General features: G+C 45.8%; 1 protein-coding gene across 26 annotated transcripts; it reads right to left on the bottom strand.

Moving 5' to 3' along the window:
* Nucleotides 1-32,156: 32,156 nt before the first annotated feature.
* Nucleotides 32,157-129,645, bottom strand: LOC115079838 (PE-PGRS family protein PE_PGRS33-like). Of its 26 annotated transcripts, XM_029583740.1 has the most exons (43): nucleotides 129,551-129,645; nucleotides 124,544-124,572; nucleotides 120,442-120,486; nucleotides 116,862-116,915; nucleotides 104,459-104,485; nucleotides 96,665-96,688; nucleotides 95,835-95,864; nucleotides 95,358-95,390; nucleotides 95,213-95,242; nucleotides 95,068-95,100; nucleotides 94,924-94,956; nucleotides 92,018-92,041; nucleotides 83,804-83,827; nucleotides 82,494-82,523; nucleotides 82,017-82,049; nucleotides 81,875-81,904; nucleotides 80,833-80,865; nucleotides 68,101-68,133; nucleotides 67,655-67,684; nucleotides 67,360-67,389; nucleotides 67,215-67,244; nucleotides 67,071-67,100; nucleotides 66,928-66,957; nucleotides 66,786-66,815; nucleotides 66,636-66,668; nucleotides 66,491-66,523; nucleotides 66,346-66,378; nucleotides 50,035-50,061; nucleotides 49,902-49,922; nucleotides 49,766-49,789; nucleotides 49,631-49,651; nucleotides 49,495-49,518; nucleotides 49,360-49,380; nucleotides 49,224-49,247; nucleotides 49,087-49,110; nucleotides 48,939-48,971; nucleotides 47,534-47,557; nucleotides 47,397-47,420; nucleotides 39,717-39,734; nucleotides 39,582-39,614; nucleotides 39,446-39,469; nucleotides 39,303-39,326; nucleotides 32,157-32,360 (listed from the first exon to the last, which is right to left on the bottom strand). In XM_029583740.1, exons 1-43 carry the CDS (start codon nucleotides 129,600-129,602, stop codon nucleotides 32,319-32,321), a joined length of 1,284 nt encoding a protein of 427 aa, XP_029439600.1. In that variant the 5' UTR covers nucleotides 129,603-129,645; the 3' UTR covers nucleotides 32,157-32,318. The 26 variants fall into 26 exon arrangements, with proteins under 26 accessions (XP_029439600.1, XP_029439601.1, XP_029439606.1 ...); XM_029583741.1 differs by lacking the exon at nucleotides 39,303-39,326; XM_029583746.1 differs by lacking the exon at nucleotides 66,491-66,523.
* Between the last annotated feature and the right edge of the window lie 14,534 nt (nucleotides 129,646-144,179).

The raw sequence follows: 144,179 nt of genomic DNA, 5'->3' as shown, positions 1-144,179 counted from the left end.
CACAAATCTTCTCCAATCACTCGGCACCACTCCCGTTTCCAGGGATCTATTGAACAGGTCACTCTGGCATTATTTATTGATAAGATTACAACTACTAGGCAGACCTATATGCCTACTGCTCACCCATTTTAAGCTTGGGTGCTCCCCCCAAAATCAGTTCTGGCGATGCCACTGTGTCACAACTACATGGCAGGAAACCAGATTGTAGATTCCATGCTGCTACTCACCAAGGGTAAGCAGCAGCCTTTCCCCAAGTCTACTTGCTTGATAACAATTTATGGATTTTTCCTCCAGGAATTTGTCCAAATGTGACCAAATTGATAAAGCGGATGGAACAGTTCCCCTATGAGGAAAGGCTAAAGAAGTTAGGGTTGTTCAGCTTGAAGAGGAGAAGGCTGAGGGGGGATATGATAGAGTTAAATAAAATCATGTGGCGTGGCGTGGCATGTTTACTCTAAAAAAAAAATAAATGCAAATACTAACAGACACTCCGTGAAGTTACTAAATAGCACATTTAAAACAAATTTGAGAAAAAAAATTTCACTCAGAATTAAGTTCTGGAATACATTCCTGGAGGATGTGGTAAATGCAGTTTTATTCTCCAACCTTTTCCTAATAATTCCTAACATTCTGTTTGCTTTTCTGAGTGCTGCTGCACTCTAAGCTGAGGATTTCAATGTATTTTTCACAATGATGCCTAGATCCTTTTCACTCCTGCATGTGGTTTCCTCCTGAAGCCAAATAGTTGTCTTTTAGGTTGAAAATCAAAGCCTTATTGAAAGCCCGGGTATTTGGTTCTGGTGTATGAAGGTTGTTCTTAGGTCCTCATTTTACAGGGACCGATGTAATAAGATGCGCTGAAATCAGTGTTAATTTTCGGAACTGATTTTTTTGAGTGTGTGCTGCAAAATTTCAAGGGCCTGCAGGATATAATAATGTAAAGATATGCAAATGAGTTATGAGCAGAAAATCCATGCAGATCAATTATCCATGCAAACATGAGTGCTAATACATGTGCTAAAGGTCCTGAGTAATGAGCCGTGCACCAATCCACGTGGAAAGCTGCACAAATCCACATAAATGTGGAGAGCCATGAGCGCGTCTCAGGGCGAAAGCGCTGCCTTTTTAATTACACAGGGATGAATGTAAGTGGTCTGGGAGTGGCCGGTAGACCTCTGCGTTGTACTTTTTGGATTTGACTCCGACCACGTGGCAGCTAATGGCAGGTTTCGGTAAGCACGGGAAAGGCAGCTATTGGCTGTTTATCTACACAGAGTTGCAATTGGTGTACACACCTGTCATTTTTTCTGGACACACCCCCTTTCATGCTAAAATGCAGCTCTTTGTAGGGCCTTGTGTGGGTGTCAGGAGTTGATTAGAGCAGGAGGTGGCTCGTGGCTCCTGGTGGTCGGATCATTTCTTATTCTTGCAATAGATGAATGCTGTTCGCCCTTCCTTTTGCCTCTTGTCTGTGGCTGCAGCTTAGTGGTGCATCCAGGGTCGGATTGGCCTTTTGTGGCTTCGGGCAGGCCCTGGTGGGCCGGTCAGGCCAGTCACACGGCTGCGTGGCTAACTTGTGCGAGCTTCCTGCAGTCAGGACATCATTAGCACTGAGTACGTTCCTCGAGTCCCAGCCACAGCTTCCACCTACCTATTTTTCAATCCCAATTTAGCCCTAACAATTCCTCTGATGGAGTCTTTTGCTCCGCTGGGCCCCTCTTCTCCGTGGACGGAAGAGAACGCAGCTGCCGGGCCCGTGCAACAGCTGAATTGTTTGGGTCTGTGTGGCCGAAAAGAGAAGGCTGTTGTCTGCCTGGCCCCACGGCCAAAAAGAGAAGATGGCTGCCAGCCAGGCCGCGTGGTGGAAAAGGAGACGGCCCAGGTCAGCCGGGACTCAGGGAGGAAGAGAAGCCGCTGTCAGCTTATGACAACACTGGGGATCAGAGGCTCATTACTCTTTAAAGCAAGCATAAGAAAACGAGTAATTTACTGATAACAGATGAGTCATCATAGGAAAGAGAACCAGATGACTACAAATGCAAATGCAGCCTTACAGTTCCTAATAGAGATGAGCACAGGGAAAAAAAACTGATTTGGATTTTTTTTTTATTGTTCAGTTACCATTTTTTATTCATTTCATTTGTTCTGGTTCCCAAATCAAGTATTTTATTTTGTTGTTTCATTTCATTCACTTCCATTAAATGCAATGGGGAAAGCTATGCTTCCTGGGCACAGTATTCAAAGACATCCAGTTATCTAAGTTATCCGGATATAACTTAAAAGGCTTATTTGGCAGCAGCTTCTTCTTTTCCTTCACACAGCCCAGCTAACAGGGGCCTCTTCTCTTCTCTTCTCGAGAGAGAGAATGTGTGTGTGAGAGTGTGTGTGTGTGAGAGAGTATGTGTGTGTGTGTGTGATAGAGTGTGTGTTGGAGAGTATGGGTATGTGAGAGAGAGAGGAGAAAGCTGTACCACTCCCTCCCTGGACTAATCCATGTCGATCTCAAGGTGACTTGAAATCAAAAGTTACCAGGGGATTTTTTTTTTAATGCTTATTAGTTTAATAAGGTGTTCTTTGATGTCTTCTGTTTTTAAATATTGTATTTATGTATTTGGTTTATATTCTGCTTTTAATGCTATTTGGGAATAATAAAAAAAATTATTGGGTATTCTTTTCATCAGCTGTTTTGAAATATTTATTCTTTTTATGATTATGGTTTTACTCTTCTGATTGATGGTTTATATATCAATTTTATTGTTTGATATTTAATGAGGATTCTGAAGGAACTCAAAAATAAAATTTCAGATCTATTAGTTAAAATTTGTAACCTGTCATTAAAATCATCCATTGTATCTGAAGGCTGGAGGGTGGCCAATGTAACCCCAATATTTAAAAAGGGCTCCAGGGGCAATCCGGTGAACTACACTTCAGTGCCGAGAAAAATAGTGGAAACTATTCTAAAGATCAAAATCACAGAGCATAGACATGATTTAATGGGACACAGTCAACATGGATTTACTCATGGGAAGTCTTGCCTAACAAATCTTTTTTTTGAAGGGGTTTAATAAACATATGGATAAAGATTTTCAGAAGGCGTTTGACAAAGTCCCTCTTGAGAGGCTTCTAAGAAAACTAAAAAGTCAGGATAGGAGGCGACGTCCTTTCGTAGATTACAAACTGGTTAAAAAAGAGAGAGTAGGATTAAATGGTCAATTTTCTCTGTGGAAAAGGGTAAACAGTGGAGTGCCTCAGAGATCTGTTCTTGAACCAGTGCTTTTCAATATATTTATAAATGATCTGGAAAGGAATACGACGAGTGAGGTGATCAAGGCTGCAGATGATACAAACTTATTCAGAGTAGTTAAATCACCAGTTGTGCTTTGGAAGGTCTTGAGCAAGTAATTGTTGAGTTTTACTTGGGATGATCTGCGAGGAATGAGGTGAACCATTTTAGCACATTTCCATTAATCCCAATGTTTTTCAACTGTTGGCATAGCAGGTTATTGTTGCGTCCATCACTGCTCGATGCCCTCACTCCGCCCTCTTTACCTCTGTGGTGACTCCCTCCGGGTCTGATGGACGGTTAGTTACCGTGGCATCTTCTTGCTGTCTCCCTCTGGCGCCCCTGGACCGGCTCGATGCTGTGGATCTGCCATGTTGCCTGATGACGTAGGGCACTCGCACACCTTCCGACTGATGTACCAGCAAGGGCGCAAACCTCGGGGGCGTCCCCTGAGATGGCGTCATGCGTGTCCAATATAAAAGGTCTCAGTATTCACTAACGAATCGAGTTAGCAAGGCGAAAGTCTTCGCTTCAAGCGAGGATTGACAGCAAGGATTGACTTTGGACTCACTTGTGTCTCTACGCTACTCTGCCTCCTCAGACTTACCAGGGGTACCCGCTCCTCGGGGGCCTCGCTCTCTTTTCTTTATTTCAGATTGCAGATAGGAACCGTTACTCGCTCCTCGAGGGCCCATGTCTCTGGACACTGAAGATTCTCTACTGCCTGGAAGCTATCGCAGATACAGACATTTGTGAGTTACCATCGCTCTCTCAGAGCTTTCCCTGGAACCAGGTACTCGCTTCTCGAGGGCCTAACCCTTTCCAGCTACTGAGCTTCCTAAAGACCTTTTGAGAGTGTTGTCATCTAGTTCTGGCTATGAACACAGCATACCCTGTCCCTCACAGTGAGGGAACGAGCACTGTCCCTAGCCGGTCCCATATTATGGAACTCCATGCCCCTTGACCTTACACTCCAGAGCAGTCATAAACTATTCAAAACACAGCTCAAAACCTGGCTTTACATACAAGCCTTCAAGAAAGAAAACTGATGCAGGCAATTAAGCAAAGATATGTGGCATAAAGCACTGAATGCCTAATTTAACGATCCTTACTGTAAATATTAATCCAACCTTTTTAACTGTAAGCAATCTTCAGGTCACATTACTATGAAACACTCAATCCCACAAATAAACGCCTTTTTGTTACCGAATACTAATGGCACCACCTATGTAATGTACGACCCATGTTTTTTGATATAGATGCCCTATTGTAAACCATTGTGATGGTGAATAACTTAATGACGGTATATAAAAACTCTTAAATAAATAAATAAATAAATAAATAAATAAATAAATATAGTTTCTCTACAGCTCAGCAACCCTGGGATCGCTGTTCCAGTACCTGAGGGAATTCAGCCCTGCCGGGCATATCAGCTCACTACTGCCACCTCTGGTGGTTCTACTAACCTGTCTAATAAAAGAACTATCTGTGTCTGACTCCGTACTCAAGCCTAGTCGTGGTCCCTCTCAGCGGCGGACTCACGATGTCGGACCGGCCTGGGTATTCACCGCCCAGGCCAGTCCAGGACACATCATGTGGTCTGCCAAGCGCAGCTCTGTCACGGCCGCGCACGGCAGACCACGTGACTGGAGCAATCAGCCCACCGGGGGATGCCCAATCACCCGATAGGCCAATCTGCCCCGGTCCCTCTCAGGATATCCTCCTGGGGGCGCAGTCATCTGCCATCGGCCCAAGGATCCACCTATCTACATTCCTCTACAGCTGAGTGTCCTCTCCAAGCACTGCGCTGGTAACAGATTGCTACTAGAGATGTGAATCGGAACTGAAATCCGACCCGATTCTGGTTCCGATTCACATCTATAGAGATGTGAATCGGAACTGAAATCCGACCCGATTCTGGTTCCGATTCACATCTATAGAGATGTGAATCGGAACTGAAATCCGACCCGATTCTGGTTCCGATTCACATCTCTAATTGCTACTCCTTCCCCATCAGGAGTCTTCAGCAACAGATTCATAACAGATTGCTAACTCCGCAGTCTAAACCCTAACAGATTGTTATCTACTCCCTCTACAGGAGCTGAGCATATCAGATTGCTAACTCCTCCTTCCACAGGAGCAGATTCATAACAGTTATGGCCAATGATGTCGAACGAAGGCAGCTGTTAGATCAATCAGGAATAGGCTAGACGCTGCCTTCCGCCATGTTCTCCTGAAGCCTAAGAGCGCGCGCGGCCCCGACTCAAGGACCAGCTGTGGCGGGAACCTCAGGGGCGTCCCCCTGAGATGACGTCACCCTCACCGGATACTTAAGGTCTCTCGTTTGCTAGCTATTCGAGTTAGCAAAGGTTACCATACCTAGCTTCCTCCCGGTATCGCTGCGGATGGGATTCGCTCTCCCCATACCTTGCTACTCTGCCTCCTCGAACTTTACCAGGGGGTACCCGCTCCTCGGGGGCCTCGCTCTCTCTCTTGCTTTTCAGGTCGCAGTCTGGAACCAGTACTCGCTCCTCGAGGGCCCATGTTCCCGGACCTGCTACCAGATACCACTTCAGCCAGGAAGTCACCGCTGCCTACAACACCAGTGAGTTACCATCTCTCCCTCAGAGTTTTCCCTGGAACCAGGTTCTCGCTCCTCGAGGGCCTACTTCATGAAATTATTGTGTGAGTGTTACCATCAAGGTTCTGTTCATGAACTCTGCATACCCTGCCTACTCACTATGTACAGTTTCTCAACAGCTCAGCCTCCAGGGATCGCTGTTCCAGTACCTGAGGGACTACAGCCCAGCCGGGGGCTTCCAGCTCACTACTGCCACCTCTGGTGGTTCAATATACTGTTTAATTAAAGAACAAGTGTGTGTCTGTCTCCGAATTCTGAGCCTGACCGGTGGTCCCTCTCAGGACCTTCCCCTGGGGGCGTGGTCATCTGCCACTGGCCCAAGGATCCACCCACAACTATCACAAATAATAACACTTTAATATTAATTTGAAATCTTTTTTGAAGATTATTAGTAGGTCTCTGCCTTTTCTTTTTTGTTGTGGTATATGGAATAGATCGTAGCTAGGATGAGATAATTGGTTTAAGATTATATTGTCCTTGTTGTTTAGCCAGGTTTCAGTTATACAAAATATTGTAGGTTGTTCATCAATATCATCTTTGATAAGTGGGATTTTTTTTTAATTGATTGAGCGTTCAGTAGTAGTAGGATGAACACAATGCAAGTTTTGATGTTTTTGTTGTTGGAGTTAGTTGTGCATTATAAACATTTATTCTTTTTTATTTATTATTATTATTGTATTTAAATTCTTTTATATACCGTTATTAAGCTGGGAGCCGTCACAACGGTTAACAATGAGGCACATAAACTAATGTTGCTAAATGCGTTTATTATACCAACTAGACAGGTGTCCGTAAGTTACGGTACAGAGTTTCATAATAACTATAGGGTGATAAGTGAGATAGATATGCTTAGATTTATTACAACAGTTTTTAACAATATATATATAATCTACATGTAATCTGTTACTGCTTAAAAGTACAAAGTCATGTTGCTTAGTTGTGTTTTGTTAGTGAACAAACTCATTGCTCTCTACAATTCCCTGGATTCTATTCTCCATTCTCTTTGTGGTATGCTTGTTTAAATAGCCATGTTTTTAGGCTTTTTCTGAATAGTTTGATGTCTTTTTGCAATCTGATTTCTAGCGGCATGGTGTTCCATAATGATGGCCCTGCTAGTGATAGGTCTCTTTTTCTTACTTGCATTAGCCTTGCTGTTTTGACTGAGGGTATAGTTGGTAGTGCTTTGTTTGCAGATCTCAGGTTCCTATTGGGGACGTGTACTCGAAGTGCAGTGTTTAGCCAATCTGTTTTTTCGTCATGGATTAATTTATGTATGGTACATAGAGTCTTGTATTGTATTCTCTGCTCAATGGGTAACCAGTGTAATTCAATGAGGGTGTTAGTGATATGTTCTCTTTTACTTTTTCCTGTCAGAATTCTTGCTGCTGTGTTCTGCAGTGTCTGGAGTGGTCTAATTGTTGTGTATGGTAAGCCCAGTAGTAGGGCATTACAATAATCAGTGCTTGCAAAAATTAATGCTTGTAGCACTGATCGGAAATTGTTTGGTGTTAGTAAGGGGTTTTAGTCTTCTAAGAGTCATTAGTTTGTTGTAACCTTCCCTTATTTTAAAGGATATATGTTGCTTCATATTTAGTTCAGTATTGAATATCACTCCTAGGTTTCGTACTTTCTCAGCTAGTTCTATCTTTTGGCTGTTTTTGAGTGTGATTGGGTTCTGAATGACTTCTAATTTTTTTCTTTCTAGATGTATGAATTCTGTTTTCTCTGTTTATAAATAACTCCATTTGGTTGTGAAGCTGTTTAATGATATCTAGGTACATATTTGCCAGCTCCAGTGTCTTTTTAATTGTGTGTTCAATGGGAATTATTAGTTGAATATCATCAGCGTATATGTAATGTGATATGCCCAGTCCAGCTAGTAGGTGGCAAAGTGGCAGCATGTATATGTTAAAAAGTGTGGCAGACAGGGCAGACCCTTGTGGGACTCCTGTTTGAAGGTCTATTTATGTTTAAATGGTTTTTATTGGATTTTCAAGAATAATACACATAAAAAAACATAGTACACTAAGGCGAGAGGAGCTCTGATCTCGCCTCAGAACAGTACCACCAATAGAAAACATAACCCTTCAGAAAAAACCCACCCAATCTAACAAATCCCCTACCCCCACCCCCAATGTAGAAGTGAGTAATAGTATAGTGCTGGATAGCAGTCCATTAGCCAGGCCATATCTAACGCAGGGAGAGAAAACATGTTAATCATTAATAACAAGACTGCGAGCCTGAGGAGTTAGCGACTGCAGATACGGCTGCCACACTGCAAGGAAGCGTCGACGACGTTGAGGATTCGTCCTGGCATCTAGACTTTCCATAGTCATCATGACATGTAAACTATTCTGCCAGGACCAGAACGAGGGGGTTCTCAGAGGACCTCCACACAGAAAGGATAATCTTTTTCTCCACTAAACATGCCTTATGAAGAAACAAGCGAGAGCCAGGGTCTCGGATCCTAATCGGGGAGATACAGCCAAAAAGTAACCACATGGGGGTAATTGGAAAAGCAACGTCCAGCAAGTCCGCTAAGTAAACCGCTACACGTTTCCAAAACCGTTGAATAGGGGCACAGGTCCAAAAAACGTGAGAAAATGTGCCGGTACTATGACCACATCTAATGCATGCTGCAGAGAGGGCTATAGCACAATGGAAAGCAAGTACAGGTGATACATATGCCCGGCATAGAAACTTGAACTGTAATTCCCGATAATACTGATTATTCGAGACCCTGGCTATTAGCCGAAAACATCCCCTCAAAATAGATTGAGTCACCACAAATTCCCCATCCCCATTCCAGCGTGGCTCCAAGACCAGACTCGGATCAATTTCCGAATGCCTACGCAGGCACTTATAATACATAGGCAACGAAGGAGCGACATGCCTGTCAAAATGAAACACATTATCCAAAGTGAGATAAGACAAGGGCAATTTCGCATCGGCTGAAAGGGTCTGTATGTAGTGGCAAATTTGCATTTATGAGAATGTGTGTGTCACTCCAAAGCCATATGTTATCATAAAAGCTTGGTAAGACAGCAGTGTCCACTCATTGGTTAACAGGTGACCCAAAAGTGTGATATCTCGAGAAGGCCAAGTCCGAAAACCAGAGGATTGGGTTCCCGGGCTAAATTCTGCATTCCCACCAATCAGGAGAAAATAGGCACAGAGAGTTGGAAGCTGTAACCTTTTGGTAAGCCGCCTCCAAGTCTGCCTCAATGGTCCAACCAGTGCCGTGCGGGTTAAAAAAGAGGGCAGGTGGGTCGAACTGGCTTGCACCACATAGGAAGGGGCCAAAGGATGCATCAGGGCCTGATCCGCGTACAATGAGGTATGAATGGACTAAGCAACCAGTCTCTCACAACTCGCAAATTACTAGCTAGATTATACTCAGCCAGGTCAGGGAGCCCAAGGCCTCCTCTACGACTCTTATCTTTTAACCAGGAAAAAGGAACCCGTGATTCCCCCCCACCCCAAACAAATTTTCGTAGAGCCCCCTCTATTTTTTTTATGTCCTTGCACTGAACCAATATGGGAAGGTTCTGAAAAAGGTAGCGCCATCTTGGTAAAAGAATCATTTTGACAAGATTCACACGGCCACTGAGTGAGAGGGGAAGATGGTTCCAGCTGGCCAAGCTGTCAACTGTCGACTGTATTTGTCGAGGAATGTTAGCGTGGTAAATACATTCTGGTTCCAATGGCAGCTGTACCCCCAAATATCGTATTGACTCACTGGCCCATTTTAATGGAAAAGTATCAGGCCACGTTTCCTGTAAAGTTGAAGGATAAGCCAGTGCTGAGGATTTAGATGCATTCAAGCTAAAGCCAGAGAATATCCCAAAATCCCTTTTAACCCGCATTAAGGCAGCTAAGGATTTCTGAGGATCTGTTAGAAAAACCAGCAGGTCATCCGCAAAAGCTACACTTGAAGATTTGGGTACCCATTTGGACCCCCCTAATCTCTCTAGTTTGTTGGATAGCAAGAAGAGGTTCCAGCTGTAAAATGAACAGTAGGGGTGATAGTGGACAACCCTGCCTAGTCCCTCTGGCCACCCCCAAGGGTTCCAACTGCATCCCATTAGCGATAATAACCGCCTCAGGGTCTGCATAAAGGAGATGCAATGCCTTTAAATAAAGGCCATTAAACCCCATCCGTCCCAACACTAAAAAGATATTTCCACTCTATCAAACGTCTTTTTGGCATCAAAGCTAATAGTGAGATATGAAATATCCATCTGACGGCACATTGTCATGGCAATCAACACTCTTCGGATATTAGCTATCGCATAGCGCTGTCAGACAAATCCAACTTGATGATCCCCAACTAGAGAAGGAATTATAATTGCTAATCTATCCGCTAAGATTTTTGCTAGAATTTTAACATCCACATTCAGTAGCGAAATGGGTCTATAGGACTCTGGAAGAAGGGGATCTTTCCCACCTTTGGGGATAAGTGTAATATGAGCCAGATTTTCATGCGCAGGAAAAAAGCCTTGATTAATTAGTTCCCTAAATCCCGCTGCAAAAGGACACACCAGTTGATCCTGAAGTAACTTGAAAAATTCGGCTGTGTAGCCATTTGGGCCCGGGGTCTTTAAAGGCCGAAGATGGCGTATAACTAGCTTTACTTTGTCCTCGGTGATGGGACCATTTAAACATAGCTGCTGTTCTTCTGTCAACCTCGGAAGAGGCAGCGCGAAGCAAAATTTCTCATAAATCTCATCATTACCACCCGCGGAAGTGTACAAATCAGCGTAAAAATCTCGAAAATTTTTTAATATAGAGGGGGGGTGTCTTAACGATTGCACCCATGGGTGTGGTAAGCGCTGGAATATGCCTACGACCACGAGCAGACCTTATGAGGTTAGCCATCATGCGGCCGGTTTTGTTTGAGTATTGATATAATTGAAACTTATAATAGAGAAAGCTTTTTTTCACGCATAAGTGTAATAGAGAGTTCAAAGCTGCCTGTACTGAACGATAGTTATTTTAATTTATTTATTTATTTCGGATTTTTATATACCGGCATTCGAGATCGCAATCACATCATGCTGGTTCACATAAAACAGGGGTGCATAGTAAAACATTAACTATAACAATGGTGCGGAAAAAGGCAGTTACATTTAACAGGGTGACTAGAACTTGGCGAAGAAGGAAGAGAAAGGACAGGTTATTAATTCAAAAAAGGCTAACGATAGTAGATGGAGTTGAGGGATGACGTAGTGGCATCACCACTACGTTCAGAGCTGCTCTGGCTTTGCTCAACTGCCCATTCAGCACCAGAATCCTTTTGTTAAGCGTCTTGCGCCAATGGGACATATAGGAGATTATCTCACCCCTAAGGACTGCCTTTGCCATATACCAGAACAAAGCCAGTTGCGAACTGTGAGAGTGATTTAGAGGAGTATAGTCCACCCATTTTGCCCTTATATGCTCCGAAATTGGGTGTCATTAGCCATAAAATAAGGGTAATGCCAAACCCTTGTTTCAGTTTGCCCCCCCCCCCCCGAAAACTGAAAATCTACCCAGATGGGTGCATGATCCGAGATCACAATGTTATCAAGTTCGGCACCCTGGACCTGTGCAAAGGCGTGGCTACTGATAAACAAAAAATCTAAACGGGAATGTGAGGCATGGGCACGTGAAATATGAGTGAAGTCCCTTTCTAAGGTCCAACAGATATAACGTATCCCATTCCCTGTTCTCGTTGTCGCACAGGAAAGGCATCTAGTTCTCCATCTCGGACAGTATTAAAATCTCCACCAACAATAAGTATATCAGTTAAGTGGGGAAGCAGGCGCTAATAGAGTCGTCTGAAAAAATTGGGGCAGTAGGTATTAGGGGCATAAACATTGCAAAATACTATGGGGTTTGGCCAAATAACTCAGTAACTAAGATAATAAAGCGCCCCTGTGGATCTGCGATTTCCTGCAGTATTTTCAGGGGTAGCCTCTTGTGAATTCAAATGGCAGCCCCTGCTGGTTTGGGCGACACCCCTGTCGCTCTCACTTCCCCCACCCAGTCTCGCTTTAATTTCTCATGTTCAGGTGCTGTAAGATGCGTTTCCTGTAGAAACGCCACCGCTTCTTTTTCAATAAAGCTAAAACCTTGGAGCGCTTGACAGGTGAATGCAACCCGCATACGTTCCAGGAAATCACACGTGTGGGACTACCCATCACTTAAACGCCACAAACTACATGAATACCATGGGCGCTCCCAGCTGAGGCCCCCACCCTCCTGAATCTGGTCCCTCCCATTCCACAAGCGATCACATAATCCATGTCCTGGCCAATGCACTTACCCATTCATACTCACTTCCACACTTCCCCAAATCTGCTACCAAGTCCCCGTCTCTCCCCTCTCTCATCCCCCTCCCTCCCAATTCCTGTCCAGTTTCCATCCCCCCAACCACCCACTAACCCCTCCCCGACCCCTTCCCCACCCAACCATTCAAAGGTCCCCCTCCAAATTTCCATAACATCTATACCCTCCACGTTCCCCCTAAAGGGATGAGAATCACACACACAGATGTGTCCAGGCACCGCCCCAGCACAACTTACAAGAATACACGCGATTGTACGCTATATGTCATAGAAACATAGAAAATGACAGCAGAAGACGACCAATCGGTCCATCCAGTCTGCCCAGCAAACTTCACACTTATTTTTTCTCATACTTATCTGTTTCTCTTGGCTCTTAGTAACCTTAGGTTCTATTTCCCTTTCACCCCCACCATTAATGTAGAGAGCAGTGATGGAGCTGCTTCCAAGTGAAATATTAAGTTTGATTAGTTGGGTAAGCGGCAGCATAGCTCTCTGCCGTTGAAGCAGAGAGCTATGCTGGATATGCATTGAAAGTGAAGTATGCCTTGAAAGACACATTAACTATCATCTAATATTGAAATGCCTAATAATTGGTAATACCTATAGCCCATGAACCCATCCCTGTTTTTTTTGTTTTTTTAAATTTTTTGTTTGGTTTTTTTTCTTTTTTTAATTGGGAGATAGCAGCCCTCCATCCTTCCACTCCGTGAAGGTGGAACACCAACCACTGGCCACTGGCATCCCGCTCCGTGAATGCCTCTGTGGCTACTGCCGCTCCGTGCAGTATTTTGCTGCCTCCTCTTTATACGCGTCCTCTAGACCTGATGGATCCACAGTGTTTATCCCAGGCCCCTTTGAAGTGCTTCACAGTTTTGGACTTCACCACTTCCTCCGGAAGGGCATTCCAGGCATCCACCACCCTTTCCGTGAAGAAATACTTCCTGACATTGGTTCTTAGTCTTCCTCCCTGGAGCCTCAGCTCGTGACCTCTGGTTCTGCTGATTTTTTTCTGACGGAAAAGGTTTGTCGTTGTCTTTGGATCGTTAAAGTTTTTCAAGAATCTGAAAGTCTGAATCATATCACCCCTGCTCCTCCTTTCATATCGTGTGCACCCATGGAAAATGAGGCTGCCAACCATTCCGTTTATCTAACAGGTGACTTCCCCACCCCACTAATCCGAGACCATAACCCCACAAACAAGTTGAATAAGAGATCAAGAATGGAAAATTCAAACATCAAAGAAATCACAGTACACAGGGCCACAGGAAATCCACTCTAGCAGTCCAGTAACAGTCCAGCATCCAGCCCTCACGATGCGGAGTCATAGAGTCCCATAAGCCTCCAGTGAACTGCAGTGTAATCCATAGGTCTCCAGTATTGGAAAGAAAACAACAAGAAAAGAACATCAAGCATGGTCTGCTTACAGACGGATGAGGGACAAATAGAAAAAACAAAACAGTTCTGGCTTAGTCCCGGGGAAGTACGTGGATAAAACACGCGGACCATCTGAGCTTGGCAAGAGGCTTCTAAACTGCAAACCATTATCCAGCTAGAGCAGATAACGGATGGTAAGCACAGTTCTCTGGAACTTCAGTTTCCCGCCTATCTTAAAAACGTCAGGCGATGTTATCCACCTCTGCCGCCCCACATATATGCAGACATCAATCAGGTGGCCAGAGTATGCACAAAATTATGCACTCGCGCGTCATGCCATACCCGCAGGCGTGCCGGGAATAGCAAGGCAAATTTTATGCTCCTGTTATGTAATGTGGAGCATATCTGCGAAAAACTTCGTCTGCTTGCCGATACGGATGCCGAAAAATCTTGAAACATGCGAATGGAATGTGACTGGTATTTTAAATCCATTTTCTGCCGTGATGCCCTCCATAGCTCCGCTTTGTGCGCCGAGTTTAAAATTTTTGCAATAACCAGCCGCGGCCTGTTCATATTCTGCTGCTTCATGCCAAGCCGCTGGGCCCTCTCCACCACAAGCTTTCCCTTGAGATGCGGTAGGGCCAGCGCCTCTGGGAGCCACAGCACAGAGGGATCGGTCTTCCAGGCTCTCTGGAAACCCCAGAAAGCGAAGATCATCTCAACGCGCTCTATTCTCTAAGTCCTCCACCTTTTCTGTCAAGGATTGAATCGTGGCTGCCTGCGTCGCCATCTTATCTGTGTTCTCAGCGCCAGCGTCCTCCAGAGCTGATGTACGGGCTCGGTATAGCTGCAAGGGTGTCCCGCACCTCCCTCAGCTGATCAGCACGCCCAGTCCACCGCTCGTCCAGGGCCTCTCGAATCGCCTCTTTAATGTCATCTATGGTGAGCGGCAACGGGGGGGGGGGACTCACTGTTCGGCGCGGCCGCCATTTTGTCCTCGGCCACCCTCGTTTTTTCCTTTTCTTTTTTAGCTTTTTGGGAGGCCATTGACTTCGCTGTTTCCGTCCCCAGATGAACCGTGGTGGTAAGCCTCGTCTCCAGATGCAGCGGCAGCCCGATTTAAAGGCTAATGTGCGGCCGGATTGAGCGCGATCGCTGGGACGGGCCCGGACCTGAGCAGGAACAAGTCTGCTCCGCTAGCACATCACGTCATCCTCTTGAAGGTCTATTTTATCTGATATTACATCCTTTCTTTATCTATACTTGGAAATACCTATTATTTAGGTATGATTTGAACCATTTAATTTTTAACATAGAAACATAGAAATGACGGCAGAAGAAGACCAAACGGCCCATCCAGTCTGCCCAGCAAGCTTCACACATTTTTTCTCTTACTTATCTGTTTCTCTTTGTTTGTTGTTCATAATGCCACCATTCTTTCTATTAACTGTTATTGGATCTAATTTGATTTTTGAATCCATGTTTGACAGTAATGTTTCAGAGATAATAGCAAAGCAGCATCCTAGGGAGGTCTCCCAGTGCAGTCAGCCAGTGGGGGGGGTAGACGGTGGGAGAAAACGGAGAGGATGAGATCCGATGGTTTCTAGTGATAGGGTATGTTGTGTTGTCTCTAAGTAGTTTGTGTACTCGGGTGATGTCTTTGTGTGATGGCTTAATTAGGGATTTAATGGGGATTTCAGGTGGAGACTTGGTGATGGTGTTGGATAGATCAGATGGAGATTTCAGGTTGGGAGATCATTGTGGTGGCATCCTCAGGCGGTTTAATCAGTCATGGTTTTTTCTTCAGCAGGTTAAATGCTCTCCAGCCTCCTCTCACCTCACCAGCTCAGTTGCAGTCTCCTACCTCTTCTCACTGGGAGCTCAATTGCTCTCTCCTCCTCCTTCTCACTTCAGAGTTCAACTGTTTTTTCCTCCCGCTTCTCACCAGAGCAGCAGTTCAGCTCTCTCCTCACTCCTCTCACCACAGCGGAAGCTCACCTCACCTCACCGTTCCCTCAGGCCCCAAGGGTAAGCCGCAGAATCTCTTCTCTCTCCTTGTGCGAGGCAGTCTGAGTGAGCGGGGTGAGCAGGGTGAGTTTGCACTGCTCCCCAGGAGGAGAGAGAGTTTCATAGTTTGGGTCCAGCAATGGATATAGTTCTCTCGCTCACCTCACTTAAGGTAAGGTAAACTGATTAGATGTGGTTTCCACAAGATGCAGATTTTGAGCCGATTGAAACCTCTATTAAACGCAACAAATTTCAGAACAGTTTTACAATCTCTCATCTTCTCAAACCTTGATTACTGCAATTCCTTACTTCTAGGTCTTCCGACTAGTCACTTAAAACCCTTGTAACTTCTATAAAATGCCGCAGCTAGACAATTATCAGGAGCAAGAACATTTGACCACATCACCCCAACACTGATGGCTCTGTATTGGCTTCCTCTACAGTCAAGAATTCATTATAAAGTTCTAACAATAATATTCAAAAACATTAACCTGAACAACAACGATCTACTGGGAATAATATTTAAACCTCACATCGTGAACGCTCAGATCACAGCCCTCCTAGAAATCCCAAACTTAAGAGGCTCTCATCTAATGTTAACTAGAGAGAGAGAGAGATTTCCATTGCCGGCCCAAAACTCTGGAATTCCCTGCCTGAAGAACTTTGAACATTAACACACAAAAATCAATTCAAAAGTGACTTAAAAACTTGGCTATTCAAAAGTGCCTTTGACTTGACAAACACCCAGCTTCCCATGACTCAAATAACCTAAATAAAGTTTATCAATAACCCCCCCTTGCAAGCCCCCTTAATCTAGCTCTGTTTTCTTGTTTGACGTCTACCATTGCATTACTTCCGTTTCTATGAATGTTTATCCACCTTGCAACACTTATTATATTTATGAACTAGTGATTCTCACATGGAATGACGGCACACCAAATATTTAAATAAATAAATAAACCCGTCAATCTGTTTACTATTTCGGCAATCAAATTATTAACTGAAGCAATTTTGCTGGACATTTTCTCAGTCTGCTCTCCAAAACTTCCACCACTGACCGTGTGAGGCTTGTAATCAGTTTTCCATAGGGTCCCTGGCATCGTCCATTTTGGATTCAATTGCTTTTGCTTTATCCTAATCTGTTCTTCAGTAATTTTGCCACCATCTCACTTTTTTTTTTTTTTTTTTTTTTAAATCAAACTTGCCCATATATTTGGGGAGGTTTCACACAGATACTGCAACAATCTGTTGTTGATTTGAGAGGAAATAAAGGTGATTTTAAGCTGTTTCAGGCAGGTGGCACCCAGAGCTTCTCAGCAACATCTCTTTCCAAGCTCATCGCTTCCCACGACCTCCTCCCAGAAAGATGGTGCAACTGAGAAGGCAATGATCAAGGAGAGGCAGTAACCTGGCTAGAAATGAAGTGGAGTTAGCTTGTCTAGCTCCGCGCTAGTAACTGAAGTAAAGTGAGCGGTAAGGGTTAAATGAGGAAAGGAAAGGTCAACGAAGGGACATAAGGGAGAAGGGGGGAAGTTAGCCAATGGAAGAGGAATATTTGAATGCGGGGATAGTGATTGGTGGAGGGGGAGGATATAATGGGTAAACGGCTTCGGGCCTCAGTCTGTAAGGAACGGCTGAGGCAGCGAGCAGAGGCTTTTTCTCCTTACCAGGGGGCACCGTTGAGGCTGAGTGTAGTAGGCACTGACATTAGAAAAATATAATAAAATAAAGGATAAACTGTAAAATAACACCGCCAATACAGGGGAAGCTGCTGGGTATTCCCGGTCTTCCGCCTGGTACCTAGTGCGGGGAAGTTTCTTTTTGTCGTTGTGCTTAAAAATAAATAAATAAAGATAGACTAATATTAGACACAATAGTTAATTGCCGGGAGCCTAGAGGGGCTGCCCTCTCACTGCGGGGGTAAATTATTTGGTGTTCCCTTTCATCCCCGTCCCCCGGGGAAGATGCCTAGGCGTGTCCCGGTGCAAGGCCAGGCCTCCCGTGCGGCCTGCTCGAGCCCCTCCCCTTGTGGTCCTGCCTGCTGCCCCGGCTGCGTCCTCGCAGGCTGCGCGCGCTCCCCGCTCCCGTTATTCCCCTTACCTCTTTTGCCCCCCCCCCCCCCCTCCGGCTGAACTTGGAAGGCGCGGCGGTATTTCTGAGGGCAGGCTCGAGGCCGCGGTTGCCGATTCCGGCGAGAGCGGCCCCGAGCCTGATGACGCACGTGATGACGCGGTTTCGGCTCCGCTCACGGGGGCGGAGGGGGTTGATGACGTAGCGGAGGTGTCCCTCGACGCCTCCGCTTCGTCCTTTAGTTTTTTGGACCCGGTGGTGCCTTCCCCCCCCCCCCTCGGGCGGGTGCCTCAAGGGGGTGGGAGATGTTCTGGTTGTCGCCCCGGAGCGAGCGTTGCCCGGGCGGGGTCATCGCCCGCCCGTCCTGTGGCGGACAGGTGCCCTTCCTATGGTTATTCTAGAGCAGCTGGCAGGGGGCGGGGGAGAGCCCGAGGAGCCGTGAGAGGGGGTAGAGGCGAGTTTGAGGGTGGGAGGAACCCATCCCCGGCGAGCGGGGTGAGTGGTAGCAGTTATAGAAGGTCGGGAGGAGTAGCTGGCAGAGCGGAGTGGGTTGAAAAAGGAAAAGGGGCGTTTTTCACTGGAACGCCTCGGGCAGCTGCCAGCAAGGGGCGTCATAGGAATAGTGCAGGCGACGAGAAGGTAAGACAGGACGGCACGGGGCTTAGGAGAGTAAGGGGAGGATAGCAGGAGAGGTGAGGTATGGGAGGCAGGGTTCGAGGTCGCTGGGGGCTATGGATAGGATGGGGGTGGAGGGACTGGGTACAGGTTGGAGACAGGCCTTGGGCGCTGCTGCCAAGCAGCGGTCCGGCGGGTTTGGCGCCACGTAGGGAGACTGCGGGCCAGTCATTTCAGGTTAACATTAGTAAAGAGGGTACAAGGGAGGTGCAAGGCTGGTGCGGGAACAGGGCTAGGGCAGATGAAGGTGGGGAGGTATTTTGTATTTCAGAGCCGCAGGATGATGCACGGCCGGGGACATCACGGCAAGAGGCATGGAGGGCACAGGACTTTGAGGAAGATGGCCTGGGCAGAGGTACAGGCTCGGAAACAGGAGGTCGGGATACAAAGGTTAAAAGAGTGCGGGAGACGGCACAAGGTGCAGGTGAGAACTTAAAAAGGAAAAGGTCTAACAAAGGGAAGGAAAAGAAGAAAAAAGCGAAGGTTTCGAGTAATTCGTCGGATAGTGATTCAGACTCGTCCGAGGAGTCTTCGGACTCAGGTCCGAAATATCCGGCAGTGTCGGCAGAGGGTCCGCTACATGGGTCAGGGCAGTCTGCGTGTGCAACATTAGCCGAGTTGTGGGAGGGAGTTCCTAGGAAACTGAGGAGATGGATTGGTAGGAGAAGGTATGTGAATATCTTTAGGTTATTGGAAGGGAGGAGAGGTGCGAAGAAGAGTAAAAGGAAGGATAAGAAGAAACAGAATAAGTTTGGAGGGGTTAAGGTAGCAAAGAATACAGTTAATTGGGTGCGAGGATTCTTGAGGTTAGCACTCGTCACAGTATGGGGCATTATTAGCGTATGCTGATGGCATATTAGGGGCGTTCCGGGATTACGAAGGTTGGGCGTGGCTCAACTATGATGAGAAATTATTCCGGGATAAGATGGCAGGGAGTAATGGCATGTCGTGGGGGGGGGGGGGGGGGGTCGCAGGATATTAATTTGTGGTTAACACAAATGACATACAAAGGCCTGCGGGTGCAGAGGGCTGTCAGCGGGGTTAGGGAAGTTCAGGGGTTTCGAGGTAGTAAGGAGACGGGGGGGGGGGGGGGGGGGGGGGGGGAAGGTTTGCAAGGGGTCCGGCCTCAAGCGGGAGGGAATGACGTGTGCTGGAGATTTAATAAGGCAGCCTGTTTATTCCCAGATTGCAGGTTCAGACACGCGTGCGCTACCTGTGGAGGAGCTCATTCGGCCCTTAAATGTGGACAGGGTAGTGGGCCGAGAGGAAAAGGCGGAAACGTTTGAGGGTTTGAATGAGTTGGCTGTTTCGCCGGTCTCGTTGCAGGCGATGAGTGCAGGGTTGGACAAGTATCCTAAAAAGGGAAGTGGGGCCATTTTTAAAAGATGGGTTTAAGGATGGCTTTGTGATCCCATTTGTGGGTTCGAATCGTGGGGGGAGGGGTAGGAACGCTAGGTCCGCTCACACATATGCGGAGATAGTTCGGGATAAAATTGGGATGGAGATATGGTTAGGAAGGGTGGCGGGGCCTTTTGAGTACTTATCTCCGGTAGCGGTTACACCAAAGAAGGAGCAGGGTAAGTTTCGGTTTATCTTAAATTTGTCTCACCCTAGAGGCTTCTCGGTTAACGAGCAGATGCCAAGGGAATTTTGTACGGTGCGTTACGCCTCGTTTGATGAAGCAGTGAGTTTAGTGCAGTCGGCGGGGCAGGGAGCGCTTTTAGCAAAAGCAGATATTGAATCGGCGTTCCGTTTGCTTCCCATTCACCCGAGCTGTTTTCCTTTGTTGGGTTTTCAATTTGAGGGGCAATACTATGTAGATAAAAGTCTGCCGATGGGATGTGCGGTGTCGGGCGCTTCTTTCGAAGCGTTTAGCACATTCTTACATTGGGTGGTTAAACAGAGTACTGGGTTGGGCAGAATTGTACATTATTTAGATGATTTCTTATTTGTCGGCCCCGCTAAGTCAGACATTTTGTAGGAAACAGTTAACAGGTTTTTTGCAGGTTGCAAATCAATTTGGGGTACCGGTTGCGGAGAAGAAGACGGAGGGGCCGGTATCGCGTTTGGTATTTTTAGGCATTGAGCTGGATTCCGAGTCAATGGAATCTCGCTTACCAGAAGAAAAGGTGCGACGATTACAGGGTTTAGTCTCGAGGGTGGGACGGGAAAAGAAAGTTACGCTTCGAGTAATGCAGTTGCTGATAGGGGCGTTGAACTTTGCTTGTAGAGTGATTCCCATGGGTAGAGCATTCATCAGGCGTTTATCGAGTACTACAGCGGGCAAACGTGCCAGTCACCATTTCATCAGGGTGACTCGGAAGGTTAAGGAGGAATTTCAGGTTTGGGAGGAATTTCTTCGGACATTTAATGGTGTGCGTATTATGCAAAGCAGGGAGGTGACCAATGGGGAGTTGGAATTGTTTACAGATGCGGCGGGGGGAATAGGATTTGGTGCCTATTTTCAAGGCCGTTGGTGTGCTGCGCAATGGCCAGAAGAATGGGGTGCGGATGGTTTACTGGGGAACATAAATTTTCTGGAGCTGTTGCCTATTGTAGTAGCACTTTGTATTTGGGGAAAGTGGTTAGCTAATAAGAAAGTTTTGTTCTGGTGTGATAACTTGGGTGTGGTTCAGGTTATTAACCGATTGTCGGCTAAATGTCCCAGAGTATCAGAATTATTGCGGGAATTAGTTTTCCAATGTTTGACTTTGAATGTCACGATTAGAGCGAGGCATGTGCCGGGGGAGCAGAATGTAATAGCGGATGCACTCTCTCGTTTTAAGTGGCAGGAATTCAGAGCACTAGCGCCGGGAGCAAGGTCCGAAGGGGAGCAGTTCCCAGAGCACCGGTGGAAGCTGGGCAGGCTTCAGCGTGGTCGTTGATCCAGAAGTCGGTGGCGCCTGCTACTTGGAAAGCGCATCTGAGGGGCTGTGGAGTGATAAGTCAGTTTTTGGAAGGACGGGGGTGGAGGGAAGACCCGGTACAGGATACGGAAATGGTGGAATTCGTATTAGGGGCAAAGGCCAGGGGTTATTCGGTGGCATTAGTGCGTTCATTGTTGGCGGGTTTTTCATTTTTTCAAAGATTGAAGGGATGGAGGAATCCCGGGGGGAGTTTTTTCTTGCAGCGGGTGTTAAGAGGGTGGAAATGGGAAAAAGGGAGGGAGCCGGATAGGAGGCTTCCCATTCGTTATCAAGATTTGAGGGTATTGGTGGGTAGTTTGAGTGAGGTTTGTGTATCCAGCTTTGAAGTGCTTTTATTCCAGCCTGCGTTTGTGTTAGCATTTTTTGGTGCTATGAGGGTAACTGAGTTGGTTGCGACATCTAAAAAGGGTGATGTAGTAAATGGCTTGTTAGTGCAGAATGTGTGGATCTGTCACGAGTCGGTGACTCTCTGCATTCATCGTTCTAAGGTGGACCAGTTAGGTAAAGGGCAAGTCATAACCTTCGTTCCGGCTGTGGATGAACAGGTGTGCCCGGTGCGGTGTTTGCAGCGCTTAGTTGCAGTTCGGCCTAGGCTGGGTGGTTTATTGTTGTTACACCAGGATGGTTCGCCGGTTACGGTTTACCAGTTTGTTCAAGTTCTGAAAAAAGTGTTACGGTTTGTGGGATGGGACGAACAGAGGTATACTTCCCATTCGTTTAGGATTGGGGCGGCGACTTCAGCGGCGGAGCGCGGTCTCACGAGCAGCGCCATACAAGCCATAGGTCGTTGGAAGTCCAATGCCTTTTTGACATATGTTCGGAAGGATCAATAAGTGGGGCTTACCAAAAAAAAAAAAAAATCAGAGGTGAAGGCATGTAGTAACATTGATGTGTTTCTTGCAGAGCGGAGACAGCGTCCTGGGGAGCAGGAATGGGCCTGGGTTGTGGGCCATTCCTTTATTCATTGGGCGCAAGATAGAGCCGCAAATAGACCTTATGGAACCGGAAAATCTACATTGGAAGGTCAGATGGCGATGGGATGGTCTGCTACCTTTTTTACAAACCTGTGTGCTGGAGATGCGGATGCCGAAACTGTTGTTAATACATTTGGGAGGCAATGATCTCGGACATGGGACTTGCAAGGACTTGATTATAAACATCAAGAAGGACTTCAGTACACTGTTCAACGTCATGCCGGAAACGACATTGGGGTGGTCAGATATTATTTTGAGGATAAAATTCCTGGGAATACCGCTCTGGTATAAGAGTGTGAAGAAGATGAACAAACAAATCGGGAAGTGGGTTGTTCAGCAAGGGGGGTTTTGGGTACAACATGAATGGGCATGGGAGGTAATTCCGGGTTTCTTCCGGGCGGACGGTGTGCATTTATCTGATATTGGCATGGATCTTTTTAATAATGACATACCGGAGGGTTTGGAACGTATGATAAAGAATAGGGAGGCCGCAGTTGGGGGGGGGGGGGGGGGGACGGACACAATGATAAGGGAGTAATCATTGTTCCTGTGGCGGTAAACCCGAGCCCATAAGGTTCTGAATTTATGTAATGGTTAAAAATTGGCAGAAAGGGGGGAATCTCGTGTGGTGCGGGGGGGGCTGCTACACGAGATTGACAATGAGCAGGAGGGGGGCCGATGCTCAGAGGATTGTATCAATTAAGCTCTACCACTGGAAGAGGTGGGGGGCATTATTGAGATATGAAAAATGGGGTTTATGTATTGTATGTATTGTTTGAGGGCTCGGGTATGGTTAATAAACTGCGGCCTTTATTGTACCAAACAAAAGATCCATGTCATTTGTGAGGGGAAAATGGTGGAAATGGGAGTTTGAGGGGTGGGGGTGAAAAAGGTCATCAAGCGAATCTGATATCTTCCAGTTACGGGTGACAGAGCGGAAAAGAAAAAATAATTTGCTCACACTAAAATAGCCGTCAACTGCAATCAAAGCAGCCACCATTAGATGGCAGCAGTGCTCCATGCCTTCCAACCACTAGCAGCAGCAGCGGTCCTGACCTGATGCAGCAGAAAACCCTACAAAAATGCACTCAGAGGTCAATATTTGTCCAGGAATTTTTCTGACCAGACTTACCTGGCTAACAATCCTGCCTCTTCTTTTGCAGGTAAATTTGTGTCCTAAAATCCACCCCTCAGATACAAATCCCCTCTCCCCACTTCCCATTGAATATATTCTGCCAAGGTTACCTGGTAAAACTACCTGAGTAACTTTTCCACTCACTCACTCTCTGAACATTGACCTTTCAGCACATTTGTAACAAACCTGTCATCCCAAACCAGCACTAACTCCAAGACTCACACAGCAACAGCTCACCCTGTGAAAAGACAGCTCTGTAAATACACTAATGCCCATCCTATTGGCAGATACAGATTATAAAACAACAAGCTGGACTGGTACAGATCCGCACACAGAATGGCCACAGTGCAAAGCACAGACAGACCCTCTCCAAGTACAGAATAAGTGATCACAAATTAGCAAGAGAAAGATGCAGACAAACTGAAGTCAGACATTGTATGTGGGACAACACTGGAGAAACAGAAACAAAGGTAGTTTTGAGTACAGAGACTGCCCTGGTAGATCTGTTTAATGATTTGCTGTATCACATTCATTAGAGAAGGGTGGGGATTCCTTGGTTTTTTTGGACCTGACAACCATTGTGGATCACAGGATTCTGTTGGGACACCTGAGATTTTGCAGTGTCTTTTTTTTTCTTTTGAACTCAAACCATCTATAAGTTGGATAACTGTTACTTTTTTGTGTGTTTGTCTTTATTTTATTCTGCGTGGAGGTGAGGTTTCTTCCAAGCACGTCAGATACAGAGAGTCCTTTTTTCTAGGTAGGTGTTTGCTGTGATTTTCAGAGTTGTCTGTCTTTTGTTTTGCTTTCTTTTGACCTCAATTAGACTCTGCTAGACTGCTAGTCTGGCCAGACCTAGGGTGTCTCTCACAAATGTGGCACACACTTATGTGTTCCCTGGGTCTCGGCCGTCTCCTCTGGAGATGGATCCTGAAGTCACTGACGTCGGGCCTTCCTCCATCAGCACCATCTCCAGGGGAGGTACCTACCACCTGGCTATACCAAATCAACAAGTACACCCAGGGATATAAGAATTGTTGGGCAAGATGGTGCTTTGGAATTTTGGAAGGAATATTCTGGATGGAAGATCCATATATAAACAATTAAGATAAGTGCAAATTCAATTTCAACAGAACTGTCGCACTTCTTTATGTTCCATCGAGAAGACTATATTACATATATCTGAATATGAGTATTTCTCACATTAGTTGTTCAAAGTAACAATGAAAGAGTTAAGAATTTTTATGTGCAAAATAGATAAAATTAAAAAAAAAATTCATTGGTTCATATATAGAGCAAAGCAGTACTTAGCTCTGGACCTTTAAACTGTCATTCCCCAAGAAAAGCAATACCGGACATTAGTTCATTGGCTTATATATTCTTATATCGCTGGGTATTCTTGATAATTTCTGTTCTTAAGGGATTTTCATTGGAGGCTTTTATGTTTTTTGGTGTTTGCTATACCAAATCAACAACAAAGCCTGCCTCCCTGAATACCTTCCACCTGCTAATAATCTTTCTAGTGAGGGTGTCTGAAAACCACAGATAATCAAAAGGTTCCCCTGTCTTTAATTTTTCAGGAGAACAGCATTCACGTTCCACAAACTTCCACTCTCCCCTCTAACTAGAACAGGCTCTATTAGACTGCGTTCCTGTTCAGCTTCTATACTCTTAACTACCCTGTCCCCTTATTTACTTTCCACCAGGGCAGGAGGAGTCACCTTGAATTTAAACTCACAATTTTTTCTTTTTTTCTATCTTCCAGTCTCCTCAGGGACACAGAAACAGAAAAGTGACTGGTTCATGTGGCTGTTCCCCTTGGGTGCAGGTTGGCTCTACCAAAAATTATTTGGAGTCTGGCAGAGCTTCTGATCAGCACTTTTGACTTCTCTGTCAGTTTCCACCTGCAGACCCCTTTTCTTCAGTGAGCAGATCCTTGCTCCTCTGATGTCACCATAAATTAATTCCACTTTTAAAACCTCTTAACTTCCCCTGGACAGATATTCTCAGCCTTCCTGGGGACAGAATACAAGTTCCAGCCACTTCTATTTCATTAGTATAATTTATTAAAGTAACTGCACTGTCCCAAAAAAATATCCCCAAGGGCTGATCACCTCACTTCTTTAGTGACCCTCCACTGGACAACTCACTGACAAAAGCCACAAGCCTAGTCTTCCTGCTTTTGGACTCATTACAGTAAAGATAGTGAGCCTGCAGGAAAACCTGGACCGGATTCCTGCCTAGACCGGCATCCCTACTACAGGGGCTGTTCCAGGCCACCTTAAAGATCCCAAACTCCTTGCACAAGTGATGGGCTCGTACTGGCCACCCCAACAATCAAACTGGTTCAAATACAATTTTAAAAACACCTTTTTCCCCGGGGGCTGTGCTGGTTTCACTGGGGATGTGGTGGGAGATTAGAAGGAAGCTCAGGGAGGAGGAAGTCATGGAAGTGGAGGTCCTTGCAGTGGAAACTACTGGCACCAACATGGAAACAGAGTAAGTGGGATTACTCTAAGTTTTGTTTGATCCTTTTGCCTGTTTTTTTAAGGACTGGGAGGAGCATGGTCTGCAGTACAACTGAGGGGAGAAGGGGAGTGTTGTGCTACTGCCTAGCAGGGCACTTTGCTGGCCAGAAGGCTAAGCTCATTTGTCTCCCACAGTGAACTGAGGGGCTCTGGAAACTTGTGTAGTTTTTTTTTTCATTTTTTAACTGTAAAGGTGTAGTGGACACAAACTTTTTGTTCTTGCATTGCTGTGGGTTCGACGCTTATACAGATTGCATTGCTGTGGGTTCGACGCTTATACAGATTACATCCTCATTTCTTTAGACATTTCCGCTGCGTTCGATACCCTGAATCATCAAATACTTATATCAGGTTTACAGTCCATAGGCATTCAATCTACTGTTCTTTCTTGGTTTCGATCTTTTCTAACTAACCGCTCTTTATATGTACATGTCAACAATCACTGCTCAGATTCATACATTTCTTCAACTGGCGTTCCACAGGGTTCATCACTGTCTCCAATTCTTTTTAATATATATTTGCTTCCCCTTTGTCACATTCTTACAACTTTAAATGTTTATTTTCGAATTTATGCAGACGATATTCAGTTGCTTGTTCCCTTTAAAAATTCATGGTCGGAAACTTTTTCTTTAATAACTTTGGTCCTTTCTACTATTAATACATGGCTAGACCACAACCGTCTAAAACTGAACCCTTCAAAAACCATGATTACACATCTTTCATCTATTTCAGAATCTACCATAGGCCCTCCTTCTCATTTAAGCTTCAAAAATATTCTCATCCCTGTTAGTACCTCTTCTGTTAGTCTAGGTATTACAATTAACTCCAACCTTTCTATGGTTAATCATATTTCTAATATCACAAAAAAAATCTTTCTATAAACTGCATTTATTGAAAAGAATTCGACCTCTTCTTTTTTTCAACGATTACCGTACAGTTTTACAGTCCCTAATTTTTTCGGGTATGGATTATTGTAATGCCTTATTCTTAGGATTATCTGACTCTGCTTTATACCCTTTACAATTGATTCAGAATTCTGCCGCTCGGTTGCTTGTAGGTACCTCACGTAGAACTCATATTACACCAGTCTTACTTTCTCTTCATTGGTTACCGATTAAATATCGAATTCAATTCAAAGTATTATCAATCATTCATTCTCTTATCTATAACACCTCTTCCACTTGGCTATGCACAAACCTCCGTATATACAAACCCTCCAGACATCTTAGATCTCTTTCAAAAAATTTATTAGATATTCCCACCGTCAAATTGGCAAAATTTGAATTAACCAGAAAAAGAGCATTTTCAGTAGCAGGCCCTGTTTTATGGAATTCACTCCCAGATCATCTTCGTCTTACTTCTTCTACTCAACAGTTCAAAAAATCACTTAAAACTTATCTATTTCAGAAAGCATACTCCTTAACTCCTAATTCTTAACATAAACATTCACTCATCTATTACAACAGCAGTATCCCCTTCAATTCATACAACTCCCATAAGAAACAATTCTTTTCATTCACTCCGTCTGTAATTTTATTGTTTAAAAAACCGCAGGTCTTGAATGTTTATTGTGTTATTATTTTAATTGTTAGTTTTAATTTGTTTTTATTTGTTAAGTTTATTTATTATGTATGTTTGGTTGTAAACAGTTTTGATTAATTCCTCCGAATTGTAAAAGCGGTATATAAACATTTTTAAATAAATAAAATAAATAAATAAACTGTCTGGAGGAGTCTGACCTGCGGACAGCTGAGCTGGGGATACACCTTCACCAGTGCCTTGGCACAATTGCTACTTATCTGATTAACTTAACCAGAGAAGTAGTGCTGCCTGCTCCGCCCACAAATTAAGTGGCTGAAAGATAGCTGGATAAGTTCTACTTCACTGGCTATAGAGTGCTGAACGCACTTTCAGTACGGAGCCCATAGGGTTCTCCTATGAAGTGGGAGGAATAAAAGTGGTACCCGCCCTTTCCAGAGTAAGGTGGGAGACAGGGACCTGTGGGCTGGCAGGAGTAGGCGCCCCTCCAAGAAGCCAAGAAGAAACAGTTTCTTCCTCCTAACCAGGAGGCGAGAAGAAGCAGCAGTCATTTCTCCTTCACAGGAAGTGAACCGGGAGCTGAGGAGTAGGGAAGAATGAGAAAAGGTGTCCCTTCAAGGGAAACTACACTAGAAGGATGGAGCTGTGAAGTCTAGAGGGAAGGTCAATGATTCGAGGATGTAGATAGGGAGTTGCATTGGGTGGGTCCCCTTTGGGTGAGAATTTTGTATGGGTTATGCTACAGAGTGAACCCCATTCCTTAACCATAGTAGCAGTAAAGGGCCAAATGGTCCATTCCAGTCTGCCCAGCAAGCTTCTTGTGCTAATATCTACGGCACCATGTAGTCACTTCAGGTTTCTCTTAAGTCAGTGCATTTACCCCCAAATCCTAATGAGGGTAGTAATAATTAGAATAAAAAAACAAGCAACTGTCAAACCCATAAAAAATGGCGGCTAGCAACATTTTTACTGTGAGGAGCCTTCCAGAAAATTCTTGCAAAGCTGACTTGCTTTGCTTTTGGACTTGGCCACAGAAGCAGTCCTGTGCTTTTCCCCTTATGTCTGCATATCAGTGGGATTTAGATCTGGCTTAAGAGGATCTGAATTAAACTGACTCTTATGGTTGGTCCATGGGGAATAATTGCTTGGAAAGGTGATTGGGTGGCAAAGATATGAAGGTGGAGTGATGTAACTTATGTCCCCTGAAGTTAATTGTGCTATGTGATTCTGACTATGGAAGCCTAGGAACTTCTTATGTACTCAGTGAATAACTTTGTAACGTGCTTCACATCCATGTAAATAGTTGCTGGCTGGTTCATCCAGAAAATAAAGTTAATATTTTGAAAGTTCGAACTTTGATGTCTGCTCCACTTATTTAGCCAGCACTGAGGTTAGGCATGGCCTTGCAGACCATGGAGGGGACTTGACTCTATCCGAGTCATTGAGGTCCACGTCACCATCTACTTAGCCAAACAAATTATTAAGGAGTTACCATTAAACAATAGGGAAGTCCCATTCCGTCATTTTATGTACTCCAACCAGGGGTTAACACCAGGTAATTATTTATTTATTTATGTATGTTCTTTTTTTTATACCGAAATATAGCTGGGAGCCTTCATTCCGGTTTACAGTGTAACAACTTCATTACATAGAACAGATATAAATTATAAATATAATACAATACAACGAGTAAAATAAACATATAACATCTCAGTAAAGAGCGGAGAGTAACATGTTAGAAAGATGCCAAGTAGTTTTAAATTTTGCATAAACTTATTATACAGAAGTATTAGGGTTCAAGATGAGGTTGAAATTGTTAAATATAGATATAGATCATATCATTCTGTGTATGATTGTCTAAACAACCATGTTTTTAGTTCTTTTTTGAAATTTTTGGGATCTTTGATGGAACTTAGGTATCCTGGGATAGAGTTCCATTCTTTTGGTCCGGCTATAGAGAATGCTCTAAGTCTAGTAGAGGATAGTTTTGCAGATGAGAGAGGAGGAATGAATAGTTGTAATTTGTCCGAAGATCTTGAAGAACGGGGTGATTTATGGATTGTAATCATGTTGTCCAGGGTTGAATTGTTGTCTTTGTATATTTCATTATGTAGGATGGTTAAGGATTTGTATTTAATTCTTTGTGAGATAGGTAGCCAATGAAGGTTTTTTAGGGTTGGGGAGATGTGATCAAACTTCTTTTTTCCGGTTAGAACGCGTGCCGCAGCATTTTGAAGTAATTGCAGTGGTCTTAGTGAGGATTTAGGTAGTCCTAGGAGAATTGCGTTGCAATAATCTAGACTTGAGAAAATGAGGGTCTGAAGAATTGTTCTGAAGTCATTCGGGTATAGTAATGGTTTGAGATGTTTTAGGATCTGGAGTTTATGAAAGCCTTCTCGCGTTTTTATGGCAATGCAGTTTTTTAGGCTCAGGTCATAATCAATCCAGATGCCAAGATCTTAATTAGTAAATTACTGGCAGGGTACAGTATATTTAGCCCCTAACAAAACCAATCCACTCCTTGGAAATGGAAGAATAAAGAATGGTGCGTAGGGAGCTGTGAAGAACAGGTGAGTGCTGGAGAGTGAAGGTCAATGTCTATGAACCTAATTTTAAAAGAAAGAAAACAAGTTTTTCCCTAATTCAATAAAATCTGTGGAATGTGCTGTTAGAGAAGCTTTTAAAGTTGTGAATTCATTGTTGCCAGGCAGAAAACAGCGTAATGTGGAAGGGATGCCAGATTGTGCGGTTTTTTAAATGAATTTTTAAAATAAAAACAGGAAGTTACTACGCAGTGTAACTGTAGAAGATCAAGATAGAGATTGTAAACAGATAGCTAATTTTTTGGGGGGAAGCCAGTTGAGTTCATTGGGTTAGCAAACAGAACATATTAGTGGAAATGCACCCATCAGAAGGTCCTAATAATCCTTGTCCTACTTATTTGATTAAGCATCTTTCTTAAAATAATGCTGGATGGATTGTGGCCATGGTAAATGCATCATTACAGGCTGGAAGATTTCCAACTTGTCTGAAAACCTCAGTAGTGAGACCATTTTGAAGTGAATGTTTCCATGTGTGAAAATTATAGACCAATTTCAAGTTTACCTTTCCTGGATAAGATAATGGAGAAAGTTGTGTTGAATCAATTAACATTCTGTTTGGAAGGGAAAGGTGTTTTTTTTATTGATATACAATCTGGTTTTGGACCACTATAAAATACAAAGTGTGTTTATTATCTCTGACTGATAATCTTATCTCCAGAAAAAGGAGAGGTTATCCTGAAGGATCATCTGAAGGTTTGCTAAAATCAGTCACCAAAACTCATGGAGAGAGAAAGTACAAGTCACACGGAATTGGGTATCCCTGAAGTGCCTTTAATTATTACACTGTGGGGAAAGAGGCAGCTCCAGGGACTTAACCTCACGGGCAGGACAGAATCGGCCTCTCTTGTATTCCCCACAAGGGACAAGCACTGCATAACTGGGCCAGGAGCCCTGCTGCTCTCTTGGAATATCAGAGGAGCCCTTCAGCCTTGCATAGGAGGAGCAGGGCTTACCCCTGCATGAGAGGAGATGCACCCTGCTCAGCTTCTGCAGGAAGGCACAGACTGAGTCTCTTTACCTCTTCAGCTGAGTATGAGCATCCACTCTAGTACTCTATTTACTCTTCTGTAAATATCCTGTAGAGGGTCATTTTATAACAGTGTGCTGGGCTAACGTCTGCCTGCACCTTTAATGTGCAGACTTTATCCTGCACTTTCAAAGCAATGAGCATTAGTGAGCTTTGATAATGCTCAGGCAAGTGGCTGTTACAGGCAGAGAATCACTCGCACAGAGTTACACCTGATCCTCATTGGACAGAACTTGTGCAGATTAAAATAAAAAAACATGAGGTTCTTATTCAGAGGCAGTTAGCTGGATAACCCAGCTAAATGAATATTTGGGCACATCCGGCTAAATTTTAGCTGGGTATCTTATTATGCAGCTAATATATAACTGGATAACTTAGGGGTGTTCTGAGGATGTTTCGGGGAGGAGATGGTTAGGTGGGTATCTTACTATGCAGCTAATATATAACTGGATAACTTAGGGGTGTTCAGAGGATGTTTCGGGGAGGAGATGGTTAGCTGGGTATCTTATTATGCAGCTAATATATAACTGGATAACTTAGGGGTGTTCAGAGGATGTTTCGGGGAGGAGATGGTTAGCTGGGTATCTTATTATGCAGCTAATATATAACTGAATAACTTAGGGGTGTTCCGAGGATGTTTCGGTGAGGAGATGTGTTAGCTGGGTATCTTATCCGGCTAAGTTTGGTTGTGCCAAAGAGCTGTAATACTGTGGCTGTACTATTGAATATACCTTCAAAATTGGCCTGATAACCTTATCCAGCTAACTTTGTTATGCAGACAGCGACTGAAATATGCATCTCAAAAGGTGTGTGCATAGTCTCAACTCTGGTCCTTGGAATGCCTCCCCACCAGTTTGCATAAAAAATAAGCAAGAAACTGGGGACTTGTGCACTTTTATGTGCAATGAGTCCCAAGCTCTTTTATAACAGCCATTTCCATGTATAAAGCCCTAGAAACCAGGGGAACGACAGTTTCCCCACCAGTGCCCTAAAATCACCCCTTCCCTGCTGGGAAACGAGCAACAAAGCAGAAGGAGCAGGAACTGCAATGCTGTTACTTTATTGAAGAAGCGATACAAGGGACAGCAGAATCATAAGACGTCTCTACAGGATAAGATGCTTCGTGTGCCAGCGGAAATGGAAGAAAATCCCTTGTAGTGAACAGAAAAGAGCAGACAGGTTTCAGCCGTCAGCAGTCACCACCTTTCAAATATCATCGGCTGATTCTGAGTCACTGTCCGAGTCACTCTAAAAGAGAGAATAAGATTAATAAATACAGAGCAGGGTCATACTGAAAGACAAAAAAACGTGTATTTATATTCCACTTTTTGATACTTCAAAGTGGATTACATTCAGGTACTGGGGGTATTTCCCTATCCCCAAAGAACCCACAATCTGAGGTTGATTTAAAACAAGTTCACGTGCACTCTTACGTGCATGTATAGGCGCCCGAGTGAGGAGACACTAGAATTTTTAATCTTGCGCACATTTGCACATGTATGTTTTAAAAGGTACCACCGCTCATGAATATGCTCCTAATTTTAAGAGGTAAGTCTTCTCATGGGATGGACACAGAATAGCAAAGTCACTTTATGGAACCTTTAGCAGGAGCAAAGGTTTAGACTTACCCCGCTCAACACACCAGGAAGACCACCACCCTAAAGGAAAATTGGTTCTTACCTGCTAATTTTCATTCCTGTAGTACCACAGATCAGTCCAGACTCCTGGGTTTTGCCTCCCTACCAGCAGATGGAGACAGAGAAAGTTTTACTGACACTGACACTTAAGACGAGGTGCCTTCTGCAGTCCCTCAGTATTGATCTGTAACCAAGCCAGAGATATAAAGGAGAATTAAGTAACTATGCCTACTCCCCAAATGAGCAGGGGAAGGGGATAACCATAAAACAGCAACAACAAAACGCCCTCACACCAAAAACCTGTGAGGGATCAACAAAACCTGTGCCTCTTCATAGATCATACAACAAAAACAGTCAGACAGATCAAGCGGACTCTCCCAATACCCTTTGCTAATCAAGGGTGGGACTCTGGACTGATCTGTGGTACTACAGGAACAAAAATTAGCAGGTAAGAACCAATTTTCCTTTCCCTGTACATACCCAGATCAGTCCAGACTCCTGGGATGTACCAGAGCTTTCCCTAAGTAGGGTGGGACTGGGAGAGTCCCACTCGTAGCACACTTGTGCCAAAATTTCCAGCCCCTGGGGAATGGACATCTAAGCAATAATATCTGACAAAGGTGTGCAATGACTTCCACGTAGCCGCCCTACAGATCTCCTGAGGAGACATTAACAGACACTCTGTCCATGAGGCTGCCTGAGAGTGAGTAGAATACGCCTGGAGACCTTCCGGAATCGGGCAACCCTGGCAAATATATGTGGAATTAATTATCTCTTTCAACCACCTCACAATAGTGGCTTTGGATGCCTTATGCCCTTTCTTGGCACCGCTCCACAACACAAAAAGGTGATCTCACAAGCGGAAATTATTTGTGACCTCCAAGTATCTCAGCAAGGCTCGTTTGATGTCCATGCATCACACATTTCTAGTGTGTGCCGCTGCCAGATCTAAGTTTGAGAAGGACAGGAGCTCCACCGACTGATTAACGTGAAAGGAGGACATCACCTTGGGTAAGAAAGAAGGCACAGTTCGCAAGGAAATCCCCTCATCCGAGATTCTCAAAAAGGACTCCCCCTGCAAGAAGGAGCTTGAAGTTTGGAAATTCTGTGCACCGAACAGATCGCCACCAAAAAGACCACTTTCAAAGTGAGATCCTATATAGTCGCCTGCCTCAGAGGCTCAAAGGGGGGCGCACAGAGGTTCTGCAAGACCAATTAATGTTCCAAGATGGGCACAGCTGTCAAACGGGAGGGCGCAGTTTCATGCCTCGAAGAAAAACGGACAACGTCTGGATGTGCCGAAAGCGATGCACCACAAACCTCGTCTCGGAAGCAACCCAGCGTCACCACCTGAACCTTAAGCAAATTAAAAGACAGCCATTTTGCCAAACCATCTTGAAGGAAGGCCAAAATATGGTGCATAGACACTCTTCTGGGGTCCACTGTCCGGCCAGAACACCAGGGATCAAAAACGCTCCACACCCTCGCGTAGGATAGAGAGGTGCAAGGCTTTCTAGATTGCAAAAGTGTAGCAATGACTGCGTCTGAATAACCTTTTTCCTTCAGACGCCGCCTCTCAAAAGCCATGCAGCTAGACAGAATCACTGTCTGATCGAAACAAACTGGTCCCTGACACAGTAGGTTCGGCAGATGGGTGAGCCAAAGAGGACCATCCACCGCTAGGTTGATCAAGTCTGAAAACCATGGATGCCGCAGCCACTCCAGAGCCATCAGAATCACCGGGCCTGGATGAACCTCCATTTGTTGCATCCGTCAGTCTCAGACGGCTTCAACCCTTGTGCCTCACCTTTTTCTCTGCTCTCCCCGCTAGCCTTGGGAAGATGGCTACCACCGAGTCTGCAAGCCACGTTCTCCAATGTCCCCAGAACGGCTATGGCAAAGCCTCACATCATGTTTCTCCTAAGGGCCTCCTAGGGTGCACATGCGCACGCCACCCACGTCTTTATCCACGTCATGGTGGGAACCTCAGGGGCATCCCCCTCGAGTGATGACACGCCATCCGGGTATTTAGCCTACGCTTGCTTGCTAGCTCATTGAGTTAGCAAGGATTGGACTTGTCCGGTCTAAGCTACTCTTCTGCTTCCGTGCTGCCGCTGGAAGCCCTCTCTGCCCTTCGGGGTATTCTCTAACCTGGGTACCTGCTCCTCGGGAGCCCTTTGCTTTCTTTCAGGTGCCTTACTGGGATTAGGTACTTGCTCCTCGAGGGCCTGCTCCCCCTGCCTCGGTGCCTGTAACCATCTACTTCTGCCTGTTGGAATCGTCAACCTTACAGCTACCATCTAGTGAGTAATCTAATTCTCAGTCTGTCTCATCTACAGCTCTGCCGTGCTGGGAAACCTACACCTGGATCTCCCTATACCATCTCGGTGAGACGGGTTCCCTCTGCCGAGGGTCCCTGGACTGTTACCTCTGGATCACCTCACTACTGCCACCTCTGGTGGTATACATCAGCTGTACAATAAAAGACAAAACTCTGTGTTTGTGCATCCTGAGTCTAACCCAGTACTGTGGCTCCCCACAGGGCTCCTCCCCATGGGCGTGGTCATCTTTCCACAGTACTCAAGAATCCACTCAAACACCTCGAAACCATAACACTATTTTCTGGAGAATTTTGCCCACCAGAAGCCAGGGAGGAAACACATACAGCAGGATGTCCTTTGGCCAAGGCAGGACCAAGGCATTTACTCCCTTCTGCTCCTCTTTCTCTCCGCTGACTGAAGAAATGCAGAGTCTTGGCATTTCGGAAGGTCGCCATTAAGTCCACGCACAGGGTCTCCCACTGACAACAAGCAAAGGGCATCACCTCCTCGGACACCTCCCACTCTCCGGAGTCCAGCTGCTGGCTACTTAGAAAATCTGCTTGCACATTGTTCGAGACCGCTATATGCGTGGTTGCCAGATGCTCCAGATGCTGCTCTGCCCACTCCACCAGAAACTGAGACTCCTGAGCCACAGAATGACTCTTGTCATCTCCCTGGTGGTTGATGTAGGCCACCACTGTCGCATTGTCAGACAAGATCCTCACCAACCAGCCCCTCACCAACGAGAGAAACGCTAGCAGGGCCAGATGTACCACCCTGGTCTTTAGCCGATTAATGGACCAGGAAGCCTCCTCCGGGACCAACGGCCTTGAACCAACTGATGCTGACATATCACTCCCCAGCTGAATAGACTGGCATCGGTAGTAACGACCCTCCAGATTGGAACACGAGATCCACGCTGTGACTCAACTTGTCCCAGCAAGTCAGTTACCTCTCCCTCTACTGGGCCATACCAGCTCCAGTAGAGGGAGAGGTAACTGATAACGCTCCAACATTGGGTTCCAGTGAGACAGTAAGGCTGATTACAGAGCAAATGCCCAGGGCACCAACTGCAAGGTAGAAGCCATAGACCCGAGCACTTGTAATTAATCCCAGACTCTGGGAACCCATTTGGCTAACAACTGAAGCTTGGAAATGTGCTGCTGGGTAAGAATACTCTCCCCATTTTCATGTTGAAAAGTGCTCCTAGGAATGCCAGACTCTGGGAAGAACCGGATGATTCTTGGCTAAATTGACGATCCATCCTAGTGATGGAGATGACCAAGGACCAAATCCACTGCTGTCCAGCACAGGGATTCTGACTTCGCTTGGATCAACCAGTCGTCCAGATAGGGATGAACAGGAACACCTTCCCTTCGGAGAGCCACAGCGACCACGACCATCATCTTGGTGAAAGTCATGGGTGCCATGAGCGCAGAACTGAAAGCAATTGCCTAGAATCATGAACCTCAGATATCATTGGTGATTCGATTGGATTCCGATGTGTAGGTAAAACCTCGGTCAAATCCAGAGAGGCCAGAAACTTCTCTATGTGGCTGCTGCAATTACGGATCACAGCATCTCTATATGGAACCTTCAGTGCCTTCCTTCTTTGGAACAATGAAGTAAATGGAGTAGCGTCCGGATTCTCGTTCATTGGGAGGGATGGGGACAATAGTTCCAAACTGACGCAGACGGCTGACGGTAATTCTGACCATGAGTTCCTTGCGCCCATATAAGCAGGGGGACACAAGGAATTGGTCTCCAAGTGGCTGAGCAAACTCTAAAGTGTAACCGTGCCTTATCACGCTTAACACCCACTGATCCTACGTGATCTTGGTCCACTCCTCATAAAAGAGAAATAGGCATCCTCCTATCTGCGGAACTGAAGAGTGGAACAGCCTTGCCTCATTGAGAGGACTTCGCACCACTGCCTCCCTGGGAAGATCAATCCCTGCCGGGTCTATGCCCTCGAAAGGACTGAGACCAAGATAGTTGTTGAATGGAAACTTGTCTCGGAGCCGGACCCAAGGGTCTGGGCCCCCGGAATCTTCTATTCTTTTTGAAGCAGGAACGAGAAGATGGGAACTCTTGCCTTTCGGCCTATCCTCAGACAACTTATGGACCTTATTCTCCCCCAGAGATTTGACCATTTCCTCAAGATCCTTGCTGAAGAGTAACTTTCCCTTAAAAGGCAAAGATCCCAACTGCTCCTTGGAAGAAACATCAGCCGACCAGTTTCTCAACCAGAAGAGGTGCCTGGCTGACACCGCCAACATCAGTCCAAGAAGAAGTCCTGAGGAGGTCATATAAGGCATCAGCACTGTATGCCACGACTGCCTCCAGCCGTTCCACCTGGATGGCCTCAGCCTCCAATGACTTGTTGCCTTGCAACTGCTGAACCCAGCAAAGACCAGCTCGCAGCATGAAACTGCCACACATGGCGGCCCAAGTGCAGAAACCTCCAAGATCTTCTTGAGGTGTACCTCCAGATTTCTATCCTGAAGATCCTTTAAAGCCACTGCTCTGGTGACTGGCATGGCGGTCTTCTTGGTGACTGCAAAAGCTGTGACATCCACCTTGAGAAGCTTGAGCAGGTCAAGCACCTCCTTTGGCAATGAATACAATCTGTCATCGCCTTGTTGACAATGAATACAATCTGACATCGCCTTGTTGACTTTCACTCCAGTGTCCGGAGTATCCCACTCCCAGAATAAAAGCCCACTGACTGAACTATGGAATGGAAAGAACCTTGCAGGACCCCAGATGCCAACCATGACCAGGTCCACCACCCCCAGATTTGAATCCTGTGGTGGTGCCTCAATGCCCAACTCCTCCAACACCGCTGGAATAAGTGGACTCAGCTCCTCCTTATGGAATAAATGGACCACATTAGGGTCTTCATCTTCGAGGGACGTTCCCTGCAAGAGGGACAGATCCGGATCCAGTGAACTGACCCCAGGCCCAGACTCCTGGGAATCCGCTCCCTGGGCCACTTCAGACTCAAAGATGGTTGAGGAAGAATCCATGGCTGCCGCGGGCACCACAGCCCTCAGGAGCTGCTGGACCTTAGGGGCCTCCATGGCTGTGAAAGTCCTGGAATTTTTTGTGGGCTGCCCCAGGGCCTCCTTGGATGCACCCCAATGTGCAGCCTTCCTGGCCTTAGCCTTATAGAGCAGAAGCACAAATTCAGAAGAAAATAAGGAAGACTAATCCGAAGGATCCCCAGGGTCCTCCTTGCTACCAGGAGGGCCCCCAGCCCTCTGACGACCTCCCCTGGAGGCCTGGGGTTCTGGAGACAATGGGGGAGGGAGATCCGAACTCCCCTCTGCAGCCCGCACTGCCCCAAGACGTGGGAGACACTGCCCATGTCACCCGAGGAGCTCCCTGATGGACCCTCCCCCCTGGGGAGGCATCAGGAGCAAAGGCGGGTGCGGGAAAGAAGCGACTGCATGTCCCTGTAGGAAGAACAGGCCGTTCCACATGGCATCCACAAGCGAGACTGGGACCCCTCCGGTAGAGTGCCACACAGGAAAGAGGCCAAATGAGGCAGGGGAGAGAAGAAAATAAAAGCTCAGACATTGGTTGCTAGATGATGGGGCTGAAGAAAGGCAAAAACGCACTGCCTCTGAAGAAAAGAAGCAATCTTCTCACTGTAGTTGCTTGGGGTTTTTTTTTGGCAAACTTTAACAATAAAGGAGAAAGGAGAAAGGGTCACTTTCCTTAAAAGAGCAGCAGGCGGCTCCTGAAGAGGCGACAGGCTGTGCAGGGCGAGTGATCCAGGACCCCTGGGTATCAGACTTGTCTGGCCAGGGATCCAAGCAACACAGGGTCCCCGACCCCCTGCTCTCAAGCCTCACACACCAGAAGGGATGACCCCACCAGGGTCTAACAACCTTCTGGGAGGCGCAGACAGAAGCTTATGTGCCCTTTCTGACTTTTTTTTTGTTAGTCAGACTGCAAGCTTTGCACCACCACCACCTGCTGGAGTCAGAGAAATACTGAGGGACTGCAGGAGGCACCTCGTCTTAATTGGCAGTAAAACTTTCTCTGACTCCATCTGCTGGAGGGGAGGCAAAACCCAGAGGTCTAGACTGATCTAGGTATGAACAGGGAAAGGAAAGAATGAGAGCAGAGAGTTTAGGGACGAGGCTTTCATGCGACAGGCAAAGAACAGCAAAGTCATTTTAGGGAACCATTGGCAGGAGCAAAGAGCAAAGATTTAGACTTACCTCAAACAAATTGCTAAGATCACCCTAAAGGGAAGAATGAGAGCAGAGAGTTTAGGGACGAGGCTTTCATGCGACAGGCAAAGAACAGCAAAGTCATTTTAGGGAACCATTGGCAGGAGCAAAGAGCAAAGATTTAGACTTACCTCAAACAAATTGCTAAGATCACCCTAAAGGGAAGAATGAGAGCAGAGAGTTTAGGGACGAGGCTTTCATGCGACAGGCAAAGAACAGCAAAGTCACTTTATGGAATAATTAGCAGCAGCAAAGGCTTAAACTTACCTGATTAAGAAAACTGCCATGACCATTATGATCCTAAAGGAAAGAATGAGAGCAGTGAGTTTAGGGATCTCATGGGATGAGCATCGAATAGCAAAGTTAATTTATTAAACAATTAGCAGCATAAAATGTGCTTACCTTTGACTTGATGTTTTTCTAAAGGAAAGAATGAGAGCAGAGAGTTTAGGGACGAGGATCTCATGGGATGGGCACAGAATAGCAAAGTCACTTTATAGGACAACAGGAAAATTGGTTCTTACCTGCTAATTTTCGTTCCTGTAGTACCACAGATCAGTCCAGACTCCTGGGTTTTGCTTCCCTTCCAGCAGATGGAGACAAAGAAAAACTTCGAGAGCGCCCTCTCATAACCTGGTGTGCACCTGCTGCTCTTCAGTATTTACTCATACCCAAGCAGAACAATACTATTCAAATAACCACGTAACTCAATTAACTTCCTACTACTGAATGAGAGAGGACGAAGAACCAAACTTCGGAATGGTCAGAAAGGGTCAGAAAGAATAGAATAGAATAGTTCAAGCGGGCTCTCCACACACACCCTTAAACCCTTGATTGGATGGGCATCTGGACTGATCCGTGGTACTACAGGAACTAATTTTCCTTTCCCTGTACGTACCAGGATCAGTCCAGACAGCTGGGATATACCCAAGCTTTCTTAAGTAGGGCGGGACTGCGAGAGCCCCGCTCGAATGACACTGGCACCGAAATTGCCAGCATCTGAATCCTGGATGTCCAAATGGTAGTGTCTGGAAAAGGTGTGCAGAATCTTCCAGGTAGCCACTCTGCAAATCTCCTGCAGGGAGACCAGCTGACATTCTGCCCATGAGGCCACCTGTGCCCTGGTGGAGTAAGCTTTCAGCCCATCTGGGACTGGTTGACTACAGTATATATATGCCGACGAAATAGCCTCCTTCAGCCAATGAGCGATAATAGGTTTGGACACCTTCTGACTTCTCTTTGGACTGTGCCACAGCACAAACAGGTGATATGACAATCGGAAACCATTGGTAGCCTCCAGATAGAGCAAAGCCCTGCGAATATGAGGATCCTTCAATTGCATGTCCGAAAAGGCAGGAAGCTCCATGGAGTGGTTCAGATGAAAGGCTGAGACCACCTTAAGTAAAAATGATGGAACTGTGCGCAGCGAAACTCCAGAATCAGATCTGCGGAGAAAAGGATCCCTGCAGGATAAGGCCTGAAGCTCCGACATCCTCCTGGCGGAGCAAATAGCCACCAAAAAACCCACTTTCAGAGTGAGATCTTTCAAAGTGGCTTTCTTCTGTGGCTCAAAGGGGGCTTTGCACAATGCTCAGAGCACCAAGTTTAGATACCATGAGGGGCAGAGACTGCGAGTCAGTGGGCACAAGTGTTTGATTTCTCTGAGAAAGCGCACCACATCCGGATGAGTCGCCAGGGAAGAACCCTGGATAGGGATCCCTCAAACATCCCAGAGCTGAAACCTGAGCCTTCAAGGAATTGTAAGACAATCCTTTGTGGAGACCATCCTGCAGAAAGGAAAGAACGAGGGTCACCGATGCTCGTCGAGGTTGTACTCCATAAGGTTGACACCAGGCCTTGAAGACCTTCCAGATATGAGCGTATGCTTGTGACATTGATGATTTCCGAGCCTGCAGCAAGGTAGATATAACCGCATCCGGGTAGCCCTTCTTCCTTAACTGTCTCCTCTCAAAAGCCAAGCCACAAGACAAAAGCGATCCGCCTGATCAAAAAATATAGGGCCCTGGCGCAGGAGATTGGGAAGATGGCCTAGCCGCAGGGGTCCGTCCAAAGCCAGATTCATGAGGTCCGTGAACTAAGGTCATCGAGGCCACTCGGGAGCCACAAGAATCACTCATCCTGGGTGAGGCTCTATCCTCCGGATTGTCTTTCCCACTAGCAGCCAAGGAGGAAACACGTTGAGGAGTACGTTGACCGTCCAAGGGACCACCAGGGCGTTGAATCCCTCCATGCTATAATCCATTCTGTGACTGAAGAAGCGCGGATCTTTGTTTTGGCATGGGACGCCATCAGGTCCACATGAGGTTCGCCCCATCTGTGACAGATCAGACGCATGGCCGTTTTGGACAGCTCCCATTCTCCTGGGTCTAGCTGCTGTCGGTTGAAGAAGACTGCTTGGACATTGGTCGATCCTGCTATGTGAGAAGCTGCCAAAATCTCTAAATTCTGTTCCACCCAGAACAATAGCATCGCCGCTTTGACAACCACAGGACGACTCTTGGTTCCTCCTTGTCTGTTGATATAGGCCATGGTCGTCGCATTGTCCGACAATACCCTGACTGCTTGATTGCGCAGTAGGGAGAGGAAGCTCTCCAGTGCCCATCGAACAGCCCTTGTCTCTAGGTGATTGATCGACCAAGTCGTCTCCACCGGTGACCAGCAGCCATGAACCACTCAGGACTGACACACTAACCCACCAGCCAGACAGGCTGGTGTTGGTCATCACCACTATCCACCGGGGGATTTCCAGATTCACCCTGCACTCCAGATGGTTGTGGGCAAGCCACCACGATAGGCGACTAGCTCCAAGACAGACGCCATGGAACCAAGAACCTGTAAATTATCCCAGACTCTGGGCACCAAGGCCCGCTTCAAATTCCAGACTTAGCCCTGCAGCTTGTGAATCCTGTCTCTGGAAGAAAAACCTTCCCCACTAGGGCATCAAAGCACGCTCCCAAAAATTCCAGGACCTGGGAAGGGACTAAATGGCTCTTGGCGAGGTTGACTACCCAGCCCACGGATCTCAGATGACGTAAGACTACATCCACTGCCTGGGAGCATAGAACTTCCAACTTTGCTCAGATAAGTCAATCATCCAGCTAGGGATGCACCAGAATCCCCTCCTTCCTGAGGGCTGCTGCTATCACCACCATAACTTTGGTGAAGGTCTGAGGCACCGTGGCAAGGCCGAAAAGTAGAGCACAGAACTGGTAATATTGCCTCATGATCATGAACCTGAGGAACCTCTGATGGTCCTGCTGGATCCTAATAGGCTTCCTTCAGGTCAGGAATGTCAGATATTTGCCCTTTTGGACCGCTGCAATGACAGAACGGAGCACCTCCATTCGGAAGTGGGACACCTTGAGAGCCACGTTCACCTTCTTCAAATCCAAGATGGGGCGGAAGGATACTTCCTTCTTTGGGACAACAAAGTAAATGGAGTAATGCCCCTTCCCATGCTCTGACTGGGGGACAGGAATGATGGCCCCCAGGGAATAGAGTCAACAGAGGGTCTGGTGAACTACGAATTCTTTTTCTGAAGACCCGCAAGGGGACACCAGAAACAGGTCCCTGAGCGGCCAAGCAAATTCTAATGCGTAGTCTTGTTCTATTACACTGAGAGCCCACCAGTCTGTTGTAACTTTGACCCACTCCTGGATAAAAAGGGAAAAGTGGCTCACTATGACAAGGTCCATGGAGTGGGTCGGCCGCAACTCATTGTGCACACTTGGCCCCACTGGGCCCTTATCCCGCATCTTCCTGGGCTGTCCGGGGTCCATGATATGACTGTGACCAAGGCTGGAAACTCCCAAAGGCTTGCCTTTGGCCCAAGGTGGGGGCCCTGCTCTAACAAAACTGCCTTTGGCCTTGAAAGTGGAGCAGGAGGAAGAAAAGGGCCTCTGTCCTCTAGGCCTATCTTCCGGGAGCTTATGGACCTTGTTCTCCCTGAAATTCTTGATCAGTTGCTCGAGGTCCTCCCCGAAAAGGAGTTTGCCTTTGAAGGAGAGTGCCCCCAGCTGAGCTTTGGAGGAAACATCCGCAAACCAATTCCAGAGCCACAGCAGCCTGTGCGCGAACACCGCAGAGACCATGGTACGTGAGGAAGTGCGAAACAGATCATAGAGGGCATCCGCATCATACGCCACTACAGCTTCCAAGTGTTCAGCGTGCTTCGCCTCTGAGGTATCAAGATCCTTGGCACTTTGCAACTGCTGCACCCAGCGTAGGCCTGCTTGGAGCATGTAACTGCTACAAACTGCAGCACGAATGCCCAGAGCAGAGATGTCAAATATCTTCTTGAGATAACCCTCCAGTTTATGATCCTGGAGATCCTTCAAAGCCGCTGGTCCTGCTACAGGAATAGTAGTGCGCTTGGTGACTGCCGTAACGGATGAATCCACCTTTGGGAGGTTCAGGAGGTCCAAGCTATCCTCCAGCAGGGGATATAGTTTGTCCATCGCCCTGCTGACCTTGAGGCCTGTCTCTGGAGTATCCCATTCCCGGAGCATGGCATGCAGAGGAAAGGGCATAGCGGGTCCACGCAAGCCCTTAAGAACAGGATCCACCTTATCTGGGCCCGGTTGCACTGGTGATTCTGCAATTCTGAGTTCTGCCAGGACATGCGGAATGAGGGGTGCCAACTCGTCATGCTGAAATAATCGCAGCACCTTAGGATCATCCCCCTCCACCGAGGGCAAATGATCAGATCCGGTCTCAAGGTCCGGGGTGTCAGGGGGCAGAATGAGGTCCACCGGCCCCTCCCCGCTACACTTTACAGATCCTGGTCGCTGTGGGCATATCATCCCCCTTTCGAATCTTGGCTGGCGGGCCTGTGTACCCCAGGGGGGTTTGGGAGACCTCTCTTAGGGGCACTACTGGCCAAAAAGGCTTGGTGCATTAAAAGAATAAATTCTGGCAAGGAAACCACAGGACCCCCTGAATTAATCTCCAGGAAAAAAGGGTCCTCCTACTGAAGCCCCCCTATGGCCCCTCAGGCCTCCACAAGGCTGGCACTGGCCGGAGAGAGCTCTGGGGGAAGATCCCCACCCCCACAGCTCTCTCTTCCGCAACACAAAATGCGCTCAACATGGTTTTGCCGTTCCCGTGCTTAGGGGGAATGTGTCAGCGGTGAGCTGCGGAGCAGCGAGCAACCTCCCGATGCGCGCCTGCTGCGTTATCGCACCTGAAATGGCGCCCAAAGAGCCCTCCCCACCGGGGAGGCACAGGCCGCAGCAGCCCGAGGAGACACGGCCCGACAGCCATTCTCCACAGCGCGAACACCGGCTCGTGCGTGGCATGTCGGGTGCAGGAGGTTCGGGGCAGTCGCCAGCAACCACGGGAGGGGGGGTGATAAAAAGGATCGGGAAGGAAGGAAATCCCCAAACTGTCATTCCCACAGACCAGAATGTCCTGGAAACTGCTTCGCAACAGATCAGCCCTGCCGTTGAATTCCCCTCAGAAAAATTAAAGGGATACATCCCTGAAGCGCTGGTAGAGGCTGCAAAAGGCTGAAGAGGAAGGAGGAGGGAGCTGGACCACCAGCTATCACCCCACCGGCCACAAGACAGGAGCCAATTTTGGGGTTCCCAACCCCCGCTCGTCCACTGCCTACTACCAAGGACAGTCCCACCAGGACCTAACGACTTTTTTGGAGGCTCCAAATTCTGAAATCCCTTTTCTTTCTCTCTTTTTTTTTTTTACTCAAATTCATGCTTGGGATCAGAACCGTAGGTTTTGCACCACCTCCATCTGCTGGAGACAGGGAAATACTGAGGAGCAGCAGGTGGCACACCAGGTTAAGAGAGGGTGCTCTTGAAGTTTTTCTATGTCTCCATCTGCTGGAAGGGAGGAAAAACCCAGCTGTCTGGACTGATCCGGGTACATTTATTTATGTATTTATTTATTAGCTTTTATATAAATCGACATTCGTGGGTACATCATGCCGGTTTTACAATATAACTGAAGGAGGAAAATACAAAATAACCAGGGTGGGGGGGGAGGGGAGCAGCTAGGAAGAGAGAAGGGGCGAGAGAAGAGAGGGAAAAAGAGGAAGAGGAGAATAGGAACAGCACCTGATGGAAAAACAACCAAAGAACATAATAAGTAACATTGCAAATTATACACTCAGTAAGGGACTGTGTACAACCTTATACACTCCAAAATGTATTACATACAATAATATACATTATCTTTAACGAGTACATACAGGAGACCCTATATATGACATTACCAATTATACGTTCAGAAAGGCAACTATATACAGTCTAGCAGGGGGTGCTATTGGGAAGGTAGGGTTTAAGGACAGGGGAAAGGGGTATAAAAGGGGATAAATAAGGAGGTGCAGAGATATGAGAGACAAATCGGAGTACAATTAAGGAATAAAGAGAAGGCTATAAGTACGGGAATGACAGGGCTCTTTCTCTGAAGGAGTAGAGGGAGCAGGGGGACTACGTAGGATCCGCGTCAGGGAAGGTCATTTTAAAGAGCCATGTTTTAACCCCTGTTTTGAATTTACAAATGCATGGTTCTAGTCGGAGCTCAAGTGGCGCAGTGTTCCAGAGAGAGGGGCCTGCAGTAGATAGGGCTCTCTCTCTGGTGGAAGTGTGGTGAGCACATTTAAGGGAAGGGGTGTAGAGGGTTCCTGAGAGTGCGGTTCTAGAAGGGCAATTGGAGGAACGGAATCAAAGAGCATCCTCAAGCCAGGAGTGACTGTGGTTGTGCAGGGAGTTGTGAATAATGGTGAGGGTTTTGTATCTGATGTGGGAGGAGATGGGAAGCCAATGGAGTTCCTTAAGAATAGGGGTGATGTGGTCGGCTTTGCAGGTATTTGTAAGGATTCTTGCCATAGCATTCTGTAACATTTGCAGGGGTCTAATAGTAGAGTAGGGGAGGCCTAGAAATAAGGAATTGCAGTAATCCATTTTTGATAGCATTGTCACTTGTAGGACTGTGCGGAAGTCTTGCGAGTGGAGCAGGGATTTAAGTTTTTTGAGGATGTGGAGCTTTAAAAATCCTCCCTTTATGATTGTGTTAATGTGGTTTTTGAAGTTTAATTGGTGGTCTAGGGAGACACCGAGATCTTGCACGAAGAATGGAAGAGCATTTGAGGGAAGGGTGAGGTCAAAAGCAGATGGTGGCGTCCGATCAGGGTGATTTGAAATGATGAGGAGTTCAGTTTTGGAGGCGTTCAAAGCAAGGTGGAGGTTAGAGAGTAGGATGTTAATGGAGACGAGGCAAGTTTCCCAAAACTTAAGAGATTTGGTGAGGGATTCTTGAAGAGGGATGAGGATTTGGACGTCGTCTGCATATAAGAAAAACTTAAGACCAAGGTTGGAGAGGAGGTGGCAGAGCGGTAACAGGTGTATATTAAAGAGCATGGAGGATAGAGAAGAGCCCTGTGGGATGCCTTGGGTAAGGGGGATGTGTGAGGAATCGGAATTTACAATCCTTACAGCGTAGCCTCTATTATTGAGGTAGGAAGAGAACCAGTGGATGGCTGTGCCTGAGATGCCAATCTCAGTTAGGCAGGTAAGGAGGATTTTGTGACTGAGTGTCGAAGGCAGATGATATGTCAAGAAGGGCCAGGATAAAGGATTGTCCATGGTCCATGCCCTTGAGGAGAGTGTCAGTCAGTGAAATTAAGAGGCTTTCCGTGTTACAAGACTTACGGAAGCCGAATTGAGAGGGGTGGAGAATATTATGGTCTTCCAGATAGTCAGAGAGCTGTGAATTTCTATAATTTTAGATATGAAGGGAAGGTTAGAGATAGGATGGTAGTTTGAAGGGTTGGTGGGGGTCAAGGGTAGGTTTCTTGAGAAGAGGCTTGACAACAGCAAGTTTGAGGGGGGTCTGGGACTTTGCCATGGAAGAGGGGAGAGTACATACAGGGAATAGCAGCAGCAAAGGCTTAAACTTACGTGATTAAGAAAGCTTCCATGATGATTATGATCCAAAAGGAAAGAATGAGAGCAGAGAGTTTAGGGAGGAGGATCTCATGGGACGGGCACAGAATAGCAAAGTCACTTTAGGGAACCATTAGCAGGAGGAAAGCTTTAGACTTACCAGAGGTTTACCATCAGAACGACCCTAAAGGAAAGAATGAGAGCAGTGAGTTTAAGGGAGGAGGATCTCATGGGGAGGGCACAGAATAGCAAAGTCAATTTATGGAATAATTAGCAGGAGGAAAGGTTTAGACTTACCCAAGAGTTACCACCAGCACCACCCTAAAGGAAAGAATGAGAGCAAAGAGTTTAGGAAAGAGGCTTTCATGCGGCAGGCAAAGAACAGCAAAGTCACTTTAGGGAACAATGAGAAGGAGGAAAACTTTAGGCTTACCAGAGTGTATTAGCAACCTGCTCATCAGTTGACAGGGATAACATGAAATCTTTCTGCTGATTACTTATAGACACCTGGTTCACTTTGGAATTTATTGCAGCCTCTCTACTGGGATGTCCTATTTTCCTTGTTCTCTTAGTATCCTTCAAAGATACGTCATTCTGAACCATGTGCTTCTGAGCGACTGGCGGCTTTCCCCCATCATCTAGTTTAAAAGCTGCATTATCTCCTTTCTAAAGGGTAGCGTCAGCAACCTGGATCCACTCTGGTTAAGGTGGACCCCATCCTTTTGGAAAAGCTCCCCCTTCCCCAAAATGAAGTCCTAACAAACCTAAAGTCCTCTTCCCTGCACCATCGCCTGATCCACGCATTGAGACTCTGGAGCTCTGCCTGCCTCTGGTGAAACTGCGCGTGGAACAGGGAGCATTTCAGAGAATGCTACCCTGGAGGTTCTGGATTTAATCTTTCTACCTAAGAGCCTAAATTTGGCTTCCAGAACTTCCCTCCTGCACTTTCCTATGTCATTGGTACCCACATGTACCACGACAGCAGGCTCCTCCCCAGCACTGTCTAAAATCCTATCTATATGATGCGTGAGGTCCGCCACCTTTGCACCAGGCAGGCAAGTTACAAAGTGATCCTCACATCCATCAACCACCCAGCTATCAACCTTCCTAATAATTGAACCACCAGTTACAACGGCCGTCCTAACCCTTCCTTCCTGGGCTTATGACCCACCCTCAGTGTGAGAGGGTGCATCATCACTTTGAGAGCAGGTCCTAACTACAGGACTGACAGGAGCAAAGGTTTAGCAAACTGCCAAGAGGAAAGAATGACAGCAGTGAGTTTAAGAAAGAGGTATTCATGGGAAGGGAACAGCATAGCCAAGTCATTTTATGAAAGAATTTGTAGGAGCTAAGGTTTAGGGTTACCTAAACGCCAGTCACACTGCCGACCATGACTGCCAAATGGCTCCAGATTTTCAGGACAGGAGGGATCTAGTCCTGATTTTATCTCTTAACTCATGATAAGCAAGGACATCTGGTTCCTTTCAGTAGGGAATACAATGAGGAAATCGGAAGATCATATGTTCCTGGTAAGCCAGGATCCGTCTCCCCTCACAATCTGGAGCCCATTGGCAACCCTACTGCCAACAGCACTAGATCAACGGAAAGAGCAGTGACTATAGGGACAAGGTTTTCATGAGAAGGTCACAGAAGAGCAAAGTCACTTGATGGAACAATTAGCAGCAGCAAAGGTTGGACTTACTGCAAAACCAGTCAAACTGCCAAGAGCACCACTCTAAAGGAAAGAATGAGAGCAGAGAGTTTAGGGAGGAGGAGGATCTCATGGGGAGGACACAGGATAGCAAAGTCACTTTAGGGAACCATTAGCAGGAGGAAAGCTTTAGACTTACCACAGATTTACCATCAGAACGACCCTAAAGGAAAGAATGAGAGCAGTGAGTTTAAGGGAGGAGGATCTCATGGGACGGGCACAGAATAGTAAAGTCACTTTATGGAATAATTAGCAGGAGGAAAGGTTTAGACTTACCCACGAGTTACCACCAGCACCACCCTAAAGGAAAGAATGAGAGCAAAGAGTTTAGGAAAGAGGCTTTCATGCGGCAGGCAAAGAACAGCAAAGTCACTTTAGGGAACAACGAGCAGGAGGAAAAGTTTAGACTTACCACAGGGCCAGCAGCACTACCCTAAAGGAAAGAATGAGAGCAGAGAGTCAGGGAGGAGGAGGATCTCATGGGGAGGGCACAGAATAGCAAAGTCACTTTATGGAACCATTAGCAGGAGGAAAGGTTTAGACTTACCCACGAGTTACCACCAGCACCACCCTAAAGGAAAGAATGAGAGCAAAGAGTTTAGGAAAGAGGCTTTCATGCGGCAGGCAAAGAACAGCAAAGTCACTTTAGGGAACAACGAGCAGGAGGAAAAGTTTAGACTTACCACAGGGCCAGCAGCACTACCCTAAAGGAAAGAATGAGAGCAGAGAGTCAGGGAGGAGGAGGATCTCATGGGGAGGGCACAGAATAGCAAAGTCACTTTATGGAACAATTAGCAGGAGGAAAGGTTTAGACTTACCCACGAGTTACCACCAGCACCACCCTAAAGGAAAGAATGAGAGCAAAGAGTTTAGGAAAGAGGCTTTCATGCGGCAGGCAAAGAACAGCAAAGTCACTTTAGGGAACAATGAGCAGGAGGAAAAGTTTAGACTTACCACAGGGCCAGCAGCACCACCCTAAAGGAAAGAATGAGAGCAGAGAGTTAGGGAGGAGGATCTCAAGAGACGGATAAAGAATAGCAAAGTCACTTTAATTAACATTTAGCAGGAGGAAAAGATTTACACATACCTTGCCAAGGACACCGCCAGGAAGACCCTAAAGGAAAAAATGAGAGCAGAGAGTCAGGGAGGAGGATCTCATGGGGAGGGCACAGGATAGAAAAGTCACTTTATGGAATAATGAGTAGGAGGAAAGGTTTAGGTTACTGCAGCAGGCACACCGCCATGAGCATCACACTGAGACATTACTTGTGTATTATATACGCTAGGGTGTCATATGGATAAGGAACATCGATGTTAATTGTTCAACTCGATATCTCGGCAGCCTTTAATGCTGCGTGTCAGAGGATTCTGATTCAACAGTTACCATCTCTTGGGACAGGTGCCACAGATTTAGGATAGTTTAGATCATTTCTGTCTGGGAGAGTGCAGCAAATGAGAGTGGGAGACAAATGTTCAACATGGAAGCCACTGGAGTCACGAGTGCCCCAGGCTTCTGCTTTATCCTCACTGCTGGTTAATATATAGAGATGCGGCTGTTAGGAAAAATACTGATGAACTGGGAATATCATTTTTCATATAACTTTTTGTTCCATGCTTATAAGATAGCAGGGCCCCTGTTGATTTGCTAAAAAAAAAAAAAATGTTTAGAGTCTATCAGTAGTTGCAAGGTAGGGAATAAATGAGTTTTAAATGCTGCTTTGTCAAGATTTCCTCTGCTGGAACCACCTCTCCAGATTAAAATTGCTGATGTTGACATATCACCACAGAGGCACAAAACGTAGGAGTGCAGCTTGATTCTACACTGGCTCTAAAATCTCACATCAAAGCTCTGGCTACAACTACCTTTTTACGTTAAAATCTATACGTTGTTTGAAACATTATATTGCAGCCAATGATTTAAGAACTGTGACTCAAGCTTTTGTTTTAACCAGCCTAGATTATTGTACTGCCCTGCATGTAGGAGTCCTAAAAAAATGTATTATAGGTCCTGCAATTGGCAGAAAAGTTGAAATTACTTCTTACCTAATAATTTCCTTTCCTCTGCACTCAGGCAGGCAAATCCACACCGGTGGATTATGCACTCCTACCAGCAGATGGAGCTGGAGTAAAGCTCACTCGCTGACATCACTGACATATAGCCCTGCCCCGACATCAGCCCACCAGTATCTCACGAAAAGCAAACTGTGGACAAACTGATTATACTTGAACATGACTATCAATAGCTAACAGCTCATTGCTTCCAGGCAACTAGGAAGTACTCAGCTTAGTAAAAAAATATTAAGTATAACTGATTATTTGGGCTGGTTCTTCACTTACCAGCCCTTCAAAAGACTCAAAACAAAAACATTCTGCATTGTCCCTGAAAGAAAGGACAAACTGAAAACAAATAAGCAGCCCAGGGCAGGACTGTGGATTGTCCTGCTTTCCTTAGAGGAAAGGAAATTATCAGGTAAGAAGTAACCTCTCCTTCCTCTGCACTCAGGCAGGCCAATCCACCCTGGTGGGATGTACCAAAGCTGCTCCTGGAAAGGGCAGGAGGCTGAACTGTGCTGCCGTCAACACCACCCTCGAAGGCTGTGTCCTCTTAAGCTTTAATACCCAAGCGTTAGTGCTTAGAGGACGAGTGTAAGGAGGACCACGTTTCTGCCCGGAAAATCTTGCAAGGAGACCTACAGTTCAGGAAACTTCTGTAAACCCACCTCTTCCAAAATGCATTTCCAGCCTAGTCTCTGCATTATGTGCGGATGTGATATTCCCGGTTAAACAAAAGGCTTTCATGTATTTTTCATTATGTTTTGTTCTGATAGTTTTCTATGAATTGTTTTAATTGGAATTGTTTTATTTCCTTATACACTCTGTATGGTTACCGAAACCCATTGAGCATTGTGGATCAGCAGGCTATAAATTTTACAAATAAATAAATAAATAAAATCCACCTGCCCTCTATTGGAATGCGCGCTGACTTGTCTATGTAATGGTACTTCTGCATCCACATAGGCTGCTGTGATAAGCTCTTTAACCCAATGGGCCATTGTAGCCTGCGACACCAGTTCCTGTCTACCTCCACCAAGGAGAACAAACAGCGGGTCAGTCTTCTGCAAGGAGCAGGGAACCTTGAATACCAGAACAGATGTCACTTTACATCTAAGGCATGTAATAATTGGTATTCCCGCTCATCCCTATCCCTATCTGGGGTCAGCAGGGAAGCAGATGATTCTAGTGGAACTACAACACATTTTTGTCCTATGCTGCATCACCTGCAGAGAGTTACCCACAGAAAAAGCTCACGACAAAAAGGAGCTTGCAACTCGAAAATGCTCCTCAACCAGGAAAAATGTTTGCAAGGTAAGTAGTCACAAGGGAAGAAAACAAGAGTGGCCAAAAATGTCCGTATCAGGTTGAGGTCCCAAAATGACTCCAGCAGATACAAAGGAGGATGCAGATGTTTGACTCCATTCAAAAACTGATAAACATCTGGTTGGTAGGACAAAGGTCTACCATTAATATGACCTCTATATCATGTCAGTGCTGCATCCTGAACCTTCAAGGTGTTTAGGGCTAGACCCTTAATGAATCCAGTATTTTCACTCAGAGAGTGACAATCTCTCACCCCACACTAACTTTCTAAAATCTTCAATCCCTGATATGAGCCTGCTCTGAGCAGTGTAGATACCACTATCAGAAAATATCCACACTTCAGCAGATGAGCCCTCTTAGGAGCCAAACTGTAAGAGAGAATCAACTCTGTCTTTTGTGTATGATATTGCTTGGCCCCTGTTATAGAAGATCCTTCTTTACTGGCAGCCTCATAGGATTGCCTATTAATAAACATTGAAGGTCTATGGAACACGGTCTCTGTGGTCAATCCAGGGCCACCAGAAGTGGGATGACTTACAATCTTCCGTATTTCCCTGCTGATCATCAGTTAAGGAGGTAATACATATAGTATCTCACCCTGCAGCCTCTGTTGAAGAAGAGCATCGATTCTCAATGACTTCAGTTCCTTTCCGTGACTGTAGAACCATTGCACCTTAAAATTGTTGCAAATCGCCATCAGATACAGATATGGCTGACCTCCATCCAGAGACTGTGAGCTGAAAGGCCTTGTCTATCTGCTCCCACTTTCTTGGATCTATGGCATATCTACTGAGAAATAGGGCCAAACATTATCTGTCCTGGCAATGTGGGAGGATGAAAATATATACAGATGTTGGTCTACCCATTCCATAAGAGCAACTATTTCCACAGACACCTGGTGACTTCTGGCTCCTCCCTGATGGTTTACATAGGTGACTGTCAATGCATTGTCTGACATCATCCTTACCACTCGTTCTATCAGCCACTCAGAGAATAGTAGGCATGCTAAGGGACCTGCATGAGCTTCCAATTGATTGATGATCCACTGTCGTTCCTCTACATTCCAGTTGCTCAGCAGCGAATGATTCGGAAAGAGGTATCCTCGAAGGATACTAATGAAGCATTAGAATTAGGGCATCCAAACAGAGTTTCCAATAATACATAGAAATGACGGCAGAAGAAGACCAAACGGCCCATCCAGTCTGCCCAACAAGCTTTCACAGTTATTTTTCTCATACTTATCTGTTAATAAGTAGTTTTATGGTTTGAAATGGGAAGACTATTGAATAGGAGATGAATCGCCTCTAAAGCACTCACATGAACCTTGACTAAAGCTGTTTCCAATCCTTCCTGGTAGAGCATATGCAAGTTCTCCAATAGTATCTCCAGTGAGCAGGAGAATGGGTCTATTCTCTTTCAGTCACACCAGGCCATAAAACGCTGCCATTTGCACTGGTAATTTTTCTTTGTGGAAGCCTTTCTAGCCAATACTAAGATGTCTTGGATTCCCGTTGTGGTCTAATACTTTCCTTTCCATCTCCACACTGTGAGCTGAAGGGAGGAGTGCATGAGATGCAACAAAGGGTGCCCCCTTCCTGAGTTAGATCTTCATTGTTCCCTAATTGTTGTACCTGTCAGTTGCAGACGGCTGCAACCTCTGCTGCTCACCTCTTTTCTTTCTTCTGCTCCAACTCTGGCTAAGATAGCTGCCTCTGCCTCCACACGCCAACCTCCCTTGCATCCCCAGGATGGCATGGGTGATCCCGGTCACCATCTTGTATCGAGGATAACCTAAGGCATGCGCGCGCGTGTGTGTGTGCCAGCCCTCTTCTTATCCACATCATGGCGGGAACCTCAGGGGCGTCCCCTCCGATGGACATCACCTGCCTATGTGTAAACCCTTCTGGACCTTCCTATCGATGAGTTAGCAAGGACTTCCTTCCTGCTGAATTCCACTCCTTCAAAGACATTTTGTTACATTCCTGACTCGCTAACTGAACGCCTTAGGTACCCGCTCCTTGGGGGCCTTGCCGTGTTCATGGCTATCTGCTCTTCGGAGGGCCTTTCTGAGGTCTTCTACTTTCAGCTCAGTGAGTACTCCTCGCTTCTACTTCTCCTGCTGACGAAACACCGGTGTACCATGAAGCCTTAGGCCACTACTGTGGCTGCGGCAGTATTTTCCTCTTACATCAGAGTGAGTACAAGACCTACCAGCTCTACCTCCCTTCATCTCTTTGCTGTAGATTCTTGGGTTACCCCGCGCTGTGGGCCACTACCGGATCTATATGACGCAGTGCCAGCTGCTCTTACATCCTTCGGTGTACCCTGCGCTGCGGACCACTACCGAAGCTACTCTGCACTTCAGATACCTAGAGGAGGTCCTTCCCTGGGTTATCCCGCGCTGCGGGCCACTACCAGTGAGACCATCGCTAGTCTCTCTACTCTGGACTTACATCATTGCCCGATCTATGGGTCTACATTCTCCATTGCTCTACAATAAAACTTCTTTGCTATCTGTGTCTATCACTGCTGAAGCTCTGCCTATCATGGTGAGTCCCCAAGGGTCTCCTCCCTATGAGTGGAGTCAGCTCTCAACACGATCCAAGGGTTCACTTTCCAGCCAAAGCATAACACTAATGAGAGATAGAAGAAATGATGGAAACTAGAATTAGATAGGCATACCAAGATTGTCTTGGCCACATCGAAGCGGTGAGTATTTTTATTTATTTATTGTTTTTTGAATATCATCACGGGTTCCACCATAAAGATTCACAATAAATAATAGTACATGATAAATATACTAAAATCAACTTCCTAGGACTAAAAAATAAAACAAATTACAATCATTCAGATAAAAACAAGTCATATTAAATAAACATCCTACGGCTGTCCCTCTCTCCTCCTAACTTATAAAAAACAAACCCTCCCAAACCATCTTCTATAAAAGAAAAAAAACCTGTAAAATCATAGCATAAAAACAGAATTTAAGATGGGTTGGGGTAGGCCTCCTTAAAAAGCCAAGACCCCACTGCAGGTGACGCATATGCAAGTGAATGTGTGGTACCACATATATGACTGCCACCATGTGGCCTCAAAGGGTCAAGACCCGATATGCCGAAGGGCGTGCACAATGTTTCAACTGTGTTGCTAGAGTGCAAAAGGTTTGAGCCCTGTCCACAGGGAGGAATGCCTTGCCGAAGACAATATTTATGTTTGCTCCTATAAACTGGAGAATTTGAGAAGGTTGAAGGCTGGACTAATAGTTTATTATGAATCCCAGGCCTTCTAAACAATTTATCATGTTCATCAAGTGTGCTAGAAGAGTAATCGCCTGCGACGATACTAGAAGCCAGGTAAGGGAACATCTGAATTCCCTTTTATCTCAAGTGGGCCACCACTACTGCTGGGCATTTGGTGAAGATTATTGGGGCAGACAAGAGTCCAAAGGGGAGAACTTTGTATTGGTAGTGCTGTGCATTGACCTGGAAACACAGGTAGCGCCAGGACAAACAGTGCATTTGTATGTGGGAGTAAGCACCCTTGAGGTCTAGCGAGTACATCCAGTCATTGAGTTGCAGGAATGGCAGGATGGACTTGAGGGATGTCATCTTGAAATTCTCCTTCCAAATATGCTTGTTGAGGGCCCACAGATCTAAAATCGGGTGGAGCCCTCCAGTTTTCTTTGGAATAAGGAAGTATTGGGAATAGAATCCCTTGTTGCATCAGTGCGGAGATACTCTTTGGATTGCCTGTTGCTGAAGCAGCAACTCCACCTCCTCCTGCAATAGCCATGCCTGCACCTGGTCTTGTGTTGAGAGAACCAGATACAGGAGGCATGGATTCATCCTGAAGTTTAATTTGTATCCTTTGCAAATGATGCTTAAGATACAATGGTCTAATGTGATCACTTCCCAAGAGTAATAAAATTGGGATGGTCTGCCTCCTATGGTCAAATGTAGCTGCAGCCCAGCCTTCCTCAAAAACCCTGTTTGACCTTTAGTTGTTGCCCTGCAATTGTCTCTGCTGACATTGGCCTAGATCTGGGCTGTGACTTTTGTGGCTGCTGTCTGGGCGGCTGATACGCTGGTGGGTGGTAGGATGTGTATGGTCTGAATGTACGACTCTGCTAATAGGACTTCCTGTAGGCCAGGTAAAATTTCAGGCTGTTGTTCTGCCAGAGAAGCTAAGGATAAGACTGCTACATTCTGTTCTTGAACTAAGACACCATTTCTCTAAGCCTGTCGCCAAATAAATTATCACTCTTACATGGCAGATCTGCCAGCTTTTCGTGGACATCTTCACAATTGGTGCTGACCCATAACCATGCTATCTTCCGGGACACTATGGATGTCACTGAAGTATGGGCTTACGTTTTGAATGTGTAGTATACTGTCCGAAGTAGGTGGCACAAGCCTTCCTCCAAATCAGTGAATGGTTGCAGCAAGTAGTTGCTCGATGGTCCAGGCGAGACATGTGACTTAAGGGACTGCAAACCCTCATAAGTATTGAGTGATGTAAAATTTGTGTTGCTGAGTCTTTACATTTAACATTGCTCCCTGGAAGCAATGTTAAATTCGTCCAAATTCATCCAGGTATCGGTTATCTTTACTAAGAAGAGTATTAAAGTGTAGCTGCGACTTCTTTGACTTTTTCATTGCAAATTTGATTAAATTAAATGGGGAGTTGCACAGTTCCATAGGGTAGGGACTTTCTCATCCGGAACATGAAATCTGTCTTCTGAGATATTGATGGTCCCGAGAATGGGGACTCGCATGTCTTGTCCATTACAGCATCAATTTTTAAAAAGAGATCCCACCTTCTTGATGGATTTTGAATAGGATAATTCTTCTGGGGGAGAAGACGATTCAGGTGGGTCTTCCGGCAGGTCCGACGGGATCCTCGTGGAGGAACTGGGTGATGTTGGTGGAGAGTCTCGGGACTCCAAACCCAGAGGCGGAGAAAATCACAGTTGTGGATCCTCTGGCTCATCTTGAGGGCTGTGATCCTCCTGAGTGAGAGACAGGGAATCCCTTTCAGGGGAAAATCCTTCAGCCACGGGGCTAGGTGATGGATGGTTCCCTCTGTTACCTTCTAGTGATGTGAAGAAGTTCTGTAAAATTGTGGAAATCTGAGACATTGCATGCAAAGCCAATCCTGTCTCCCGAGAGACCTGCTACATTTTCTTTACAGCAATGGTAGCTCCTACATGCCCTGTACTCTCATTGGACTTAGTCATTTTGGCCCTTGGAAGCAGTGCTGCCAACAGAATGTTGGAACTGGGATGCCTAAGGCACTCTGCTGGGTCCTGGTCCCTGTGCAACATCTGGTGCATCCTTATAAGGGGCTTCTGCAACTGAGCAGGGTGCATTTTCTTCTTTGACACTAAGGACATGTCTGAGTAAACCCTTAGGGATGAGCCCGAGGACCTCACTGAGTGTTGGTCATCTGAAAGGAACTCCATTTTGGGCCCCTCAAGGCCCAACAGCTCTTCTGGCAGGCTCATGCTCCAGTGTTCGAGATGTGTGGGAAGTCTGTTTTTGAGATTTGTATGAATGCGTCGCCTGCTCCTGTACTGGAGTCAATGCACGGCTGATGTGCATTGTGTTCCTGCTTTGCTTTCCTCTTAGGAAGCGCCTGCATCGGGGTGCATGGTGGTTGCGAGGCATGATCTGATGAGCCATCTGCTCTACACCAAGGCTCTTCCTTGTGTTGTGTGTTTGTCCTACTTTGATGCATACCTCGTCTGATGGCAATCAAAGCTTCTGGTGATGCTTTTTTCGGTGAGGTTTTGACAGGCGCATCCCATGATGTCTGTTTTGTTGTGGTGTGGGAAAGCTTGAGCACTGTGAAGGGATATCCCATTCAGCTCTGCTTTTTCATACCACCTCGTGAGCCTAAAGAGGATGCCCTTCAGCCCTGCTTGGTGCAGTGGGTCTTCAGCCCCAGGGAAGAGTGTGAGGACAAGCATTCTGACGCGGGAGCCTAAGACCCCCGTTGATGCTTCTTCCTCCCTCAGTTTAGTGACTTTCTGTATCTGTTGTCTTTGGGCTCTGGGTGACATCCTCCTGCAGTCCCTGCAGCTGGACGGATCGTGGTCTGGGCTGAGGCAGATGTAGCAATAGTTATGTCCATCTGTTATGGATATAACCTTGCCAAATTGTCAGTTCTTGCATCCTGGAAACTTAGGTGCCATGGTAGCACTTAAAAGTGCCGTTCTGGGGTTTCACCCGAGTGAAAAAGTTTGAGGAGAATGGAGAGAATGAAATCCGCATGCAGCTAGCAGCATGGAGGATTGGTAATCACGCGGGAAGAACCGCGCAGGCGCACAGAGTCAAACCTCTGCATTCTTGGAGAGAAGCTCTGCCTTAGGGGCTGCCTGGAGGACGTCTCAGACAGCATGGCTAATTCAGCCTGCTTATCGATGGGAAAAAACACTTTACAAACATCAGAATTTGTGAACCTTTTTGATCAGCGGAAATCTGTCTTAAAGCATTTCACCACTTGTGCTTCTGATAACATAATTCAATGTCCATGTCCATTTGTATACATTGTGAAAACAAAATGGACATTAAGAACCCATTTATCTGAACAGAGAATAAGAACAGAAGCTCCAATCATTTCCCATTGCTTAGAGTATAAACATGATTTCTCAAGTCTGTAATGTTTTGCAGCAGATCAGGTCAAGAGACACATCAGAGGAGGCGTAGGACTGGGATAGATTATTGACTCAAGTTACAACAAGGTTGGATATTTTTTAGAATGAACTCTCTTGAATCGTATGGTTTAAACAGCATGATTGAATTGGCTTCATCTCTGTAGCATTTTTGTAATTAATTTACAATAATCAATAATTTGCTTTTGATTCTTTATTTGATAACTTTGGGTCTATGGGATACCAATGCAAGATCTAAAGTTTGGTGACATCGTTCAAGCATTGATTCACAAACTATAAGATTGCATTTTATTAACAAGTTTTCAATTTAGGAAATGATTTCATTATTAACCAGGTTGCAACCTCATTCTGTAGCTCATAAACAGAAGAAGTGTGCATACGCTAGAAATCAAAGTATATTTATATGTACTGTGCATGTGTTGGTGTTTCTTGAGAAAAAGTTGGCAGGAGAGCGATTTGCTCTGATTGAGAGATGTGCTGAGATTTTTAATGCTGTAAGTACACACTGCATTGTTGGAAATATTTAGCATCACATGAATGGGTATTGACTAATTTTATTTTATAGATACTGCCTCAAAGGAGTTGTGTATCACATTGAAGCAGCTATAACAGCAAAACACAAAGGCAAAACGCTGGCCAACAACAGCAGTCTGGTGGTTGAATATGAGCACTGAATTTAAATCAAAATAAGTTCATGTGATATTTTTAACAAATATAAAGAGAAAGTAATACAAGTAGTTTTGCAGTTCAATAATAATTATGGGAGGGATTGGTGGATTTTGACCCATGACTGAATTGCCTAAAACATGTCATTAAATAATGCATGCTGCATTCTGAGGCTTTTTCCTCCCTTTAAATTATAATTCAGCTATTGTTTGCATTTTTTAGGTTTATGTAAAACATTGGTGGAAGCTTATTTTTGATTGGGGAGTTCACATCAATCAACTAGTAGAGGTCAGGATTGCATGAAAGTGTTAGTGCCAGGCTGCCGGCAGTACATCAGGTGCCAATGCTGCAGCGAGTCCGGTTTAAAACTCTGACTCCTGCACAAGGAGCTGCACAGTGAAACTCCTTCCTGTCTTTCTGATCGATAGGAGGATTTACATCAATGCGGGAGCTGCGTTCCTCAGGACAGGATAATCTTGTTCCCTGTACGTACTCGGATCAGTCCAGAACGCCTGGGTTAATTCATCCCTGCCAGCGGATGGAGTCAGATAAAGCCTCGCTGACACTGCTTGATAAGCCCTGGTGCCACCTGCAGTAGCTCAGTATTTCTCTGTCGCCAGCAGATGGCAGAGGGGGCAGAAACCTGCAGGGCTTTTCTTACCCTTGCTGGTTTTTCTTTTTAGATTTTTTCTTTTGTGGGTGAGCCTTCCTCCTGGGGGATTGGTTCCTTAAGGAACCCTTCTCTGTCTCGGTTGAGGTGGACTGGTCGAGGTCCAAGTTGTACCGTGGGGTGTAAATCTGGTGGTCCAGATCCCTCCCCTCACGAGGCCGGCCGTGCGGCTTGCAGCCTTTTCCTGTTGGTCAGAGGTTTTCTCTCCCTGTGTTGAGCTGGACAGCTCTCTTCAGCTCTGGGAGGGAAGCTCGGTTTTTTGTTTAACTTTAAAGTTAAAAAAAAAAAAAAGTTTGTACAAAGCAGGAATTCGGCTGACGGTAAGACAGAGAGTGTCTTTCTCTGTCCCCCCCTCCCCCTCCCCCTTCCCCAATCGAGTTTCTTTTCGGCACTTCTTTGCTTTCTTTACTTTTAATTTTTTCCTCTGCTTGCCGGCATAGTTCACAGTTCACCTTGCCGCGCGTGGGGGCGGTCCCAGCACTTGGGCCTCTGCTCCGGGTGTATTTTTTTTGGGGGGGGGGGGGGGAAGGGCCCTCTCTTCTCCTGGGTGGGGGCAAACGTTGGCGCCTCTGTAATGCCACAGCTGCCGCGATCGGGCCTGTTTTGCAGCTTCCTGCTACTCCCGGGTCTGCCGGCTCCCTTGAGACAGGAGCAGCGGCCATTTTGGATGCGGTTTCGCACCCACCGCCATTATCGGAGGGAGAGGGGGATTCTCCTCCGAGGATGTCTCCTGTCCATCCCGGGCCTCCCGATGCGCAGGGGCTCGCTGGAGGTGCAGGTTCTTCGGATCCCTTACCTCAGGGACCGGAGGGAGGCCAGATCCCCAATTTGCTTCCGGGGGCGCATCCTTTTTCCCCAGATTTTATTCTCCTGTTGCACTAGGCTTACCTGGTGCAGCAGGAGGGGATGGGGGGGCTCCGGGGTTTGTGGTCCCTCCCAATCCGGATCCACAGCCTATTAATTCCGAGATGGGAGACGTGAGGCCACGAGACTCAGCCATTCCCGTCATGCCTGGCCCCGTGGGGGTGACAGGGGGCTCACAGGTCCAGGCTCCTCCAGCTGGAGCTGCGTCGGGGTTTTCAGCACCAGATCCAGACCAAGGAGACGACATAGGAATGCTGTCTGTGGCAGAAGGGGATGATTCCAAAATTTTTCGATTGTTCCAGAGAGAGGACATGACACCTCTACTTCCGCAAGTCCTATAGGAGCTGGGATTGAAACCCCTGCAGGAGATTCCGGAGGTGGATCATGTGGACCCCGTTCTGGATAGTCTTCGTGCCCCCCCCCCCCCCTTCCGCTTTTCCGTACCATAGGTCGGTCCGGCAATTGATTGAGCACGAATGGGATTCTCCAGACTCAGGTTTGAGGGTAGATAGGGCTATGGCCAAGCTCTACCAGTTACCGGAGCAAACCTTGGAGTTTTTTGCACTTCCGCAGGTGGATGTGGCAGTTTCCGCAGTCACTAAGAAGACTACGATTCCCGTAGAAGGGGCCAAGGCACTCAAGGATCTCCAGGACCTAAAGTTGGAACTTCATCTTAAGAGGGTTTTTGAGAGTGCAGCCTTGGGGCTCCGGGCTGCCGTGTGCTCCGGCTTTATGCAAAGGGCATGTCTGCGATGGGTGCAGAATTTTCAGGACACAACTCATGGGACCGATACATCAAATGAGGTTCGCGTGGAGGCGTCTGTCGCGTATGTAGCGGATGCGCTGTACGACTTGGTACGTTCGATCTCGTGCGTCATGAGTTCGGCGGTCGCAGCCAGACAATTACTTTGACTCCATCACTGGTCGGCAAATGTCTCTTCTAAGGCCTGGTTAGGCTCTTTGCTTTTCAAGGGTCATCTTTTGTTTGGTGAGCAGCTGGAACAACTCATCAAGCAGCTGAGTGAGACAAAGCTTCACAAGCTGCCGGAGGACAAGCCGAGGAATCGCCAGGCGTTTCAATCCAGGTTGCACTTCAGAGACATCAGACGGTCTTGACCTTCAAAAGGGCCCATAGGGGCGCAGTCCCAAAAGCCTTTTCAGCAACTGCGGGGCTCCGGCTGGGGCCAGTCCTTTCGCGGAGGGCGACGGCCTTTTCGAGCTCCCGCGATGGGAGGAGCAGCAGCGGCTAAGTCCTCCCAATGAAACGAGGCCGGTTCACTCTGCCATTCCCTATATAGGGGGCTGGCTGGCAGATTTTTACGGGGAGTGGACCAAAATCATACAAGATCAGTGATACTCTCAGTGATAAGAGACTGTTATGCTTTAGAATTTGCACACTCCGTTCCCGACCTCTTCTTAGTCTCCCCTTGCGGGTTTTCAAGCAAGCGCCGAGTGGTTCGAGAGATGTTGCGAAGGTTGCACGAGTTGGGAGTGGTGATTCCGGTACCACCTTGCGAATGGGGCAGGGGTCGTTACTCCATTTATTTTGTTGTCCCGAAAAAGGAGGGGACATTTCGCCCTATTTTGGACCTTAAATCAGTCAACAGGTCCTTACATATCCCACATTTTCAGATGGAAACGCTCCAGTCGGTGATAGCGGTGGTCCATTCTTGGGAGTTCTTGGCATCCCTAGATCTGAAGGAGGCATACTTGCATATCCCACTTCGTCCAGTGCATCAGCGATTTCTCCGTTTCGCGGTATTGGGTCAACATTTCCAATTCCAGGCTCTGCCTTTTGGGCTAGCAACGGCTTCCTGCATGTTCACCAAGGTGATGGTGGTAGTGGTGGCAGCTCTCAGACGTGACGGGGTGTTGGTACAACCTTATCTCGACGATTTGCTAATTCGGGAGAAGTCGTTGAAGAGTTGCCATGCGTCAGTTCAGAAAGTGGTTCACCTGTTGGGAGTCTCTCGGCTGGGTGGTGAACCAGACGAGAGTCACTTAGAGCCGTCCTTAGTACTTGAATACCTCTGCGCTCGATTCGATATGAGCCAAGGCAGGGTATTTCTCACACAGGAGAGGATGCTCAAACTTCAGTCACAGGTTCGCCACTTATTGGCAATGAAAATTCCATGAGCCTGGGATTTCCTACAGGTTCTGAGTTCGATGGCTTCCACCCTCACATTGGTACCATGATCCTTCACGCATATGCATCCACTTCAGAGGACTCTGTTGGACAAATGAAATCCTCTGTCGCAGGCATTTCATTTACCAGTTTTGCTGGATGCATCGGCTCAGAACAGTCTATCATGGTGGCTACAGTCTTCCAATCTACAGCGTGGAGTCAGCCTAGAGGTTCTGGAGTGGGTGGTTCTCACTACCAATGCCACTTTCTTTGGTTGGGGAGCGGTCTGCGAGTGACAGTCGGCTCAGGGTACTTGGTTGGTGATGGAAGCCTCATGGCCAATCAACCGGTTGGAGACCAGAGCGGTACGACTGGCATGTCAAACCTTTCTTCCCCTCGTTCAGGGACGTTCAGTAAGAGTTCTGTCAGACAATGCCACAACGGTGGCGAACATCAATTGCCAAGGCGGGACCAAGAGTCAAGGGGTAGCGATGGAAGCGTGAGAGCTGTTTCAATGGGCGGAAAGGTAATTTATTCAGCTAGCGGCCTCTCATATCGCAGGGGTCAACAACGTTCAGGTCGATTTTCTCAGTCATCAAACCTTAGTTTCAGGCGAGTGGGAGTTGGCGGAGTCTGCGATGCTGCTCATCCGGAAAAGATGGGGCCATCCCCACGTCGATTTGATGGCGACTCGGCTCAATGCGAAAGCTCCTTGGTTCTTCAGTCGCAGGAGAGAGTATGGGGCCAAGGGAGTCAACGCTCTAGTGGTGCTTGGCCTCCAAACATCTTACTGTATGTCTTCCCGCCATGGCCGCTGATGGGCAAAGTATTGCGCAGAATAGAAAAGCACCCAGGAAAGGTGATCCTGGTAGCTCCAGAGTGGCCACGTCGACCATGGTTCACGGATCTTGTCAATTTGGTGGTGGACAGTCCGTTGCACCTGAGTCACCTCTCGGAACTGCTTCGTCAAGGTCCCGTATTTTCCGATCAGGTAGATCACTTTTGTCTATCGGCTTGGCTTTTGAGAGATGTCGATTGCGACGGAGAGGATACCCAGAACCAGTGATTACTACACCTTTACAGGCTCGGTGGCAATCCACTTCCATCTCATATGTTCGGGTCTGGAAGGTGTTTGAAACTTGGTGTTCAGAAAGAGGAGTTCTTGCAGTTCAGGCCTCGATATCTCACATCTTGTCTTTTCTACAAGAGGGTTTAGCTAAGGGTCTTGTCTTTAATTCCCTTAAAGTGCAAATAATGGCGTTGGCTTGCTTACAAGACAAAATTCAGGGTTATTCCCTGTCTTCTTACCCGGACGTGCAGCGGTTTATTTGGGGAGTTAAGAATTTGAGGCTTCCAGTGCAGAAAATTTGCCCTCCCTGGAACCTTAATCTGGTTCTGCGAGTATTGTGTGACGCCCCGTTTCAACCTATCCGGAGAGTGACTCTTAAAGATTTGACTCTCCAGGTTGTGTTCTTGGTGGCCATTTGTTCCGCTAGGAGGATTTCAGAACTGCAGGCCTCGTCGTGTAGGGATCCATTTTTTCAAATATCTGATTCAGGTATTACGTTGCGTACGGTTCCTTCATTTGTTCCAAAGGTTGTGTCTGCCTTTCATGTTAGACTATCGAGCTTCCAGCGTTTACAGACTTGGGATGCTTCTATGCAGCATGCAAGGGAGCTTAGGATGTTAGATGTCCGCAGAACCTTGCTTCGTTATCTCAAGGTTACTAATGAATTCAGAAGATCGGATCATCTGTTTGTGTTATGGAGCGGGCCAAAGAAGGGGACCAAGGCCTCCAAAACAATGATTACCAGGTGGCTTAAGGAGGCTATTGGATCAGCATACATTCTCAAGGGCCGCAAGGTTCCTGACGGTTTGCGAGCTCATTCGACACGGGTTCAGGCTACTTCATGGGTGGAGGTGAAATTTGTCTCTCCGCAGGAAATTTGCAGGGCAGTGACTTGGAAGTCTCTGCATACTTTTGCAAGGCAAAAAGGATTTGGGATTTTCAGATTCCAGATCTTTTGATGAAGGTGTCTTGCGAGCTGGACTCTCCAGGTACCACCCTCTCTAGGAAGCTTTGGTATATCCCAGGAGCTCTGGACTGATCTGGGTACATACAGGAAAAGAAAAGTGGTTCTTACCTGATAATTTTCGTTCCTGTAGTACCAACAGATCAGTCCAGAACCCACCCGGGTTAGAAGGGAGAGTCATCTGCTCAGCTATAACTTTGTCAGCATAAACTTATACACTTTTCAAGTTATTTGAGACGTTTTCAGTCAGTTATTGCAATAGTGTTATTTTCAGCTTGGGTACAAATCAATACTGAGCTACTGCAGGTGGCACCAGGGGTTTTCAAGCAGTGTCAGTGAGGCTTTATCTGTCTCCATCTGCTGGCGGGGATGAATTAACCCAGGAGTTCTGGACTGATCCGTTGGTTCTACAGGAACGAAAATTATCAGGTAAGAACCAATTTTCTTTTCTTCCGTCCTTGTGACACTATTGCCTGCGTGAAACACAGGGGGATAATTCTCCTTCTCAGCACCCACAATCTGATACACTTTCCCTGCTGCCCTGAGAGGGGAAGACCATTATTCTAGAAAACAACCAAAAACTATTCTTTGTACACAATTTAATAGCTGCTTTTATGCTTTACTACCTAATGAGAGTATGAAGGAGCCTTCGTTTTGTTTTAAAGTTGCATCATTGTTAGCCTCTCATGCAGTTGTGTGTGTGATGCTGGAATCTGTGCTGGAAGTTGCAGAATATAAGATGAAGTAAGGAAATAAATTAAAAATGAATCAAAACTGTGACTTTACGAAAGAGGTTTTCCTGGGGGAGGACACAGAACAGCAAAGTCACTTTATGGAACCATTGGCAGGAGAAAGGATTAGGATAAGGAAGACCACCCTAAAGGAGAGAATGAGAGCAGAGAGTTTAGGGAGGAGGATCTCATGGGGAGGGCACAGAATAGCAAAGTCACTTTACAGAACAATGAGCAGGTGCAAAGGTTTAGACTTACTGTAAGACCATTCACAGGGCCAATAAGACCACCCTAAAGGAAAGAATGAGAGCAGAGAGTTTAGGGAGGAGGATCTCATGGGGAGGGCACAGAATAGCAAAGTCACTTTACAGAACAATGAGCAGGCGCAAAGGTTTAGACTTACTGTAAGACCATTCACAGGGCCAATAAGACCACCCTAAAGGAAAGAATGAGAGCAGAGAGTTTAGGGAGGAGGATCTCATGGGGAGGGCACAGAATAGCAAAGTCACTTTACAGAACAATGAGCAGGCGCAAAGGTTTAGACTTACTGTAAGACCATTCACAGGGCCAATAAGACCACCCTAAAGGAAAGAATGAGAGCAGAGAGTTTAGGGAGGAGGAGGATCTCATGGGGAGGGGCACAGAATAGCAAAGTCACTTTAGGGAACCATTGGCAGAAGGAAAAGATTTACACATACCTTGCCAAGGCCACCGCCAAGGAGACCACCCTAAAGGAAAGAATGAGAGCAGAGAGTTAGGGAGGAGGATCTCATGGGACGGATAAAGAATAGCAAAGTCACTTTAGGGAACCATTGGCAGAAGGAAAAGATTTACACATACCTTGCCAAGGCCACCGCCAAGGAGACCACCCTAAAGGAAAGAATGAGAGCAGAGAGTTTAGGGAGGAGGATCTCATGGGACGGATAAAGAATAGCAAAGTCACTTTAGGGAACCATTGGCAGAAGGAAAAGATTTACACATACCTTGCCAAGGCCACCGCCAAGGAGACCACCCTAAAGGAAAGAATGAGAGCAGAGAGTTAGGGAGGAGGAGGATCTCAAGGGACGGATAAAGAATAGCAAAGTCACTTTAGGGAACCATTGGCAGGAGAAAGGATTTACACATACGTTGCCAAGGACACCGCCAAGGAGACCACCCTAAAGGAAAGAATGAGAGCAGAGAGTTAGGGAGGAGGAGGATCTCATGGGACGGATAAAGAATAGCAAAGTCACTTTAGGGAACCATTGGCAGAAGGAAAAGATTTACACATACCTTGCCAAGGCCACCGCCAAGGAGACCACCCTAAAGGAAAGAATGAGAGCAGAGAGTTTAGGGAGGAGGAGGATCTCATGGGGAGGGGCACAGAATAGCAAAGTCACTTTAATTAACATTTAGCAGGAGGAAAAGATTTACACATACGTTGCCGCCAAGGACACCGCCAAGAAGACCACCCTAAAGGAGAGAATGAGAGCAGAGAGTTAGGGAGGAGGAGGATCTCATGGGGAGGGCACAGAACAGCAAAGTCACTTTAATTAACATTTAGCAGGAGGAAAAGATTTACACATACGTTGCCAAGGACACCGCCAAGGAGACCATCCTAAAGGAAAGAATGAGAGCAGAGAGTTTAGGGTGAATTTCGGAAAGGACTATAAACATGGCTGTTTCAGCAAGCATATGCAGACGAGAAATTAGCATAGGAGCTTCAGACATTCTAATGTGTCTCAACTTTTTCTAATACTGCTTTTACTTTTTATCTTTACTTCGGTAATGTTATAGTTTTTAATAATTTTAGATATTTAGATGTATATTTATAATAATTGTATTTTTTCCATTTCTCCACCTATTTTATCATTATGATTAATTGTGAACCGCTGAGATGCATTTGTCAGTGCAACGGTATATAAAACTGTTTTAAATAAATAAAATAAATTGGGAGCAGGATCTCATGGGACGGACACAGAACAGCAAAGTCACTTTAGGGAACAATGAGCAGGAGGAAAGGTTTAGACTTACTGTAAGACCAGTCACAGTGCTAAGAACATCACCCTAAAGGAAAGAATGAGTCAGTGAGTTAGGGAGGAGGATCTCATGGGACGGACACAGAACAGCAAAGTCACTTTATGGAACTATTGGCAGGAGTAAAGCTTTGGACTTACCACAGCGCCAGTCTCATTAACAATCAGGGTTGCCAACTGCCTCCAGATTGTCAGGACAGGTGAATCCAGTCCTGATTTTACCCCTTCCCCCATTGCAAACAGGGACTTGTAGTTTTGATTTCCCCGTTGTGTTCCTTAGGGAAAGCAAGACCACGTTACTACATGCTCCAAGATAAAACTAGGTCTTGATCAGGCTGTGCTGATAATCTGGACCCAGATGGCAACCTTGCTGCCAAGAGCATTACCCTAAAGGAAAAAGCAGTAAGTTTAAAGAAGAGGTTTGTTTTCATGAGATGCAAAGTCACTTTATGCAACAATGAGCAGGAGCAAAGGTCTGTGCTCACTACAGCAAGCACAGAGTGAGGAGCAGCATCCTAAACATGTGGTGAATATGAAGGATTCTTTATTTTGTATTGATGAAACTTTTTTACAGGGGCCTGTGCCCCAAGTCTCAGTGGCACATGTAAGGGGGTGGCAGTGCCGGCAATGCAGAGGAAGAGGCACTGAGACAGCAAGAGCAGCCAATGTGGATAGGATTAGCAATGTTTATTTTCTGGAATGGCAGGGGCAAGACCTAAGTAGGGACAGGGGGGGCCAGAAGAGAAGGAAAGCAGGAGGCGGCATGCAGTGGTGTCAATTGCACAGGGCCAAAGAGGAGGAAGCTGGCAGGAACAGCACTGAGAGAGATGCTCAGGACAGAGGGAGCTGCTTGGGGTAATGTGGCCAGTAGTACCTTAGGAAACAGCTGAGACGAATAAGGAGGCAGACTCTGGCAGTTACCTTAGGTGCAAATTTATTTAAAGTGCAAAACAAAAAGAGAAGGAGAACTGTTCATCTTGCAGTGCTGGGTACAAACTCAAACGTAGCTAGTCTTTGCACATACTGACTTCCTGCCTGCTTCCCAGGGACTCCCTAACCCTTCTGGGCCCTTATATTCTGGTGCGGGAAGCTTCCTTTCACTCTGAATCTCCTGCATAGCTGATCCTTAAGAAGAATCGGCTGGATAAGTGTGGCCAGTCTCTTAAGATGGTTTGAGGGAGTTTCCTGTACACTCCCTCACATACCCTCACCCTCAGCGCATCCTTGTTCTTGGCCATCTTTCTCGGACTAAGACTGCTCCCAAGCCTACTTCTGAGGCATTGGTCTGCACCATGAAAGGTTCGGTGAAGGCTGGACTTATCAGGACATGTTCAGAGCATAACACTTCTTTCAGAGCTCAGAAGGCCTTCTCTGCTTCAGCTGAACATTGGACCTTCTCGAATGCTTTATTCAACAGTAGCGTTGTGAGAGACTCCACCTTCTCCAATTAATTGGAGATAAACCTTCTGTAGTATCCCGTGAGGCCTAGGAATGATCTCACTTTTGTTTGTGGGATTGGCACCTAGGTGATCGCCTCGATCTCCTGGGTCTGCAGATGGACTTTGCCCTTCCCCCAGGTTTAACCAAGATACTAGATTTCTTGCCCTACTAGCAAGCACTTCTTTGGGTTGGCTAGAAGTCCTGTTTTCCTCAGACTGGTTAGCACAGCTTTAAGTTGGCTTAGGTGTGTCTTCCAATCTAGGCTATACACCTCAGTGTCATCCAAGTAGGCAGCTGCATACCCTTGATGTCGGTGGAGCAGGCGGTCAACCAAGGCACTCAGAGATTTTACCTTGTTTCATTACCTTGAACATAAATAGGGTTCCCTGATCCAGCAGGACCTCCTTGCATAGCCCAAGTCGTCCATTAGGGCGGTTGCCACCATCGGAGTCTTCATGTTCCGTAGTGGTACTGCCTCTGGATATCTTGTGGCATAGTCCAGAAGGATGAGGATGGACTTATTTCCTCAAATAGATCTCTCCAGTTGGCTCACAAGGTCCATACCAACCCCTTCAAAAGGGATTTTTATTATGAGCATTGGTATGAGAGGAGAAGCCGTATGCCAGCAGCTTTTGTGAGATGGCAGATAGGGTAGGACCAGCAATACAACTGAACCTGTTTATGTAAGCCCAGGCAATAAAACTGTGCCTATATTTTCTCTCAGGTCTTATCCTCTCCCCAATGACTCTAGAAGTTAGTTGTGTGCTAGTTGCAGAACCTTCTGACGATGTGTTTTGGGAACTAAGAGTTGTTCTATCAATACTCTTCCATACTTCCCTTCGTGACTTGGTAAAGAGGTTCCCTTTCTTTACAAAATAAGGAGAAATAGGGTCTGTAATCTGTACTCCAGGGACTTGCTTTCTCTCTACCCTCTGTATATGCTCCTGGGACCACTTAAAAGACTCATCCTCGCTCTAGGACTATTTGAAGCTCTCTGGATTACTTCCCTTTTTTCATTCAAGGGTTGCTGCTCTTACCTTGACTCTGACCTTTCCTTCCTGGTTGCCTCTAAATTCACAACAAATTCACAACAGCCGCAGCGAACACATCTCTCCCATCCTCAGGAACCTACACTGGTTACCAGTTAATTTCAGAATTCTATACAAATCAATCACCGTAATTCATAAAACTATCCATCATCATCTTCAACTCGACCTGGAAATCCCATTCAAACTCCACTCCTCTAACAGACCAACTAGAGATATTCTCAAAGGCACCCTGAAATTTCCCCCTACTAAAGCTTCACGCCTCTCGATGACCAAAGACAGAGCTTTTTCGATAGCTGGCCCATCTATCTGGAATAGCATCCCTTCAAGTCTCAGAGTGGAGCCTTGCCTGTTAACTTTTAGAAAAAGACTTAAAACCTGGCTCTTTCACCAAGCCTTCGCCGACCCACCAGACAATCACTAGTTGTCCTTCACGCTTACCCGTTATGGTGATTATACTCACGAATGGACTCTGACTCTCCCAGGTTAAAGCACCATTAAGCTTTAACCCGTACGCCCTATGGTATCACTTCATATTTATTTCCTGCCTTATCTTCTTTCCAGCTTGTTGCAAGCTTCCAAGTTCTCTTCCCTGTTGATTGTAACTTTGACTCATTCCTACCTACTGTTTATCTTTCGTTTACTTGAATAGTTACCCCAGTTTTATTCTTGTTAATTGTAAACCGATCTGATATGGTTATTTACTATGAAGGTCGGTATATAAAACTGTTAAATAAATAAATAAATATCTGTATTTGTCCTGTAATGTTGCCTCCGGGACTTAGGAGTCTTAGAATCTTTATAATACAGGTCTGGATCTTCTAAAGGAAAGAGTTCTGGAAATTCCAAGTTGTCATTGTGGCTAGATGAACCTGTTGTGAGCAGGTTCCACAGGCTCTTAAAATTTGGACAGTCCCGACGAATCACTATGGGGTAGGGTAGCCAAGGAAGAATTCCCATCTCTATTTTTTCTTGGCTGACCGGGGTCTTCAGTTGTATCTGGCTTGTTGGATAGATACTGCTGTTCCCCATGGATGCAGGCCAGGGTCACTAATCTGTTGTAGTCAATCTGGTACCACTTTACTAACTCCCTTTGCATGAGCATTTTCAGACTCCCAGAGTCCACTAATGCCATCTAGCTCAACCACAATCACATAGACTCCCTGGTTAAGGACATCCACCAAATTACAAAAGTTTGGGGCCAAGGCATTAACATCCATTGGCTCATCTTCCCTGTTTGGGCAGTGTCTGGAAAATGGCCCCTTTCTCCACAGTTGAAACATGGCGATCTGGCTGAGGTTTGCTAGTGAGGTGAAAAGTCCTGCTGGATCTGGCTTTTAGGATTGTACCTTCCTCTACCAGGGTTGAGTGTCTTCTCTGAGAACTGTGGCAACTCAGGCATGATCTGGGCCTGTTAATAGGCCTTTTGCTCCTTCCAGCACATTTTCAAGTGTAAGGTTTGGGTGTCAGCAGACCTATTGCCACTTAGGCTACTCTAGGAACTGTTCCAGCAGAATCGCTTTGGCTACCTTCACCAAGTCTTCCCTTCTAGGTGCAGCCACTTCCAAGCAACATCTTTAAGTCTGTGGAATAGTTCCTTGGGTTTTCTCCAGCCTGCAGAGATTCCCGCTGAAATCGATGTTGGTAGGTTTCTGGGCGAGTCCCACTCTCTAGAAAGGCGGCCTTGACTTCCTGGATTAGCAGTCCTCCCTTCTGGTTTAGTGGTTTGGAAGGTATCTTAACTACTCCTAGTGAGTAGATTCCCCAGATAGGTAGCCCACCTGTCTTCTGGTCAGCCTGTAACCTGAGCTGTACATTCAGAGTTTTTCAGGATACAGTTGAGGTCTTCTCGTGGGGTCATCTTAAGCAGTACCGGTGACAAGGGAGGTGGCCTGGTCCCAGCAATCTGTACAGCCGGTGCTACCCTGAGTTAGCACTGTTTTGCTGCACAGCTTGCTCTCACACTGCCTGTTGCTGGCCAGTTTGAGTTTGTAAGGCAGTCTGCAGATGCTGGATCACTTGTTCCATCTTCCCTGCTTTCCCAGTTGCCTCTAAACTATTTTTCTCTCCAGGGGAAGGAGAGGGGAAAAAGAGGGGGAAAAAATGCTGGCCTGTCCTTACTCACTACTTGAATCCTGATTACACAGGTATGGCTAACCCTCTTGGCCTATTGTGCATAGGCTGGAAGAGTGGAAGCGTGATGCCCCAGGAAAAGAGAAAAAAAAAAAGACTATGGATTTTGCTTTTATTTCCTGTTGTGGCTTAGGCAAGAAGATGCTACTATTGCCCCTATATGTGGTGATGTGGGTCAGTCGTGGCTTAGGAAACAGACAAGAAAAATAAGGAGGCAGAGTCTGGCTGTTTCCTTAGGTGCAAATTTATTTGCAGTGCAAAACAAAACAGATCGAAAACCACTCACCATGCAGTGCTGGGTGCAAACAAACAAACATAGCTGGTCTTTGCATACGCTAACTTCTTGCTCGCCTCCCGGGCCTCTCTAACCCTTCTGGGCCCTGATTCCTTATAGTATGGTGAGTGGAGCCTCCCTTCACCCAGAATCCCTTGCGGGGCTGAGCGAGCTTCCTGTACATTCCCTCACAGAGGTGTCAAACGTCAGTGGGGATAGAAGACTAAGCTCTTTCTCTCTTCCATCCCAAATGAGGCTTGACACCCACCTTAAGGGGACAAGGAGATGATCTGGGGAAGGAGGAGGAGTTTCCAGTCTTGGGAGGGAGCAGAGAGCAAATTGGACAGGAGGGGTCTTGTATTTGGGATGGGGAGGTAAGAGAATGTTTTGCAGGACTTAAAGGGAGAAAACCCACATCCAATAAAAGAGAAGCCAGAATAAATGAGAGGCTACAGCATGTGTGAATGAGAGAAAAGGAGTCTGTCTGTTGTATGTTACGTGTGAGAGAAGGAAATGCATGCCTGCATGAGAAAGAAGAGCGTGCATGCTCGAGGGAAGCATGTGCATATATGAGTGACTGGGAGCAACTGCATATATGAGACAGATAGCAAAATACGTGCTTATGACCAGGATGGCAGCACAGGAGGTACAGTAGTGTTTGAAGGAGCATCTAGTGGGGCGGTTGTCTGAGGAGCTCAGAGCTGGCAATATGTTGCTAGCAAGGAAGATGTTTCGGGTGTCTGCAGTGAACAGCCTCCCTTTGAGGAAAGTATCATCCTTGCCTCTTGTGGTTTCCAACTTGCACCCTGCATGCCCAAACCCTCCCCCATCACATTAGACAGTATATGGATGGTTCTCTCATCAGTGTAACTCATTGTCTTCATTGATTGGTACAATTAATGAAATACACAGCCGGACTCAGTCTCAGGAAGGAGTACTGAGTGCCCATTCTGCTGTGCAGGTTTCCCTGGTCTTGGACAGCAGTGCGATTCATCGCAGGGTAGAGAACTGCGCTAGAAGTATGAAGCTTCCAGGGTTGAATTGTCCTGTGATAGCCATGATATCCCCAGCTGAACATTTTCATTCTTATGTGCAGAATGGTGCTTGGCCTCTCTCAAACTTCTATGCCTACCATTGTTAAAGCTTTCTACCTCCCTGGTGGCAGAGGGACAGCAGGTGGTGGTAATGTCCTGGGGGGAGAAGCTCGGGATATTATAACACTGCTTGATGAGGCACATAGGGCCACTCTTGCGGTGATGTTTTCCTCTATGCAAGATTGAGTCTTGGTGCTCTGTCTGTTCTTTTTGTTCTGCTCTTATGCTTTTCATGGGGTTTAAAGCTCAGATTTTTCTTGATTTCTGCAGAGCTATGCAAGATTGCTTATAAAGACAAGATTATATTATAATCTTATATTATAAAGATTGCTTATAAAGACAAGAGATATATATATTATATTATATTATATTATATATATTATATTATATTATATTATAATATATATATTATATTATATTATATTATAATCTTATATTATAAAGATTGCTTATAAAGACAAGAGATGCTTATAAAGGATCACTTCAAGTACCTCCAGCCAAGACTACCAGACACATCACGCTTAGAGATCGGGCATTCTCCACAGCCGGTCCAACATTATGGAACTCCATTCCCCCGGATCTTAGAATGGAACCCAACATCTCAACATTCAAGATAAGACTCAAAACGTGGCTGTTCACGCAGGCCTTTCCTAACTCCAACCCCATCTAATCTCCCTTCACACAACAAGCTCCGCTAGTATTAGCGTTAACAGCCACCTTTCAAAATGTTATTTATACTTATATTTTACTATCTAATCTTCATTTCCCTTCTCATTCCAAGTTATTGTTTTCCCTTGTTTTATGTAACTGCTTTTCTGCACTTTTGTTAAATGGTAAAGTTTCACCCCTGTTTCTTGTGAACCAGCATGATGGGACCACCGTCTTGAATGTTGGTATATAAAAAACTTAAATAAAAAAAAAAAATAAATAAATAAAGATTGTAGAAAGAAATGCTTGACATTGCACCAAGAGATGGTAACAATGGGGGTTAGTTTTTTTCCTGTGTTTTCCCTGAAAATGTGTGGTTGTTTTTTCTACTGTGAAATTTGGGGGGGGGGGGGGGGGAGGGGAGGGTTGAACCCTTACCGTTGCATAGATTTTTAGATTCTTGGGGACCTAGTGGGAGTCCTCCTGCCGATTGATGTTAATGAGCGAGGATGGTCACATAGGGTTATTCCTGGATTATTGTCCATCTAAGAATTATCTTTGGAAATAGATTTCCTTTTTTTTCCCTTTTATTTGCTTACTACCAGTTTTCCGGGTCTTCATAATTTATAGTTTTTTTCTTAATTGAAATTAATGTTATTTTTTTCTCATTGATTTCTATTTCTTGGCACATGATATGTTTGTACAGTTAAGTTGAAATCATAAAGAGTTAAAAAATCATTTCTGGAATTGACTGGGGTGACGGCTGGGGCTTTGGGGCCTTCTGCTGTATGTGGAAGCTGCGAGGAGCCTTCTGCTGCTAATGGGGCCAAGGGGGCAGAAGATAGCATCTTCAGATGAAAGAAAGCCTTCCTCTGACTCGACCTCAAAGAACTCTTGGCTGAAGAGGATGGATCCTGGGTGCCAGTAGAGAGTTGTTGGAGTGCCACGTGGTACTTCCACATCTGAGCCACCATGCCCTTCACCTTCTCTGAAGAGATTATCTCCAGTGCATGGCATGACAGCAAGTTGCTCCTGTACTGACAGAGATCAGATGCCCAAAGCCAAGTGAATCTGCAAACTCTGATTCCAGCTGCAGAGACCATCGATACCATCTCATAAACATCGCAAGTCGACATGACCCCATGTTTTCCACAATCCAGGCCTTTATGCTCCACAGACTAGAGAGTTTCCTGCTGCTGCTGAGGCAGCTGCTTGGCTATGACCTGCACCTGACTCAGAATGTCCCTCATACACTGGCTCATGTAGAGCTGGGTAGGCTGCTATGCAGGCAATAAGCATAGCACCCAGAAAGACTTTCCTCCCAAGAGCATCCATGGCCCTCTGATCCTTGGCCTTTTTGAAAGCGGATTCGACCACTACAGATTGGTTTTCTAGCTGACACGTGTCGAATCTGAGAGCCTTCTGGATGAGATAAAGTATGTCCACCTTCCTATTAATGGGAGGCAGTGAGAGAGGGTGTTCCCACATCCTCATCAGTGACCCTACAAGGATCTTGTATACTAGGATTGCCACTATTTCCTTAGGAAACTCCATATACTGAAGGGTATCCAACAGTCTGCAAATGAAATGGAATGTTCTCTGCCATCACCATGACAAATCCTATGAAGGAGAGGTCTTCTGCAGGAAACGTCCTTCTGTCAGCAGGAGAAGGGTTCAAGGGGAGACCATCCAAAGCATCGCTGGAAACAGAGGAGTCAATCCCCCCAGGAATTATATGTGCCCTCAACCTCACTGCCAGAAGGCAGGGATCGGGCCCTAGGCACTCAGCCTCTGGTCAGTAGTGTAGGCACTGACAACTGCTATGAGGACTCAGGCCTTGGTGTTGCCCATACTTCAACAGGGTTTCCTCCTCAGTGGAACCATGAACAAGACCTGGATTGGCCTGTGGCACCACTGATGCCCCGCCAGGTGTCAATGCCACCCCAGGAACTGACACAACTTGTGTCAGTAGCACTCTGATGAGCTCATGCAGAGATTCCATCTGTGGCTCAAGGAAGGGACAATGGCAGTCCAGTGTCATTGGTGTTCCAAAGCAGAGACCCTGCACTGCTTTCTTCACAGTCAATTGCATGCACCTCTCCAATTCCTCCTCGAAGAGCGTTGATGTCAATACAGACTTGGACCCAGGAGGTGTAGTCACATCCTCTTCACAACAGAGAAGAGGATTGGTGGTGGGTATCGGAGCTGGTGGAGACCATCGCAAACCCCAATATCAATAGAGGCTTGGGTCTCATCATGGGGATGCTTTGGGGGCATCAAAGCAGAAGCTGGTGCATCCCCATGCCCAGCACTGTCCATCGATGGGGACAGATGCTAAAGCTTCTTTGTCTTCCCTCTGTGCTCGGATAGATCCTTCAAAAAATGATGTACCTGATTGTCTTCGAACTGGTGCCAGAGAGGGGAAGCAGTTTATTCTAGAAAACAACCAAAACTTATTATTTTTACACAATTTAATGGCTGATTGTATGCTTTAGTGTCTAATGAGAGTACGAAGGAGCCTTCATTTTGTTTTAATGTTCTTTCTTTTATTACGTTTCAAAGCAATTCTCTGTGTTTTGATGGAATTCACACTGGACGAGTATTTGGAAGTTGCAGAATATATGAACAGGTAAAGAAATTAATGTTACGTCAGTCGACCACAGAGGCTGTGGCCGACCATGCTCACCTTTCCCCGCAGCTGACTTCCAGCTCCGGGCCACCCGGCGCCGAGGCCAGCAGCTCATAGGTTCCCCGCTCGGCCTGCTCCACGAGCAAGAGGCCTTCTCCTGTGGCAGGAACGCCGCCGCCAGCTAAGCCCTGCCCCCTGACGCTGCTGAGACGCGTGCGTCGTCAATGGCCTCTCCCCTTAAAGGGCCCAGAATGGGAAGCCTGGGCCAACCCTCTGGATGACATCATCACTGCAGGGGTATTTAAGGCCTTCCTACTCCACATTCCGGTGAGTTAGCAAGGATTCTCCTCCTAATTCCACTTTCACTGGGATTTCTTCCAGCTTTATTCCACTTCGTTGCAGATGCTCGTTGTTCCAGAGTTCCTGCTCGAACGCCTTAGGTACCCGCTCCTCAGGGGCCTTGCTGCGCTCTGGTCCTTCATCCCTCAGAAGGACTTCGTCACTTTCAGCCTACAGAGTGAGTACTTCTACTACCCAGCCTGTCTCTCCATCTTCTCCATCTACAAGTGTGGATTCATGGCGCATCCCACTCTGCAGACCACTACCGGATCCACCTTCAACATCTTCTTGGTGAGAGCACGTTACAGCGTACCCTGCGCTGCTGACTACTACTGGATATCATCGCTGGGAAATTCTCTCTCTGGACTCTGCCTCACTGTCCACTTCTCGGACAATTCTCATCATTGCAGTATAATAGTAATGCACTCTCTTCTCTGAGTGCATTAGTACTGGAGCTAGCCTATCGTAGCAAGTCCCCACGGGGCTCCTCCCTGTGGGTGGAGTCACCTCTTGCTACGACTCAGGGCCCATGTTTCACACCAAATTATAACAATAAAGAAAGAATGAGAGCAGTGAGTGCAGGGAAGAGATTCTCATGGGAAAGACACATAAGAACATAAGAAAATGCCATACTGGGTCAGACCAAGGGTCCATCAAGCCCAGCATCCTGTTTCCAACAGTGGCCAATCCAGGCCACAAGAACCTGGCAAGTACCCAAAAACTAAGTCCATTCTATGTAACCATTGCTAATGGCAGTGGCTATTCTCTAAGTGAACTTAATAGCAGGTAATGGACTTGTCCTCCAAGAACTTATCCAATCCTTTTTTAAACACAGCTATACTAACTGCACTAACCACATCCTCTGGCAACAAATTCCAGAGTTTAATTGTGCGTTGAGTAAAAAAGAACTTTCTCCGATTAGTTTTAAATGTGCCCCATGCTAACTTCATGGAGTGCCCCCTAGTCTTTCTACTATCCGAAAGAGTAAATAAACGATTCACATCTACCCGTTCTAGACCTCTCATGATTTTAAACACCTCTATCATATCCCCCCTCAGTCGTCTCTTCTCCAAGCTGAAAAGTCCCAACCTCTTTAGTCTTTCCTCATAGGGGAGCTGTTCCATTCCCCTTATCATTTTGGTAGCCCTTCTCTGAACCTTCTCCATCGCAATTATATCTTTTTTGAGATGCGGCGACCAGAATTGTACACAGTATTCAAGGTGCGGTCTCACCATGGAGCGATACAGAGGCATTATGACATTTTCCGTTTTATTCACCATTCCTTTTCTAAAATTCCCAACATTCTGTTTGCTTTTTTGACTGCCGCAGCACACTGCACCGACGATTTCAGTGTGTTATCCACTATGACACCGAGATCTCTTTCTTGGGTTGTAGCACCTAATATGGAACCCAACATTGTGTAATTATAGCACGGGTTATTTTTCCCTATATGCATCACCTTGCACTTATCCACATTAAATTTCATCTGCCATTTGGATGCCCAATTTTCCAGTCTCACAAGGTCTTCCTGCAATTTTTCACAATCTGCTTGTGATTTAACTACTCTGAACAATTTTGTGTCATCTGCAAATTTGATTATCTCACTCGTCGTATTTCTTTCCAAATCATTTATAAATATATTGAACAGTAAGGGTTCCAATACAGATCCCTGAGGCACTCCACTGTCCACTCCCTTCCACTGAGAAAATTGCCCATTTAATCCTACTCTCTGTTTCCTGTCTTTTAGCCAGTTTGCAATCCACGAAAGGACATCGCCACCTATCCCATGACTTTTTACTTTTCCTAGAAGCCTCTCATGAGGAACTTTGTCAAACGCCTTCTGAAAATCCAAGTATACTATATCTACCGGTTCACCCTTATCCACATGTTTATTAACTCCTTCAAAAAAGTGAAGCAGATTTGTGAGGCAAGACTTGCCCTGGGTAAAGCCATGCTGACTTTGTTCCATTAAACCATGTCTTTCTATATGTTCTGTGATTTTGATGTTTAGAACACTTTCCATTATTTTTCCTGGCACTGAAGTCAGGCTAACCGGTCTGTAGTTTCCCGGATCGCCCCTTGAGCCCTTTTTAAATATTGGGGTTACATTTGCTATCCTCCAGTCTTCAGGTACAATGGATGATTTTAATGATAAGTTGCAAATTTTTACTAAAAGGTCTGAAATTTCATTTTTTAGTTCCTTCAGAATAGCAAAGTCACTTTACAGAACAGCAGGGGCAAAAGTATGGGTTAGTGCAGCAGACAGAGTCAACAGCACCACCCTAAAGATCATCTTCAAAACTTTTTTGAATGACACTTTACTTGTTTAATAGAACACCCTAGCTCCGCCCTCTTTCAGGTACACGTAAAGTTGCTCTCGCCCTCCTTTTATCCGTATGACCCTTGAGGTAATTATCAAATGGCCTCTGTACATGTGCAGAATGGTGTTTTACGTGTGTTCAAGCCCAGCCTACAATTTCACCCAAGAATAACCCATGTGCATAGCTTTATCTGCATTTTGGGTGGGGTAATCTTTTAAAAAGGACATTGCTGCCCATAAAACAGTATTCTGCCTTCAAAGTCTCTCTGAAAATAGCCCCCAAGCCCCTAGAGGGCATCTTTCTAATGGTGCTCATAAGTGTAAAGGCCACGCGTATCTTTTACCCTCAGACTTCACCTCAGGTTTCAAAGGGAAATCTTTCCTTTTCAAAAACTGAGTGGAGTAGAAGCCCCGTGTAGAGACCTGCAGCTGCTAACATGCCCCGCCCTAACTGCGCCCCAGGACCGCCTCCTCTGCCTGCGGTAAAAGGAAGCGTGCACGGCTCTGCACTTCTATTTCCACCAGCAGAAGGGGACGCAATCCTCAAAGAGCCCATGTCAGCATTTAAAACACTGCTTCACTTAGAGGATAATTGAACTAAGTTGAGACATTACTTGTGTATTACTGTTATGTTTTAATGCGGTTCTATGTCTTATGTTGGAATCCGCACTGAACAAATTGTTCACAATATCACCCTAAAGGAGAGAATGAGAGCAGAGAGTTTAGGGAGGAGGATCTCATGGGAGGGGCAAGGAACAGCAAAGTCACTTTAGGGAACAATGAGCAGGAGAAAAGCTTTGCACTTACCAGAACACCAGTCACAGTGCTAAGAACACCATCCTAAAGGGAAGAACATAAGACATAAGAACATAAGAAAATGCCATACTGGGTCAGACCAAGGGCCCATCAAGCCCAGCATCCTGTTTCCAACAGTGGCCAATCCAGGCCATAAGAACCTGGCAAGTACCCAAAAACTAAGTCTATTCCATGTAACCATTGCTAATGGCAGTGGCTATTCTCTAAGTGAACTTAATAGCAGGTAATGGACTTCTCCTCCAAGAACTTATCCAATCCTTTTTTAAACACAGCTACACTAACTGCACTAACCACATCCTCTGGCAACAAATTTCAGAGTTCAATTGTGCGTTGAGTAAAAAAGAACTTTCTCCGATTAGTTTTAAATGTGCCCCATGCTAACTTCATGGAGTGCCCCCTAGTCTTTCTACTATCCGAAAGAGTAAATAACCGATTCACATCTACCCATTCTAGACCTCTCATGATTTTAAACATCTCTATCATATCCCCCCTCAGCCGTCTCTTCTCCAAGCTGAAAAGTCTTAACCTCTTTAGTCTTTCCTCATAGGGGAGCTGTTCCATTCCCCTTATCATTTTGGTAGGCCTTCTCTGTACCTTCTCCATCACAAATATATCTTTTTTGAGATGCGGCGACCAGAATTGTACACAGTATTCAAGGTGCGGTCTCACCATGGAGCGATACAGAGGCATTATGACATTTTCCGTTTTATTCACTACTCCCTTTCTAATAATTCCCAACATGGTTTGCTTTTTTGACTGCCACAGCACACTGAGCCGACGATTTCAATCTGTTATTCACTATGACGCCTAGATTTCTTTCTTGGGTTGTAGCACCTAATATGGAACCCAACATTGTGTAATTATAGCATGGGTTATTTTTCCCTATATGCATCATCTTGCACTTATCCACATTAAATTTCATCTGCAATGAGAATGAGAGCAGAGAGTTTAGGAAAGAGGGTCTCCTGGGACGGACACAGAATAGCAAAGTCACTTTATAGGACAATTAGCAGACGCAAAGGTTTAGACTTACACGACCAGCCAAACTGTTAAGAAGACCACCCTAAAGAAAAGAATGAGAGCAAAGATGTTAGGTAGGAGGATCTCATGGGACGAGCACAGAATAGCAAAGTCACTTTATGAAACAATTAGCAGCAGGAAAGCTTTGGACTTACGACAACATTAGTCACAATGTCAACAGCACCACCCTAAAGGAAAGAATGAGAGCAGAGATTTAGGGAGGAGGAGGATCTCATGGGGAGGACACAGAATAGCAAAGTCACTTTAGGGAACAATTAAGCAGGCGGAAAGGTTAGGATTTACCCGAGCATCAGTTACACTAACAACTAGGGTTGCCAATTGGCTCCAGATTTTCAGATGCAATCCTTATTTTACCTCCATCCAGCATTGCATTCAGGGACTTTTACTTATGATGTCTCCATTTTGTTGCCTAGGAAAAGCAAGAGCACAAGCTCCTGCATGATGTGACAGAAAACCAGGACTTGATCAGCCAGTCGTGATAATCTGGAGTCAGTTGGCAACTCTACTGCTATCAGCTCTAGCCTAAAGGAAAAGCATTGAGTTTAGGGAAGAGATTTTCATGAACAGAGCCACTTTATGGAACATTAGCAGGAGCAAAGGCTTAGACTTACGTTATCAAGTACAAGACATAGAAGACCACTCTAAAGGAAAGAACGAGAGCAGAGAGTTTAGGGAGGAGGATCTCATGGGTTGCGTACAAAAGAAAAAGTCAATTTATGGGTCAATTAGCAGGAGCAAATGCTAAGGCTTCTTGGAATAAGCCCAATGGGCTCATTCTAAAGGACAGAATCCAAGCAGTGAGTTTAGGGAAGGGCACCGATTAGCAAACGTAAGTCAGTAATTTAGAAGCATTAATTTAAGTCATTCTCCCTCTGCTCAAGAAGGCTTAAATCAAAGGAGAGATGGTGACTTGAAACTCTAAGGATATAAATGTGAATAAAGGCATTTGCCAGATGCTCCTAAGATTGCTTCAGTTGTCACAATGTAAAAACAGGGAGTTTGGATTGTATGGATTTTGATAATTTTCATTCCGTTTCCTCCCTGCCATTTTTAAGTAAAATCATTGAGAAAGTGGTTTCAAGACAGCTGCAGGGTTTTATCGATGAGCAGCATCTGCTTGATGACATTTTTCTATGGCGGCTTCACAGCTTTATAATGAGAAACCGGCTGAGACAAAATCTGAAACATCTTTGATTAGATTTTGAAACCTTTTAAAAGCTCATTTATTTTCTCAAGCAATTGAAATTTGAATGTGGTTTGCTTCTGCTCACAGATTTAACTTGTTTTATCTTATTCATGAGCTATGGAATGTTTCAGACCTTCTTCATGTATATGTTTGCAATTTAATTGATATGTCTAATTATATGAAAGTGATGATGGGATCCAGTTAGAAGGTTGGATAACGCAGCATACATATTTTAAATAAATACAGCAAATATTTTTTTAAAAAGATAAAAGAAGGCTAATTGCTCTTGATTATGATGAACAGCAGACCAGGGTTTGAGTCCTGCTGTTGCTCCTTGTGACCTTGGACAAGTCACTTTAAACTCCATTGCCTCAGGTACAAAAAACTTAGATTGTAAGCCCTCTGGGGATAGTGAAATACCTACAGTACCTGAATGTAAACCGGTGTGATATCTCAGATTGAGATCAAATGTCAGTATATAATAATAATAAAAAAAATCTATGTACAGACTTTACTGCTGTGTGGGATACATACAGAGGATCTGTAACGAAGTAATGCTAAATTAATTGGACACATGGTGAGCCTAGATAGACCATGCAGTCTTTTTCTGCCCTCATGTTTCTATATTTCTATGTTTAACAAATCCACAGAGCTAAGAGGAGCTGAACCAGCGATCAATTAATAAACATGTCTCATGCTTCTGAAATTGTTTGTCATATAGTAAATTGGACTTACCAACGAATTTGTAAGAGATGAAATCTGAAAAAATAAAATAAAGAAAGCAATGAATAAAATGCACACCTTAGCTAACTCAATGGCTCCGTGGCAGAGCCATGAGGAAGGTCCTCAGTTTGATTCCTGAGTTGAATCTTCTGCTTCCTATTTTGTCCAGTGCTAAGGATGCTGCAGTAGCAGCGTCTATGGTCCCAGGGGATGGGGGGAGGGTGGGGGGTGGGTGGGAGAAGTCATGGTCATTGAGTGACCCCTGGCATCGTACTCACAGATGACACCTGGTGGCCTGATGAAATTAATAGCAGAGGCTATTCCCTAAGTCAACTTGATTAATAGCAGTTAATTGACTTCTCTTCCAAGAAATCCAAATCCAGCTACACTAATTGCCCTAACCACATCCTCTGGCAATGAATTCCAGAGCTTAATTGTGCATTGAGTGAAAAATAATTTTCTCCGATTAGTTTTAAATGTGCCCAATGCTAACTTCATGGAGTGCCCCCTAGTCCTTCTATTATCCAAAAGAGTAAATAACTGATTCACATCTACCCGTTCTAGACTCTCATGACTTTAAAGACATATCAGCCCTCTATGTGAAAACCTTACTGTGTCTGCATGTACCTTTTTCTATCATCTAAAGAATGGCACAATAAGGGTTTGGTGTTTATTGCCCAGCGATGGGGCGATAGCAGTTTTAGGATATTCCGAGACTTAAGGCAGGATTTCGATCTTCAACCTGATTCTCAAGTGTTTGATTTGTAATTGTGGCAAGCTTGGGATGGTAATTTGGAGTTAACCAAGCTGTCTAGGCCTTTGAATTGTACGGAATATATATATTTTTTTAATGATGTTGAAGCTTCTGCTAAAAGTATAACAGTGCTATATTGAGGAATGTAGACTGCTAAATTTGTTTCTGTGACTAGTTGATGCTGGAATGCAAATTTAGGTTCGAATCTGGACTCCAAAAACTGGAAAACTAAATAAGAACATAAGAACATAAGAAATTGCCATGCTGGGACAGACCAAGGGTCCATCAAGCCCAGCATCCTGTTTCCAACAGAGGCCAAAAACCAGGCCATTACTTCTGCTTTTTGTATCTCCATATGTGTTAAGCAGATGGGGCTCATGGCAAAGCTCTCACAGAGAACGTATTGCACCCTTGTATTTCATGCTAAGCTTTTCTCAGATGCAGCTTTTGTCTGCTGGAGAGGGTGGGCTGAGACTGGCTTGTAGCTGCATATGTGGTGGTACTGATCAGGGGTCCAACACTTTTGGTCACAAGGTGCACAAGAAATGGCCAATATATTAGATATCCCAGTATATATTGTTCCATCGGTGGCTCTTTTAGGTTGGTAGGCCAAGTCTCTGATTCCTGAGAAATTCGGCTGCTGTTGGTGGCCCAGTTTACTATCTCAACCTTTGGGAAATGTAATCCTTGCATAAAATATTGGCATGCTCATGTTCGTGACATGCTTGTCTTGAAAAGCTACGTTATAATCTCAGGGGGGAGAATTTCAAATATAATATAATCTGGGGTCTTGTAACCCCTATTACCATTTACCATGATGGGTGTGATCTCCTTCCATCTTGCCTTCGGTTTAATACTACCATGCAATTTGTTTCTCTGGGATCTCTTTGAATGTAATTATATATATATATATATATATATATACATATATATATATATATATATATATATATATATATATATTGTACTGATCTCGCATGACTCTTTATTTTAAAATGTTACAGCATACAATATTAGAACATAAAAAGAGAGTTAAAAGCCAAATATCAAAAGGCGACTTATCCTGCGCCTTCCAGTGCAAAGCCACAGGTTGTGTAGCAGCTACAAGCAGATGCACTATCAGAGCAGTGTGCACTGTGCTTTGGGGAAAGATAACTGGAATAGGCAAAGCTAAGAAAACTGTTATTACCTCACAGGGCACAAGAAAGCTCGTGCAGTTACATATCCAAGATAAGACTTCCTCCCAATATCCCATTATCAAGGGGTAGAAAGAGCCAAGCCCTCCGTACCACATTCAGCATTCATCAGAAGAGCAGTCACATTGTGGAACATTTAGGAGGAGCAAAGGTTTAGACTTAGATCAAAGCTCTGGCTAGAACGACCTTTTTAAGTTAGATAGACCAGTGAGCCTGACTTCAGTGCTGGGAAAAATAGTGGAAACTATTCTCAAGATCAAAATCATATAGCATATAGAAAGATATGGTTTAATGGAACACAGTCAACATGGATTTACACAGGGCAAGTCTTGCCTAACAAATCTGCTTCAATTTTTTGAAGGGGTTAATAAACACGTGGATAAATGTGAACCGGTAGATGTAGTGTATTTGGATTTTCAGAAGGTGCTTGACAAAGTGTTACGGTCGTGGACCCTTGGGCCGGTTGGGACTGAGGGTGGTATGCTATGGAAGGCCACAGCAAGCGTTCCAGCTGGGAGGCGGCTCGGAAAAGACACAGAGGAGACTTCACCACTGGAGGTCCGAGGTCCCCCGAGGAGTAGCCCGTAGGGACCCGGACCTCTTGGACTTAGGTGGAGTCCTATGCGACCAAGGACCCAGGTAACGGCTGAAGAGATGGGTGATGACTGGACCCAGGTGGATAAAGTGTCTTCACCCTCGGAAGCCCGCGGCTCCCCTGGGAGGAGCCCATGAGAGCCCGAGCCGCTGGGACTTAGGAGAAACCTCTGGGCCAGCAAGTAACAGATATCTGAGATGAGGAAGAGGCCGAAGTCAGAGTCCAGGAGCGAAGACGGGTCAGGAGCCAGGAGTCCGAGAACTACGCCAGAGCCAGGGACGAAGCAGAAGATGGAGTTGAGGACGGAGCCGGGTCAGAAGCCAGAAGTCAGACGTCAATACAAAAACCAAGGGGCGGAAGCAGGAGACAGGTCAGGAAGCAAGCCGGGTCGAAGACAGCAGCAATCCAAAGTGAACACAGCAACTAGCAAGCCAGGAAACCTGAGGAACCTCGTTGCAAGGCGAGGATCCAATCCCAGCTGCAGGGTAATATACCCTGCAGCGTTTGACGTCATCCTAGGAGCTGTCCTAGGTTTCCCGCGCTGGCCCCTTTAAGACTGGAGCCCCTCACGTACGCCTAGTGGTTGGGGCCAGCGACGGGGAGTCGGCGGCATCTCCCTCGCAGTGGAGACGCCGGGGAAGGCCGCGGAACAGGCCTGGGAGGCCAGAGACGGACTCGCGCGGGCCGGCCCCAGCCCGGTCCCGTAACACAAAGTCCCTCATGAGAGGCTTCTAAGAAAACTAAAAAGTCATGGGATAGGAGGCGATGTCCTTTCGTGGATTACAAAATGGTTAAAAGACAGGAAACAGAGAGTAGGATTAAATGGACAATTTTCACAGTGGAAAAAGGTAAACAGTGGAGTGCCTCAGGGATCTGTACTTGGACCGGTGCTTTTCAATATATTTATAAATGATCTGGAAAGGAATACGATGAGTGAGGTTATCAAATTTGCAGAGGATACAAACTTATTCAGAGTAGTTAAATCACAAGCGGATTGTGATACATTACAGGAGGACCTTGCAAGACTGGAAGATTGGGCATCCAAATGGCAGATGAAATTAATGTGGACAAGTGCAAGGTGTTGCATATAGGGAAAAATAACCCTTGCTGTAGTTACACGATGTTAGGTTCCATATTAGGAGCTACCACCCAGGAAAAAGATCTAGGCATCATAGTGGATAATACTTTAAAATCGTCGGCTCAGTGTGCTGCAGCAGTCAAAAAAGCAAACAGAATGTTAGGAAATATTAGGAAGGGAATGGTTAATAGAACGGAAAATGTCATAATGCTTCTATACAGAGCTCCATGGTGAGACCGCACCTTGAATACTGTGTACAATTCTGGTCGCCGCATCTCAAAAAAGATATAATTGCGATGGAGAAGGTACAGAGAAGGGCTACCAAAATGATAAAGCGGATGAAACAGCTCCCCTATGAGGAAAGGCTGAAGAGGTTAGGGTTGTTCAGCTTGGAAAAGAGACAGCTGAGGGGGGATATGATAGAGGTCTTTAAGATCATGAGAGGTCTTGAACGAGTAGATGTGAATCGGTTATTTACACTTTCGAAAAATAGAAGGACTAGGGGGCATTCCATGAAGTTAGCAAGTAGCACATTTAAGACTAATCGGACAAAATTCTTTTTCACTCAACGCACAATAAAGCTCTGGAATTTGTTGCCAGAGGATGTGGTTAGTGCAGTTAGTGTAGTTGGGTTCAAAAAAAGTTTGGATAAGTTCTCGGCGGAGAAATCCATTAACGGCTATTAATCAAATTTATTTAGGGAATAGCCACTGCTATTAATTGCATCAGTAGTATGGGATCTTCTTAGTGTTTGGGTACTTGCCAGGTTCTTGTGGCCTGGTTTGGCCTCTGTTGGAAACAGGATGCTGGGCTTGATGGACCCTTGGTCTGACCCAGTATGGCAATTTCTTGTGTTCTTATGAAACTATGCATTGTTTAAAATATATTACAGCCAAGGATTTTAGAACTGTGATTCAGTTTTTGTGTTTACCACTGCTATATAAAAGAACCAATCAATCAATGCTCACATGCATACATCAAAATAACCAAAAAAAGAAAGAAAATGTAAGCAAAAGCATAACAAAATGATCATTAAAACCACCTGAAGCATAAGCCAAGAACAGTAATCGCCAGTATAAACAGCAAGGGCTACCACACAGATTAATCAAGGCAAAAGCTGTAATCATACACTTTTGTGCAACCAATGTGCTCTTGGGAAACATCTCAATTAAAATGCATCAAACCTGTGTGTCAGACCTTAGTAAATTTCAAAGGAAACCCAGATAGAGATGTGTGACCAAGGCTGCCATGACAGCAAAATATCCAATGATATGCTTGACAATATACTGCCACGTTTTGCTTTCACTTGTGGTTGAAATCTGAACGATTTCTTTTTTAGTACATTCGGCTTTTTCTTTGTTTAATTTGGCCGATGGATTGCCCCATCTAGTGGATTATATTAATGTCACTTTCACTGTGGACACTGTGCTGTCTGTTCACTGCCCTTTCATTGGTGGGTTAGGGTTCAGTGATACCATAGCACAGTAACGGAGAAACAGCCTCACGGGCGTATATTCATGCTTGCTTGCTGACACGCGTCCATTTTATAACACGTGCACATCTACGCACGTATGGTACAAGTTCGGCAGCACGCATGTGCATGTACACGCAGTTTTATATGGGATGCACGTATGTGTACACAAATGCCGGATCTACTTTGTAAGGGGGGGGGATTTTTATTAGATACACGCGCTCACGCAATTACCAGTTTCCCCAGTCTGCTCCCAGTCACCCAGGTAAAGGCTAGGCCTTCCTAACCCCCCTCCCCCCCAATTAACCTGCCCTGCCTCTCTTTTAGCTTTAACCCTTCAATCCTTGCTAACTAGCCTCGTTTTTGTTATTATGCTAATTAGACACCATCCATAGCAGAAGTAAAGATACACGGATAGGAGGACCCTGGTTTGTGCTTGTGCACGTAAATACTTATGCAGTGGTTTAATGTTAAAATCCAGGAACGCCTATGCACTGCCCAGACCACTCCCACACCCCGCCCCTTTCTCCCAAAAAATGTTTGTGCGCGTACCAGAAGATACAGGATCTGCACGGCACACGCCAGCCCGAGAAACCTGCGGGTCTCCTGGCTTTGGCATGCTCAGAGCTTTTAAACTTTTCTGTAGTGTGGGGTCTATGCCCATTTCTGTATATCGGGAAGTTCCATCATCTGCCTATCAATGAGCACCTTAGGTGTTTCTGTAGTGTGGGGTCTATGCCCCTTTCTGTATATCGGGAAGTTACGTCATCTGCCTATCAATGAGCACCTTAGGTGTTTCTGTAGTGTGGGGTCTATGCCCCTTTCTGTATATCGGGAAGTTACGTCATCTGCCTATCAATGAGCACCTTAGGTGTTTCTGTAGTGTGGGGTCTATGCCCCTTTCTGTATATCGGGAAGTTACGTCATCTGCCTATCAATGAGCACCTTAGCTGGATTCAGCCGCAGGCTATGGAAGCAGAGAAACATCACTCCCCTGATTATTTTTAACTCTCTATTTTGAATAAAGCTCAGCAGAGGTTTTGGAGGTGGGGAGGACTATAATTTGTGACTTTTACAGAGTGATGCCAAAAGCTCTAAACAAGGACATCAATTTGATCTGGGATTTTTTTGTTCTGATGTCAGCTTTCACTTGTCCCCTCTGCATAAATTGACGGTGTCTGATGTCATTTAAACCTCATTTGAATGTGAGACATTGGGTCCGCTGTGAGTGAGGAGCTATTAAACCCAGGGTCATCTTCCCATTAAAAATATCTTAATCATCAGTCAAACCTTGTCTTCCTGTTATTGGAGTGCAGGCAATGATGCTAAAACACTTAGAAGGGTTGGTGTTTTGCTAAATAAAAAAACATTTTTGAACTTTGCTTGACCAACATCCTTGGTTTTTATTCAGAAAACATCCTGGGAGTTTGCTAAATGACATAATGCGGTTTGTTTGATGGAGGAATCCCAGGTATACAGTCAAACATATCATCGGATATTTTGTTATCATAGAAGTATTGGCCACAAATGCAGATTGCCTATTTCGGGATTTTGTTCTATTCAAATCTCTTCCTTTTTCTGAAGTTTAATAAGAAGATGCAATATCACTGAGATGTTTACACAAGGACACACATGATTGCAGCTTTAGCCTTAATTAAGCCTATGCAATACCCCTTGCTTTATAAATTGGAGATTATGCCTCTCCAGGGGTGGCTCAAGGCAATTTGCTGCCTGAGGTGAGGGATGAGATGGTGCCCCCTCACAGATACACTGTCGCATACTCACACATACATGCTTGTATACACACCCACAACCTCTCTCTCTCTCACACAAACAATGACACACTCTCAGGCTCTCCCCCCGAGCTCTTATTCCCCTGGATTCTCTCATACACACACGCTTTCACTCTCACTGGCTCCCTCACACACACACACCCCCACAGGCAGCCACCCCTTCATTCACCCACCCACACACAGGCTCTCACCCTCCCACCTCAACACACACAAGGTCTCTCACACCCATACAGGCTCTCACCCCCCTCCAACACACACACAAGCAGTCACCCACACACGTCCATAGATCTTAGATCTTTTTTTTTTTTAAGCACTGCGTCCTCCTCCTCTCTTGGATTGCCAGTTTCGAGGCAGCAGGAGATGACCAGTAGCATTTCTTCCGACATCATCTCCTGCTGCCCGGGGTTGCCACTGAGCAGATTAGGCAGGGGTTTGGTTTATCCCTGCCCGATCCAATGTTTGACTCTGGAGGGAGGGTGAGACAGTGGCTGCGGCACAAGTGTTTTGCAGGGGCACTTTTTGCCGCTCCAAACTTCTGCCACCTGAGGCCGCCACCTCACCCTGCCTCATGGTTTATGCTTCTGGCATTTTCATGATAAGCTTTGTGTGGTCATTATGTTATAAGTGTTTTTGCTACATTTTTCTGTTTAGGTTACCTTGTTTTAGCCAACATAGATTTTTGTGAGCACTGTACGCAGGACTCCCAAAAACTTAATAGGATCTGCATTTGGCCCAAAATGGGGCAGCAGGGTAATTACTGCTATAGAACTGCATGAAAGTGTTAGTGCCAGGCTGCCGGCAGTACATCAGGTGCCAATGCCGCAGCGAGTCCGGTTTAAAACTCTGACTCCTGCACAAGGAGCTGCACAGTGAAAATCCTTCCTGTCTGTCTGATCGTTAGGAGGATTTACATCAATGCGGGAGCTGCGTTCCTCAGGACGGGATCCACTTGTTCTTCCGTCCTTGGGACACTATCGCCTGCGTGAATCACAGGGGGGAACATTCTTCTTCTCAGCACCCACAATCTGATACACGTTCCCTGCTGCCCTGAGAGGGGAAGACCATTATTTGGATTTGAGAAAACAAAATTCCTTATTCTTTTTAAATAATGTTAAGGCAGATTTTGTTTTTATGCCTAAGGGCAGTTTGAAGGCTTCTTAATTTTGAATTAATGTTCTTTATTTTATTGTTATGTTTTAATGCAGTACTGGGCAACCAGTCGGAAATGGCAGAATATAAGAACAGGTAAGGAAATAAATACAAAAATAATTAGAGCAGTGCATTTAGGGAAGAGGTTCTCACGGGATGGGCAGAGAATGGAATAGAATAATGGACTTACCAAGCCTTGCAGATCAACAATACCCTTAAAAAAAAAAAAAAATCAGAGCAGTTTATTTCATTCATTCATTCATTTATTTATTTTATGTTTTTCTAGACCGACATTCATTGGGAACATCTCATCGGTTTACAAGGAACACAAAATGCAGCGTAAGGGCTTTACATGCAACTGATTTCAAACAAAAACCAATAACATAAGGAGGGTTGATTAAATAATACAAGTAATATAAGTTTAGATATAAAATGGCAATAAGGTATTTGCAGGGTGATAGGATGTGGAAGGAGAGAAGAAGAGGAGGCAAGGTAGAAGTGAGGTGGAAATATTGCTGGGGGGGCTGTAGATGACACTGTATTAAGTAAATGCCTGTTGGAATAGCCGGGTTTTTTGAACAGTGCTCTTGGCGTAGGCCGGTGGGCATAGAGTTCCAGATTGCAGGTCCTGCAATGGACAGGGCACTTTTTTTCGTGGTGGTACGATGTGTAAGTTTAGGAGAGGGTTGCCAGATATTGGGATCTGGTGGGCCTATTGAGGGGAAGGAAATGTTGGGAGTCATTAAGCAAATTTTGGTTGTGTAAGGTTTTGTGTATGATGAGAGGGTGTTACAGAAGTGAATTTTGAGAAGACATTCTAGAAAACAACCAAAACTTATTATTTTTACACAATTTAATGTCTGATTTTATGCTTTAATGTCTAAAGACAGTATGAAGGAGCCTTCATTTTGTTTTAATGTTCTTTCTTTTGTTATGTTTCAAAGTAATTGTCTGTGTTTTGCTGGAATCCACACTGGAGGAGTATTTGGAAGTTGCAGAATATATGAACAGGTAAAGAAATAAATGTTACGTCAGTCGACCACAGAGGCCCTGGCCGACCATGCTCACCTTTCCCCGCAGCTGACGTCCAGCTCCGGGCCACCCGGCACCGAGGCCAGCAGCTCATAGGTTCCCCGCTCGGCCTGCTCCACGAGCAAGAGGCCTTCTCCCGTGGGAGGAACGCCGCCGCCAGCTAAGCCCTGCCCCCTGACGCTGCTGAGACGCGTGCGCCATCAATGGCCTCTCCCCTTAAAGGGCCCAGGGTGGGAAGCCTGGGCCAACCCTCTGGATGACATCATCACTGCAGGGGTATTTAAGGCCTTCCTACTCCACATTCCAGTGAGTTAGCAAGGATTCTCCTCCTAATTCCACTTTCACTGGGATTTCTTCCAGCTTTATTCCACTTCGTTGCAGATGCTCGTTGTTCCAGAGTTCCTGCTCGAACGCCTTAGGTACTCGCTCCTCGGGGGCCTTGCTGCGCTCCGGTCCTTCATCCCTCAGAAGGACTTCGTCACTTTCAGCCTACAGAGTGAGTACTTCTACTACCCAGCCTGTCTCTCCTTCTTCTCCATCTACAAGTGTGGATTCATGGCGCATCCCACTCTGCAGACCACTACCGGATCCACCTTCAACATCTTCTTGGTGAGAGCACGTTACAGCGTACCCTGCGTTGCTGACTACTACTGGATATCATCGCTGGGAAATTCTCTCTCTGGACTCTGCCTCACTGTCCACTTCTCGGACAATTCTCATCATTGCAGTATAATAGTAATGCACTCTCTTCTCTGAGTGCATTAGTACTGGAGCTAGCCTATCGTAGCAAGTCCCCACGGGGCTCCTCCCTGTGGGTGGAGTCCCCTCTTGCTACGACTCAGGGCCCACGTTTCACACCAAATTATAACAATAAAGAAAGAATGAGAGCAGTGAGTGCAGGGAAGAGATTCTCATGGGAAAGACACAGAACAGCAAAGTCACTTTACAGAACAGCAGGGGAAAAAGTATGGGTTAGTGCAGCAGACAGAGTCAACAGCACCACCCTAAAGATCATCTTCAAAACTATAAATCTGTTTCAAATTTTTGTACATTAATTAAACTTTTGGAAAAGTACGTTTCAATGCAGCGAGAGGATTATTTATCATTTTGGTTTTAGAATGACACTTTACTTGTTTATTTATTTATTTAAAGCTTTTCTATACCGGCATTCATGATACAATCATATCATGCCAGTTTACAAATAACAGGGGGTGCAATAACTTTGTTCTTTTAACCAGTGCAGAGGAAGCAAAAAAAGTTTAATAGAACGCTTAACTCCGCCCTCTTTCAGGTACACGTAAAGTTGCTCTCGCCCTCTTTTTATCCGTATGACCCCTGAGGTAATTATCAAATGGCCTCTGTACATGTGCAGAATGGTGTTTTACGTGTGTTCAAGCCCGGCTACAATTCCACACAAGAATAACCCATGTGCATAGCTTTATCTGCATTTTGGGTGGGGTAATCTTTTAAAAAGGACATTGCTGCCCATAAAACAGTATTCTGCCTTCAAAGTCTCTCTGAAAATAGCCCCCAAGCCCCTAGAGGGCATCTTTCTAATGGTGCTCATAAGTGTAAAGGCCACGCGTATCTTTTACCCTCAGACTTCACCTCAGGTTTCAAAGGGAAATCTTTCCTTTTCAAAAACTGAGTGGAGTAGAAGCCCCGTGTAGAGACCTGCAGCTGCTAACATGCCCCGCCCTAACTGCGCCCCAGGACCGCCTCCTCTGCCTGCGGTAAAAGGAAGCGTGCGCGGCTCTGCACTTCTATTTCCACCAGCAGAAGGGGACGCAATCCTCAAAGAGCCCATGTCAGCATTTAAAACACTGCTTCACTTAGAGGATAATTGAACTAAGCTGAGACATTACTTGTGTATTACTGTTATGTTTTAATGCGGTTCTATGTCTTATGTTGGAATCCGCACTGAACAAATTGTTCACAATATCACCCTAAAGGAGAGAATGAGAGCAGAGAGTTTAGGGAGGAGGAGGAGGATCTCATGGGAGGGGCACAGAATAGCAAAGTCACTTTCGGGAACAACGAGCAGGAGAAAAGCTTTGCACTTACCAGAACATCAGTCACAGTGCCAAGAAGACCATCCTAAAGGGAAGAATGAGAGCAGGAGTTTAGGAAAGAGGGTCTCCTGGGACGGACACAGAATAGCAAAGTCACTTTATAGGACAATGAGCAGGAGGAAGGCTTTGGACTTACCAGAACACCAGTCACAATGGCAACAGCACCATCCTTAAAGAAAGAATGAGAGCAGAGAGTTTAGGAAAGAGGCTTTCATGGGAAGGGCACAGAATAGCAAAGTCACTTTATAGGACAATTAGCAGCAGGAATGGTTTAGACTTACACGACCAGCCAAACTGGTAACAAGACTAACCTAAAGGAAAGAATGAGAGCAGAGAGTTTAGGGAGGAGGAGGATCTCATGGGACGGACACAAAACAGCAAAGTCACTTTATAGAATAATTAGCAGGAGGAAAGCTTTGGACTTACGACAACATTAGTCACAATGTCAACAGCAACACCCTAAAGGAAAGAATGAGAGCAGAGATTTAGGGAGGAGGAGGATCTCATGGGGAGGACACAGAATAGCAAAGTCACTTTAGGGAACAATTAAGCAGGCGGAAAGGTTAGGATTTACCCGAGCATCAGTTACACTAACAACTAGGGTTGCCAATTGGCTCCAGATTTTCAGATGCAATCCTTATTTTACCTCCATCCAGCATTGCATTCAGGGACTTTTACTTATGTCGTCTCCATTGTGTTGCCTAGGAAAAGCAAGAGCACAAGTTCCTGCATGATGTGACAGAAAACCAGGACTTGATCAGCCAGTCGTGATAATCTGGAGTCAGTTGGCAACTCTACTGCTATCAGCTCTAGCCTAAAGGAAAAGCATTGAGTTTAGGGAAGAGATTTTCATGAACAGAGCAACTTTATGGAACATTAGCAGGAGCAAAGGCTTAGACTTACGTTATCAAGTGCAAAACCTAGAAGATCACTCTAAAGGAAAGAACGAGAGCAGAGAGTTTAGGAGGAGGATCTCATGGGCTGCATACAAAAGAAAAAGTCAATTTATGGGTCAATTAGCAGGAGCAAATGCTAAGGCTTCTTGGTGTAGGCCCAATGGGCTCATTCTAAAGGACAGAATCCAAGCAGTGAGTTTAGGGAAGGGCACAGATTAGCAAACGTAAGTCAGTAATTTAGAAGTATTAATTTAAGTCATTCTCCCTCTGCTCAAAAAGGCTTAAATCAAAGGAGAGATGGTGACTTGAAACTCTAAGGATATAAATGTGAATAAAGGCATCTGCCAGATGCTCCTAAGATTGCTTCAGTTGTCACAATGTAAAAACAAGGAGTTTGGATTGTATGGATTTTGATCATTTTCATTCCGTTTCCTCCCTGCCATTTTTAAGTAAAATCATTGAGAAAGTGGTTTCAAGACAGCTGCAGGGTTTTATCGATGAGCAGCATCTGCTTGATGACATTTTTCTATGGCGGCTTCACAGCTTTATAATGAGAAACCGGCTGAGACAAAATCAAAGTGAACTTATGTATGTCAGTCCTTGGAAAAGTCTGCATGTACAATCTATGTACAGACTTTACTGCTGTGTGGGATACATACAGAGGATCTGTAATGAAGTAATGCTAAATTAATTGGACACATGGTGAGCCTAGATAGACCCTGCAGTCTTTTTCTGCCCTCATGTTTCTATATTTCTAAGAGGAGCTGAACCAGAGATCAATTAATAAACATGTCTCATGCTTCTGAAATTGTTTGTCATATAGTAAATTGGACTTACCAACGAATTTGTAAGAGATGACATCTGAAAAAATAAAATAAAGACAGCAATGAATAAAATGCACACCTTAGCTAACTCAATGGCTCCGTGGCAGAGCAATGAGGAAGGTCCTAAGTTTGATTCCCGAGTTGAATCTTCTGCTTCCTATTTTGTCCAGTGCTAAGGATGCTGCAGTAGCAGCGTCTATGGTCCCAGGGGATGGGGGTGGGTGGGAGAAGTCATGGTCACTGAGTGACCCCTGGCATCGTGCTCACAGATGACACCTGGTGGCCGGATGAAATAAATAGCAGAGGCCATTCCCTAAGTCAACTTGATTAATAGCAATTAATTGACTTCTCCTCCAAGAGATCCAAATCCAGCTACACTAATTGCCCTAACCACATCCTCTGGCAATGAATTCCAAAGCTTAATTGTGCATTGAGTGAAAAATAATTTTCTCCGATTAGTTTTAAATGTGCCACATGCTAACTTCATGGAATGCCCCCTAGTCCTTCTATTATCCAAAAGAGACCTTGGTGTAACCCTTGACTCCCAATTCAGCCTCCAGAATTTTATCTCCTCCACCATCAAGAATTGTTACCATAAACTACATACCCTCAAAAAACTCAAGCCTCTCCTGCATGCTAGCAACTTTAGAACAGTCCTACAAGCCCTGATACTATCTAAGATAGACTACTCAAACGCACTACTCCTAGGTCTTCCTAAGAACACTATAGCCCCATTGCAGCTGCTACAAAATGCAGCTGCGCGAATATTAACAGGCACTCGCAGAAATGAACACATTACACCCATTCTCAAACAACTGCACTGGTTCCTCATCACTGCTAGAATTCAATTTAAGACCCTTACCCTCATACACAAAGCTATTCATAATCCGGACATGCGTTGGTTCACAGACACACTGCACATTCGCTCCACCTCCAGACCCACAAGAATGCCATATATAGCATCCATACACACGCCCTCTCCTAAACTCTTTCAACTTTCAGCCACCAAACAACGCGTCCTATCTTTAGCTTGCCCGTCCCTATGGAACACAATCCCACCCAGCTACGCCTCGAGACCCGCCCTAAGAAATTCAGGCAGAAACTTAAGACGTAGCTATTCACGCACGCCTACGCATGATCCCGCCACACCCCCTCCCCCTGCTCCCTCTTCTTTGATTGTTTGTATCTTGTATATATGTTTCTAAGTTTATTTCGTGCTTATTGAATGTATACCATAGCCCCTGTTGACCTGACCCCATTCCCCCATTTATATTATCAGTTACATTGTAAAGCCCTGTGGGCTGATTTCACGTTGTATGGAAACCAATGTGATGTTTTCTTAACGAGTATCGGTACATAAAAATTTTTTAAATAACTAAATAAAAAAAGTAAATAACTGATTCACATCTACACGTTCTAGACTCTCATGACTTTAAAGACATATCAGCCCTCTATGTGAAAACCTTACTGTGTCTGCATGTACCTTTTTCTACCATCTAAAGAATGGCACAATAAGGGTTTGGTTTTTATTGCCCAGCTATTGGGCGATAGCAGTTTTAGGATGTTCCAAGACTTAAGGCAGGATTTCGATCTTCAACCTGATTCTCAAGTGTTTGATTTGTAATTGTGGCAAGCTTGGGATGGTAATTTGGAGTTAACCAAGCTGCCTAGGCCTTTGAATTGTACGGAATATATATATATTTTTTTATTGATGTTGAAGCTTCTGCTAAAAGTATAACAGTGCTATATTGAGGAATGTAGACTGCTAAATTTGTTTCTGTGACTAGTTGATGCTTGGAATGCAGATTTAGGTTTGAATCTGGATTCCAAAACCTGGAAAACTATATGGACTTCTGCTTTTTGTATCTCCATATGTGTTAAGCGGATGGGGCTCATGGCTAAGCTCTCACAGAGAAAGTATTGCACCCCTGTATTTCATGCTAAGCTTTTCTCAGATGCAGCTTTTGTCTGCTGGAGAGGGTGGGCTGAGACTGGCTTGTAGCTGCATATGTGGTGGTACTGATCAGAGGTCCAACGGTTTTGGTCACAAGGTGCACAAGAAATGGCCAATATATTGGATATCCCAGTATATATTGTTCCATCGGTGGCCCTTTTAGGATGGTAGGCCAAGTCTCTGATTCCTGAGAAATTTAGCTCTCAGCTGCTGTTGGTGGCCCAGTTTACTATCGCAACCTTTGGGAAATGTAATCCTTGCATAAAATATTGGCATGCTCATGTTCGTGAGCTGTTTTAAAGGGTCGGGATGGGTTTTTCGTTTATCGGCTCGGGCGCAGCCGATAAAAAAAACCCCCAATTGGGCCGCACGAAAAAAAATTCACGATGTGAATCGGATCCTGAATCGGAACCGATTCAGGTTCCGATTCATCTCTCTTCTCTCTACCACCCTCAGCATTCACCAGAAGAGCAGTCACTTTGTGGAACATTTAGGAGGAACAAAGGTTTAGACTTAGATCAAAGCTCTGGCTAGAACGACCTTTTTAAGTTAGACCGACCAGTGAGCCTGACTTCAGTGCCGGGAAAAATAGTGAAAATTATTCTCAAGATCAAAATCGTAGAGCATATACATGGTTTAATGGAACACAGTCAACATGGATTTACCAAATGGAAGTCTTGCCTAACAAATCTGCTTCATTTTTTTGAAGGAGTTAATAAACATGTGGATAAAGGTGAACCGGTAGATGTAATGTATTTGGATTTTCAGAAGGTGTTTGACAAAGTACCTCATGAGAGGCTTCTAAGAAAACTAAAAAGTCATGGGATAGGTGGCGATGTCCTTTCGTGGATTACAAACTGGTTAAAAGACAGGAAACAGAGAGTAGGATTAAATGGTCAATTTTCTCAGTGGAAAAGGGTATGCAGTGGCTCAGGGATCTGTACTTGGATTGGTGCTTTTCAATATATATATATATATATATATATATATATATATATAAATGATCTGGAAAGGAATACGATGAGTGAGATTATCAAATTTGCGGATGATGCAAAATTATTCAGAGTAGTTAAATCACAAGCAGACTGATATATTACAGGAGGACCTTGCAAGACTGGAAGATTGGGTATCCAAATGTCAGATGAAATTATTGTGGACAAGTGCAAGATGTTGCATATAGGGAAAAATAACCCTCGCTGTAGTTACACGATGTTAGGCTCCATATTAGGAGCTACCATCCAGGAAAAAGATCTAGGCGTCATAGTGGATAATACTTTAAAATAGTCATCTCAGTGTGCTCAGTGTGCTGCAGCAGTGAAAAAAGCAAACAGAATTTTAGGAATTATTAGGAAGGGAATGGTTAATAGAACGGAAAATGTCATCATGCCTTTATATCGCTTCATGGTGAGACCGCACCTTGAATACTGTGTGCAATTCTGGTCGCCGCATCTCAAAAAAGATATAATTGCGATGGAGAAGGTACAGAGAAGGGCTACCAAAATGGTAAGGGGGATGAAACAGCTCCCCTATGAGGAAAGGCTGAAGAGGTTAGGGCTGTTCAGCTTGGAGAAGAGACAGCTGAGGGGGGATATGATAGAGGTCTTTAAGATCATGAGAGGTCTTGAACGAATAGATGTGAATCGGTTATTTACACTTTCGAATAATAGGACTAGGGGGCATTCCATGAAGTTAACAAGTAGTACATTTAAGACTAATTGGACAAAATTATTTTCACTCAACGCACAATAAAGCTCTGGAATTTGTTGCCAGAGGATGTGGTTAGTGCAGTTAGTGTAGCTGGGTTCAAAAAAGGTTTGGATAAGTTCTCGGCGGAGAAATCCATTAACGGCTATTAATCAAATTTACTTAGGGAATAGCCACTGCTATCAATTGCATCAGTAGCATGGGATCTTCTTAGTGTTTGGGTAATTGCCAGGTTCTTGTGGCCTGGTTTGGCCTCTGTTGGAAACAGGATGCTGAGCTTGATGGACCCTTGGTCTGACCCAGCATGGCAATTTCTTGTGTTCTTATGAAACTATGCATTGTTTAAAATATATTACAGCCAATGATTTTAGAACTGTGATTCAGTTTTTGTGTTTACCACTGCTATATAAAAGAACCAATCAATCAATGCTCACATGCATACATCAAAATAACCAAAAAAAGAAAGAACATGTAAGCAAAAGTATAACAAAATGATCATAAAAACCACCTGAAGCATAAGCCAAGAACAGTAATCGCCAGTATAAACAGCAAGGGCTACCACATAGATTAATCAAGGCAAAAGCTGTAATCATACACTTTTGTGCAACCAATGTGCCCTTGGGAAACATCTCAATTAAAATGCATCAAACCTGTGTGTCAGATCTTAGTAAATTTCAAAGGAAACCCAGATAGAGATGTGTGACCAAGGCTGCCATGACAGCAAAATATCCAATGATATGCTTGACAACATACTGCCACGTTTTGCTTTCACTTGTGGTTGAAATCTGAAAGATTTTTTTTTTTAGTACATTTGGCTTTTTCTTTGTTTAATTTGGCCGATGGATCGCCCCATCTAGTGGATTATATTAATGTCACTTTCACTGTGGACATTGTGCTGTCTGTTATAATTTGTGACTGTGGTGCCAAAAGCTCTAAACAAGGACATCAATTTGATCTGGGATTTTGTTGTTCTGATGTCAGCTTTCACTTGTCCCCTCTGCATAAATTGACGGTGTCTGATGTCATTTAAACCTCATTTGAATGTGAGACATTGGGTCCGCTGTGAGTGAGGAGCTATTAAACCCAGGGTCATCTTCCCATTAAAAATATCTTAATCATCAGTCAAACCTTGTCTTCCTGTTATTAGAGTGCAGGCAATGATGCTAAAACACTTAGAAGGGTTGGGGTTTTGCTAAATAAAAAAACATTTTTGAACTTTGCTTGACCAACATCCTTGGTTTTTATTCAGAAAACATCCTGGGAGTTTGCTAAATGACATAATGCGGTTTGTTTGATGGAGGAATCCCAGGTATATAGTCAAACATATCATTGGATATTTTGTCATCATAGAAGTATTGGCCACAAATGCAGATTGCCTATTTCGGGATTTTGTTCTATTGAAATCTCTTCCTTTTTCTGAAGTTTAATAAGAAGATGCAATATCACTGAGATGTATACCAAGGACACAGGTGATTGCAGCTTTAGCCTTAATTAAGCCTATGCAATATCCCTTGCTTTATAAATTGGGGATTATTCCTCTCCAGGGGTGGCTCAAGGCAATCTGCTGCCTGAGGTGAGGGATGAGATGGTGCCCCCTCACAGATACACTGTCGCATACACACACATACATGCTTGTATACACACCCACAACCTCTCTCTCCATCTCACACAATGACACACTCTCAGGCTCTCCCCCCCGAGCTCTTATTCCCCTGGATTCTCTCATACACACACGCTCTCACTCTCACTGGCTCCCTCATACACACACACAGGCAAGCTCCCATTCATTCTCACACACACACACACACACAAACCCCCAGGCAGGCACCCCTTCATTCACCCACCCACACCCACCGGCTCTCACCCTCCCACCGCAACACACACAAGGTCTCTCACACCCATACAGGCTCTCACCCCCCTCCAACACACACACAAGCAGTCTCCCACACACGCCCATAGGTCCTAGATCTTTTATTTGTTACGCTTGGGCTCCGGTCAGGAGTCGTGAACACCACCCAGCAGGGTGGCTCCAGGGGGAGAGAGACAGGAAGCTTAGAAACAGTGTCTGATTCCAGGCTGGGTCAGGGCAGGCAACAAAAAGCAGTGTCTAGTTCAGGCTGGGTCAGGGCAGGCGGCAAGGAGCAGAGTCTAAGTTCAGGCTGGGTCAGGGCAGGCGGCAATCAGCAGTGTCTGGGTCCAGGCTGGGTCAGGGCACAGTAAGCAGGGCAAGGCAGGTCAGAAGGCCCGTAGGCCACACACACACAGAAGGCCCGTAGGCCACACACCATAAGCGGGGCAAGGCAGGTCAGAAGGCCCGTAGGCCACACACACACAGAAGGCCCGTAGGCCACACACCATAAGCGGGGCAAGGCAGGTCAGAAGGCCCGTAGGCCACACACACACAGAAGGCCCGTAGGCCACACACCATAAGCGGGGTAAGGCAGGTCAGAAGGCCCGTAGGCCACACACACACAGAAGGCCCGTAGGCCACACACCATAGGCGGGGCAAGGCAGGTCAGAAGGCCCGTAGGCCACACACACACACACAGAAGGCCCGTAGGCCCCACACCATAAGCAGAGCAGGCAGGTCAGAAGGCCCGTAGGCCACACATACACAGAAGGCCCGTAGGCCACACACCGTAGTCAGGGCAAGCAGGTCAGAAGGCCCATAGGCCACACATACACAGAAGGCCCGTAGGCCACACACCGTAAGCAGAGCAGGCAGGTCAGAAGGCCCGTAGGCCAGGTAAGAAAAGCGAGGAAGAAGGCCCGAAGGCCGCGCAGGGCTAGGCAAGGGAAGGCCCGAAGGCCACGCAGGGCTAGAGCAGGGAGCCCAGGAGAGCTCGATGCCGAAGCACCGAGGCAACTGTCAGGCAGGGTTATAAGGACACACCCAGAGCACAGAGTGGACAGAGGAGATGGACTGGGCCTGTCTGGAAAGCCAGCACTAGAGGGACCCCTGGTGGTGAGGCGGTTGCACTGCAGCCAAAACTGTAACATTATTTTTAAGCACTGCGTCCTCCTCCTCTCTTGGATTGCCAGTTTAGACGCAGCAGGAGATGACTAGTAGCATTTCTTCCGACATCATCTCCTGCTGCCCGGGGTTGCCACTGAGCAGACTGGGCAGGGGTTTGGTTTATCTCTGCCCGATCCAATGTTTGACTCTGGAGGCAGGGTGAGGCAGCGGCTGCGGCACAAGTGTTTTGCAGGGCATTTTTTGCCACCTGAGGCCGCCACCTCACCCTGCCTCCTGGTTTATGCTTCTGGCATTTTCATGATAACGTTTGTGTGGTCATTATGTTATAAGTGTTTTTGCTACATGTTTCTGTTTAGCTTACCTTGTTTTAGCCAGCATAGATTTTTGTAATGCACTGTACGCAGGACTCCCCAAAACTTAATAGGATCTGCATTTGGCCCAAAATGGGGCAGCAGGGTAATTACTGCTATAGAACTGCATGAAAGTGTTAGTGCCAGGCTGCCGGCAGTACATCAGGTGCCAAGGCCGCAGCGAGTCCGGTTTACAATTCTGACTCCTGCACAAGGAGCTGCACAGTGAAACTCCTTCCTGTCTGTCTGATCGTTAGGAGGATTTACATCAGTGCGGGAGCTGCGTTCCTCAGGACGGGATCCACTTGTTCTTCCGTCCTTGGGAACACTATCGCCTGCGAGAATCACAGGGGGGATCCTTCTCCTTCTCAGCACCCGCAATCTGATACACGTTCCCTGCTGCCCAAAGTGGGGAAGACCATTATTTGGATTTGAGAAAACAAAATTCCTTATTCTTTTTAAAAAATGTTAAGGCAGATTTAATGTTTTTATGCTTAAGGACAGTATGAAGGCTTCTTAATGCAGTTCTATGTGTTATTTTAATATCCACACTGAGAACTATTTGAATGTTACAGAATGTGTAAATAAAGGAATGAAGAGTAGTGAGTTTAGAGAAGAGGTATCCATAGGACAGGCACAGAACAGCAAAGTCACTTCCTGCAGCCCTGGCACCCATTCTATCTGTGCCTCGGAGTTGAAAACCCTCTTCTACCCTGTAACAGACACTTACGGAAGGGAGCGGGATAAAAGCACCAACATTTCCTTCAGGTGGCAAAATCCTGTATCCATCCCTGACTTTATGGAACAAAGGTTGATACTTACCAGTTCATTCAGATCCTGAAGATTAACCTAAAGGAAAGAATGAGAGCAGTGAATTTAGGGAGGAGGATCTCGTGGGACGGTCACAGAATAGCAAACTCACTTTATAGAAGAATTAGCAGATGCAAACGTTTATGCTTGCGATTATGTTTAATGCATCATTAAAGGGACGGTGAAGAGACGAACTGACGCATGCTAAGATCCCCCACATCGACCTCCCACTCATGAAGAAATCTCCAAGCAACCATAACTAAGTCCCACCAATGATCTGAGAGACATTGCAGGTTTATGGAGCAAACATCTATAAAAATGGGAGGTTTCCCAATTAACAAAGAAGAAGAAACGAAGAACAACAGGAGAGCAGATGACATGAAGGGGGACCTCACACTCTGAGAGACATCAAGGACTTCAACCCAAGAGAGTAAGAGAGGGAGATAATTATAAGGGCAGTAAACAGAATTTGAAATACATTATTGAGTGACGGCTATACTGAGTATTTTGATAAGAATTTTTAAAACAATAAAATTATTTAAACTTAGCGTCTCTGCGTCACAGTATCTAAATTGTCCTATTAGCAGTATTCACATAGCCCTGATATCCTGCTTCCAATATGGCCTTGCTTACAGGGTATTTAGTGTAGAACATGCTGATGGAAAAAATACCAGAGGCCTCAAAATGAATTAAGGCTCTGAAGAAAGAAGAAGCAGCTATGGTGAACTATGGCCTAGTTTTGCAAAGCAACATATGAACTATGGCCTAGTTTTGCAAAGCAACACACACATTAGCAGAATCCAGGTGAAACGTCAACAAGTGAGTCACAGGATGAGCATGAGATAACAAGATAACAGATCTGAGAAAGGGTATCTGTGAAGATAACAGATCTGAGAAAGGGTATCTGTGAAGAAAGTTTGTGCATCTGAAGTAAGATAAGATCAAACGGGAACAAAGAATAGCTACATTTAGTAGCAAGGTTAACTGAAATCTTGTGGTTTTGAACAAATAGTAGTTATCAAGTAGCTTACAGAAAATGTATATAAAAAGAGCTTGCAAAAAGAAAAAAGCAAGCAAAAGTTCCAGACCTCGATGTGCTATGTACATGTTGTAAGTATACCTTTGCTTCCTAAGTATACCTTTGCTTATACTCAGTATAATAAATATATTATTGTGTGATTTAAGACTTGGTCAGAGTTGTTTATTTGCAAACATTAGTTAAGCACCCCACCCTTTCCATCATCGTAACAAGTTGGTGCAAGCGGTGGGATGTCCTGGCATGAATCTGCTCCCCATCATAATTTGGTGGGTCTTCTTTGGCGTGTATCTGTGCCCTTATCATAAGTGGCAGATCCTCAAAGACACAGATGAATAATGTTCCTATCATGTCATGATGGCTAGGTTCTGATGCCAGGGTGAAGTTTCTAGGTCCCACAGCAGAGTGCTTTTTGGCCCCCATTGTTATCCATGAATTTACATTTGGGTACAATTCTAATTTATTTCCATTGATGTTATCAGAGTTCCAGCTTGATTGGTGAAAATTGTTTACTGCTTTTTGTTCAAAGTCCCATATAAAAGTATCTCTAATATTTTAATATTAAGATTTACCCCTTTCAGGCTTTAAGTGCAAGGAAAAAGAAACCAAGTAACCTAGCCCAATTTATGCTACTCCTGATCTAAACCTGTTTCCTAGTATCCACCCCAAGCTCTATCATAAGGCTAACGTCCTTCAGCAGAAGAATGAAAGCAGTGAGGAAGAGGGACACTGGGGAAGCTCACAGCATGTTAAAGTCACTTTAGAAGGATGACACCAGTGTCAGACCCGAGCTCTACGTCACCAGGAGCCTTCAGGAAGGTCACAGCATGATAAAGTCACTTTAGAAGGATGTCACCAGTGTTAGACCCGAGCTCTACGTCACCAGGAGCCTTCAGGAAGGTCACAGCATGATAACGTCACTTTAGAAGGATGACACCAGTGTCAGACCCGAGATCTACGTCACCAGGAGCCTTCAGGAAGGTCACAGCATGATAACGTCACTTTAGAAGGATGACACCAGTGTCAGACCCGAGATCTACGTCACCAGGAGCCTTCAGGAAGGTCACAGCATGATAAAGTCACTTTAGAAGGATGTCACCAGTGTCAGACCCGAGCTCTACGTCACCAGGAGCCTTCAGGAAGGTCACAGCATGATAACGTCACTTTAGAAGGATGACACCAGTGTCAGACCCGAGATCTACGTCACCAGGAGCCTTCAGGAAGGTCACAGCATGATAACGTCCCTTTAGAAGGATGACACCAGTGTCAGACCCGAGATCTACGTCACCAGGAGTCTTCAGGAAGGTCACAGCATGATAAAGTCACTTTAGAAGGATGTCACCAGTGTCAGACCCGAGCTCTACGTCACCAGGAGTCTTCAGGAAGGTCACAGCATGATAAAGTCACTTTAGAAGGATGACACCAGTGTCAGACCCGAGCTCTACGTCACCAGGAGTCTTCAGGAAGGTCACAGCATGATAAAGTCACTTTAGAAGGATGTCACCAGTGTCAGACCCGAGATCTACGTCACCAGGAGTCTTCAGGAAGGTCACAGCATGATAAAGTCACTTTAGAAGGATGTCACCAGTGTCAGACCCGAGCTCTACGTCACCAGGAGTCTTCAGGAAGGTCACAGCATGATAAAGTCACTTTAGAAGGATGACACCAGTGTCAGACCCGAGCTCTACGTCACCAGGAGCCTTCAGGAAGGTCACAGCATGATAACGTCCCTTTAGAAGGATGACACCAGTGTCAGACCCGAGATCTACGTCACCAGGAGTCTTCAGGAAGGTCACAGCATGATAAAGTCACTTTAGAAGGATGTCACCAGTGTCAGACCCGAGCTCTACGTCACCAGGAGTCTTCAGGAAGGTCACAGCATGATAAAGTCACTTTAGAAGGATGACACCAGTGTCAGACCCGAGCTCTACGTCACCAGGAGTCTTCAGGAAGGTCACAGCATGATAAAGTCACTTTAGAAGGATGACACCAGTGTCAGACCCGAGCTCTATGTCACCAGGAGCCTTCAGGAAGGTCACAGCATGATAACGTCACTTTAGAAGGATGACACCAGTGTCAGACCCGAGCTCTACATCACCAGGAGCCTTCAGTCCAGTCTCTGGTTTTGTGTTTACTTTATAACCTTCTCATTTGAGCCCCCAGGGAAAGGGATTCCCAGTGGAAGCTCTGTTACAGTGGATGGTATGATGCGGTTTACGCACAGGGAGGGTAATTTTATAACTCTGCACGTGTGCGTAGAAAGTCTTCACAGACTTAGCCTGAATTTTCAGAGCAGATGTATGCATGTGAGTCCACTTTGAAAGTTAGGGCTGTGCATGGAAATCCTTCCAGGCTTATGCTTGTACATTTACTTACAAACTTCCGGAAATCAAAAGAATACTTGGAAATTATTTCTCTACCTGAACTCTGGCCCCCTCCCTCCCCTCTCACCTCTTTTACACAAAAATGTTGAAAAGAATCGGTCTACGGACTGGTCCCTGAGGCCCTCCACTAGTAACAGCCCCCTCCTAGGAGAAAACCCCATCTACGTGACAAAGGGTAGTGGAGTAAAAGTGAACAAATAAATTCAGTAATGTATACACATATATTGCTTATAAAATAGCATCCACAGTGTGTACTTCTGAATCCCACTCCAGAATACCCCTAGCCTGGCGCTATTCCTCCACTAAAATGTACACCTGAAACCAAAAATAAGTGCGTAGTCTCGACATCTGTAACAATAGCATACAGGCACTTACATGCTACTTATGCTACTTAGGCACCTTATATGCACCTCCAGCCAAGTCATCGCTCAAGAAACGTGCATTCTCGACCGCCAGCCCCTCTCACTGGAATGCCCTCCCCACAGACCTTCGGCTAGAAACTTGTAGTCGGACGTTCAAAAAGAAGCTCAAAACTTGGCTTTTCACAAAAGCCTTCACTTAAAGGTCTCTCCCTCAGGGTCAGATTCACGCATTTCATAACCCAATATGCAAGATGTCTGACGCCGTAACCATTTAATCTTATAAGTTAATCTCATTTATTTCCCCACTAGCTGTATGTTATAATGCATTCAAGCTTTTCAAGTCTGCTGTTAATCCACATTTGTTGATTGTTTATGTTTATATTTATTTATATTTTGTATATTTATACTTATATTTATAATAAATTTAATTTTATTTTAAGTTGTTCGCTGCTTTATCTATAGGTTCATACGAAGTTAGCCCTGTTATCTGTACCCTCTTGTTTGATGTAATTTCCAACTTTGGTTCTATGTAAACCGACGTGATATGTACCAGTACAGGAACATCGGTATATAAAAGCCTTAAATAAATGTGTGTAAGAAACTCTTTGATAACTCACCTTATAGTAAGAATTAGGAAAGACTTAGATAACATATCATTCCAAGGTGAATAGGAGAAATAAAATCAACAAGAAAGAAAACTCAAGAAGTAAAGTGGAGGAATGTGAACTGTTTACAGGGAAAAACATGGGGTACAGAAGCAGACTTTGAAAGCTGCAAGTAGAACTCAAGCACGCACATAGCCAGATCTGTCTGGCACGCTACGCAGAGAATGAGCTTTAAGCTATAGATCTGTCTGGTAGGCTGCAGTACAGTAATAATGAGTAGTCCTAGAGGAAAGGAAAATTAGTTTCTTACCTGATAATTTTCGTTCCTGTAGTACCAAGGATCAGTCCAGGACACCTGGGTTGTGACTCCGCACCAGTAGATGGAGACAGACTAAAACTTGTGGGCGGAGCCTTATATGCCCCTGTGCCAGTCACAGCCCCTCAGTCATACGTAATGTCAAAGTAGAAACCCAATTAGGCAACCATAGCTAACTAGCCAAACTCGCTACTTAAATGGAAACAATTCCAACCCTTGCAGGAACCAGACTCCCCAACTGGGAGAGCGAACAAGCAGTGAGCGTACGGAAACAATGATGAGCGGACTCTCCGATACCTTAGCGTAGTACTGCGGGCGGGATCCTGGACTGATCCTTGGTACTACAGGAACGAAAATTATCAGGTAAGAAACTAATTTTCCTTTCCCTGTACGTACCAGGATCAGTCCAGGACACCTGGGATGTACCAGAGCCAACTTACCGAGGGTGGGAAGCAGAGAGTCCCGCTCGGAGTACCCTCTCCCCAAAACCTCCGGCCTCAGCGGCCTGAACATCCAGACGGTAATGTCGGACGAAGGTATGCAACGACTTCCAGGTAGCCGCCCTACAAATCTCTTGAGGCGACACCTGAGAAACCTCCGCCCAAGACGCAGCATGAGACCTTGTCGAATGAGCCCAAAGATCCACCAGCGGAGGCTTTCCCCGTACCATGTATGCTGAGCCTATGGCCTCTTTGAGCCAACGGGCGATCGTCGTACGAGACGCTGCAGCACCCTTCCTTGGGCCGGAAAAGAGGACAAACAGATGATCCGTTACCCGAAAAGGATTAGTGACCTCCAGAAAGCGAAGGAGGGACCTCCGCACATCCAGCTTCCGTAAATCTCTCGATTTCGGATCCGACGACTCCCCGACCGCTAAAGCGGGAAGTTCAACGGATTGGTTCAAATGAAAAGCCGAGACGACCTAAGGAAGAAAGGAAGGGACAGTCCGCAAGGAAACACCTGTGTCGGAGATTCGCAAGAACGGCTCCCTACAGGACAACGCCTGCAATTCCGAGAGACGGCGAGCCGAAGAAATCGCCACCAGAAAACACGGTCTTTAACGTGAGATCTTTGACAGTAGAGCGCTGCAAAGGCTCAAACGGTGCCGAACATAAGGCCGAAAGAACCCAATTGAAATTCCAAGCCGGACAGGGAGGACGCAAGGGAGGATGGAGATGTTTAGCCCCTTTCAGGAAACGGGCTATATCCGGGTGAAGAGCCAGGGAGGATCCCCCGACCTTCCCCCGCAAACAACCAAGTGCCGCCACTTGGACCCGTAGGGAACTGCACGCCAATCCTCTGGCCAGTCCCGCCTGGAGGAAAGCCAGAATATCAGGGACCGCAACGGTAGTGGGATCCAAACCTCGCTTCACACACCAATCCTCAAAAACTACCCATACCCTGACATAAGCCAGGGACGTAGACTGCTTCCGGGACCTCAGTAGCGTAGCAATAACTGCGTCTGAGTAACCTTTTCTCTTCAACCGATTCCTCTCAAAAGCCATGCCGCGAGACAGAAGTGATCCGCATCCTCCAAACAGACGGGGCCCTGATGAAGCAGCCCCGCGAACCCCTGAAGACGAAGGGGAGCCGTCACCGACAACTGTATGAGGTCTGCGAACCATGGACGGCGTGGCCACTCCGGTGCCACCATGACCACGTTGGACGGGTACAATTCTATGCGCCGCAGAATCTCGCCGATCCTTGGCCACGGGGGAAACACGTACAGCAGCACATCCGTCGGCCAAGGAAGCACCAACGCATCGACGCCCGCTGCTGCCCTCTCTCAACGCAGACTGTAAAAAGGCGGAGCCTTCGCGTTGTGCCACGTGGCCATCAGATCCATGTGAGGAACTCCCCACATCCTGCAGATGAGAAGAAACACTTCGTCCGCCAGTTCCCACTCTCCGGGATCTAGACGATGCCTGCTGAGAAAATCTGCCTGCACGTTGTCGACCCCGGCAATGTGAGACGCTGTTATGCTGCTGAGATGTTGTTCCGACCAGGCCATCAACATTTGCGCCTCTTCCGCCACCAGTGGACTTCTCGTCCCGCCTTGACGATTGATGTAGGTCACGGGGATGGCGTTGTCCGACAGTACCCGGACCGCCTGTCCCCACACCAATGGTAGGAAGGCTTGGAGAGCCAGACGGACCGCTCTGGTCTCGAGGCGGTTGATGGACCACTGAGCTTGCGATTCTGACCAAAGGCCTTGCACCGACTTCCCTAGGCAAACTGCTCCCCAGCCGGAGAGACTGGCATCCGTGGTCACCACCGTCCAATGTGGAATGAGAAGGGATACGCCACAGGACAGATGACTTGGATCCAGCCACCAAAGAAGACTGGATCGTGCCGGACCCACAAGCGGGAGCGGTGGGTAGAAATCCTCCGAAATCGGCTTCCAACGGGACAGCAAAGAAGACTGCAATGGCCGCAGGTGAGTGAACGCCCAGGGTACCAACGCGAGCGTTGAAGCCATAGGGACGGCGAAGAGACAACAGATGCCTCACCTGAGATTGCAGCTTGCATATCCGATCGACTCTTGTGGTAATTGACCACCCAGCCCAGGGACTGCAAGAGCTGGAGGACCTTGTCCACCGCCCGTCGACACTGACTCTCTGACTTCGCCCGAATCAGCCAATCGTCAAGGTAAGGATGAACCAGGAGACCTTCCCGTCGCCGCTGCGCCGCCACTACCACCATCACTTTCGTGAATGTCCGAGGCGCCGTTGCAAGGCCAAATGGGAGCGCCCGAAATTGGTAGTGCCTCCCCAGAATGTAGAACCTCAGAAACTGCTGGCACGATGGCTGAATGCCCACGTGAAGGTACGCCTCCGTGAGATCCAGAGAAGCCAGAAATTCGCCCGGACGCACCGAAGCGATAACTGACCGAATCGTTTCCATTCTGTAGTGGGGAACGCGAAGACATCTGTTTACTCCTTTCAGGTCCAGAATTGGTCTTGAAGAGCCGTCCTTCTTGGGAACCACGAAGTAAATGGAGTAACGGCCCGTGCCGCGCTGATCGACAGGGACGGGGGATATGGCCCCCAAGCTTTCTAGCCGACGGATGGTGTCCAACACCGCCGCCCTCTTCCCGGAGGCCTTGCAGGGCGAGACCAGGAATTTGTCCGCTGGGATGCGAGCAAGTCTAACTCGTAGCCGTGGCTGATCACGTCGAGGACCCATTGATCCGACGTCACCCTGGTCCACTTCTCAAGGAATAAGGTTAATCGCGCCCCTACATTTGGAACGGCGTGCTGCGGGCGCGACGAGGGGTGGACCGGCCAGACTTCATTGGGAGGGCTTGGCCCCTGCACCCGACGGGGCTCCTCCTTGCCTCCCATAACGTTTCCCACGAAAGGACTGCTGCCACTGAGTGTTCTGGGAAGAAGATGGCCTATACGAAGGTCCGGCGGATCTTTGAGGGCGCGATTTCCTGGGCCCCCGGTATCGGGACCAGGCCGGAAAAGAGGACCGCGCTCTGGCCCTATCCTCGGGCAGCTTGAATGCCCTGTTCTCTCCCAGAGAAATCATCAAATCATCCAACTCCTTACCGAACAACTTTCCCTTGAAAGGTAACGAACCCAGGTGGGCCTTGGAAGAGCCATCTGCTGCCCAGTTGCGCAGCCACAGGAGACGGCGCGCTGAAACTGCTGCCACCATGGACCTAGCCGAAGTGCGCAGAAGGTCGTGGAGGGCGTCAGCTCCATAAGCTATTGCCACCTCCAATCTAACAGCCTGAGACGTCTCTTCCGCAGACAGGCCCGCATTCGCCTGAAGGACTTGGGCCCAGCGTAAACTAGCTCGCCTGGCGAAGTTAGTGCAGATTGCGGCCCGCACCCCTAGGGCGGATACCTCAAATATCTTCTTGAGCTGCACCTCGAGCTTCCTGTCTTGTAGATCCCGAAGGGCCGTCGCTCCCGTGACCGGGATAGTGGACCTTTTCGTCACCGCGGAGACCGCTGAATCCACCTTTGGAAGTCGAAGAAGTTCCAGCGCCTCCTCCGGGAGCGGGTAGAGCTTGTCCATGGCCTTGCTGACTTTCAACCCTAACTCCGGGGTATCCCACTCCCGGAACAAGATATCCGAAGAAAAATGAAAATGAAAAGCCACCGCCGGTCCCGTGAGACCTCGCAGAACTGGATCCATATTGGCCTCCTGGCGGACCACCACGGGTGGAGCCTCTATCCCCAGCTCCTGGAGGATGGCCGGGATGAGTGGCGACAGTTCCTCTCTGCGGAACAGGCGGACTACCTTGGGGACATCCCCGTCCGCTGCCTGTGTACCTTTTCCCGCGCTGGGCTGGGCGGAATCATCCGCCCCCGACGCCTCGGCCCCCCTCGGGGACTCTTCGGGATCATCAGTATCCGCCGTGGAGGAATCTTCTGAATCTGCCTCCTGGGGTACGCCTTGGAGCTGCCGTTTCCCTCGCGAGGGAACCTGGGCGCGCACCGCGGTATTTTTTTTTTTTTTTCTTCTTTTCTTTGCCTTGCGCTTTCTCGGTGGGGCCTGGTGGGGGCCCTCCTCAGAGCCTCCCCCCTCGGGAGCGCTTGCTACGCTTGTACTTAAGTACCTTGCGCAGCAAAACCGCGAAATCCTCCGAAAACGACCCCTAGTCAGAAGAATCGGCCCCGGAATCCCCCCGGGGCCGAAGCCCCTCCGCGACGACCCCTCCCGCCGTGCCCCGCTGCGGGGAAAACGCGGGAGGTAGAGCCGAATTGCCCGCCGCGGTCCGCGTGAATTCCCTGCCGGTGGCCCAAAATGACCGCCACTCCCGTGCTGAGCGGGAAAATGTCCTGAGGCCTAATTGGCCTACCCCTCGCGGCGGCGAACGCGCGCTCCGGGCCCGAGCCCCTCGCGATGCCCCGGACGTTCCTTCACCGCCCGGGACTCGGGCCGAGCAGAGGCCCTCCAGGGACAAACGCGCGCGCGCCGATCCGCGGGCTTGCAGGAAGAACCGCGCGGCATGCCGACGAACGCGGGAAGAAAAAACTGAGGCGCGCGTCAAAATTAATAAAAACTAATTCGGCGACCTTCCCCCCTGCCAGCGGCGCCCCCCCGCGTGAAAAACGAAGGAGTAGCGACGCCGAAGCAACGGAGAGCCGGCCGCAACAAAATAAAACAGGAAACTTTTTTTTTTTTTTTTTTTAAACGCTGACGCTGGCCGCTGTCCCGGGTCCTGGAGCCCTAGTCCTGCAGGGGTGAGTGAACCGGGCTCCCCGGTGTCACCCCTGACGCTGCCACTAGCCCAGCCGGGTCCTCGACCCTGGCAGCGGCCTCAACCGGGGGAGGGTAGTCCCCTCAGGACCTCTCAACTCCCCTGGGAGGCAGGGCACCCAGGACTAAGGATTAAAAAACAAACCCCAAATTGGTCATAAAACAACTAGGCCTAACAAAAACTAACTCAAAATTCAAACCTGACTAACCACCAGAATCAGGTCAGGCAGGGCTGTGACCGGACCTGCACCATCTACTGGAGACAGAGTAAGACTGAGGGGCTGTGACTGGCACAGGGGCATATAAGGCTCCGCCCACAAGTTTTAGTCTGTCTCCATCTACTGGTGCGGAGTCACAACCCAGGTGTCCTGGACTGATCCTGGTACGTACAGGGAAAGCAGAGTTGCTTACCTGTAACAGGTGTCCTCCTAGGACAGCAGGATGGTAGTCCTCACACATGGGTGACATCATCGGATGGAGCCCAGCACAGAAAACTTGTCAAAGTTTCTAGAACTTTAACTGCCACACTGAGCATGTCCTAAACCACGCGGAATCCCTCTTCAGTCTCGTAACACAGAATTACGATAAAAATAATGACAAAAATAGGAGAAACCCAACTCTGTGATAGTGGTCAGTCTGGTCACTTGGGAGAACCCAGCAGGGCTGAAACAGAAAGTGCATTCCCCAACTCTCTCTTCCAAAAGTATGACGTGGAGTCATCCAAGTCATCTCAATAATCATTGTTTCTGGAGCTGTCCTCCAGAAACTCGTCCAAATGTTTTTTTAATCTTGGCTGAACTCTTAGTCTCGACCATGTTCTGCGGCAAATGTAACGTGACCCTTTCCTTGTAAGAGCTGCTGCACACGTGTAGAGCCCCATTGGGCTCCGTATGAAGAAGTGGGCCCTACTAGAGGGGTAGTGCTGAGCAGCACATTGTGCAGAGCAGAGGAATGTGACCCTTAGGGCATGGAATAAAGTGGCTGTCCAGGAAACTGTCAGCTGGCGTTCGGCCCAGGCAGTGAGCTTTCAGTCTTTAGCTACAGGGGCTGATTTTAATGATAGGTTACAAATTACTGCTAACAGGTCCACAATTTCCTATCCTTTCAGAACTCTGGGGTGACTACCAGAAGGTCCTGATGATTTCTCACTCTTTAGTGTCTCAGTTTACTCTATTACATCTCCCAGTTTAACAGTTATTTGCTTCATCTGATTTATCACCATCAAATATTAGTTCCTGCTTGGGTATCTCCCTGACATCCTCCAGTAAAGAGCAAAACAAAGTATTCATTTAGTTTTTTTGTGATGACTTTGTCGTCTAGTGGCCCAGCTGATTTCCTCACAGGCTTCTTTCAAAAATACCGGAAAAGTTTTGCTTTTGCCTCTATGGCAAGTTTCTTTTCAAATTCTCTTGGCCTGCCTTATTTACGATTTATGTCTAACTTGCCAGTATTTAAGCTTTTTCCTGTTCTCATTTGGACTTGCTTTCCATTTTTAAAAGATATCCTTTTGGATTTAATTACATTTATTTGTTTATTTATTTATTTGGTGTTTTTCTATACCGGCATTCAAGATAAAAATCACATCATGCTGGTTTACATTTAACATGGGGTGTGAAATGAGAATAAACTAAAAAACTGTAACAAGTGAACAGAAAATCTGAAGTTACAATAAAGCAAGGATGTTCCAAAACTGGGTGAGGAAGGAAAGTCTAAAGGAATTTAACAGAAAGAGCAATTATTTACAATGTTCTGACAGGGGTTGTCTTTCTCCTCACCATTTAACTAGACTGGCAATTGTGTGGTTTTCCTTCAACTTTTTTAAATACATGGAATACATTTTATTTGGGCTTTCTAGGTGGTATTTTTTAAACAATCTCTGTTTTCACAATCACGGTTTTTAGTTTTTTCTAAATTTCCTCGTTTTATTGTAGTTTCCCTTTTCTTTTTTTTTTTTAAGTTGAACGCTAAGAACCAATGAGTAAAACAAAACTTGAATTGGATGAGAAGTGATATTGTACAAGCTGAAGACCTGGTTATTCAAGCACACATATCAGGAATTTTACTTCAAACATTGTTCTCAGTAGTCTTTATAGGGCTGGTCCCATGTTCTTTTATGTATGTGTGTGCTGCGACTGTGTTGTAACTTGTATGCTTGTATTTTTTCTACATCGCCTAGTGTTTATTCACAAATCTAAATAAAGATAAAGCTTCTCTAGCTGGCAGCTGGGATGTATCCTTGCAGCTTGAACAGAAATAACTGGGCAGACTGGAAGAGCCAATTGGTGTTCTTCAGTTATCATTTACTATGTTAGTATGTAATAAAGAAATCAGAGATAGTAGAACTGCATTTATCATAGCATGAAATATATGAGATTGGGTAAGATACAAATAATTGGACATGACATGGCATATAATAAGGGGGAATGGTGAGAAACAGCGAGCAGCACCTCCACCTCTTCTGTACACAAAACAGTAAAATAATAAGTCATTCTTACCTCTTGATTTTTACAAGCTTGAGTAAACTCTGCAATTTCACTATTCAGGTTTCTCTGAAAGAGAACAGAATATCGAGCGGTCAGAATCCTCCATCATGTGGTGCCCAAGAGAAAGACTGGCATGAAGGCCATCCACTCGCTGAGACGATAGATGTGGCAGTAACGTTTGCCCCCTTCTAATACTGAATCAGGACATTACTATTTGGTTTGGGGGGGGAGGCAGTTTGGTGGTTTGCAGCTCCCCCACGTGAAAGCTGGCAATGGAACTACTTGAATACCCCACATCTTTAAATCTGATGGAGCCATCGCCCCCCCCCCCCCCACCGGACAAACCCCTTCTTTAGAGATCAACTCACTGAAGCCAGGCCCTTCCCGTGGTCCATAAATCCCGCTGGGAGTGGGGTCAGCACTTACTCGCTCCTGGCGAGGTCCAGCGCAGCCTCTGCCAAAGCGTAAACTACCCTTCTAGCGCTGGAAGCGTAACCCTGGTGCAGGTAAGTGCTACTTTAAGATTAAAGGGGGGGGGGTGTGGAGGGTGTGGATTCATAGGGCCATAAGATGTTGGAGTCAGGCTAACCTCTAGGCTCTCAATGCCTGCTCATATAAAGTTAGTTAAAATCCGTACATTGAAGAGGTTGAAACCCCTGTTAGAACCCCCAGACCTTACTCTCATTGTGCAATCTTTGGGTCTGGCATATTTAGATTATTGCAATTCCCTTTTGCTTGGCCTTCCTGAGCCAACTGCAGCTGTTACAAAATTCAGCGGCCCGTTTATTATCTGGAAACACAAGATTTGATCACATTGCTCCAGTCCTTACATTGGCTGCCTATATCTTTAAGAATTGAGTCTAAACTTCTTATGGTCATTCATAAATTAATTAATCAGGCTGCACCCATGACTCTGTGTAGCCTTCGGAACATACATCCCCTCGCATTCATCACGTTCTTAGAAGTAAGGGCTGGTTCCATCAATAATAGGCGATGGAACTTTCTCCATAGGGGGTCCTATCCTATGGAGTAATATGCCAGAATCATTGAGAGGTGAACTATCAGTGCCTAAGTTCAAGAGTTGGCTAATCCAGGGACATTTTGGGACAAAAGCATCATAGGCAGAGGTAGCAAACAGATGACACTCTTGGGCACAATTGACCAGTTGATCTCAGAACGGCATTCTGAAATTTGTCTTTTTATTGTTTTATATTTTATGCCTGTATTTTAAGTTTGCAAACCACACTGATGTACTATGATTTTGTGGAATATAAAAGTGATTGTAAGTTAATAAATTTACCTCGCTAATGTGGCCGGATATATGCAATATTCAGCTACGTCAGCCGGATAACTCAACTCCTCCATGAACGCCCCCTTTTTGATAAGAGCTGAATATGCTTGAGTTTTTGGAGCTCGAGGAGGTAGGAGATAAAACTGAAGAAATCAAGTAACTAAAAACTCATTCAATCGGATCATCATCTAAACCTAAGAGACTGTAAGTGACCAACTTTCTAAAAGAACTTTTACCATCTTAAAAATGAAGAACACAGCTATGACGACTTTAATCCACCATTGCACTTTATCAGTAAAAGAGAAATGTTGGAAGCCACCAAACAACTCTCATGTGTCTTATTGAGCAGTGACTGTTATCCCCTAGGCTGAGATTATCAGTGCTGTGTACAAGAGAATTAAGTATGGTAAAAGTAAAGAGCAATATGAGGGCCTTGAAAGGAAACCCCCTCCCCCACACCATGCAGCAAACCCTAGAAATAAACCCAATGGAATAGCTAAGAGTATCCAACTAAGTACAAGTGTGAGATATGGCATCTGGGACTGTTATCTGGGTTCAGCATCACAGGGGTTACACGTTTGATTGTAGTGAACTCAATACATCAAAGGAACATAGCTTTAGATAAGAGGGCAACTTAAGGATGTTCTCATTAGCCAAACAATTGCTGACAGCAGACATTAGGTTGCTGGGATATTTAGGGTGTCGGGCTTTAGATGTGGGGGTGCTGAGCTGTTACACAGGAACTGTGGGTTAGGTTACTGCTCTGCAGTGTCGGGAGGTTCTGTGCTCAGACGCTGTTACACAGGAACTGTGGGTTAGGTTACTGCTCTGCAGTGCCAGGAGGTTCTGTGCTCCGACGCTGTTACGCAGGAACTGTGGGTTAGGTTACTGCTCTGCAGTGTCGGGAGGTTCTGTGCTCCGACGCTGTTACGCAGGAACTGTGGGTTAGGTTACTGCTCTGCAGTGTCGGGAGGTTCTGTGCTCTGATGCTGTTACGCAGGAACTGTGGGTTAGGTTACTGCTCTGCAGTGTCAGGAGGTTCTGTGCTCCGACGCTGTTACACAGGAACTGTGGGTTAGGTTACTGCTCTGCAGTGTCGGGAGGTTCTGTGCTCCGACGCTGTTACACAGGAACTGTGGGTTACGTTACTGCTCTGCAGTGTCGGGAGGTTCTGTGCTCTGACGCTGTTACACAGGAACTGTGGGTTAGGTTACTGCTCTGCAGTGTCGGGAGGTTCTGTGCTCCGACGCTGTTACGCAGGAACTGTGGGTTAGGTTACTGCTCTGCAGTGTCGGGAGGTTCTGTGCTCTGACGCTGTTACACAGGAACTGTGGGTTAAGTTACTACTCTGCAGTGTCAGGAGGTTCTGTGCTCCGACGCTGTTACGCAGGAACTGTGGGTTAGGTTACTGCTCTGCAGTGTCAGGAGGTTCTGTGCTCAGACGCTGTTACACAGGAACTGTGGGTTAGGTTACTGCTCTGCAGTGCCGGGAGGTTCTGTGCTCAGACGCTGTTACACAGGAACTGTGGGTTAGGTTACTGCTCTGCAGTGTCGGGAGGTTCTGTGCTCTGACGCTGTTACACAGGAACTGTGGGTTAGGTTACTGCTCTGCAGTGTCGGGAGGTTCTGTGCTCAGACGCTGTTACACAGGAACTGTGGGTTAGGTTACTGCTCTGCAGTGCCGGGAGGTTCTGTGCTCAGACGCTGTTACACAGGAACTGTGGGTTAGGTTACTGCTCTGCAGTGCCGGGAGGTTCTGTGCTCAGACGCTGTTACACAGGAACTGTGGGTTAGGTTACTGCTCTGCAGTGTCGGGAGGTTCTGTGCTCAGACGCTGTTACACAGGAACTGTGGGTTAGGTTACTGCTCTGCAGTGCCGGGAGGTTCTGTGCTCAGACGCTGTTACACAGGAACTGTGGGTTAGGTTACTGTTCTGCAGTGTCGGGAGGTTCTGTGCTCAGACGCTGTTACACAGGAACTGTGGGTTAGGTTACTGCTCTGCAGTGCCGGGAGGTTCTGTGCTCAGACGCTGTTACACAGGAACTGTGGGTTAGGTTACTGCTCTGCAGTGCCGGGAGGTTCTGTGCTCCGACGCTGTTACACAGGAACTGTGGGTTAGGTTACTGCTCTGCAGTGTCGGGAGGTTCTGTGCTCCGATGCTGTTACACAGGAACTGTGGGTTAGGTTACTGCTCTGCAGTGTCGGGAGGTTCTGTGCTCCCATGCTGGTCACAGGTTATGCTGCCACCTTCTGGTCATAAAGAAAACTGCCTGAGAACAATGTTGGAAATGTGCACTTTACCAGTATTTCTTCGGCTGCTTTGATGCTCTTACACTTCGTATATACCTGCAGAGAGATAACGTGATAAGTTTAAATGCAGGGAAGTAGCTTTCCTGAAAAGGTAATCCCACCCCAGAATCTTCCCGTTACACAGAAACCCCAGAGGGTGGAGTTGCAATTAGAGGCTGCTGGGTCAGTTTGCTCTTGCTTGCCTAAAAGCAAATGACCCCTAGTGTCTGTGCGGTTTTTAATTTGTGATTAGAGAAAGGAGGAGGGTTTTCCTTTCAGCTCTCTATTTTCTTGGCGTAATGGCACATAGCCTTGGTGGAGGAGCCTTAGCAACTGCCCAATCACAGCCAGGGATTGCTGAAGTTTCTCTAGTGATATTTGCATGTAAATATGTGATAGGAAGTTTGCTTGGGAGGAAGTTTTTATGCAACCTTCCTGCCTACCAGCATGAGAAGAGTTATGAGGAAAGGTTGAAGGAGGAGATGAAACCCATTCCGGTACAACCCCCGGAAATGCCCTTCCAGCATACAGAGGAGGAGGAAGGGGGCGCCCGTCACGCACCACACACTTACTGAACATCAAGCATTGGCTCCCAGGTAACTAAAAGGGGAATTAAATTGTGAGAAGAGGGCGCCACATGCTGAAGTTACCCAGGGATGCTTCCTCTTCATTTCAACAATGAAAGAAAGGAACCTGAGGAATAGAGAGGGACAGTAACTTTCAAGCGGCGCACTTTGGGACGCCTGCGTCGGCACACGCCGAGATATGCAGGCCATTTTATAAGTTGAGCTCTTTTATGCGTGCACGTTATAAAATAGCCTGGCCGCACACACATGTACATGCAGTTTTAAATGGATGCAGACCTAGGCACATAAATCCCGCTTCTGTTCATTTATCTAAAGAAGCTAAGATCTTACCCGCCCTTCCACATCTCAGGGTGGGGATTAGTAAAACCTAAATTCTCTGCAATAAGTCAGCAAGATTTAGAAGGGGCTTGCATACACGCCACTGTCAGTTTCACCAATACGTCCACCAGTTCACCCAGTTAACAGCTGGGTCTTCTATACCCCCCTGGTTTCATAGCCTGCACTCTTCTAGTAAACCCCTGGGAACCGGCTCTCTCTTTTTATTTCCTCCATACCAGAAAGAAACTTTCGTAGCAGGGGACCTGAGCGCAGTCAGCGCACGCACAGCTGTGTAAGTATTTTTGCACACATCTCTTGGCCATGACACAACACACCCATGCCCCACCCCTTTCTGAAAACTTTTGAGATGTGCACGCAACAGGAGATATGCGCACAGTTTGCAGCTTTTAAATTTTAGTTGGCGCACACCGGGCTTTTAAAATTTCACCTTTAAGGGAATACGGGTTCACAGATTTATCAATTTCACTTGATTTCAGAAGATATTCTATGAAACCTTTTCTTGGCGGATGGCAGACATTTCTCATTCCCCTTTCCTGGGTCCTTTCCATGAGGGTGAAGGCAGACCTCCTGAGCCCAGGCAGTACTAAGCTCCCATGTGTCTGTGTGTTACCATAGCTCTTTGGGACAGGAACACTGACAAGCCAGGCAGGACTCTCTGGATGGGTGTTCAAATTAGAGTTCACTGTAATTCCTTGTAATAGAATCGATATATAAAACTTAAAATGTCCAGATACTTCCAGGGGTCCCAGATTTACCTGCGGCAGGATCTGAGTGCTCTCCGAGTCTCTGGAAATGTCCCTTCAGGTGGGGAGCTGGAACCCAGGTGTCCTCCATGGTAAGGAGAGATGATTATCCCAGGGGGGCTGGGAAATCCTAACAGTGACCAGATCCCTTCCCACGTTGAATCCTAACTTCACCTGGCGGTGTCCCTGTGTCGGAAACTTCAGATGGGGCCTCCTGATGTTTCTCCCGCGATGATTTCCTTCTCAAAAGGCAAAGCTAGCCTCCCGGGAAGGAAAAGCCCACACTGGAGACAGTTACTCAAGGTCTCCAGCTGGGGGAAAGGAAGGGGGGCAGGAAAAATCTCCCTTTCCCCAAGAATGGAAAAATACAACTTGCAATGATGAATTTGGATCTCTCCCCGCATTGGGTGCTACCACCTCTCCTTGTGCTGGTCAGACAAAGTGTACAGCCCCTGCTGACCACCCTGACCAGGGGACTCGGCCTGCCTGGTATGGAACATATCAAAAAGGTGGAGAGCAGGAAAAATTGTAAAAAAAACAAAACAAAACACACACCCAGCAACAACAAAACCCCTCTTAATGCCCTATTACAGGACCTGGCAAGGCATGTGCCCCTCTTTCTTATTATCAGAGCACATCTGAAACACAACCTACATCTGCCTCCCATACTCCTTGTGCCTAAGGCACTTCCAATTCTAGACAAACTCTGGGGAGAAGCTGTAATGAAGGGTTTGTCCCTCTGCAGCCGACTACCCGAGGGCTGGGACCAGGCACATCTAGTGGAGACCCCAAGGGGTCTCAACACCTATATCATGTACCACATTTCCAGGTGAAGGGGGTGACACTTGACCTCTGCCTGGCCTTTAACCTTTCTCTGGGTTAGCAGTACCTTGTTGGACTGCCCTTTATGGAGTGAGGAGAGAAGGCATCGAGGAGCCTGGTCTCATGTTTGCAGCGCACTGTGCCATCAAGTTCAGATGAGAGCTGGCAGGATTTGGGTTTGTTTGGTTTTAACTCCACTGGCTCATCTCAGGACAAAAGAAAAGAACCAGCGGGCAATGGGTTAATTTCCAGAGAGATGCAGTCCTGCACAGTAGGTTGGGTTTTTTTTCTCTCCTGAGCCCAGCTGACCTTGTGAGCCAATGAGATTATTTCTTCCTGCGCCCATGGAATTGCAGCAGTTCTGTGCTGACTGTCAGATGCTGAGAGGGAGTCCTGCGCTGCAGATCAAAGGATTTCAGACCTGGATTGCAGAACTACTGACGGCTTCCCTTCTGGAGCTCTACAAGGAGCCAGGCTGTGGATATGGGTGCAGCTGGCCAAAGCAGTGTTACAGGTTACTACAGAAGAGGGACATTTCTCAAGCGGAGGTGGCATGCTCCACCAGCATTTGGCACAAGCTTTGGATCCCTGAGGAAAAGAATTTTCTCTCTGGAAGTGATCACCTGTCAAGTTTGGCGATAAACAATGTCCAGAGAGCCCTCCGTGCTCCATCACGGTGCGCAGGCTATAAACTGAGGAAATATTGCAAGCTCCAGGACTTGTATGCACCAGGGACACTTGTGTGGTCTTATGAGAAGAGAGCTCTAAGGGGCTGCAGGTTTTTCCTTTCCTTGTGGATTGAGCAGAGGACACTTTCCCTATGCATCTTTGTTTACTGGTGTGAGTTATCGGGTCATTTCTACTGTACCTGAGTTTTGAATCATTGCACATGAAATATGCACCGACAGTTATCAGTGCTCTCAGAGAAAGAAGAGCACCAACAGACACACAGAGGGAGGGAAGAGACAGAAAAACAGAGACGGGGAAGGAAGGAGAGAGAAGAGCAGAGACATACAGAGGGAGGGAAGAGACAAAAACAGAGACGGGGAAGGAAGGAGAGAGAAGAGCAGAGACATACAGAGGGAGGGAAGAGACAGAAAAACAGAGACAGGGGGAAGGAAGGAGAGAGAAGAGCAGAGACACAGATTATAAATGAAGAGTAAGTGCAGACACGTTGGGAGGGAAAGGAGAGAAAAGAACAGAGAGAGGAAGGGAGGAGTGGAGAGAGAAGAGCATAGAGACAGACAGAGGAGGGGGAGAGACATGCAGGAAGGGTAAAATGATACAAAAAGTAAAATGAAAAAATACAATTAGCCTTGACAAACTTGCTAGAAGGGAAGAGAAGGGAAATCAGGTCCCTGTTCATTGTCCTGCAAAGACTCATACAGGACCCGAGAGCGAGACTGTGCAAGGAGCAGGCAGAGAGGCAGAGGAAGGGGTCCGAGGAGGGGCAGTGGGGGGTAGGGAGTGGGAAGGTGCAGATCAAGGCCCTGGGGGCGAGGGTTCCCCTAGTTACAATTTTATAATTTGCGCATCAAAGGTAACGATATTTCAATAAAAAGGGGGAAGCTAAAGTCACATTCCTTTGCCAGCTCTGTTTTGGTGCTGCTCATGCATACTTACCGGATTTGAGATGCTAAGGGCATTGGTATCTGGATGAGAAAGAGATGAAACAAGTCATGCAATGTTCCTGAAGCTCTCATTTTCAGATCATTCTTATGTTTTATTCACTGCAACAACAATTTCTCAACAAAACTATTGGACGTTGTCATCAAGCATAAACAAAAAGAAAATTATTTATCCAATGGAAATAAACCCTTTTCCCAGTATTGGACGTCTCAGATTCAGATAACGTTGCTGGCACAACAATTTTACATGAGCTGCCAGTGAAAGGTACAGAGGGGCATTTTCTCACATCGTTGATAACTTGTGCAGAAATCACGTGCAAACATTTTTCAAAGCTACACGCATAAGTTACCCCGGCAAAACTGCGTGCACAAAGTTACTCCTGATATTTTGTTCGCATTGTTTGCCAAAAACATTTACACACATACTTATTAAAATAAAAATGTTTGCAAAACCTAGACTCTGCCTCTCCCCTCCACATGTACACTGGGGGGTGCATGGAAATTTCTGCGCGTGTCCATCGCACTATTTTCTAAAGGGCCACAGTTTTACATGTAGAAGTCCCTTTGGAAATGACCCCAAGGTAATTAAATTAATAGGGAAAAAATTACAAAATAATCATGAGCCCAGTAAAATTCCAGGAAATAGAAAGGGGAATTCTCTGTCCCTGGTCAGATTACGGTCCTGGCCTGCTGGCAGGATGGAACAAGTTTTGTTCTTATTCTCCAACAGCGTCTGGTAAAGGAGGGAGTTTGGTCGCTGTTACTGAGGTGACAGCAGACTGTGCATATTCTTTTTTGCATGCTGCGTAGTAAGGGGAAATGTCCTAGTTCTGCTCCGCTCGCATTGGGGCGGATTTTAAATGCCCTGCGCGCGTAAATCCGTCTGGATTTACGCGCGCAGGGCCGGCGCGCCTATTTTGCATAGGCCGCCGGCGCACGCAGAGCCCCGGGACGCGCGTAAAAGGGGCTTTCTGAAAGGGGCGTGTCGGGGGCGTGCCCAGAGCGACGCGGCGTTTGGGGGGGCGTGGCCACGGCCTCCGGACCAGCCCCCGGGACTGGAACACGGAGTGGGGTTGCTGGCCGGTAAGCGTAACTTTGCCGACAAAGGTAGGGGGGGGATTTAGATAGGGCCGGGGGGTGGGTTAGGTAGGGAAGGGAAGGTGGGGGGAGGGCGAAGGAAAGTTCCCTCCGAGGCCGCTCTGAAATCGGAGCGGCCTCGGAGGGAACAGGCAGCGTGCGCTGGACTCGGCGCGCGCAAGTTGCACAACTGTGCACCCCCTTGCGTGCGCCGACCCCGGATTTTATAAGATACACGTGGCTACGCGCGTATCTTATAAAATCCAGCATACTTTTGTTCGCGCCTGGTGCGTGAACAAAAGTACGCGATCGCACAATTTTTTAAAATCTACCCCATTGTTGGGAGTTTCTGTGGACAAGGAACTTGTGTTTGCAGTAACAGAGCCAGGGTTTATACTGGGGTTTGTCCCATTCTGTAGAGTTTGGGATTAATGATAGATCCTTGTTATTACTCCCATCTAACAAGATTGGTTGGGTGACGCTATTGAATAATTTTATTTCTCCATCGCATTAACCAATGGCTTTCACTGACCAATGCCAGGACAGCACTGTAGCTTGACAGAAGCTAGGAAGGGGAGCGAGGAATAATCATCTCTGATGAGCTGAAGGGTCTCCGTCAGTGTAATGAACAGTGGGAAAAGGAAAGGTCCTGCTCAGAGGCTTGGGAAGAGAACCAGCGGAAAAAGCAGTGTTCATGCAATTGGAAAACCACCTAGAAGACAATGACATTCTACACCCAAACCAATTTGGACTCAGAAAAGATTGCTTGACAGAAACTCTACTATTATCTTTGATTAACCCTGTGCTACAGGGGTTTAACAGTAATGATTCCTATATCTTGGTACTATCAGATTTAACAGCAGCATTCAACACAGTCGATCACTCTCTGCTATGCCATTAGATGAAAAAAATTGGAATATCAGAAGGGTACTCAAATGGTTCTCCTCCTTCCTAGCTGAAAGGACTTTCCAAGTCAAACTGCTCAACTATCTATTTGACACATTCCCAATCGATTCAGGTGTCCCTCAAGGCTCTGCATTCTTGGCTACACTCTTCATCTCTATGCTCCCTCTATGTAAATTACTAGCAGATCTAGCAATCAACTATTTCCTATATGCTAATGACATACAATTCTACATTCCTATCAACAAACCAATTGAAAATACAGCAGAGAAACTTTCAACATACATGAAAGTAATAAAGCAAAAGCTATCTCGGCTAAAACTAACACTAAACAAAAATAAATCTGAAATCGGTTGGCTAAGGAGAAACCAATCTGTAAATAAACCACCATCCCTAGACCTGGGTAACTTCATCACACCCTCTGAGCAAGTACGGGATTTAAGAAAACAGATCGATGAGATCACCACCATGACAAAGCACATAAATTAATTAAAACAGGATACTCCAGGCTAAGAATCTTACATCGGTTAAAGCTTCTTCTAACATTCCAGGACTTCCAAACTGTTTTACAAACACTAATATTCTCAAACTTTGATTACTGCAACTCCCTTCTACTAGGCCTACCCTTAAGACATTTAAAACCCTTACAGCTACTACAAAATGCCTCTGCATTTTGGCCACCAGTGCAATCATGAATACACTATAAAGCACTAATACTCATCTTCAGCATAATCAATGATTGCAACTCTTGCTTTAGGTGTAACTCTCCAACTATACAAACCACAACAAACACTTAGATCACAAAACAATGGACTTTTAACAGTATCTACACCACAGAACACTAATCTAGTGCAAATAAGAGATTGAATGTTTACTATAGCAGGCCCCAACTTATGGAACTCTCTACCTCAGGAATTATGGCTCACTACAGAAAGAAAGAGGTTCAAATGCCAACTGAAAACCTGGCTCTTCAAAAAAAAGCGTATGATCTCATATAAAATGTGCAAGTTGTTGTAAAATTTCTTAGATATGGTTTGATGAACGACTGACATTTATTGAGAAGAGTGTTAAAACATCCCACTGACTACCTCATGAAAATTATCTAATGGTAGCTAATTCATCATGCACTACTATTTAACTATGTAGCTAACATGTTTTGATGTTGTGTTGACTTATGTGAATGTTGTATGTTTTGATTTTGTGTGGACCTATAATGTGAATGTTACTTTTGTAAACTGCTGTGATCTTCTTTTGGAATGATGGTATATAAAATGCATAAATTAATAAATAAGTGTAATTTTTGTCCTTATGCAGGATGCTGGGGAGACCCACCCTGGAGGCTGAAGCTTTGTAAGGACATAGAGACCTGTTTGTTAGAATTAACAGGCACGGTGCTAATTATCATGCTATGTTCTGTTCTAAGCCCCTAATGCAGGGCAGCAAGTGTTATTTAATGCCTACGATTATGCATTTATTTATTTATTTTAAAGATTTTATATACCGACAACCGTTTGCACATCGTATCGGTTTACAGATAACTTAGAATAATAAATATCAATTAGGCATGGCCTTTACAAAGAACAAAAAACAAAAGAGTACAACAAGAAACCTAAGAACTTACATAATACATTCAACTGGGAGTAGCATAAATTGGGGGAGGAGAATACAACAGAGTGCAAAGAGGGAGGCTATGTACAATGGTACAGAAAGTACATTACTTGAAATTGCTGAGTTTTTTCGGGGGAGAAACAGGAGAATTTGAAGGCCTAAGAAGGGTACTGCTTAGAATTATAGTTGTCATTAGGAGTAGATTATCTACGAAAAACTAAACATTTGGAGAGATAGTAAAGTTTCTGGAGTGCTATTCGTTTTTTTTCAGAACATGACATAATGCGATGAGATTTTTATCAGTAGGTCACAGAAGGAGTAGGGTTAGCGTGGGTGGATAAAGAGGGGTAGGCTTTTAGGAAGAGCCAGGTTTTAAGTTTTTTTTTTTTTAATTTGGGTGTGGAAGTTTCAGTGCGTAGGTCAGGGGCATAGAGTTCCAAAGTGTGGGGCCAGCAAGCGTGAAGACTCTGTTTGTTGTAGAGATGAGTCTGGTGGATTTTATAGAGGTGGTGCAAAGGGTTCCTTGGAGAGAGGAGCGTGTTGGTCTTGTGGAAGTTCGAGGAAGGAATGGGGGATTTATCCAGTGGAAATGCTCATTGGCAATGCTTTTGTGAATGAGGGTAAGAGTTTTGTAGAGGATGCGTGATTGATCTTCACTGGCTACCGATGCAATCAGGGTGGGGGTGATGTGGTCCTTCTTATTGGAGTTTGTGAGGATGCGTGCAGTGGCATTTTGGAGGAGTTGCAACGGTTTGATGTAGGAAACAGGGAGGCCAAGAAGAAGGGTGTTGCAGTAGTCTAATCTGGAAAAAATGGACTGGAGTACTGTACAGAAGTCAGAGAAGTATAGAAGAGGTTTGAGTTTTTTAAGGGTTTGCAGTTTGAAATAGCAGTTGCTGAGGATAGATTTGATGTAGGGTTTGAAGGTGAGTTGGTTGTCAAGTATGACACCTAGGTTTCGTGTGTAGGTAGGGAAGGTGGATGAGGAGAAGGTGGGAGGTATAGGGATTGATGAGTGTTTAGAGGAGATGAAGAGGAGTTCAGTTTTTTGGGGGTTGAGAGACAAGTGCATATTAGTGAGAAGCTGATTAATGGAGGCAAGACAAGTTTCCCAGTTTTGGAGAGCGGTGAGGAGGGAATTTGTGACAGGGACGAGGATTTGCACGTCATCTGCTTAGATGAAGTGCGTGAAACCAACTATTCAGCGGGCATCCTGCCATTCACAGTTAGACTGACATTCAGTCCCTGCACAGAACATCCCCATACATCCTGCTATCAGGATGTATGGGGATGTATCATTTTCATACAAATGATCCCATGAAGTGTCCCCTCAGCAATTCTCTACTTCCAGTAGTGTGAAAGGTGAAATATGGAGGAGGTTTCTGTATTCTGTAATAATGTAAAGGTTACTTACCCTGATAGCAGCAGCTCAGGGCCACCACCAGAAAGACAACTGTGATCTTCATGGCTGGGTTGGTTGTGTATTGAGTCTGAGCTACAATACCCAAAGGCGTCTGAGTAGAGAACTCTGTGCTGAGAGCTCCTATATATACTGTGAATGCCCCCCACGCTCCGCCCAGGACCTCAGGTGACAGCTCACCTGGTGTTTGTCATCCGGGAGATCTTGGAAGACTGCCAAGCTTCGAAAGTTGTACAAGTGCCAATATCCCACATCTCATGACTTTCTGTGAGAACACAATGATGTCCTGACTGACACGTATTCATTATTAATACAAGGAAGGACACGTGTGTAAGTCACAAAACATTCTGCCTTAATTTCTACATGAAAAATGGTGAAACATAATTGGAAACTCTCCAAGGTTTGTCCTCAGTGTATCAGAAATCTGAACCCCAACTTTGGACCTATTTCACATTATTTTCAGGGCCACTGAGCTGAAACAAGAATGTGGGTTCTGTGTCCTGCAGTTTGCAGGCACAACGTGGCTATATGAGGCTAGCAGGTTTCCTAAGCATGTACTGAATACCACTGGTGGAGGAGGCAGTGCAATGAGCTGCCACCCAAAGCATCTGTATACATAAGGACATGCTGAACACATCTGGGGGGATGCAGCGCAGGGGCTTTCCCCTAAAACATATGCACACACTGACCACATCTGGGAAGAGGCAGCTTTTCAGGCTCCTACCTAATGCAACTCCATATAGAACACACCTGAAGGAGACGGTGCAACAGGTTCCAGCTGCATGCGTAGGTATATACTGAACACATCTGGGGGGACGCAGTGCACTGGGCTGTGGTGCAATTTTTTTTTCAATATTTAATAAAACATTTTCACTTTTAATAAACTCATGTATATTACTCGTTACATCCTGCCACCACATCCGGCCTCTCTCACCCTGCAGTCTGTCAAGGCAGAACGCCGCCATAGCCCACATCCTCTGATGTGGCCATAGGTGTGTGCATCTGCCAAGCTCTGACTGATACGGGCGCCACAGCAGGAACTGGGCCAAGGCGCCTCTGGATGCTGACAGCCTGACCTTCTCCACTCGGTTGCCACCTCAGCAACAGGTCCTCCTGTTTGCTGTAGAACGCGTTGCTTGCATTCCTGCCTTATTCAGTTCCTGCTCCTGCCGCCATCCTGTCCTCTTCCAGCCCTGACCTTGCCTTGTCTCCTTTCCTTCCTTGCCACTGCCTCCCACCTTCCTTCTGTTCCCTTGCTCTTCGGACTGATTCCTTGTGCTTCACCCTTGCTTGTTTTTTGGACTCCGGCTCTTCGCTGCCTGCCCCAACTTTTGGCTGGACTACGTCATCACCATTACGCTGCCTGCGGACTTCCTCCGCTCACTGGGACCTCGCCTAAGTCCTGCCAGGCCCCGAAACTCAAGGGCTGAACCTAAGGGGAAGTCTAGGGCCTCTCCCTGAGCGTGTCGCCTGCTAGGCAGTATCAATCATGCCTCAGGGCAAGGACTGACCGAGCGTGACATCACTGAATAATTTGAATGTAAAGAGAAGAATCTTGTGTGGAGATCCTAAGGCCCCTTCATCCAAATCAATAAACTCCGACTATGTTGTGTTCATTTAAAAACTCGTGTCTAGGATTGAATAGTGGCAGGTTATCCCTCTTAGAAGAGTGGAGAGTCAGAAAAACTATTGCTTTTTCAGCGTTTTGGCTGATCATAGTGTAGTCAAGCACAGGGATTGAGTCCTGAGCTGAGAATCAGTACAGTGCAAGGGGGGTAAAGGCGCTGCCACCTGAGTGACCCCCACTGGGAAGACCGTATGTAATGAGGCTTACATCCCATGTCTCAGGACAGAACGAGAGGGGTCACCTGAAGAAACTTTTCCAGCAAACCAAAGGAAGCGTAGCTCGTAGCCACAGGGCAGTGTGAAAGCAAATATAAAATGAGATAGGAAAGGAAAGGACTTACATTTGTGAACAATAGATCAATCACAGGCTCTTCAACATAGGAGTCAGGGTTCGATACATCCTTAAACCGTGACTGCTAGATCAACCTGGGAAAGGTGTGACAAGGGACGGATCGCTTTATCACTAAAAATAATATTTTCTACAGCACTACTAGATATACGTGGCACTGTACAGACACTCAAAGAGAGAGTCTCTTCTCCGGGGAGCTTACAGTCTACTCAGAGCAAACATATGACACAAAAGACTTTGGGCATTTCATTGATTTTAACCATTTTCTTAATCAAGAAGGTTAGGATTGGAAAAAAAGAGGGGCTAAGATTTAAAAGCAGCCTAATACAGGTGGGTTTTTAGCTTGGCTTTGAATAAGTCCAGGGAGGGATCCTGACGCTCCAACTCAGGGACACAGCTCAGCAGGGTGGAAAGCGAGGAGACGGCGATGGAGGAGAAGGCCATAGATAGGAGTGACTTGCCTAGTGATCAGAGTTCATGAGGAGTGCAAGGAGACAGGTAATGAGAGCTGTGTACCGAAGGCTCTTATAAATAAGAGGAGCTAGAAGAACTGTATGCAGAAATGGATAGGAAGCCGGCGTAGTCACTTGAGAAGAGGGACTATAGGAGGAAGCCATCTTAGAACATAAGACTTGCCATACTGAGTCAGACAAAAGGTCCATCAAGCCCAGTATCCTGTTTCCAAGCCCAGTATCCTGTTTCCAACCGTGGATATAGCAAAGGGTGTGGAAGCTTGTTTACTGAGAGCGAGCAGGATATTAACACAAGAACGTTCATTTAGAAATTATAAATAATGCCAAAACTGGGGACACATCCAGACAGGATCTTGGAATCCAGGATCAGTTCAGACAATCCAGATTAACTGCTGGAGTTGTGCCCATGGGAGGATTTTATTTACTTAAAATAATAAATGCTAAAATGATCTCAAGCAATTACAAATAACCTTTTGAGGTTTGTTGGTTTCCTATAATGGTGCGTGTCCTTGGACAGAGAACATACCTAGGATTTTATAGGAGCTTCTTACTATACACAGAAAAAAGGAGGAAAAAAATTAGAAATAGGGAGAAGCAACCAGGCAAAATGTTAAAATGAGTCGCTCTTCCTCCAAAAACATAAGACGTGCTATGGTGGGTCAGACCAATGGTCAATCCAGCCCAGAATCCTGTCTCTGAGTGGTCAATCTAGGTCACTTGAAGGAACTTGGCAGATCCCAAGGGAAAGTTCTCTGCTGCTCTCTCCCAGCAGTAAGAGGTGGAGATAATAGTCTCCTTAAGCTTGCAACTGCTGCTCCATGCAGGTTACCCCATGTTTCTGTTAAGGGTAGTAACTGCCGCTCTGAGCAGGTTACCCCCATGTTTCTGTTAAGGGCAGTAACTGCTGCTCCGTGCAGGTTACCCCATGTTTCTGTTAAGGGTAGTAACTGCTGCTCCGTGCAGGTTACCCCATGTTTCTGTTAAGGGTAGTAACTGATGCTCCATCAGGTTACCCCATGTTTCTGTTAAGGGTAGTAACTGCTGCTCCATGCAGGTTACCCCATGTTTCTGTTAAGGGTAGTAACTGCCGCTCTGAGCAGGTTACCCCCATGTTTCTGTTAAGGGCAGTAACTGCTGCTCCGTGCAGGTTACCCCATGTTTCTGTTAAGGGTAGTAACTGCTGCTCCGTGCAGGTTACCCCATGTTTCTGTTAAGGGTAGTAACTGATGCTCCATCAGGTTACCCCTGTGCCTTCTGTTAACAACTGCCATTGCATGCAGGTTACCCTAAGCAGAAATGTTGCACTTAAAGTTACTATAGTGAGATCCAAGATGGCATTGCTGTGAGAGGAGTGGTGGAAGGAGCTCCCGATTCTTGCTTTTTGCAAAATTTCTCTCTCGTTTGTGGGGCATAGTGGTTTACGATGCCTCACACGAAACGCAAAGGCAGGGTCAGAGAGGATGCCTCGACCCTCCTCGAGACCCTCGCTTACTCAAACCACGATAGCTGGATTCTACCTACGAGCAGAAACTTTGACACTGGAGAGTCCCGCGAGAGCGATAGGTGAGGAGCAGGCACCAGCGCTCATGGGAGAAGTCTCACTCAGTCCCGGGGCTCCAACTATTCCCCTACCACCAAATACCGCAGAAGTCACTGACCCAGGTTGATCTCAGCAATGGATGGCGTCACTAGAGGTGAGCCCGATCTAGGAGGGAGCAGTGGGAGAAACTTCGATGTTAAAAACAGCTCGAGAACCATTGATTTCCTCGCCCTTGGTGGAAGGTGAAATTGAGGAAAGTCGATTCCGCATTGGTGAAGAAATGGCCGGTCTGCACAGCTCCGGAGGACCCAGGACTTCCAGGGAATAACTTCATTTCAGCCGGTAACTATATTACCTCATTTAATGCTTGAGAAACCAAAGACTGTTACAATGGATGTATTGTGGCAAGCAATAACAGCATTGCAAAATAATGTGGTAAATTTAACTACATCTATAAGAGAATTACAAACTGCATTTTTTAATGCTAATCCAGTTATATCCCAACATACTGAGACCTTGGAGAAATTCGATATAGAAATAAATCAAATTAAAAAGGTACAATCTTCAGTTATAAAAGGAGAAATTCTCCTAAGTAAGAAAGTGGAAAATCTGGAAAATTCATTTAAATACAACAATCTCAGAATTATTAATTTTCCTAAATGCAGGCTAGTTTCTCCAAAAGAGCAACTGAAGAACTATTTTCAGGATGTGTTACAAATATCTTCTGAAGCTTTACCAACAATAATATCTGCTTATTTTCTATCCTGGAAAAACGGAGGAGAAACAGAAAATCAGCCAGTGGAAGGAGAGTCATTAAATGTAACTGGTTTCATTGAGACTTCTTGTAGTTTACAGGTTGAAAGAAGAGGCACTTTGTTGGTTAAATTCAAACTATCTTCAGATAGAGATAATTTGCTAAAATTTTATTTGCGTAATTGTACCTCTCTTTACCTGGGTCAAAAATTATGGATATATCCCGATGTCTCCAAGGAAACCCAGATAAGGTGGAACAAATTCTTGGCTTTGGCAAATCAAGCTAGAACTTTCGGGATACAAATAATGATCAGCCGACAGTCGCTCAGCAGCGTATGGTTCGGAGAGATGTATCTTTAAAGGATACTAATGATGCATTAGAATTAGGGCATCCCGACAGTGAGGTTCCAATAATTAGAAAAGTAGTCCAAGTGCCTGTAACTAAAAACTCACCTGAGCTAAAAAATTCTAACTTATCCCTATCAATTAAAAAGCAGAATAAAAATACAAACAAAAAACAAACTTTGAAATGTTTGTATGCTAATGCCAGAAGTCTAAGAAGTAAGATGGGAGAATTAGAATGTATAGCAGTAAATGATGACAGACTTAATTGGCATCTCAGAGACATGGTGGAAAGAGGATAACCAATGGGACAGCGCTATACCGGGGTACAAATTATATCACAATGACAGAGAGGAGCAGTCGGGAGGAGGTGTGGCGCTTTATGTCCGGGATGGCATAGAGTCCAACAGGATAAACATCCTGCATGAGACTAAATACAAAATTGAATCTTTATGGGTAGAAATCCCTTGTGTGTCAGGGAAGACTACTGTGATAGGGGTATACTACCGTCCACCTAGTCAAGATGGTGAGATGGACAGTGAAATGCTAAGAGAAATTAGGGAAGCTAACCAAATTGGTAGTGCAGTAATAATGGGAGACTTCAATTACCCAGATAAACTGGTGCAGGTAAGGATATAGAGTTCCATTCAAAAATTTAAAGTAATTTTATTATATATCCAGAAGTCACAGTTCATTCAATACGGCAACTCCATTCATAGTAAGACGAGGTGATATAAAGTCCCCCGACACGGTCCCGTGTTTCGCGGTGGCTGCATCGGGAGGGACCAAGGCATATTATAATCTACAATAGAATAACATCTATAAGGAATGGAACATTTAAGGCTGCAGAACAGAGTATAACATAGTAGTTACATACCTTTGTAGATAACCTCAGGAGCGCAACCGCCCTTTAACACTGACAGCCATTTAAAAGACAAAAAGGCGCGAAAGAAAAGCTCTCGCGAGATGCTGTAGCAGACAGAACCACACATATGAAATTAATGACAGGTTAGTAAAACAGGTGCCATTCTATCTCTTTGTTGAGGCCATTGGGGAAAACTGTATCTAAAGTGAAAATCCAGCGTTGTTCTCTCCGACCGAGTATAGCAGCAAAGTCTCCCCCCCGCAAGGGGCATGAGACCACCTCCAGAACTAGGAAGGAGAGAGCGGCGATGGAGTGGCCAGCCTGGAGGCTGGCCACTCCATCGCTGTAAGAGGGCACTGTACACGCATCGGGAATGGCTTTTTACACCATCTATGGCCACTGATGAAACGACCCATAACTGTATCCTCCCTTTTTCTGTTGTAGGTAGGACTATAGTCAATATGATTAAAAGACATTGGTCAGCGCTTTCCCTCACTGATCTCATGCATGGGCCACTGCGTTTTACTTTTAAAAGAGGGACTAACTTACGGGATCGACTTGTACACACAGCAAGCCCATCCATAGATTATCGATCACATGTAAGAGGTCAGCATTCCCCTTGCGGTCATTGCACTATGTGCCGGCATACAGAACCCCTGACAGAATTTGTACATCCGAAGACTGGGCAAGTGTTCAAACTATTTTCTCAATCAGATTGTACCACCAGAGGAGTCGTTTATGTGGTGAAATGTCCCTGCCCAATGCTATATGTGGGCAAAACTTCCCGCATGACTAAGACACGCATTATCGAGCACTGCTCTAACATCAGATCCTCTAGAATTGACGAGCCCCTAGTGTCTCATTGGCTCCAAGCTGGCCACTCCATCGCCGCCCTCGCCTTCCTAGTTCTGGAGGTGGTCTCATGCCCCTTGCGGGGGGGAGACTTCGCAGGTATACTTGAATACTGTGTGCAATTCTGGTCGCCGCATCTCAAAAAAGATATAATTGCGATGGAGAAGGTACAGAGAAGGGCTACCAAAATGATAAGGGGGATGAAACAGCTCCCCTATGAGGAAAGGCTGAAGAGGTTAGGGCTGTTCAGCTTGGAGAAGAGACAGCTGAGGGGGGATATGATAGAGGTCTTTATGATCATGAGAGGTCTTTAACGAGTAGATGTGAATCGGTTATTTACACTTTCGAATAATAGGACTAGGGGGCATTCCATGAAGTTAACAAGTAGTACATTTAAGACTAATTGGACAAAATTCTTTTCACTCAACGCACAATAAAGCTCTGGAATTTGTTGCCAGAGGATGTGGTTAGTGCAGTTAGTGTAGCTGGGTTCAAAAAAGGTTTGGATAAGTTCTGACTTGTATTGGCCATTGTTGGAAACAGGATGCTGGGCTTGATGGACCCTTGGTCTGACCCAGTATGGCAATTTCTTATGTTCTTATGTTCTAAGGCGTTTTCGCATGTGTTAAGGGCTTATTGCATGTGAAAAGCCCCGTTAACGCATGTGATAGTCCCTTAACACATGCGAAAATGCCTTTAACGCATTCGATAGCACCATATTGTATGGTGTGATGCAAATTATTTTAAATCTCCCATAATTAATACCTTAGAAAAGAACCACAGAAATATTTATAACTAAATCCAATATCTTTCCAATAATAATGTTATCAGTATTCCTGAATACAAAACAATTGCTGAGAGATCCAAAAATAAAATAGAGCAATAGTTTTCCAAAAGAAAGGATTCCATACACAGTTGGAGATAGCAGAACCAATATATTTTAACCAACTATTCGGAAGTTGTTCCTTGCACTACTCCCTGAATACGTCGGGCTTCCAGAAATTTCTCTAATTGCTCTGGATCAAAATAGAGATATTTAATGCCCTCTACACGCATAACACACTTACAGAGAAACCTGATCGTAAGAACATAAGAAAACGCCATACTGGGTCAGACCAAGGGTCCATCAAGCCCAGCATCCTGTTTCCAACAGAGGCCAATCCAGGCCATAAGAACCTGGCAAGAACCCAAAAACTAAGTCTATTCCATGTAACCATTGCTAATGGCAGTGGCTATTCTCTAAGTGAACTTAATAGCAGGTAATGGACTTCTCCTCCAAGTACTTATCCAATCCTTTTTTAAACACAGCTATACTAACTGCACGAACCACATTCTCTGGCAACAAATTCCAGAGTTTAATTGTGCGTTGAGTAAAAAAGAACTTTCTCCGATTAGTTTTAAATGTGCCCCATGCTAACTTCATGGAGTGTCCCCTAGTCTTTCTACTATCCGAAAGAGTAAATAACCGATTCACATCTACCCGTTCTAGACCTCTCATGATTTTAAACACCTCTATCATATCCCCCCTCAGCCGTCTCTTCTCCAAGCTGAAAAGTCCTAACCTCTTTACTCTTTCCTCATAGGGGAGTTGTTCCATTCCCCTTATCATTTTGGTAGCCCTTCTCTGTACCTTCTCCATCGCAATTATATCTTTTTTGAGATGCGGCGACCAGAATTGTACACAGTATTCAAGGTGCGGTCTCATCATGGAGCGATACAGAGGCATTATGACATTTTCTGTTTTATTCACCATTCCCTTTCTAATAATTCCCAACATTGTTTGCTTTTTTGACTGCTGCAGCACACTGTACCGACGATTTCAATGTGTTATCCACCATGACACCTAGATCTCTTTCTTGGGTTGTAGCACCTAATATGGAACCCAACATTGTGTAATTATAGCATGGGTTATTTTTCCCTATATGCACCACCTTGCACTTATCCACATTAAATTTCATCTGCCATTTGGATGCCCAATTTTCCAGTCTCACAAGGTCTTCCTGCAATTTATCACAATCTGCTTGTGATTTAACTACTCTGAACAATTTTGTGTCATCTGCAAATTTGATTATCTCACTCGTCGTATTTCTTTCCAGATCATTTATAAATATATTGAAAAGTAAGGGTCCCAATACAGATCCCTGAGGCACTCCACTGTCCACTCCCTTCCACTGAGAAAATTGCCCATTTAATCCTACTTTCTGTTTCCTGTCTTTTAGCCAGTTTGCAATCCACGAAAGGACATCGCCACCTATCCCATGACTTTTTACTTTTCCTAGAAGCCTCTCATGAGGAACTTTGTCAAACGCCTTCTGAAAATCCAAGTATACTATATCTACCGGTTCACTTTTATCCACATGTTTATTAACTCCTTCAAAAAAGTGAAGCAGATTTGTGAGGCAAGACTTGCCCTGGGTAAAGCCATGCTGACTTTGTTCCATTAAACCATGTCTTTCTATATGTTCTGTGATTTTGATGTTTAGAATACTTTCCACTATTTTTCCTGGCACTGAAGTCAGGCTAACCGGTCTGTAGTTTCCCGGATCGCCCCTGGAGCCCTTTTTAAATATAGGGGTTACATTTGCTATCCTCCAGTCTTCAGGTACAATGGATGATTTTAATGATAAACTCTATGTGAGTATATTATATGTAAGTATGTATGAGCGCTATGTGAGTATATTATATGTAAGTATGTATGAGCGCTACGTGAGTATATTATATGTAAGTATGCATGAGCTCTACGTGAGTATATTATATGTAAGTATATAAGAGCTCTACGTGAGTATATTATATGTAAGTACGTATGAGCTCTACATGAGTATATTGTATGAGCTCTACGTGAGTATATTGTATGTAAGTATATATGAGTTCTACGTGTGTATATTATATGTAAGGTTGTATGAGCTCTACGTGAGTATATTATATGGAAGTATGTATGAGCTCTACGTGTGTATATTATATGTAAGTATGTATGAGCGCTACGTGAGTATATGTAAGATTGTATAGGTTCTGTATAAAGTACAGCAAATGATAACATGATTAAAAAGGAACCTATAAGTCCTTATAAGTGATGAGTTTACTTAGGGAATAGCCACTGCTATTAATTGCAACAGTAGCATGGGATCTTCTTGGTGTTTGGGTAATTGCCAGGTTCTTGTGGCCTGGTTTGGCCTCTGTTGGAAACAGGATGCTGGGCTTGAGGTACCCTTGGTCTGACCCAGCATGGCATGTTCTTATGTACATTTCAGAAGTAAGGAAGTAGATCCTGATGCCAGAATGCTGAGGTCTCTTTCCTTTGACACACACTCAGCTTCATACCAGGTGCACAGCTTGCACCAATGGACATTGGATCAGTAACTGAATGGACACCTTCAGGTGGTGCTGAGCTCCACACTGTGAGAAAATGTAGGGAACTTTGGACTTTGATGAGTTGAGAGGTTTCAATCTTGCTCTGAGAGATGTGTGGTGAGTAGAATAGGACCCTCATTGTTTGAGATTTCATAAATGTCAGGAAGACAGCAATGATCGAGCTGGATGCACGGAAGCCTTCTTTCCTGAATTTAAAATAAGAGATTGCCATCACCTGACCCAAAGTGCCACTGTGTTTGCAAAAGCACAATTATATTCTCCAATAATCTTAGGATTCTCCTCATAATTAAATATATTCTGTTTGTCTTTCTTATGACAACGCCTTAATTCCAAATCTTGAATGTCCTGGTTTTTGCTGGCAGGACATTTATTTTACACTGGTAAATATTTAATAAGTCCTGGTAGATTACCTGAGATGAGTTTACTTGTGCTTGGCTGTATTACGCATGATTTCTTTCTGAGGTAAGTCTGTTCCACAGGAGCAGCCTCGTGATTACAGGAGTGGGCTACAAACCAAGAAAACCAGCATTCAAGTCCCACTTTTCTCTCTAATATTTCTTGTGACCTTGGACAAGTAACTTTATCTCTTGTTGCCTTGAGCTTCTACTCAGATTGAAAACTTACTGGGGCAGGGTCTTATCATAGCTGGAAAAATGTTGTAAACTGTCGTGCTAAAATTGGAAGATGGTCTAGAAATAGAAAAACATTATTTTTATTATTATAAAATGAAGCAGAGATAATTATATGTAACTTAAGACATTTCTTCTATACTTAGGAATCAGGAGTGGTTCCAAAGAGCTGAAGATGGGCATATTTAATTCTGCTTCACAAAAGTGGAAGTATTTAGGAGACTGGGACCTACAGGCTGGTTTGTCTGATGTCAGTGTCAGTAAACTAATGGAATCGCTGCTAAAACAGAGGAGAGTTCAGCTTCTGATTTCCAATGGATTACAAGATAGAAGGAAGCATGGTTTTACCAGAATTAGGTAATGTCCAACAAATCTGATTAATATTTTTTTGACTGGATGACCAGAGAGTTGGATCAAGGGAGAGTATTAGATGTAGTGTACTTGGATTTCAGTAAGGCCTTTGACACAGTTCCTAATAGGTGACTTATAAATAACTGTGCATCCTTGGTATGGACCCTAACGTGATTGGGTTACAAACTGGTGGAGTGGGAAACAAAGAGTAGTGGTAAATAGAATGATGTGCATTTGGATTTCAAAAACCCAAAGAAGCAATACAGTCTAATAGGCGAAATTCTTCTATGCACAAAACAAAAGCGAGATCTCAGGGTGATCATTTGATGATCTGAACATGGCCAAACAGAAAACAGATTGCCCTCACCTGACCCAAAGTTTTGCGATCCCGGTTGCGGTTCCCACGACCGGGCTCTTACCTCCTCCTCGGGTCCACCCCGGCAAGCAGCCATAGCCCCTGATGCTTCTCGGGCCTTCTCAGGCCTTTCTCCGCGGAGATACCGCCGAGCTCTGTGCCATGGCCCTGCCCCTTAGGCATGCACTTGCGCGCAAGGAGACTGAATTTAAAGGGACAGTGGCGGGAAACCTCGGCCAGCCCCCGGAGTGACGTCAGACGTCGGCAGGTTATTTAAACCTAATCCCTGCTTCAGAACTTTGCCTTGCAATGAGGTTCACTTCTGGGAGTCGTCTAGTTGCAGTTCCAGCCTATATTCCTGATCCAGCCTGTGTTCCTGATCCAGTGGCTTGATTTCCTGGTTCCTGACTCCGGTACATTCTTTGAAATTCCTGTCTGCTGCCAGCCCTGACCTTTGAATCGTCCACTCTTCCCTCTCGCCTCTGCCTCCAGGAGACTGCACTTAAGTCCAAGCGGCCCGGGTCCTCACGAGCTCCTCTCGGGAGGACCTCGGGCTTGCAGTGGCGAAGCTCCTGGTTGGTCTCCTGGCTCCGTTCCACCTCCCGGCCATCACATCTTCTGCGGAGTCATCTTCAACGTTTTTTCATCATCTGCAAGGCCAGCCCAAGCATCCACAGACCAAAACAGTTTGCAAGGTCATGGACCCGGCGGACATTTCCGGACTGCAGGCCATTCCCGGAATGGCACAACAACTGCAGCAGCAGCAGCAACACAGTCTGGATGTCCTGGCAGCCACCATCGAGTGATTGGCTAATCTCTTGGATGCCAATCCACCAGAGGCTCCCCCCCGGTGCTCCCTCTGGTTCCTACTCTGGGACCAGCGGCTTCCACACTGTTGCCGGCTCCTCCTCGTTACGCTGGTGAGGCCAGGCACTGCTGGGGATTCTTGAATCAATGTTATATAAGGTTCTGTCTCCTGCCAACCCAGTTTCCTTCTGATTCAGTGAAAGTCGCTTACATCCTGTCATTACTGGATGGGAGGGCCCTGGCCTGGGCTTTGCCTTTGTGAGAGTGCAATGATCCCATGCTGAATAACCTCCAGCAATTTGTGCTCAACTTTAAATAGGTGTTTGACGAGCCTGCACGGCACTCCACGGCTACCACAGAACTTTTACAGCTACGCCAGGGGTCTCGGTCACTGGCGGATTATGCCATCGAATTCCGCACTCTAGCCACAGAGTTGGGTTGGCAAGAGGACAGCTTGCGTGGCATTTTCCTGGAAGGACTATCCATGCACATAAAGGACAAACTAGCTGATGATCTCAATAACCTGATCGATCTGGCAGGGAGAATCGATCTTCGACTCCAACAAAGGGCTCATGGGGTTTGTCCACCCCGGAGACAGGTCTCGCTGGCCCCAGCCTTCTCTAGGCCTCTGATGTCTCCTCAACCTCCGAACTCTCATTAAGATCCTCATGCTGAGGAATCCATGCAGTTGGGATGTAACTCCCTGACGCCGGAGGAGAGAAGACGACGGCGAACACTGGGTCTCTGCCTGTACTGTGGTGGCAAGGGCCACTTCCTGGCCCAGTGTAAAGAGCATTCAGAAAACACCAAAGCCTAAGTGCCACAGAGGAGCTGTCCCTAGGCTGTATTAAACCTGCTCCTCAATTTACAGTCCCAGTAAGCCTTGAGCATCCTGGAGTGATGTTCTCTACAGTCGCATTTATTGACTCTGGGGCAGGAGGGAACTTTATTCTGTCCTACTTGGTACAACTCCAGCTTCTGGTTCTTCCCCGTAACCCACCACTACGGATTACTTCCATTCATGGCACTCTTTCTGGGTGCGTCTCAGCCGCTACCACACCAGTAACTCTCCGAGCCATAGTTCTTCACACTGAGAAGATAGTTTTCCTGGTATTAGAAAGAGCAGTCCACCCCATCGTGCTGGGGTTACCTTGGCTCCAAAGACACTTCCCTATTATCCATTGGGATACTCTTCAAGTGGCAGCTTGGAGTTCAAATTGTTTCTCGACTTGCCTACCATCTCTACCTTGGCCTGGAGTTACTTTGATGGCCTCTTCGCTAGCCCTACCTTCCCAATATGAGGAGTTTACAGATGTATTTTCCAAAGAAAAGGCGGAGCTACTACCGCAGCATCGTCCGTTTGACTGTGCTATTGATTTACTACCTGGCACCACTCCACCCAGAGGTCGGGTTTAACCGTTGTCCCTTCCGGAAACACAAGCTATGTCAAAATACATCACAGAGAACCTTGCCCACGGATTCATCTGCCCCCTCCAAGTCGCCAGCTGGAGCGGGCTGCTTCTTTGTGGGAAAGAAGGACGGGTCCCTCTGGCCCTGCATTGATATAGAGAACTAAATGCTATCACCTGATGAGATCGTTATCATTACCTCGTATTCCTGAACTCCTTGACAGATTACAAGGGGCTAAGGTATTCACTAAGCTCGATCTTCGTGGAGCTTACAACCTTGTGCGAATCCGTCCCAAGGACGAATGGAAGACCACCTTCAATACCCGTGATGGACACTATGAGTACCTTGTTATGCCTTTCGGGCTATGCAGTGCCCCAGCGGTCTTCCAAAACTTGATGAACGAGGTACTTTGGGAGATGCTGCACTCGTTTGTTATCATTTATCTAGATGATGTCCTAATTTACTCTAAAGATTTGGCTCTCATCGTCAACATGTAAGACAGGTCTTACAAATCCTGAGAGAGAATCATCTATTTGCAAAATTGGAGAAATGCCTGTTTGAGCAGGACTCGCTTCCTTTCCTGGGCTACATCTCAGCTACAGGGTTCCATATGGATCCAGACAAAGTGTCTGCCATCCAAAAATGGCCTTGGCCTGTGGGAATAAAAGCCCTTCAACATTTTCTGGGGCTTGCAAACTTCTATAGGCAATTCATCCCTCACTGCTCCTCTCAGAGCTCTGATGAAGAAAGGGGCGGACGCCAAGTAATGGCCCTTGGCTGCGTGCTGAGCATTTGAGGACTTGAACGAGACCTTCTTGTTAGACACTTGTTTACATCACCCAGATCCTCAGCAACCTTTCATTGTGGAAGTGGATGCTTCCGATATTGCAGTTGCGCAGTTC

Source organism: Rhinatrema bivittatum, chromosome 18 (genome assembly GCF_901001135.1).
Source record: "Rhinatrema bivittatum chromosome 18, aRhiBiv1.1, whole genome shotgun sequence".
NCBI classification, from domain to species: Eukaryota; Metazoa; Chordata; class Amphibia; order Gymnophiona; family Rhinatrematidae; genus Rhinatrema; species Rhinatrema bivittatum.
Note: the sequence above shows the minus strand (reverse complement) of the source record. Positions and strands in the feature narration are given on the sequence as shown.

Excerpts from the sequence above, each read along its gene's own strand:
- LOC115079838 (XM_029583740.1), bottom strand. The coding sequence starts at position 129,602 with ATGAAGATCACAGTTGTCTTTCTGGTGGTGGCCCTGAGCTGCTGCTAT. Across the intron at positions 94,957-95,067 it reads CCATTGTGACTGGTGTTCTG|GATGGTCTTCTTGGCACTGT; the intron begins GTAAGTCCAAAG and ends TCTTCCCTTTAG. Across the intron at positions 49,381-49,494 it reads GTGCTGGTGGTAACTCGTGG|GGTAGTGCTGCTGGCCCTGT; the intron begins GTAAGTCTAAAC and ends TCTTTCCTTTAG.